Genomic DNA, 101,746 nt, shown 5'->3' with positions numbered 1-101,746 from the left:
CACCATGTTCATCTAATATAGATATGGAAGCAATAGGTAAATCTACTGATAACAGCATGTGTCTAATTTTCCTCAGATGCTCCCCTCTGTGTGCAGTGCTGACTGTGGTCCTGGATTCAGAAAGTTCTGGCAGGTGGGAATGACAGTCTGCTGTTTTCATTGCAAACCCTGCCCAGAAAATGAAGTTTCTAATCAGACTGGTGAGTGTTTGCTGCTAGATAATTTCTTCCCAATGATCGTCTTATCTAACCAACATGGGGTGATTAAAGCGTTTAATATTCCAGTCCACAAAACAAATATATCACCAGCCTATGTTCATTTTTAAAGTAATGTGATCAGTAATAGCATATCTTCAAGAAACAGCCTTTGCCAAGATATACTCCTTTGACTCATTAAAAATTCATGCCATGTGTCATTTTCTCAGATAAACAGATTTGATAAAGTACAGTGTGAGAAAATTGTACACAAGGTCGTTCCTAGTGTGATTATCTCCTCTAAAATTAGAGGTAGATTAAATTCCAATTATGAGTGATTAATAATATTTTTTATAAAATTTGAATATGTTTATGTATTCCTACATAAATGTAAGGCACCATGTATGTTCAGGAGTCAGTGTAGAACAGATTAGGTCATCAGAGCCACTGAACGCTGTCATGTGGGTGCTAGGAACCAAATGAAAGTCCTGTGTAAGATTAATGGAGACAAGAATAATTACTTGTAAAATTATCAGAATCTGAGGAGTATGAGACAGAAAACTTAAAGCAATATCCAGAGATCTGTTTTTCAAAGTATTAATGCAATTTGTAGTCCAGGGACGTGTTAATATAATACTTCACCTGAGGTAGAAAATACAGAGTCCTGTGTTCAATATTTTTCTATACTTCACCCATTTTATAGTGTCATAAATATGAGGAGGGTAGGCTAAGAGCCAATGAGAAGGCAGAATAGCAAGGCAATAAATGCCCAGGTTAGATAGGAAAAAGCTATCACTTGGGAAGTTAAGGTGGCATGGTGCGCTAAGGTTAGCTGGTGACTCTCACTAATTCTTTGAACTCTATGGCTTTCATCCCTGAATTTGGCACTGTGTTTCTTATGTAATAAGATTATTTAGAAATTTATCGACATCAATGTGTTTTGTCTGACAAATTCACACTGGAAAGTATACCACAGGTCTTGTCCCAGTAGAAGACACAGCCTCCAACTCTAATATGGACGATATTCATAACACAGAAAGAAAAAAGCAGCAGGCAATGTATCTGTGTTTCTGAGATGTTAAAATACACACTGTGCTAAACAGTGGTTAATGATTTCAGCCTCTGTCACTTAACAACTTTAAGTCTCTTAGCATCTACAATGGTTCTGAAATACCTGTGCTTTCCTTAAGATGACTAATGGAATCATGAACACATGGTTATATAGACAATATAATGATTGTTTAGTTTCCTTATACATGAATACAATGAGTAAATATTGTGAAATTGAATAATTGCCAATGCAGCATTGCATTTCACCTACATCTGCCTGAAGAATGCAGGCATTGTAATGTTTCTGCAACACACTTAATTGAAATGTCTGGTCTCTAAATATTCTGAAGCTGCACTAATCATACTTTCCTTTCTCCATCAGATGTGGACCAGTGTGTGAAGTGTCCAGAGGAGCAGTATGCCAATGCAGAGCAGAACCAGTGCATTCCCAAATCTGTGATCTTTCTAACCTATGAAGACCCCTTGGGGATGGCTCTGACCTCAATGGCCTTGTGCTTCATTGCATTCACATCTGTGGTTCTTGGGGTATTTGTGAAGCATCATGACACTCCCATTGTCAAGGCCAATAACCGCAGTCTCAGTTACACTTTGCTCATCTCACTCCTCTTTTGTTTCCTGTGTCCATTTCTCTTTATTGGCCATCCCAACGCAGCTACATGCATCCTGCAGCAAATCACATTTGGGGTTGTATTCACTGTGGCTGTTTCCACTGTGTTGGCCAAAAGGGTTACTGTTGTTCTGGCTTTCAAAGTCACAGCGCCCGGACAAAGGGTGAGATTCTACATGACTTTGGGGGCTCCCAACTATATCATTGGCATCTGTACCCTCATCCAAATTATTCTCTGTGCAATCTGGCTTGGAGTTTCTCCTCCAAATATTGACATTGATGCACACTCTGAGCATGGTCAAATCATTATTGTGTGTGACAAGGGCTCTGTTACTGCGTTCTACTGTGTCTTGGGATACCTTGGCTCCCTCGCCTTTGGGAGCTTTGTTGTGGCCTTCTTGGCCCGGAATCTCCCTGACAAATTCAATGAAGCCAAGTTGTTGACCTTCAGCATGCTGTTGTTCTGCAGTGTTTGGGTCACTTTTCTTCCTGTCTACCACAGCACAAAAGGCAAGGTCATGGTGGCTGTGGAGGACTTCTCCATCTTGGCTTCCAGTGTTGGCCTCTTGGGATGCATCTTTTTCCCTAAGTGCTACATAATTTTGTTAAGACCAGAGAGAAATTCTCTGCAAAAGTTAAAGGAGAAGCCAGACTGTGGTGGCCCACACCTTTATTCCAGCACTTGGGAGGCAGAGCATAGCGGTATTCTTTGAGTTCAAGTCCAGCCTGGTCTACAGAGTGAGATCCATGACAATCCCGAAACTACAGAGAGAACCATGTCTCAAAAAACAAAACAAAACAAAAAAATACTTATAAGAAAAAATATCTTTTTGAACTGACATTTCCTTAATTGAAACTGACAAGTTTAGTCTTGGTATAGAACTATCGCTTAGGATACAATGCATAATGCCTGCATTAGCTTGTGGCTTTCAACCTTTCTTCTAATGATGATGCCTAGACTTATCACTCACACTGCTTTTCTGTACATTGTCTCCTATAAAATTCCAATCAACCACTCATTTCATAAGACCTGGATATTCGACAACATTCCAGTGTTCAAGGTCTCTCCTTTCTCTAATATACAATAGTATTTTCAATAATCTGCATTCTTCTTTCGATGTCTGAGTGAATGTGAGATTTGACAGCACAATGCTGAGACTAAACACAATGTGTTGTTCTCACACACAACTCTCCCCTAACTAAACACACACTCTTTCTCACATCCACAATGTCTTCATTAACCTCCCAAAGAGAGGACTCCAAAAGAAAAGAACCAATGATGACAAAACAATACACAGTAACACAAGGCAAAATAACATTGCTTTAAGTGTTTTTCAGTAAGTTGAGTTTTCTCTTTAGTGAATTCTGGGTTTAGTTCACTATTGCATTCTAACATCAGATTACTGGCTTTGGCTATGTAGTCTCTTGAGTTCTTCCTGTGTTGTGGATATAAGTCCTCTATGATGTGGAGATGGTAAAAGCTTTGCTTCCATTCCTTAGGCTACTGATTTATCTCAAGGATAGTGGCCTTTGCTGTAGAGCAGCTTTTCAATTTCAGGAGGACCTGTTTGTTAATTGTTGGTCTCATGGTGTGCATTAATATTGTTCTATTCAAAAATTCATCTCCAATTACAAAGAATTCAAGGGTATTTCTTACTTTCTTTTCTCCCAGTTTCAGGATGTCTGGTTTTATGTCAAGGCACTTGATACAGTTTGTAATCTATATGTAGACAATTTGTTGGAAATGCTTTGTATTTTGTCTCTTATTATCTTAATCAGGTGTCCATATGTATGTGAATTTATATCTAGAATGTCATTTGATTCCAGTGATCAATTTGTCACTTTTTATTCTGGTACTATGCTCTTTTTGTTAGGCTTGTTTTTTTTTTTTCAAATTGATATCAGGAATTGTCAAACTTCCAAAATTTTTATTTTATTTTTTGTAATTATTTCAGCAATTCTGTATCTATTTTTGTGGCTTTCCCCTATGAGTCTGAATATATTTCTCTGAAGATACATGAAAAATTGAGTTGGAATGGTCCACAATGATAGTGAATGTGGGTTTCATTGTTGCTGTTTGATTTCCTTATTTTTTCCTTTTTTAATTATTATTATATGTGTGTTTTAATTTTACACATCAGCCATGGATTCACCTGTCCTCCCACTTCCCGTCCCCATCCCCACATTCCCCCAGCCCCTCCCCTCCATCCCCATCTACTCCAGGGCCACTACTCCCCTGGGGATTCATTTAAACCTGGTGGATTCAGTACAGGCAGTTCCAGTCCCCTCCTTCCAGGCTGAGCAAAGTGTCCCTCTGTAAGGCCAAGGTTCTGAACAGCCAGCTCATGCACTAAGGACAGGTCCAGGTCCCACAGCCTGGGAGCCTCACAAACAGTACAAGCTATTCAATTGTCTCACTTATGCACTGGGCTCTATCTAGCTGTGGCCTCCTCAGCCTTTGATTCATAATTCATGTGCTTCCATTCTTTTGGCTATTTGTCCCTGTGCTTTTTCCAATCTTGGGCTCAACAATTCATGCTCTTAGAATCCCTCCTCTTTCTCCACAATTGGACACCTAGAGCTCCACCTGGGGCCTGGCTGAGGATCTCTGCATCCACTTTCATCAGTTATTGGATGAGAGTTCCGGCTCGACTAGTAGGGTGTTTGACAATCTGATCACCAGACTAGGTCAGATCAGTCTTTCTCTCGACCATTGCCAGCAGTCTACTGAGGATGTATAATTGTGCATTTCAGGGGACCTCTCTAGCACTCTGCCTATTCCTGTTCCTATGTGGTCTTCATTTATCATGTCCTGTTATTCCTTGTTCTTCCTTTCTGTTCTTGATCCAGCTGCGATCTTCTGCTCCCCTAAGCTTTCTTTCCCTCAAACCTTGCCCTTTATTACTCCCACTGTGGTTCAGGTTGTTCTTGTGGATCTCATCCATTTCTCTGTCATTAGGTGATCCCTAGGTCTTTCCTAGAATTCCATTTTCTGGGTAGCATCCCTGGAGTTGTGTAGCAGTCTAGTCATCTTTGTTTCACATGTAGTGTTCTGCTATGAGTAAGAACATACCATGTTTGTTCTTCTGAGTCTGGGTTACTTCACTCAGTATCATTTTCTCTAGATCAATCCATTTGCCTGCAAACTTCATGATGTCATTGTTTTTCTCGGCTGAGTACTACTCCATTGGGGATACGTACCTCATTTTATTTATCCCTTCTTCAATTAAAGGGCATCTAGGATATTCCCACCTTAAAAAACAAATGCCTATGAAGATACAGGAAGCCTATAGAATACCAAACGGACTAGACTCCCCCAAAACGTCCCCTCGCCACATAATAATAAAACAACTAAACCTACAGATTAAAGAAAGAATATTAAGGGCAGCAAAGGAAAAAGTCCAAGAGAATTATAATGCCAAACCCATCAGAATAAAACTTGATTTCTCAATGGAGACTTTGAAAGCCAGAAGGACCTGGACAGATGTAATGGAGACACTAAGAGACCATGGATGCCAGCCTAGTCTAATATACCCAGCAAAACTTTCAATCATCATAGATGGCGTGAACAAAACCTTCCAAGACAAAACCAGACTTAAACAGTCATTATCCACATGCCTAAACCTATAGAAAGCACTAGAAGGAAAAATCCAACCTAAGAAATGCAGATACATCCATGAAAACACAGGCAATAGATAACACCACAGCAGTAAACCTCAGAAGTACACACACACTACCACCAGAAAATAAAAATAATAATAGGAACGAACAATCATGCGTCATCAATATCCCTTAATATCAATGGACTTAATTCACCTATAAAAAGACACAGACTAACAGAATGGATACGAAAAAAGGACCCATCTTTCTTCTGCATACAAGAAACACACCTCAAATTCAAAGACAGACATCTCCTAAGAATAAAAAGCTGGGAAAAGACTTTCCAATCAAATGGTCGTAAGAAGCAAGCTGGTGTAGCCATCTTAATATCCAGTAAAATAGACTTCAAACTAAAATCAATCAAAGAGACGATGAAGGACATTACATACTCATCGCAGGAAAGATCCACCAAGATGAAGTCTCAATTCTGAACATTTATGCCCCCAACACAAGCACACCCACATAGGTAAAATAAATAATTCTAAAGCTTAAATCACCTATAAAACCCCACATGTTAATAGTGGGAGACTTCAACACCCCGCTTTCACATCATCCAATTTCAAATGTAACATAGACATAATTGTCTTAACTGATGTTATGGCTCAAATGGACCTAATTGATATCTAAAGAACATTCCACCTGAACAAAAAAGAATATACGTTCTCAGAACCCCATTGAACCTTCTCTAAAATAGACCACATACTTGGCCACAAAGCAAATCTTAACAGATACAAAACAATTGAAATAACCTCCTGTGTTCTATCAGACAACCATGGTTTAAAGGTTGACTTCAACAACAGAAAAAAAACTACAGAAATCCTACAATCTCATGGAAACTGAATAATGCTCAACTGAATCACCAATGGGTTAAGGAGGAAATAAGAAAGAAATTAAAGACTTCCTAGAGACCAATGAAAATGAATACACCACGTACCCAAACTTATGGGACACTATGAAAGCAGTGCAAAGAGGGAAATTCATAGCACTAAATGCTCACATAAAGGAGCGGGGGAAGTCTCATGTAAGTGACTTGACAGCACACTTGAAAGCCCTTGAACAGGAAGAAGCAAATTCTTTCAGGAAGAACAGATGCCAGGTATTTATGAAATTGAGAACTGTAATAAATAAAATAGAAATAAAGAGAACAATACAAAGGATTAATGAAACAAAGAGTTGGTTCTTTGAGAAGATCAACAAGATAGACAAGCCTTTATGCAAACTAACCAAAAGACACAGAGAGATTCCAAATAATGAAATCAGAATTGAAAAGGGGGACATAACAACAGACCATGTGGAAATCCAAAGAATCATCAGGTCCTACATTTTTTATTTCTAGAATTAATTCACTTTTGGTGACTTATTTATTGATTTAATTTCAATTTTAAGGTCTTGAACAGTTTTATTCATTTTCTTGCCCTTTTTTGTGTTTTCCTGGATTTCTTTTTCAATCATTATTTTTCTCACATATACAGTTCATCCTGACCACAGCTTCCCCTTCCTTCAATACAACCTGTCCTACCTACCACACTCCTACACTCTTCACTAGATCCATGGCTTCACTTTTTACTTCACAAAATGGCAGGCCTCCCATGGAGGTCAAGCCAACACAGCATAACAAGTGACTATACAACTGGGCAAAATCCCTCCTATGAAGCCTGGATGAGGCAATTTAACAGGAAGAAAAATGTTTCATAAGAAGATAATATAGTCAGAGACTCTCATCTTCCACTGTTAAGAGTCCCACAAACTTCACAAGCTAAATAACTACTGCATGTACACAGAGAACTTAGCACAGACCCATGCAGCCACCATAATTTCTGTTTCAGTTGTTGTGAGACCTTATAAGTCTTGCTTAGATGATTCTATATGCCATACTTCCAGTTTGCTTCTCTGTATGGGAGTTATTGGAAGAAATAAAAGTTTGGCTTTGAGTAGTTATGCATGAAATATTCCATTATGAGTCCTAGACATAATTATGAATTCTGATGTGGGTGGTTTGATAGTACCTAATTCAAAGTGACCAACTAAAAAGTGGATTTTTTTGGTTTATCATTTTTTTTAATGAAAAAGAGGGAAATTAAACCACTTTCATTCATTTTCACCTCAAACTCTAAAAAACTCCCTTCCCTCAATTAGAAACAAAACAAGGAAACAAAATAAAACAAAAATTTCCATCCTGAGAAACCTCTGTACAAAAGTGTGTGGACAGTGTCCCAGCCCACCCGTCACAAAACTGGATGGGTATTACTAGAGGAATGAAACCCAATTGACAGACATGGAAAGAGCTGTGATGAACTCAGGTTCTGCAGGTTACAAGCTCTGCAAAAATATTTCCACCTATCTTTCAAACTGGAAAGTGATCACATTACAGACCTGAGGTTATAAGGGACCACAGTGTGAAGCAGAATCCTGTTCGCCTTCTACGACTCCAGGGGAAAGGCAAGCACTGCAGTCAGTTTCCTTTGGGAGAGAATGGAGGGAAGTAGAGGAAACGCTGGCCACTGTAAAAAGGCACTGGCGTCTTCCTGGAGGCCAATGAGTTAAGTAACTTCCCAAGGAACAAGCTCATTTCCATTTCTTCTCTAAGAGTTTAGAGTGCACACAAGAAAGGAATAAGGTTTCCTTAGTTCCAGTACCCTAGAACTCAAGACAGCGACCAAGGCCACCTGGAACAGACAAACCTGAGGTTCTCAAAGGCAAATCTCAACTGTGGATTTTTGCATTTTGACGCAAAATTAAGGGTCCTAAGGTGTTACAGACATCCCCTACACAATCTCATATATAAAGCTTTAAAACACACTGAAAAAGATATCCATAAGATGCTCTACCTTGCGTTCTCAATAACGAAACTGCCATTTCAAGTGAAGCTTCACCACAACACCCTCTTGCTACTCATGAAGGACAGAAGGGAGGGAAGGACAAGCTGACAAATCCAGTTACTATGGAATCACTCATAAGCAGGGGCAGATCCAGGCTCAAATTAAGGCATTTCTGTGGCCCTTCCTCCGGAATGGTATTCCACCCTCCCAGTGTGAGCAAGATGCTTTGGAGCCAAGTGAGGTCCTTGAGCCCTCAGCATATTCTCCACAACCCCGTGACAGATGGACATGAGGGCTCAGAAAAAGAAGGTACCAGAGGCTGCTGAGTGTGCCTGACATTTCCACTCCCATTCTGAACCTCAGTACAGCTTCAAGAAATCCACTCACCCTGGCTACTGCACGAGGTAGTTTAGGGACTTGTACTTCCAGGCTCCTAACCAAGTTTCATGAGATAAAATGTTTAGCACAATCTACTTACTTACTTTAATAAAGTCTTTCCCCCTTTCCTTTCTTATAGGAGGAAGGTTTAAAAAAACATGTATGAAGTTCAGCTAGATGCAAGGCGATGAGGGGAGAGGATGTGTGTGTGGGTTGGGTAGGACTCCTAAAGGTGTGTAGGTAGGGCCACAGACCCTTTATCTTTCCTGGCTAGTCTGGAAAACCTAGGGAATGCCTCTCCAAATTCCTAACTTTAAAGCTGAAACTGTCCTTAGAAAGCAACCCTAGTTCTGTGCAATCTTCTGCACAGATACTGAGCACCATAATTTCCACATGAATTGGTTTTTTAAAGGAGTTAAATTCAGGAAAGTCTACAAGACATTTGCATAAGTCTTCACCAAAACAAAAAGAATGTGCCTTCTCCTCTGTGCATCATGATATTTTTTTTCCAAAATTATCCACATTCTAAGGAAAAGAGCCAAGAAAATTGAAATAACTTCCTGCATCATTTCAGACCATCAAGAATTAATGCAAAACCATGGCAACTGAATAACTCTATAGAGAATAGTAGGTCCAGACAGAAATAAAGAAAAAATAATGACATCCTAGAATTCAATGAAAATGAATACACTACATACACAAACTTGTGGGATACACTAACAGCTTACATAAAAATACTGCAGGAAAATCAAATTAATAACTTCAAGACACACCTGAAAGCTCTAGAAAAGCAACACCAAAAATAATGTCACCAAAGAGGAGTAGAGAGGAAGACATAGTCAAAGTGAAGGCAGAAATCAATAAAATAGAAAAAAATGTGAATACGAAGTACTAATGACTCAAAGGCTTGATTCTTGGAGAAACTCAAGAAGACAAACAAATCTCTATCCACACTAGCTAAAAGACACAGACAGTATATACAGATTAAAAATTCATGAGATATGAAACAGAGGCAAACAACAGACACTGATGAAATACAGGGAATCATGAGAACATACTTTTAAAATCTATACTCAAAAAATTTGAAGATATAAAATAAATGCATAAATTTTCTCAGTATGTCTCCTTACCAAACTTAACCCAAGATCAATATATACAATTTAAATCATCCCCTAACCCCTTCTGAAATACAAGCATTTGTTATAAGTCTCTCAAGGGAAAGAAAGCCCACAGTCATCTAGATGTACTGGGAAATTCAAACAAACTTTCAAAGAAGAGTTAACACCAACATTTCTCAAATGATTCCATAAAACAGAAACAAAATAAATGTTGCCTAAATTGTTATCTGACACAGAGTTACCTTGATATACAGACAACAGAAGGGACCAATAATGAGAATTAAGACCAAATTCCCTTGGGAATATCAATGCAAAAATACTCAAAATACTGAAAACGAAGCAGGGGCTGGTCAATATATGAAAATAAAAAAATTTATTGACACTAAAATCAAACTGAGTAAAAAGAAATGATAATCTCATAAGATGAAGAAAAGTCTTTGAAAGAATCCAATATCACATCTTCATAAAAGTCCTGAGGACAATAGAGATAAAAGGGATCTATTTCAACATACCCAATGTGATTTACATCAAGTGCATAGCCAACAATAAAAAAAATAGTAATGCTGACTACTTTACAACCAGGATTTTGACTTCCCCATTTCAAATTAGGAAAGAGAACATGAGTATGAAAATAACTTCAAATGTTTTAGCTATCAAATGGCAAATCATTGTTAAGTGTGGAGTCCCACACCACAATGAGAATGAATAGATAAAAAATGACCTGATAAATTAAGAAACATATTTGGGGTAGGGGAAATTCCCACGAACATTTCTACTATGAGTAGAAACTGAGAGCCCCATTGTGACAAGTACATAAATAAATAGTCAGTAAATACAGGAGTATCTATTGGTCCATGCAGACCAATCATGGAATTTTCTGGATGTACATATGTCCTAGTAGTACATAGACACTTGTGTAATTCAGCATTACTCAGAATATACAAGATATGGATTAAACTTTGATGACTCTCAACAGATGAGAACATAAAGATACCTAAAACTTTTTATATAAATTTCACATGTACAGAATCATTATTGCAATTTACAATACATTCCTAGATATTTGCAAGTTTCTTTCAATGAATTATCGCACTTAAACATGTATACAATGATTTATACCTAAACCACACACACCAATCTTATAGAAGTTTAAATGAATTGCTTCTAATGTGGTTCATAAATGTTTGAAAAATATGACAGAAGTAAATAAAATTACTAGGTACAGAATTCTCTTATACACATTGGAATTCTGGTTAAAGGCAAATGATTAATAAACAGAAAATAGAGTTGTCCTCAACCTAGAAAATTTAAATTTAGCAGAGATTGGTCATGGATTAGGAGGTATTCATGATCCCCAACAACCACCCACAGCCAAGACTTATTCTACATTTGTCCTAATCTCTCTGTAGTTCATGTCCACTGAAAGAGGCTCCTCAGCCCACACTCATTAGAACACTCTTACACTGCAGTGCAAGTTTTAGGATTAAAACAATTATAGATGACAAGTGAAATGGTAAAAGAATAATTTACACATTAAACACAGAGTCACTTCCCAGTTTCTATTTGCTTCTAAGATACTCAACAAGAGACTTTTCACGGCCATTACTGGATTACAAAATGATCAACAACGATGTAGGAAATGAAAGGTAAAGTAAAGAAATGGGTCAACACAAGCACTTTATCTGTGAGAACTAAGAATCAGGGAGGGAGATCATGTTTTAGAACTCCACTATTCTCCTTCTGTTCTCATTAACGTGATTGGTGGAGAGGAGGAGTGATAGGTCTTACTTAGTATTAGAAGTGTGGCACATGGCTCTGGCATTCTCTCTGGATCTTCCTGACTTTTGTAAAATCAACTTTTAATATGTAAATGAATAATGGTTCTGTGATGATCTGGATAATTTTTGATACAACATGATTCAGGAACCTCTAGACTTGGCTTGATTATTGGTTGAAAGACAATAAAAGCACAAGATCTGGTTAGATATACTGTACATGTCACTGATGAAGCATAGGCCACATTGCCGATCCTGTGTAGAACTCAAATGATCTAAATATAAATCTTCTTTTATCTAAAATGAAATTTGTGATAGAATTCCCAATGTGTAACAATGCATTCTGACTTTGTGATTCGTTCTGGAAACATTAAAGCATGTTTCACTGTGAATCACCCATCAAAATGTAATGACATCATTCCTAAAGGCATTAACATGAACAGATTGGTCAGGCAGTCTTGGGACCATATTTTCCAAAAATTGGCATACCTCAAAGAATCTTAATTTCAACAAACATTAGTGATGTTATGAAACTACCTGAAGTATCTTCATATATTTTCATAAAGAAAATTTTATTAGAGACTGGGGACATCAGATGTAGAGCCCCAGGGAAGAGAATCTCCAAGATTCCTCCAGAATTGAGGGAAAACCTGTAAAGAAAGGCATAATGAATGCACAAATAGCCTCTCATTTGCTTACAGATATAAAAGCATGTGGATAGATGGGTGCACAGATAATTTGCTCATCTGCATATTACTTCACATTCCACTGTCACCACACTTTGAGCAGGACAAATGTTCACTTTGATTTTCTTGTTCTTGCTCCTGAACACTCCACTTGTTTTGGCCAGTTTTGTTCATTTCAGGTGTTTTTGGAGAATGAAACAGAATAAAGATGAGGATGGATCATTGGGGACAGGTTGAATCTTCTCCCCTGGAACAGTACAGTGGCCTGTGGAGAAAGATGATTTGAACCACATTCTGAATATATGCTAAGTGTCTTTGTATTTTCAATGTAAATGTTACCATGAATATTTCATGAGGGGTCTCAAAAAGAGAATCAGACCAATTCTTTGAGTCTTCTGTCCTGGTCTCCAACCCTCTATACAAAGAAACAACCCCAAATTACTTTAGAGATGCAGTGCTATTTTTCTACTTTGGATTTGTCCAAATAGTGTTCTGTTTTTCTCTAAGATGCCATCCAATTTGCAAGGCTGGATGAAAAGTGAAAAAATGATTCTCTACCTTGGTCCATCACATATGGCCCTTCTCTTGACAGTTTCCACAGCACATTAGCAGGTGATGTCTTGTTGAAAGAAATCCCACACTATAGTCAATGAGTCTCATCCTAAGTGGCCAATTAATATTTATGGCTCCCATAGCTGTGGAGAGTTTTCACATAGGTTTTCAGTCACTCTCTCAGATGCTGTGCATGTTGTGGCGAGCTCCTCAACCAGCTAGGAAGAACGACCACCACTGGAGAATTCTTCTCAGATCACACTTTATTGGAGTGCCTCTTGATTAAGGGAGAGCGGGAGGTGAGGGGCCCCGAGAACAAAAGGGCAGCTGCTTATAAGGGGGACCAAGCGAACGGGTCAATCTGTGATTGGATCCCGCCAGAATTCAAGCATGGGGAGCCACGGGATAGGCTGAGGACATAAGGCCAGGTTAACATATGCGCGCATGTGCAAGCCTCAAAGCGTGCAGACCAGCAAGCATAGACAAATATGGAGTTATTTATAGCAAAGCCGTCAGGAAGACAACGCCATCTAGAATGGCGGCTCCCTACAGCATGTGGTTATTCTATGTCTTCTGAAGCTGCCCAAGAGTGGATGTAGGAGACCTTCCCACTTTGTACTTCATGAGTGTTTCTGTTTCTTCATCCTTTACTTATATACATGCACCACCACTGACTTATATTCAAAGTCCAGTTCACCACTCTCTCTTTAGAGTAATGAAGGGATTTACAGACTTTACATGATATGTTTGCATTCTTTGAAAGTGAGACTGCCACTATTAGTGGTGATTACTTACTTAACCTTGTAAATCACTTGAGTGACAACTGAGGCATGTAGTAGTTTGCAAAACTTGAGAACAGGGATTGATAAGTTATCTAGTTTCTCATCTTGGCTTTACATAAGAAGCATGTGTGCAGACAAATTTCCTAATGGTTTTATTAAATAAAAAAACACAGAGAGAAAAATATAAAGGTCTTAGAAAGATCAGGGAAATAGGGAAAGTTACAAGCAATCTTTACCTCACCAACTCTGCAACTTCCAAATGTGAGTTACTTCCTGTCTACCCATGTTTATATGCCTTTCTGTTCTTCCATTTGATTTGTTCTCTGTCCAGCTACATCACTTCCTCTTCCTACAGAGCCTTGTCACTTTCTCTCTGTCTATACAGACCTGCAGACATCCATGGTTAACTACTGTTGGAATTTAAGGCATGTGCCACCATACCTGGCACTGTTTCCAGTGTGGTCTTGAACACAGAGATCCTGCCTGCAAAGTGATAAGATTAAGGGCATGTGCTACTGTTGTCTGACTTCTTTGTTTACTTACAATGGCTGTCCTTTTCCCTCTGATCTCCAGGCAAGCTTTATTTATTAAAGCACTAATAAAATATCACCACACAAGTCTTCTCTCTTTATGTCTATGTTGTTTAGATCTCAGAAATATATGTCATATTTACCTCTTATGTTTCTCTTTCACTAATTTTACTAATGACAGTTGTGTATTTTACCAATGTGGACACTCTTTACAGTTTGATTTTATTCATCACTGATAGTTGTTTTCAAAAAGAGAAGTTTATTCTACTAGTCCACTCTAACAGCTGAAGACATGAATGTTTCTTTTTTTCTCTCCTATTTTTTTTTTAATTTGTGTTTTAATTTTACAAATCAGCCATAGGTTCCCCTTTCCTCCCCACTCCCAACTACACCCCCACATTCCCCCCCTCCCCTCCCCTCCATTCCATCTCCTCCAGGGCCAAGACTCCCTTGGGGATTCATTTAAACTTGGTGGATTCAGAACAGGCAGGTCCGGTCCCCTCCTTCCAGGCTGAGCAAAGTGTCCCTGTGTAAGCCCAAGGTTCCAAACAGCCAACTCCTTGTTCTCCCTTTCTGTTCTTGATCCAGCTGGGATCTCCTGCTCCCCTAAGCTTTCTTTCCCTAAAACCTTGCCTCTCATTTCTCCCACTCTCGTCCAGGTTGTTCATGTAGATCTCATCAGTTTCTGTCATTGGGTGATCCCTCTGTCTTTCCTAGGGTCCCCTATTCTAGGTAGCCTCCGTGGAACCTAGAAACAACCTAGATGCCCTTCAACTTAAGAATGCATAAATAAAAAATGTTACATATACACAATGGAGTACTACTCAGCAGAAAAAAACCATGACATCATGTGGTTTGCAGGCAAGTGGATGGATCTAGGAAAAATCATCCTGAGTGTGGTAACCCAGACTCAGAAGGACAACCATGGTATATACTTACTCATAGGAGGATTCCAGATATAAAACAAAGATGACTAGAACATTTCTTAATGTTAATGTGCAGGAGTTTGTGTGTGAGGTCGGAAGTTCTAATATCAAATTCCTGTTGAGTATTACTGAAATTTCAGTAACATTTTTTCTGTGTGGTAATGAAGAATAATCTAAAATAGTTTTTTTTTTTAACAAGGTATAGATAAATGTCTCTTTTTATACATGAGGACACAGTGGTAAAATTTCTAAATGTGAAACAGATTTATTTTACACTGAGTGAATCATTCAGAATGAAAGAGTATATTTGAGCTTGATGTTTATTGTTAGGTGATATGAAATTACTTGGAATATATGGGAGTTATTATTCTTCATATAAACATAAATCTAAAATGGTATTGTTGTCCATTTTTATTATATAAAACTTATAAATATTTTCCATACATCTTATACTTTCTATTCATCTATTTTACAAACTTATAATACTGACACAAAAATGTCAAAGAGTTTCCAGACGTTACTTGTTCTCAATAGATTGGGAATGCTGTGTTAGCGTAACTGGAAATGCAGACAAAAGTTGCTGTCTAGAAAATATGACTAAGTAAATTAACAGGCATGTAGGAATGCTATTTCAGTTAGTAAATATAGGACTATCTGATGGTCCAACCACATTCCTCCTGGAACCTTCTGAAAATACACAAGTAAGCATAGCACACAGATACTTGTCTGCCAATGTTTATTTCATTCTTATTCATCATTTGCTAGATATGGAATCACCCTTGATGCCTGTTCACAGATTAGGAAATAAAAAATTCATCTAAAATTTTGTAATATTATTTTCCTATGAGTAAATATTCATTATTTCTATTGGTAATGTATTCTTAGAATTTTGAAATTTTTTTCCATGAACTACCATACTCTAATATATACACAGTGATCTTTAACTATACCATATACATGGATTTTAGAGAAGTTTAAATAAATAGATTCTGTATAATTACTAAATGACTGAAACCAATTATGAAGTTTTATAAGTATTATTGGGTCTGGACTTCTCTTAGACATATTAGAATTCAGAGCCACTTAGAATTCCCCTAGGCCAATGAATTCAAGAATACTTCCTACTTTCTCTTCTATCAAGTACAAAGTAACTGGATTTATGTTGAGGTCTTTGATCCACTTGGACTTAAGTTTTGTGCACAGTGACAGATATGGATCTATTTGCAGCCTTCTACACATTTCATCCAGTTATGTCAGCACCATTTGTTGAAGAGGCTTTATTTTTTCCATTGTACAGTTTTGGAGTCTTTGTCAAAAATTATATGTTCATAAGTATGTGGATTAATGTCAGGGCCCTCAATTTGATTCCATTGGTTCACATGTTGGTTTTTATGCCAGTACCAAGCTGTTTTTATTATAGTAGCTCTATAGTAGAGCTTGAGGTCTCAGATTGTGATGCCTACAGATGTTGTTTTATTGTACAGGATTCTTTTGGTTATCCTAGGTTTTTTGTTTTTCCATATGAAGTTGAGTATTATTCCTTCCAGTTCTGTGAAGAATTGTGTTGATTATTAGAAGGGGATTGCATTGAATCTGTAGGTTGCTTTCTGTAAGATTACCATTTTTACTGTGTTAATCCTACCTATCCATGAGCATGGGAGATCTTTCCATTTTCTAATATGTTCTTCAATTTGTTTTTTGGGTGGACTTACAGTTCTTGCAATATAGGTCATTCATTTGCTTAGTTAGAGTTACCCCAGGGTATTTTATATCATTTGTGGCTATTATAAATGATGATGTATCCCTGATTTCTTTCTCAGTCTGTGTGTCGATTTTATATGAGGGCTACTGATTTTATTTTTGAGATGATCTTGTATGTGCTATGTTGATGAAAGTGTTTATGAGCTGTATAAATTCCTTGGTTGAATTTTTGATGTCACTCATTTATACTCTCATGTCATCTGCAAATAGGGAAAGCTTGACTTCTTCCTTTCCAATTTCTATCCCCATAATTTCCTTTCATTATCTTATTGCTCTGGATAGAACTTCAAGTACTATATTGAATAAGAATGGGGAGAGGGGACAGCCTTGTCTTGTTCCTTATTTTAGTGCAATCGCTTTGAGTTTCACTCCATTTAATTTGATGTTGGCATTTGGCTTGCTGTAATTTGCCTTTATTATATATAGGTATTTTCCCTGTATTCCTGATTGCTCAAAGTCCTTTATCATGAAGGGGTGTTGGATTTTGTAATGGCTTTATCTGCATCTAGTGACATGATCATGTGGTTTTTTTTTTTAGTTTGTTTACATGGTATACCACCCTTGCACCCTGGGATGAAGCCTACTTAATCATGTAGAGTAATTGTTTTGATGTGTTCTTGGAGTCTGTTTGTCACTATTTTATTGAGTATTTTTGCATCAATTTTAGTGAGGGTGATAGGTGTGTAGCTATCTTTCTTTGCTGCATCTTTGTTTGGTTTACCAATCAGGGTAATTGTAGCCTCATAGAAGGAGTTTGGTTATGTTCCTTCTGCTTCTATTATGTGGAACAATTTAAAGAGTATTGGTAATACCTCTTCTTTGAAGATCTGGTAGAATTCTACAGTGAAAGAACCTTGTCCTCGGCATTTTTTTGGAGACTTTTAATGACTGACTCTATTTCATAGGGGTTATTTAAATAGTTTATGTGGTCTTGATTTCACTTAGGTATGTGGTACCTATCCAGAAAATTATCCACTTCTTTTGGACTTTCCAATTTTGTGGAGCAGAGTTTTTTTGAAGTATGACCTGATGATTCTCTGGATTTCCTCATTGTCTGTTGTGATGACCATCTTTTCTTTTCTGATTTTGTTAATTTGTCTTTTGGTTAGTTTGGAAAGGGCATGTCTATCTTGTGGATTTTCTCAAAGAACCAACTCTTTGTTTCATTAATTTTCTATTGTTCTCTTTGTTTCTCTTTTTTCAATTTCAGCTCTCATTTTGTTAAATTCCTGGGAGACTTTGTTTCTTCTTTTTCTAGAGCTTTCAGGTATGTTGTTAAGTCACTAGTGTGAGATTTTTCAGGCTTCTTTATGTGTGCATTTAGTGCTTTGAATTTCCCTCTTAGCACTGCTTTCATTGTGTTCCATAAGTTTGTGTATGTGGTGTATTCATTTTAGTAAATTACTAGGAAGTCTTTAATTTCTTTCTTTCTTTATTCCTTGACCCATTTGTGATTCAGTTGAGCATTATTATTCAGTTGTTGTTGTTGAAATCTAACTTTAAACCACAGTGGTCTGACAGAACATGTGACGTTATTCCAATTGTTTTGTATCTGTTGAGATTTGCTTTGTGGCCAAGTATGTGGTCGATTTTAGAGAAGGTTCCATGGGGTGCTGAGAAGAAGGTATATTCAACAGAAACACAAATTACACAAATCCTACAAACTAATGCAAACTGAATAATGCTCAATGGAATCACAAGTGCGTCAAGTAAGAAATAAAGGAAGAAATTAAAGACTCCTTATATTTAAACAGAAATGAATGGACTACATACCAAACTTATCAGACACTAGGAAAGCCATACTCAGAGGAAAATTAGTATTTCTAAATGGCTACATAAGGTAGTTGGAGATATCGCACACTAGCAACTTAGCAGCATACCTGAAAGCTAAGGAAGAAAAAGAAGCAAACTCACCCAGGAATAATAGATGCTAGGAAATAATCAAATTGAGGTCTGAAATCAATAAAATAGAAATAAAGTGATCAGTACAAAGAATCCATGAAACAGTGAGTTGGTTCATTGAGAAAATCAACAAGATAGAATATACCCTTATCCAAAATGATTAAAAGTAAGAGAGAATATCCAATAAACAATATAATAAATGGAAAGGAGACATAACATCTGAGAATGTGGAAATCCAGGCAATCATAAAGTCATACTTCAAATACCTGTACTCCAAAAAATTGGAAAATATAAAAGAAATGGAAATTTTTCTAAATAAGTGCCATATACCAAAATTAAATCAAGACCAGTTAAACAATTTAATTAGACCTATTACCTGTAAGTCAAAGCCCATGGCCACATGGTTTCAGTGCATAATTCTACCAAAATTTCAAAGAAACAATAATACAATGCTCCTCAATACTTTCCGCACTATTGAAACACAAGGAACATAGCCAATTTATTTCTATGAGGCTACAGTTAGTGTGGTGGCCAAGCCACACAAAGATGCAAAAGAAAGAAAATTACAGAACAATCTCCCTCATGAACATCGATGCAAAAAATACTCAATAAAATACTGGCAAACCAAATCCAACAACATATCAATAAATCATCTATCATGATAAAGTAGGCTTCATCTCAGAGATGCAGGAATGGGTCAACATATGAAAATCTATCAATATAATCCATCATATAAATAACTGAAAAAAACCCTACATGATCATCACAATAGATGTTGAAAAAGTCTTTGACAAAATATAACATCCCTACATTATGAAGTTCTTTTAGAAATCAGGAATAGAAGAAATATACCTAAACATAATAAAGGCAGTTTACAGCAAACTGATAGCAAACATCAAATTAATGGACAGAAACTCAAGGTGATGCCTCTTAATTCAGGAACAAGACAACAGTATTATCTCTTCAATATACTCAAAGTCCTAGCTAGAGCAGTATGACAACAAAAGGATATGAAAAGCATACAAATTGGACAGGAAGAAGTCAAACTTTATTTGCAAATCGTATGATACTCTACATATGTGACCCCCAAAATGCAATTAGGGATCTCCTATAACTCAGCAGTATTATCAGGAATGTGGATGGATACAACATTAATTTAAAAAATCAATACCTCTCCTATACACAAATGATAAGCAGGCTGAGAAAGGAATCAGAAAAACATTACCCTTTACAATAGCCACAAATAATACAAAATATCCTTGGGTAACTCTAACCAAACAAATGAAAGATCTGTATTACAAGAAGTTTAAGTCTTTGAATAAGAAAATTAAAAAATGTATCAGAAAAATAAAAAAAGATCTCCCATGCTCATGGACAGGTATAATCAACGTAATAAAAATGGAAATCTTATCAAAATAATTTTTTTTAATTTTTATTCTATTTGTGTTTTAGTTTTACACATCAGCCATGGGTTCCCCTGTCCTTGCCCCTCCCGCCCCCACCTCCACCTTCCCCCCATCCCCTCCTCTCTATCCCCATCTCCTCCAGGGCCAAGACTCCCCTGGGGATTCATTTTACCCTGGTTGATTCAGTGTAGGCAGGTCCAGTCCCCTCCTTCCAGGCTGAGCAAAGTGTCCCTGTGTAAGCCCAAGGTTCCAAACAGCCAGCTCATGCACTAAGGACAGGTCCAGATGCCACAGCCTGGGTGCCTCCCAAACAGTTCAAGCTATTTAATTGTCTCACTTATCCAGAGGGCCTGATCCAGCTGAGGCAGAGGGCTCAAGGGAGAGGTCAGAGCTAAATAGGTTATACCCTCCAAAATAAATTTACATATTCAATTCAATCCCCACCAAAATCCCAACCCAATTCTTCACAGACCTCAATAGAACAATACTTAACTTCACATGGACAAACAGAAAATCAAACATAGCTAAAACAATCCTGTACAATACAGCAACTTCTGGAGGCATTATCATCCTGACTTCAAGCTTGACTATAGACCTATAGTAATAAAATGAGCTTGATACTGGCATAAGAATGCAGTAATACACAACAAAGGACCAGGTCGAGCTCTGGGAGTTCAGCTAAAGAGAAGGAAGAGGGATTATATGAGAAAAGAGGATCAAGGTCATGCTGGGGAAATCTACAAAACCAGCTCAATCAAGCACATAGGAACACAAAAACTTTAGACCAACAGCTGTGGAACCTGCATTGCACCAGACTAGACTTTCTGCATATGGGAGACAGTTGTGTAGCTGGCTGGATCTCTTTGACGGACTCCTATCAAAGTGATTAGGACATATCTGTGGTACATACGCTGGCTTTTTGAATCCCAGTACCTTTGGTTGGATGCCTTGTTCACACTTGAGGCAGGGAGTTAGGAGGTTGGTTCTACCTCTACTGAATGTCCAGGCTTTTCTGTCCCTCCATGTGAGAACTTACGTTTCTAGAGGAGAGGATGAAGAGTGGCTCAGGGGGTTAGGCAAGGATCAGGGGTGCAGAAGCAGGGAGGAGAGGGGGATCTGTGTTTGGTATGTAAAATGAATAAAATTTTGTTTTATATAAAAAAATTAAGTGATGATCTTATTTAACAGCATGTCTTCCTTTTTTTTCTTTCCTTCTTTCTACCCATTTCTTTTTTTTTTTTTTTTGTATTGTATTTAGAGACAAGTATTCTCTTTGTAGCCCTGGTTATTCTTGAACTCGATCTTTAATAAAAATAATGATTTGCATATGTGTAATTTTCTCCTCATTTACAATTAGCCTCAGTTATTCAGCACTTGAGTCAGAGGTTCAGCAGAAAAGAGGAAAATCCTTGTGTAGTACTCAGAATGCCAAGAGATTTCACTTTACTGGAAATAGTACTAAACAATGGTAACATGCATCTTTATATTTATATTAACGAGAGAAACATGATAAATATTCACTGTGTTCATGTCTGATATCTTCAAAGAATTAATAAAACATCATATCAAGAAGTGAAAAGGAGAGTCATAATATAGGAGGCTAAAGAATGTTTGCTAATGTGACAATCTATTTCATTTCACTAAGTTACAAGGAATCACAAAAGGGAATGCTGTTTAATGGAAATCAGAACAGTAGGTCAGACCCACCTCTCTACTCCCTGTGGCCCACTCTATAATGTCTTCATATAAATGTAGCTGTTGACCAAGTGGAAAATATGGGCTAAGCTTTCCAATATTCACCTTAAGTCCAGGACCATTTGGGAAATTCCAAATCTGGAAAATGTCATACTCTGCCCTCAGTTTTTTCTTTCTGTCTCAATATCACATTGTCACCAACAGTATAGGTGAAGTGGGTCTTCCTAAGAATGGAGTGCAGCTGTAAGACAGTCAACATTCTATAGTGTGTGTGATCTTCTTGAAGTGAAAAAAATGTATTCAGACTTCATCATAAATATAATTTTATTGAAGGTTCACTGTTAAGAAATCTCAGTGAAAGCAAGGGGATTAATAAAATTATCATAATATCCCCAGAATTGAAGTTCTCTCAGCAGAAACTACCAAACACAAATGCAGATGCCACACATAAATATCAAATATGCACACACACATAAATGCACTCATACAGATAGAGAATATATACATAATATAGCCACATTCTATTTTCTCATACATACATATGTGAGTCAAGATACATATGTGAACAAACAAACACACAAAATCACACTTGTGCACACAAACATACACACAGAAAAGGAAACCCATAAAAACATAAACATACACAGAATCACACACACACACTCACAAATTCATGGATATGCACACATACAAATGCACAAGGAGACACTGATGCAGATAAGCTTATGCTTAAGTCCAATGACAGACAGCCACACACACAAATACACACAGATACACCAAAACAGAGGGATACTGTGCACAATTTAATCCAAAAATACACACAAATAACACATGTAGGCACATGTAGTGTAGACAAATGCACTGAAAAATACACACATGATGATACACATAGAAATAGACACCTACATGAAAAACATTGATGTAAGACAAATTAACGTTAATTTCTACAAACTGACAGATATGCAGATAGAGAGAAACACATTCACATCAACACATATATACACCTAGATACACAGAAACAAACATAAACACATCCATAAACAATGATCGCCATCCACCCACACATATGGATACATATGTATATACTGAACAGAATCCTATCATTATTTTCAATATGTTTTCCAATGCCAGAATTTTGGACAGAATCAGCTAATAGTACTTTAGAAAATGATCACCTACACTGATTATCACTTACTTGACAACTAAAGAACAAAAGCTTATCTTAAAAAAAAACAACAACTTATCTTCACATCATGGTGAACATTAATGATGAAGGACTCCTATGTTTCCAGTAGTAGAAGATAATGACATTCAGGTGCTCTGTAAAATGTCAGTGATGTGCCTTGTTCAGTTGTATGTCCCACTCTACTGCCTTGGCAATTGAGATTTATACCAACCTCTAGATTTACTTTCTTGGTAAGAAAAAATGGTAAGAAAGCATTATTTGGTAAAATATTCCCTAATCAACTTGAATGAGACATCAGTGAGTCTATTAAAGACTCTCACACTGATGACACCAAATATCATCCAATAGAAGAAACACTAGCAATTAAATTGATAGACTTTCATATTATCCATTGTCTGAAGAAGTTTTTCCTGGAAGAAATGGGCCACAATACGCACAGCATCATATATATCATAATTACCATCATTAAATGCCATGTCAAAAGTCTGTCCCATTATCCATTCCAATGAGGCATTGGATGAGCAATTCTTCAGTGTCTTGCAATTAAAAGCTGAGACTTCACAGTTAAAGTTCATCCACTCTAGACTTGCAAGGTATTCATTTGGGTGTGAGGGTTCAATGTCTGGAGAAAAATTTTAAAACCAGAAATCTCAGTATGATGGTGTGCAAAAGTTAGAGTCCTTTGAAATGTGTCAAGTGTAAAGTCTCTCATACTTGTAGTGACATCCCACTGTGAGGTGGTGACCCATATTTTCTGTATACCTCAAGATTCCCACATTCTATAACTCAAAGCTAGAGTACTGTCTGTATCACCATAAATGATAACTACATTTGAGGATGATGTCATGATTTACTTATAAAATGTTTTAGCTCTTGACACATATAAGTGCAATTTGACTGGAATCATGTTCACAAAGGCAAAGCAGACTGTATTTTCTTCCATCTCTCTTCTCAAATATGAGAGAAATTGGATACCATGATCATTGTCTGAGATAGCCATCCCAATCCAGTTCCAGCTGAAGTGAATCATGAGAGAGATCATGGCCAGGGCTAGAGATGTGTCCTTGGGGGCCATCTGATACAAATAAGGAAATTGTTCATGATCACTCAAGATAGGATGGAAGGGTCCAAATGTAAGCTGAATGACCTGGGACACAGGGAAAACCATGAGTACCAAGCGTTAAAATAAGTTGTTAAACACACTTTTCTGCAAAGAGATCTCAAATACCCCTTTATCTATTAGTTATTCCCTTATCTATACTTTAAAAAGAGAAATATGAAAGGCCCATAAAATCTCTGAATAGTACCCTTGAACTATGTCATTTGACATAATTGTAAGGTCAGTTTCTCCCTCACACTCTTCTCGGCATCTTGGAATGGCACCAATAGAGTCAGAATTTCTTGTAAATTTAACTTCTTATTTTAATATCTGAGTGAATATTTGACTTTGATGCATTTGAGGGATGAGAGGAAAAAACAGGATATTTGTGAAAGAGTGAACATTTTGTCAATGAGAGTAAAGCAATATATGCTGTGGGATGGTCTGTAGGTAAATGTGTTGCTCTGTTTAGTTAAGAAATAAAACACTGTTGGCCAGTAGCCAGGACAAGCAGAGAGGAGGATTCTGGGAAGTAGAAGGCTGAGGCAGAGAGAGGCTGCCAGCCACCGCCATGACAAGCAACATGTGAAGATACTGTTGAGCCATGAGCCACATGGCAAGGTATAGATTAATACAAATGGGTTAATTTAAGGTAGAAAAACTAGATAGCAAGAAACCTGCCATGACCATACAGTTTGATCAAATGTGGAGAGGGCTGGCAGGAAGGAAGAATGAGGAAATGTGTAGGAAGATGGCTAAAATTAAAGGCCACTTGAGGAATATTGTGTAAACCTAATACAGTAGAGCTTTCTAAATTATATAAATGCCTAAAGGAGATCTAAGTAAATTCACTAAAAAATAAGGGAGACAGAGACCCAACTGGCCATTACATCACAAAATGAAGTTGGGTCACATCTAATTACATTGTTGCTTATAGGAATCCCATGGTAGTCACCAAACAACCCAGGCTGTGGCCAGGATTATAGGTTGTTCTCCACAGACTGGTGACAAGGACCAATTAATAAGACCTTCACAGCTTCACCTTCACAACAGATTGAACATGCAGAAGTTGATCTGGTGCCTTCATTGAGATTTCACCCAGTATTCTTCTGTCTTTGGTATTGAAATATACTCTGGCCACTAACAAACGAGAATTGTAAATACAAACACATCTAAAAACCCTTTGATCTAAAATGATGTCCTGCTAGCAAGTTAACTGGGGAAATGGTGGCACAAATTTGTAAGAGTAAGAAACCAATATCTGATTTAACGGCATAAATACTCAATGTGGGTGAAAAACAAAAACAAACAGAGACTAGATATCCCAGTTACCCACAGGAAAAACAAATGCCACAGTTCTTTTAAAAGCAATAAAATATTTTGTAATTACATTGTGTTGTACTCTTAGGTCAAGGCCTTGTTCAATCACCATCAGATAATCTTGACTCTGCAAAAGACAGAAATAAATACAGAAATCAACCGACAGAAATTCTAGTGAGAAAAAGAAAACTAAGTTTAAAAGGGTTGTCTCATCACATAATTATCTGATGTGTCAGTGTTTGTGTGGGTATGTGGTCATGCAAACGGGTTCCTGAAAAATATTAGACCATTGGATCTTGGAGATGAATGGCAGGAAGTTGTCACAAATCAGACCTTGGTCCTGTGAATGAACATTCCTTAACTGCCCAGTCATATCTCCAGTGCTCTAAAATTTTTAATACCTATTTATATCATTTTGAAGTTTGGAAATGAGGTCAAACTCATACAAGAGAAAAACCTTATTCATGAAAACAATTTGGTAAAATATTCAGCTTCAAGAAAATGAAATCATGTTTCATTTATTTTTCATCATATGCTTAAGGAAGTAAATTACTTACCATGTTCACTTTGGACTAATGGTAGAGATCACTGCATTGTGATTTCTATCTTGAAACTTTTAAAGTTGATACTAAAGTGTGCTATACTTGTGACAAAAACATTTAGTGATGTTTATTCTGTTGCCTTTTTTTTTCTCCTATGTCTTTTGTTCATTTTCTATTATTGTACTTTTCCTTGTGATAGACATTTTTCTGCTGTAATGTATAGAATGATATACCTATAATCTAAATGGTCCACTATTGACTTAAATATCAGGCTGCTTGTGATTATACTTTTCAAGTAAGGTTGTCTGTAAAATGGTGTTGGTTTTTTGTTGCTGGCTTTGTTTTTCATATTTTTGCAAATGCCCTTGAGATATGATCTTGTGATTCTGTTTGGCTTGGATGTTATTAATGATTCAGGGATATATTTGAACTCATGATCCTTATGTATCCTCTTTCTGAGTACAAGTCCAAAGGCAGATGGGATACTCCCATCATGTATGCTTTTTTCAACAAAATTTAACATTGCTAATGTTAAAATGCTTAATGGAAGGGAATTTAAGAAACATTAAATACCTCATGAGTATAAAAAAAAATGGTTGTCTCCTTCACATATCTTGTTACAAGGCACAGATTAGTTAGGATGCATATATTGAAAGAATACAAAATCCAGAGGGCATTCAGGACACCAAAGAAAAAAGACCTTCCAAATAAACAGCACTGATATACAAAAGGAATCACAGTATCTAAGGGTATAGGAACAGTACTTACCTGGATGTTTTCCCATTTGGAGTCCAAGTCCAGAGTAGATACGACACAAGCCTCCTCCCTAATTTAGAAGCACTTTCAAATTGATAACCACCAGCTAATGGGAATTTACTTTCCTGCAAAGGAGTCCTACTAAAGAATTAAACTACTTTTAATTGTAGACTGCGTTCCTAGAAATAGATGAAAACAGAAAATTCAGTAAATCTCAGTTTCGGAAATCCTTGTCTTATAATACTGTGTCAGAGTTCTCCCCTTTTCCCCAAGTTTTTTAGCAGATACACACACACACACACACACACACACACACACACACACATACATACACACACACAAACACATATACTATTTTAGGATATGCATAATACACTTAAAATGTACAAATGAATATATATGCATACACACACACACACACGTATATATATATATATATATATATATATATATACACACACACACACACACACACACACACACACACACACACACATATATATATATATATATATATATATATATATATATATATATATATATATATATATATGATTTATATGGAAACCCTGAATATGCACACACATGGGTCAGGTTTCCATGCCTTCTCTTTGGATTTTTTCCTTTTTTTTGCCGATTTTGATCAATTCCGATTGTTAGATAGTCTTTATCTTAGTATATTTTTATTATTATCCCATAGAAACCTGACTGTTTTGAATGAGTGATAGAAATGGGGTGGATTTGGATAGGAAGGGATGTGGGGAGGAGCAGAGGGAGGTAGAAACATAATCAGGGGACATTTTGTGAAAGAAAATCTATTTTCAATGAATAAGAAAACAAAGAAACCAAGTGTTGCACTATAGTGATATGTAAAATTCAACTTAAAATATTCATTTACTTATCCAGAGGGCCTGATCCAGCTGGGGGCTCCACAGCCATTGGTTCATAATTCATGTGCTTCCATTCGATTGGCTATTTGTCCCTGTGCTTTTTGCAATCTTGGATTCAACAATTCACGCTCTTCAAGTCCCTCCTCTTTCTCAACACCTGGAGCTCCACCTGGGGCCTGGCTGGGGATCTCTTCATCCACTTCCATCAGTTATTGGATGAGAGTTCAGACAATTGAATAGCTTGATCTGTTTGGGAGGCACATAGACTGTGGGACCAGAACCTATCCTTAGTGCATGAGCTGGCTGTTTGGAACCTTGGACTTACACAGGGACACATGCTCAGCCTGGAAGGAGGGGACAGGACCTGCCTGTATTGAATCCACCAGGTGTAAATGAATCCCTAGGGGTGTCTTGGTCCTGGAGGACATGGTAATGGAGGGGAGGGGCTGGGGGAGAGTTGAGGGTGGGGGCGGGAGGGGGGAGGAGGATTGGGTAACCCATGGCTGAGTATAAAATTAAAACTAATAATAATAATAATAATAATAATAATAATAAACATTCATTTAATTTCAATTTTATGTCTATGCTTTTTGAGTGTGTTATCATGTTCACATCTGTGTGTAGGTGTTTTTGGAAGACAGAAGATGGTATCAGATCCATTAGACCTATTGTGTGATAGGAGTCTGTGGACTGTAAGATGTGTGGATAGGTTAGTGAACCCATCTCCTCTGAGAAAGTCACACATGATTGTAAATGCTGAGATATCTCTCCATATTTCTCAATATTCTTTTGATCTACTTAACAAAACATCTTTCTGTCTTGTTAGTTTTACTCTTCTAACTTCCAGGATACAACAGGATTCTCCTGTCTTCCTCTGCAAGTGGGAAATTAGATTCATCACCTGAAAACATTCATTCACTCTACAACAAATTTCCTCTTGTTTTCTTTTACATTCAAAGATACACATGCACTCAGATATCAAAAGAATTACTCAGAGTGTATTTCAAGTCTCTTTCTGAATTGGAGAAAGAAAAGAACACATTCCCTATGTGCTAATGTCCAAGAACCAGGTCTTCTATTATAAGAGGCTGAGTGAAACATGGTAGGACAGGATGTACAGAAAAGTAGTACACAGGATATTTCTATTTTTTTTTCAAGACAGGGTTTCTCTGTGTAGCTTTGCATCTTTCCTGGAACTCACTTTGTAGTCCAGGCTGGCCTCAAAATCACAGAGATCTGCCTGACTCTGCTTCCCAATTGCTGGGATTAAAGGCATGTGCCACCTTCGCCCTGCCACATGGTATTTCTTGACATCATCTTTAGCAGACACAATAAGTATCACTAGCTAGTGCATGCATCTTTAATTGTATCAGAGTAGGTGGTTGTGTACTAACACTACAGTTATCAATAACAATTTATGAAAAGTGTGTTCACGAAGATGTTTTCTCCCTTATCTTTTCAAGAGAATTTCTCTCTGGTTTAAACAAAATTATGTAGCACTTGGGGAAAAAGATACATCCCAGCAAGCCTGCACTGGAGACTAAGATGGAGAAAATCTCCACAACAACCATGACCTTGCCCTTGGTGCTATGGTAGACAGGGAGAAAAGTGACCCAGGCACTGCAAAACAACAGCATTCTAAAGGTCAGCAAATTGGCTTTATTGAATTTGTCAGGGAGATTCCTGACCAAGAAAGCCACAATGAAGATCCCTAAGGCAAGGGAGCCATGGTATCCCAAGACACAGTAGAATGCACTAACTGAGCCTGTGTTGCACACAATGATAATTTTGCCATGCACAGAGTGTGCATCAGTGTCAATAGTGGGGGTAGAAACTCGCAGCCAAATTTCACAGAGAATAATTTGGATGAGGGTAGAGATGGCTATGATGTAGTTGGGTGCCCCTGAAACCAAAAGGTATCTCATCCTTCCAGGGGCTTTGACAATGAAGGCCAGCAGCACAGTCACTGTTTTGGCCAACACAGTAGAAACAGCCACAGTGAATACAACTCCAAATGTGATTTGCTGCAGGACACAGGCACCTGAGTTGGGTTGGTCAATGAAGAGCAAGCGGCACAAGAAACAAAACATGAGTGAGATGAGCAATATGTAACTAAGATTCCGGTTGTTGGCCTTCACAATGGGAGTGTCATGGTGCTTCACAAAGATCCAAAAAATCAGAACTGTGAATGCAGAGAGCTACAAGGCTATTAAGGCAAGAGCCATCCTTAAGGGCTCTTTGTAGTTCAGAAAGATCATTGCTTTGTGAATGCTCTCATCCTGCTCTCTGTTGGCATACTGGTCCTCTGGACACCTCACACATTTATCCACATCTGATGGAGAGAGGAAAGTATGGGTAATGCAGTTTAGGTCATTTATTGACAGGATATTTCAATTAAGTGTGTTGGAGAAGCATTGTAATATCTGCATCTGTTCTGATGATATAATTGAAGTATATTGCTGCATAGCAATGCTTCCATTCCAAAATACTCATTCATTATTTTATGTTGTCTATTTCACTGTGTGATGATGATGCCATTTGATATACTATTAGAAATCACGCATATTTTAAGTACATTCTGAGCACTATGATGAAAGGACTTCAACTGGTGAGTTGACTGAGGGTAAAATCATTAACTGTTATTTTGCACAGATTTCATTTTACAGTATCACATCCCATGGTTGCAGTGCCTCGTAATGTCTTTCTGTCTGTTTTATGAATGCTGTTCCTATAATTGATGGAGACTGTGTTTTCTATTTGGATAAGTCGTGTGATTTTCTTTCTACCTTCAAATTACCAGCCCAAACCCATTGACATAAAAGAAACACCAAACAGAATCAGTAGGTATCCTTGGAGTCTGCACATGACATGTCAAGACCCAGTTCTCAACACCAAGTATTTTTATTTGCACCAGAAGACAATTGCCAGGAAATAGGAAGGAAAAACAAGGGAAAGAGAATGAAGGACAAGGGTGGAGAAACCAGAGAGTTGGCGAAATGGTTTTTAGGACAGGGAGGGCAAAGAACTGCCTCTGAATAGAGAGGACAGAGATATGGCCTTTAGGAAAATGGCAGTTTATGAAGGAAAAATGGGAACCACATGTTAGGATGAAGTGTTTAATTTTGATTGGACAGGTTATTTAGGAAAGCCAGAAGGGAGTTTTTCCTAGTTGAACTTCAATACTTTGGTAGCTGGACCTTGATAGCCTCAGAAATAAGGGAATAGATCCTGGTGGTTATCTTTAGGAATGTAGCCTCTTTTAGCGTTTCTATTGCTATAAAGAGAACCATGACCACAGTAGTGCTTATGAAAAAAACAATTAAATGTGTGGCTTATAGTTCAGAGGCTCAGTCCATTTTTATCATGGGGGGCCATGTTGGTATGCTGGAGAAGAAGTTGAGCATTTTACATATTTTGATCCATTGGCAACATAAAGCAAGCTCATTGTGTATGGCTTAAGCATTTAATGGGCCTTGAATTCTGCATCCACAGTGACACACTTCCTCCAATAAGACTACACCTTCTCCAACAAGACCACAACCTCTTATGGGGCCAGTTTCATTCAGTCTATCAGTGGATAGATTTTAGCAAGGCAAAAGGAATGGGGGAATAGGGCAGAACTTGCTAAAGCCATATGTTCCATTTCATCCTCACTATATTCCCTTCAGGATCAGTAATGTGTTTGTGTGTCTACTTGTAAAAATAACAACAGAGCCAAAATATGAGAGTGAAGGGTTTATATTAGGAAAACAGGAGGATGAGAATGAGAGAAGAATGTTACATAAATATAATTTATGTTGTAAAATGCAAAAAAATAAAAATAAATCAAATAAATATGTCCCCAGTGGTGTCCTTATCTGGCAGTAGGAATGTTTTATCCCTGATTCTTGTTCATAAGAATCAGTAAACCTCTACCTGAAGATAGAAACCTCTGTACATACTTAGCATTAACAAGCCCTTTTTCTTGATTCTATCACATTTGGGAACAGAAAACTGCCTTTATTCCTCTTTCCCTAATTTCCATCTATGTGAGTCTCAGACTATGTGAGTGTACTCCAGTGTGAAGTAGATATTGATAACACCATGCTCATAATAAAAGGACACAGAAGGTTTGTTTTGAGGAATCATATCACATTCATAAGTTGTAAAATCCACCAGGGAAAGTTTATGAAATGAGAATACACGTGCTCTGAATCACTGGATAATTGAATAGAGTAATGAATTGCTTCTAGGTTTCAAGCCTTTTTTATCTAGATCAGTGCATTTATGGACCCAGGTAATTGGTTAACTTGTTGAGTGGAATGGAAAGTTGTATCAGTTGTGAGGAAAATGTACTGCTCTTGCAGAAGAACTGTATTCAGTTCCAAGAACCCATCTTGGGTGTCTCACAATGGATGTACCTCTAACTAGAGGGGCCTTGGTTACTTCTCATGTGAACCTGCAATTGTGTATAGATAACCACTCATCTCACATATATACACATAATTAAAGAAATAATAAAAAATATTTTTGGTTAATTGTTGTATTTTTTGTTGTAAATACCCTTTACTCTTATGTGTTATTATATTTAAAATTTTCAATAGAGTTTGTGTGATTATGTTGTATGTGTGTGTGTGCATAGAGATCAGAACACCACCTCTAGGAGTTGGAAACCTCTTCTGACTATATGGGTCCTAGGGAAGAACTCATCATCAGCTTTAATAGAAAGGTATTTAACTTCTGAATCATCTTACTGGACATAAATATCCTTTAAAGTCTTTCATTATATCAGATGACAGGCAATAAAAACCTATGTATCTGCCATTATTCTGTAACCAACTCTTAACAAATAATCATTTGACTAACATGGGCTCTGCAGGTGTCAACACCATTTGAAATAATTATAGCTAGCTGTTTTCATACAAAACCATTTTAATCTTCTACTTTGTGACATCATTAGCTATGTGCTGTATACAAACAAATTGACTATAGGATTCAATATTTTCTACATTATGTGCCAACACTTATCATCCACAATTCCCTAGATTGCATAACACATTGAACATCTGAAGAGGGGGCTCTATGGATATTGCTTGAAATATTTTTTATCATACTGAAAAGTTTCTTATAATTTTATAAGTATTTATTTATACTCTTCTTTAATCTTACAGAGGATTTAGATTTGGATTCTAGTACCCACATAAATGAGCTCAATTGATCTGATACCCTAATCTATTCTCCATTGATTTCATGCATTTACATGGTATATATAAATGGTACCATAACTATGGAGGGACACACAAAGACATGGAAATAGAAAAAAATAAATTTTATTAAAGATTCATGCATGGAATCAAATCATCATATAGTTACAGAGATGAAAAGTCACTACTTAACACACTGTGTACAATTCCCTCACATTATAGCTTGATTATCAAAACAGTTTCTTTGAAAAAATTTCACCTACAATGTATTTTCAATGAGTCAAAGATATATGTTATGGCATAACATGTTACTTAAAGTGACATTGTTAATGATACTAGTCCTATCAAAACTAAATTGGGAAAGTGATGTGGTTTATTTGTGCAGTGGGCTTTTAGAACCTTTGATCATTCCAGTGTGTTTGGGAGAGAATGATCTGTGTGAAGGATTTATGTCATCAGAAATCACTCACTTGTCTCATTAGAAACTCCGTTTCCTGGGCAGGGGATGCAATCCAAACAGCAGGCTGCACTTCCCTCCTGCAAGATTTTTCTGAATCTCTGACCACATTAAGCACTGCACACAGAGGGTGGCATCTGAGGAAAAAGAGACACATGCTGATATCTGTAGTTTTACCTATTCCTTCCACAACTATAATATATTAGCATGGTGAAATATTAATAAGCTTATTTTACATACACCAAACGAGTAACCACATTAAACTTAGTGTATTTTAAAATGCCCAACAATCAAATGTATGAAAACAATTTGATGTAATTGGAGTGGCTTCCCAAATTTAGAAATTTGTGAATAAGAATGGGTTGTTTGTTGTGGGCAAACACCATAGAGTGCAAAGATATTTTTTTTTCTAGTAAATTTTCATCACCTTGATAGAAAGTACAATGAAAAGTTAGAGGGAAACCTAACTGAAATATTTGTCTCCAATGAACTTGCCTTTTGTCATATTATTTATGCATTTTATTAATGGGTAATTGACGTAGGAATGTTCAGACTACTGTGGGCTGATGGGGAAATGTCTTTGTAGGCTGTGAAAATATGTTGCTCTGATTAGTTGATAAATAAAACTGTGTGGCCAATGGTGAGGCAGAATAGGGCTATGCAGGACATTCTAACCAGAGAGGAGGAAGAAGAAAGGCAGGACAGAGGACACTGCCAGTCACTGCCATGAGGAGTAAGATGTGAAGATAGCAGTAACCCAACCACCCATATGGCAAAGTACAGACTTATAGAAAGGGGTTAATTTACGATGTAAATCTAGCTAGTGAGCAGTCTGAGGCAATAGGCCATACATTTCATTATTAATATAAGCCTCTGTGTTTGTGGGGGCTTTTTTGGTCTAAGCAGCTATAGGAATGCAAGGATTCAGAACTTCCTGGGCAAAGGAAACCTGTCAGGTACAATGGACAGTGCTGTCTCTAAGCAGGGCTATTTGAGAGGTCAAGCAGAACAAGCCAGTAAGCAGTGTTCCTTCAGAGTTTAATTACAGTCTCCAGATTTCTCCTTTGTCTTCCCTTTACTGTATCCCATGAGCCTAATCAACCCTTCCCCTCAGTTTGCTTATGTTCAGTGTTTAGTCACAGCAACAGTGCAGCAAGCTAGGATAAATGAAGATCTGAAACATGGGAAATACCTCTTCAAATCTCTGACATGAAAAAAGAACTCCAATAAATACCACTGCAAAGCATGACAAACAAAGTTTAAAAAAGAAAAACAGCTCAACAGGCAGAGCCTGGTGCATTTGTAGTGAAGAAGTGATGTGTTGGTATGTATGGAGCATGAAGGCACAATGTTTCCTGAGGTCAAAGTGCCTTACAAAGACTGCTTGTATTTGGAGAACTGGAATAAAAGTTAAAGAGTTTAAGTTAATTAAAGGATTTTTTAAAGTTTAAAAAACAAAAACTTTGTATAATCAGAACCTGATGATAGTGATCTATATACTTCATTAAACAGCTGCTTCTTATTGCATACTCACTTTTCATTCTTTATTCAGTACTGAGTTCTGTTTCAAAATCACAGTGTCTCCCATGCATGACCTCTTTCACTTTCTACACAATATGATTACCTATAAATAATACTTTTTTGTTGTAGTTTTCTTGGAACATGTTCTCACAATGTGTTGATGGTATACTTCATCAACATATATAGAGTAGGGAAACTTAGATCACACAGAGATCTGCCTCTCCTGCCTCCTGAATTCTGGGATTAAGGGTGTATGCTACCAGTGGGCACAATTCTTCCCTTATATCTGTATTTCGTGTTTACTATTTTTTCTTGTACTTGCTAAGATTAAGGACAATTTTCAAGAAGGACCATTAATCCCACCAAACAGTATAGGTTCCAAATCCATCTCATGTATCATGGACAATCTTTGTCCCAGTACTAGAGGTTACAAACAGACTCAGCTACATAATTATCACCCACATGCAAGGGGCTTAGGTAGGTACCATGGAGGGCCCCTAGCTGTAGGTTTAGAGACCCTAAGCTCCTACTACTTGGGTCAGCTTTCTCGGTGTGTTGCTATCATTATTTTGACCCCACTTGCTTAAATAATTCCTCTATCTCTATTCAACTAGACTGCAAGAGCGTGGCCCAGTGCTTGGCTATGAATCTCTGCATCTGCTTCTATAGTTATTGGATGAAGATTCTATGAAAGAAGTAAGGTAGTCAAAAATATGATTCCAGGATAAGGCCAGTACAGGCAACTTCTCTTGGAGTCTTAGCTGTGGGAATTCTTGGGAAAACCTGGGAGCTTCTCTGGCACCAAGTTTTTCCCTAACCCCACAATGCCATAATGCCCTACTCTATCAAGATGCCTCTTTTGTTGGTCTCTTTCTCCATTCCTGCCCCAACTGGACCATCCCAGCTCCTCATGTCTCCATTCCCCATCCTCTTTCCTCTTCCTTTTACCCCTAGTTTACACAGGATATTTCATCAATTTCCCCTTCCTAGCATGATCCATGTATCCCTCTTTTGGTCTTCCTTGTTACTTAGCTTCTCTAGGGCTGTGGAGTGTAGCCTGGTTTTCATTTGCTTTCGGTCTCTAATATACACTTTGAATGAGGACATTCCGTGTTTATATATCAGGGTCTGAGTTACATTGCTCAGAATGATTCCCCTCATTCAAAAAATGGATAAAGAAAATGTGGTTCATTTACATAATTGAGTATTACTCAGCAGAATAAAAAATGACATGATATTTTCATGCAAATGGATGGAACTAAAAATATCATCTATTTCCAATTTCTGCTCATTTCTTTTGAGGGAGGGTCTCTATATACAGCCCTAGCTCATTTGAACTTTCTATGTATTCCACACTGGCCAAAAAACTGAGAAGGTTTTGCTTAAACCTCCCTCCAAGACTTTTGATTAAAGATGTACACCACCACATATGACTGACCTCTGAGAAGTTTCATGGAAACTTTTTGAGTTTCTCTTTGTATAGTACAATGTTGTCAATAGAATTGCCATAGGAAAAAATTTAAAGTGAAAAAGCTGGTATTATAAAAAGAAAATCTTATCCATCAGGATGTCTTCCTTCTATTTTGTCAGATTCTTGTTTGTTTTAAATGTTAAATCTGAATTGATGCTGGACTTTGTGAGGAGCCCTAACTGCATATATTTGGATGATCATATAGTCCTATGCTTGAGTCTATTTTTGTACAGCATTTACTAACAGATAGATCTGCATATGTTGAACCATCCTGTATCCCTGAAATGTAGTCATGTTTGTCACAGGGACAGATCTTTCTGTTGTGATGTTTAGTTACCTTAGTGAGTGCTTAGTTGAGAATTGTTTCTGTCCAGGTCTATCCAAATGTTTAGTCTCTCATTTTCTTTATTATATTCCATTTCCTCAAAATTATTTCCCTCCATATTTACAGAAGGGATCTCTGCATGTTTGTAAATGCGGTTTGTTTTTGGAAGCAAAATTGAATGTTGGTATTTACAAAACAATCCAATCTTGTCGTTTGTGTATTACAATTAGAGAAAGTGAAGTTTAACATTGAATTGTTATTGAGAATTATTTGCTAATTATTGTCCATTGTGTTAATGCAATACATTATATAGTTTGATAACAGTTATTTTTCGGTCCAGTGTTCTCATACTGTCTTTGTTTTGTATGATCAATTGTATTTATACTGATTTTCAGTGTGCAGTGGTTCTTCATGTGTCTTCCATAGAAATGCTAGAGTGGTTATGAATTCTTATACCTTACATATATCAGTGAACATTGCTATGTCTCTGTATAAGATAGGGTTCTCTAGAGTAACAGAAATTATAAAATGAGTCTGATTCTGTCTTTTTGTAATCTATTATGATGTCTTTTAGGATATGATCTGGCTAATCTAACAATTTCTAGGTATAAATATTAAGTCCCGGAAAGTAGAAATTTCTCATTATTTGATACTGAATGTCTCAGTTGATCTTTATTAAATACTTAATTCCATGTGAATAAATTTGGTTGATAAATATATATGAAGGGAGTTCAGGTAGTTTCATGGCATATCATCTTTGTGGAAATTAATGCCACTTGTAGGATGCAGTCATGCAAAAATTATTAGGGAGCAGGACTGCCTCATCAACCCATTAATATTAATGCCTTTAGATGGTTGAGGCATGCATTATTAGTTCAGGAGAACTCAGAGTCAGAATCCATGGTTACACACTGGGCGTTGTATCACAAAGTTCTTGTCAGGGAAAAGCAGCTTCATATTTGGAGCAGCCGAGTTCCAAACAACAGGTAGAGTGGGCCGTATGCTACAAAATGACAGGTACAGAATATTTACCAAATCTTGTGTTTCCACTCTCTTGAGAACCAGTAATCAGGCCACATTCAGAAATTCTCTGAATTCTGCTGTTCCAAAACTATGCAGCTCATCAAAGAATCACAGTTCATTTGTACATTAAATATTGATTTTTAAGCCAGGCGGTGGTGGTAGATGTCCCTAATCCCAGCACTCAGGAGGCAGAGGCTGGTGGATCTCTGTGAGTTCAAGGCCAGCCTGGTCTACAAAGCAAGTTCCAGAACAGCCTCCAAAGCTACAGAGAAACCATCTCATAAAAACAACAAAAACAAAAAATGACTTTTAAATAGTCAACAAGGCCCAGAGAGAACACCAGACCACTGTTCCTCATTTAATATACTATATGAGACATATCACTTCTCCTCCTACTAATCAAACATTCTTAATGGAAAGCCAAACTGAATATTTGATTTCTTAAACATGGTATTCCCTCCTGATTCTTGTGTCTCACAGATCAATACCTTGCAAAAACCCATTTATTCTTCTTTGTCTTTGATTTCCTACATTGTTTTGGCTCACATTATAATCCAGTAGTGGCTGCAAAGAATACTATTTTGGGTATCTTATGAGCAAATAGAAACTGGCATGTGACCTCCTTATACCATGTTCCCAGTCTTCACTTAGTCTGCATTCTAAGACATGTACTGCCTGTGTGAGAGTGTTCTGATGAGTATGGAATGATGAACCTCTGTCAGTGGACATGGACTTCAGAGAAAGTAGGAATATATGAAGCAAGTCTTTGCCATGTGTGGTGATATGTCTTATTTAGTATTTGAGATGAGGCAAATGGGACTACTGTCCTCTTCTAGATCTTATTGAACATTTAAATAGAAATATTTAAAATGTACATGACCTCTGGTCCTGTTACAAGCTATTCTGGGGTCCTAAGATGTAAATATGGAGGAATATGAAAGGAAGATTCTTTCATATGAAGACAGAGCAAATTCACCTTTATTATAGAATGCAAATTAAATTCCAGTGGTTTAGAATCAGGATTGTTTCTAATTTTGTTTTTGGTGCAATAATGATTTTTATTTAACATACATCATAAATGGTTTCATTATGGCCATTGACACATGTATAGCATATCATTTGTTGGTATTTGCCCCTCTGTTACCCACACCTATTGCTCACATAAATACTGATTTCATTTCTTAGTTAGAACACCTTTATTTTCACTTTATTATGTATGTGAGCTTGTTTAATTTATGAGGCATGCGTGATATTTTCTTCATACTTATTTCACATAGTATACCAGTCCCAATTCCTTTAGGCCTTCTGTCTCAGATAATACCTCTCCTACTATGTTCATGTAAAAATATGTGTATATGTGTATATGTGTATATAGGCACAACCAAAGAGAGAGGCACAGCATGACATCTAGAGTCTACAAAACATCTATATTTCCAGAGTCTTTCTCTATAGTTATAATGACATCCTGCCCCATCCCCTATTCCTGCTGAAGACATCATCTACTTATTTCAGATTGGGGACAACTTCACTATGTGTATATAAATCCTGTGAAACTTTCATTGGAATTTGCATATGCCTAAGAGCATTCTGTACCCAGTAATCATATTTGTTAATTTTCATCACTGGTTTAGTCATTTTTGAATTGCATATAAGCTACTTATTGAAAGTTCTCTAAAGTTAATGTATATGGTATAGTAAAAAATCACTTGGCCAGATGGTAGTGGCACACTCCTTTATACCCAGCACTCTGGAGGCAGAGGCAAGTAGATCTCTCTTATTTCAAGACCAGCCTGTTATATATCGCGAGTTTCAATACAGATAGGACTATTACACAAAGAAACCCTCTCTCAAAAAGGCAAAAAAGAAATCATTATGTATATGATTAATTGTAGTAATTAATGAAATGAAACATTTAATTTCTATGAATGAAGTGGAAATAGCAATAATTAATCTTTGTTTATATGAAATAAAAATAAAATTTTATATGAAGTATTTTATTTATTTCCTCTTAAGGGGCATTAAGCTTGATATCATGTCTTCTATATTCTAAATAAAGCTGAAATAAACATGGGCAGACAAGTGTTTATGTTCTGTGCTGACTTATCTACATTCATAAAGTTCCATAGATGGTGTGGATGGACCTTAAGATATTGATACATTTACTGACTGAATTAGATGTATGTACTTACAACAATGAGGACATTAGTTTCTACTCATACTAAAACAATGATGAGAATTCCCACAACTCCTACATGCTCATTAATTTATTTGGTCTTGTTTTAGCTATTCATTCTCACTGTAAACTGGGACATCTTAACTATGGATTTCCATTATTACAGCTGAAACATTTGAATGTACATTCACACTCACATTGTCTTATATGATTTAAAAAAGGGAAGTGAAAAATACTGGCTATAAAGAAATAAGCATTACTATGTTTTTTTGTATTGGCTATGTACTTGTTGAAGCAGATCCCTTACATACCAGTTCTGTTCCGAACTTTTATGATGAAATGGTGTTGGGTTTTGTCATCTAATGACATGGCCATATGTTCTTTCTTATTTTCATTTTGTTTATATGGTTGACACCTTAGTTGGTTTTCATCTATTGAGCCATCCCTGCATCTCTGGGATGATCATTTTGATAAGATATTGGATTAGATTTACAAGTATTTTATTGAGTATTTCTGCTTTGATGTTCACCAGGAAAATTAGTCTGCCATTCTCTCTTTATTAGGCTCATCTGTGTTTTGGTGATCAGGGTAACTCTATCTCATAATATGAATTAGGTAATATTAATTTGTTTCTGTCATGTTGAGTAATTTTAAAAGAATTGATGAATCCACCAGGTTTAAATGAATCCCCAGGGGAGCCTTGATCCTGGAGGACATGGGAATGGATGGGAGGGGCTGAGGAGAAGGTGGGGGTGGGGGCGGGAGGGAGGAGGACAGGGGAACCCATGGCTGATGTATAAAATTTAAACACACATAATAGTAAAGAAAAAAAATTAAAAAAAAAGAATTCATGTTAGCTCATCTTTGAAAGTCTAGTTCAGTTTTTTACTAAAACCCTATGACTGTGGGCTTCCCCCTCCTCATAGGAGACTTATAATGACTGCTTCTATTTCACTAGGATTTGTAGGTCTATTTAAATTATATATCTGATATTAAGTCAGATTTGTTAGGAAGATCTATCAAGAAAATTATCCATTGATTTTATATTTTCCAATTTGGTGGAATATAGGTTATAATAGTATGTCCCTATGATTATCTGGATTTCCTTTGTGTCTATTGTTTGCACCCCTTTCATTTCTAATTTATTTTTTAATCTGAATATTCTCTCTTATTCTTCATAAAGATTTGTTTATTCTAATAACTTTCCCCAATGAATCAGCTCTTTGATTCATTGATTCTTTATTTTTTTCAGTTTGATTCTATTTTATTGATTTCAAACATATATATGATTATATTTTCCTCTCTACTCCTCTGGGGTAAATTTAATCCAGGAGGATCTCTGTGATCTCAAGGCCAGCCTGGTCTATGGAGTGAGAAGTATGACAAGCTCCAAAACTACACAGAGAAACCCTGTCTTGCAAACAAACCTGAAAAGTCATCTTTCCTTTCATGAGTATGCATCGGCCTTCTTCACACTTTTGGCTGGCTTTGGTTTGAAATCCTTTTCTGTCAAATATTAAAATGTCTGCACAACCTTGCTTCTTAGGTGCATTTCCTTGAAATCATTTAATCCAACAATTTATCCTGAGCTAATGTCTATCCTTGATGTTGAGGTATGTTAATTGCTTGTAGCAAAAGGATGAATCCTGTTAAATAACTGATATGAAATCAATTACTTTTGAAGTAGGCAGTTAGTGACATAAACTTGCCTCTTACAAAGGCTATCAGTATATCTAATGTGTTTGTGTACACTGTGTGTTCATTTTTACTGAGTTCTAGAATGTGTTAAATGTCTTTTTAAAATTTTGATCCATTTTTAATTCATTAAAGAATTGTTACAAACTAGCTCTTATAACTTAACTCAACCCTTAACTATTAATCTATATAACACCACATATTCTAGAGCTTTACCTGTGTACCATTACAGGTTGTTCCTTGGGCAGCAGGCTTGGATCTCCCCTACTCCTGCCTTCTTTTTGTATCTCTATTTGGATTTCCTGCCTGGCTATAAGCTCTCTTGCCATAGGCCAAAATAGTATTATTTATTAACCAATGGGAACAGTGTATATTCAAAGCATACAGAAAACGATTCCATAGCACTTCCCCTTTTCTGACAGTCTCCTCTGTGAAACAGGAACCTGAAGAACCATCTCACATTGTTTTGGCAAAATTCAGTGGTCATTTGACTATGGATCCTGTGTATCTAGTTTATACAACACCCTGTCAAACAGGTCAGGCAACAGCAGTTTCTTGCCCTTTTCTTCATAAAAAAAGCAAACTCCATATGGAGGTTCTTTGATGGCCCCTCACCTTTTCTGAAGTGAATTGGTGCTGCCCGGAGCAGACATGTCTCAATGTTCAGAAAGTCAAAGTTCTTAAAACATTTTAAATGCCATATTCTGTAAATCTTTGAAGTGTTTGAAGATCAAATACTTAATTGAAATATATCTACATCTATCTAGAAAACTTATTAACATGATTATAAATTTGATTATTCTATAGATGACTAAATATTAATCTACATTTCTTAATTATGCATTACAATTTCAAATGAGTTGCATAAGCATAATACTTTATACAAGAGTTGAAATAAACATGCAATATAACTAAATTAACTTTAAATTTGTATCAATAATCTAAAATCCATAGCAATGTAAAGTGTGACACTTTGTATAGCCTTGGTGCAGCTGGAAGGGCCTTGGACCTGCCTAGGCTCAGTGTGCTGGGCTCTGCTGACTCCTCATGGCTGACCTCAATTTGGGGGATGTGGGGATGCGGGGTGGCTTGGGAAGGAGGGCGGGGGTGGGAGGAGGGAGGAGATGGGTCTGTGGACAGCATATAGAGTGAGTAGAAAAATTCTTAATAAAGAAAAATGAAAAATAAATAAATAAACAATGTTTTCACAGATGCATGCTGCTGGATGGAGACATACACCCACTCTCCAGAGCTGGCAGTAAGTGTACCTCTGCTGTGTTGGGAAGCTGAGATGGGCAGAGCCAGTAGCCAAAGCCATTGCTTCAGTCCTGGCCAGTCTGCCATTTAAGGCAATGATCAGAAAAGGATTATAGATACACAAAAGACAGATTCTGGTGGAATGGTCCTCTAAATGGTTTACAATATGTGTAAAAGGTATGTATGCTTAAGGGAAAGAAGATAAAAGATAGTCATAAAAATAAAATAAAGTAAAAAAAAAGTAATATATTAAAAAAGCCTCATGAAGATGGATATTACATAGAGAGTCTGAATTATGTTATCTTGGGAATTTTTAAATGCAAAAAGACATTTGATTATTAAGTCTGCTAAATTAAACACACACACACGCACATACATACACACACATACACACACACACACACACACACACACACACACACACGTTACCTTGACTTCAAAATTTGGATCTAAGGATATGTTGCTTTGGAAAGGAGGTTTTCCTGTTGTTGCCACAGGAAGCCAGAGGCTATGGATTCACTGCAGGTTAAGATGGATCAGATTTGATCAAATGAGACCTCCTGAACATTAACAGATGGTACCTATCAACAAATGTTATAGCCAGTATTCCCAGAACTTGACCATTATTTGAATTTTTTCAGGATCCCAATAGGATAGCCAACATCCCCAATTAGCAGGAATTAATATGAAAAACTATGCCCGAATTCCCAAAATATTGTTTATAAATGTTAATTTTTATTTAAAGGGGGTTGATAATAAATACAATATCTTTCTAAAGAAAAAAGAGGGATATAGATATGATAGGATAAAAATGGTAGATTATTAAATCTTTAAAGAACAACAACTTGTTTGAATTTTTTTTTTCTTTTCAAGACAAGTTTGATATGTCAGGAGTATCACCTCCAGTATAAAAAGACACAGAATTACAGACTGGATGTGGAAAGAGTATCTCTCCTTCTGGAAATAATTATAAATATAACTCAAAATCAAAGATTTTTTTATTATTATATTTGTGTTTTAATTTTGCACATCAGCCATGGGTTCCCCTGTCCTCCCCCCCCACCCCTACCTGCACCTTCACCTCATCCCCTCCCCTCTATTCCCATCTCCTCCAGGGCCAAGACTCCCCTGTGGATTCAGCTCAACCTTGCTGATTCAGTACAGGCAGGTCCAGTCCCCTCCTTCTAGGCTGAGCAAAGTGTCCCTGTGTAAGCACAAGGCTCCAAACAGCCAGGTCATGCACTAAGGACAGGTCCCATTCCCACAGCCTGGATGCCTTCCAAACAGTTCAAGTTATTCAATTGTCTCACTTATCCAGAGGGCCTGATCCAGCTGGGGGCTCCACAGCCTTTGGTTCATAATAGTCTACCTCAGAGTTAATGGCTGGAAAATTTTAGCAAAATGATGTAGAAAAGAAGATAGGGAAACATTTCTGACCTCTAACAAAATAAACTTTAATCAAAGAAGATGAAAATGAATATTATATATTTATATAGGGGCAATCCATACAGATAACATTTCACTTCACAACATCTATGCTCTATATGCAAGGTTACTCACATTATTAAAAGAAACATAACTTAAAAAGAATGAAAATAAGTGTAACTATAGCTTAAATCACACATTGACTCTTAGACATTGATAGTAAGAAATTTCATTATCCCACTCTCTCCAAAGGACAAGTCATCCAGACAAAAGCAAAGCAGAGTAATACTGTGCCAACAGATGTTATAAACGAAAGACCTAACCCATATCTACAGAACATTGCACTCAAACACAAAAGAACACTTTTTCTTTTCAGGACCTCATGGAACTTTGTCCAAAATTGACGAAACACTTAGTCACAAAGCAAGTTTCAAACAATGTAAGAATATTGAAACAACCCCTTGCATTCTAACAGACTTCTACAGATTATTCCTAAACTTAAACAAAAAGAGAAAAAAAAAAAACAGAAAGCTTTCAAACTCATGGAAAATGAACTCTCTAATAAAGGACTAGGGGATGAAGATAAGAATAAAGAAAGTAAAGACTTCAACCTTACAGGACAAAGTGACAGTGGTGGTAAAATAGGGTTCATTCATCTAGCATTTACAAAATAAATTGGAAAGATCTGATAATAGCAATGTACAACACATCTGAATGCTCTAGAATGAAAAGAAGTAAGCAATCCAAGAAGAATAGACTCTAGTATAATCAAAGTGAAATCTGTAATCTAGAAAAAAAGAGATCCATAAAAAGTCAATGAAACAAAGAATTGGTTTTTTGAAAAAATCAAGAAGATAGAAAAACCTTTATCCAAACTAACTAAAAGACAGAATATTCAAATTAACCTAAACAGAAAATAAAAGAGAAATAACAAGAGACATCAAGTAAATCTGAATAATCATTAGGTCATATTCTAAAAACTCGTAATTAACAAAATTGAAAAATCAAACAGAAATGGATAATTTTCTCAGTAGATATCTCTTACCAAGTTAAACTAAGATCAGCTAAAAAATTTGCCACACACCTACAAACCCTAAGGAAATGAGAGCTGTCTTAAACAGTCTCCCAACCAATAAAACACAGAGTGAGATAATTTTAGCACATAGTTTTACCAGACATTCCAATAAGAGCTAACACCAGTTTTCTTCAAATTATTCCACAAAATGAAAACAGAAGGAAGACTGCCAACTTCATTTTATGAGGCCACAGTCACCGGATTCAAAAAACACAAATAATTCAAGCATGAAAGATTACAAACAAATTCCCCTTATGAACATAGATGTAGAATATTCAATAAAATATTTTCAAGTTGTAGAAAACATGAAAAAAAAATCATCCATCATGACCAAATAGCCTTTATCCAAGAGATTTAAATATGATTCAACATCAGGAAATCTTTCAATGTAATCCACCATGTAAAGAAACTGAAAAAAGCATCATATAATAATCTCATTCGATGTTGAAATAACCTTTAAGAAATTCCAAAAGCCTTTCATGATAAAATTCTTGGGGAATGTTTTATTTTTTTATTTTTTTCAAAATTTAAGTAGGAAATTGAGGGGGAATAAAGAAATTTGTAAATCAGTCCTGGTGTCCACCAACAGAGAACTGAATGAGGAAAACATGGTATACAAACAAAGTTTTTTAGTATTAAAGACATGAAGTTAGTTTTTGTGGGGTTTTTGGAGGTAAGAAATTAAATGCAATTAGAATAATCATATTAAGCAAATTCCAGAATAAACACACACACACACACACACACACACACACACACACACACACAGGCTCATTGCTAGACATAGACACACTGACATAATACAGAAATATATATATAACAGCCACACACTCATTTCTACACACTCAAGTTCATGCCCAGACACACAGATAAACATAGTATCACACACAGACAGACATACATATTTTTCCAAACATACACAAAGAAAGTAAAACACACAATATATATCCACAGGTGCACACAAACATGCATAGTCTCAGAAATACACAGAGTGAGAGAGATGCACATACAAAAAACTACACAGTGAGACACTGACACAGAAAAATGTATGCCCACATCCAAAGACATACAATACACACAGACACATGGACAAGAACACAGGCATATATATGTGTAAGAACATACCCCAAAACATGCAAAACACACACAGAGGCACATGTAGACCCATTCACTAGTTAATACACACATAAAGATACACACAAAAACAAACACTAATACAGAAAGACATTGGCATAAGGCAAATTTATGATCACTTCTACAAATAGACAGATAGATATGCAGCTAGGCAGAAGCATACATGTATATAAAGCAACACAGATACATAGACAGATACACAGAAACACACAAACAAACATCAATGCACAGTGAGAACATCCATTCACATACACAAACATGCATGTATGTACCAAAAAGAATCTTAGCAAATTTCTTACATAATTATTGTCCAGGATCTAAGTGAGGTCTCCAGAGCTTAGAGTGGGAGCAGAATCTGCTAAGGACATTTGTGAAAAACATCTCCTAGACTGATTAGAACATATTTGTGAATTAATAAATGAGGGCTCATCTTCTCAACATGGAGAGCATTAATGACTAAGGGCTGATATGTTTTCAGTATTAGGATGGAGTGAGGATATTCGGGTGCTTTGTAACATAATCATGGATTTTCATTGTTAAATAACTTTCTCCACTTTATTCCCTTTGCATTAGAGTATTATAGCAATGGCTAGATTTACTTCCTCACAGGAAACATGTTTATAAATCTATTTCATGAATATTTTTAATACAGTAGATTTGAGCATCAAAGAGATTCTTAAGCTCTATGACATTGATGACACCAAATATCATCCAATACAAGAAATACTATCTTCAATCAGTTAACATAGTTTTTTTTCCTTTGTCCATTGACTGAATATTTCTTGTTGAAGAAGAATCTCATTCAGAGCATGGTCCACAGCATACACAGCATTGTATTAATTATAACTGCTCTTAATAAAGGCCACAATGAAAGTCAGCCCCCTTAACCATTGTAATGAAGCATTGGATGAGCAGCTCTTCAGTGCCTTAGACTTAGATGCTGAGACTTCACAGTTAAATTTTATCCACCCAGCCTTCCCAGGTGTTCATCTGAGTATTTGAGTTGGACCAATATCTGGGCAAAAATATAAAACCAGAAATTTCAGCATGGTCATGTTTTGTGGGAGTTTGATAAGCCTCTGTGTGTTTGTTTGTGGCCAAGCTGCTACAGGACACAGGAAAACTTCTGTCTACAGTGGTGTGTGAAAGCTAGAATCCCAAGGAATGAGTCAAGTGTGAAGTCGATCTTATGTGTAGTATAATCCCACTGTGAGTTGGGGACCCATATTCTCTGTATACAAAGAGATTCCTACATTCTAAAGTTCACCTCTTGAGTTTTGTCCATGTCACCATAAATGACAACTACATTGGTGGATGATGTCATAATTGGTTATAATACACTTCAGCTCTTGGCATGTACAAATTCATGTTGCCTAGGATTATGCTCACAAAGGTAAGCAGAGTGCATTTTTCTGCATTTGTTTTCAAACGTGATAGAAATTGAGTAGCCTGATCATTGTCTATGATGACCAGCCCAATCCAATTACAGTTGAAGTAAACCATCAATAAGATCATGACCAGGGCTATAGCTGTATTTTGGGGGGCCATTGATATAGATAGGGAAACTGATCATTATCAATTGATATAAGATGGAAAGGTCCATAGGTAAGCTCAAAGACCTAGGGCACAGGAAGCAGCATGAGGTTATCATGCACTCTTAAGAAATTATAAGCAGTGTTCTGGAAAATCCCCTCATTCCTTCTTTCCCTTATCCCTGTTTCACACAAGTAAATGTAGAAGTCCCATCAATCTCTGGATAGTACTCTTGAACTGTACAGTTTAATGTAAGTGTGAGGCCTGTCTCTTCCCCACACACCTTAGCACCAATAGTAACAAGCTTTCTTGCAGAATCACCCCACACACAAAAGAAAACTCACATGCCGAGATTTGTAGAAGTCCAGGAATTTCCCAGTTATTGCAGATGCGTCCTATTAAGTCCTATAAGCACCAGTAAACACCTGATTTCTTTGTCACAGACACAATTAGGAGGAGTTTCATGGTTTAGTTCAGAAAAATGAATGAGACTGTGTAATTGTGACACATTTGTATGCCCTCTGCTAGTAATTCAAGTACTGGAGACATATTTTGTAAAATGTTGATTAATATGATTATTCTAATTGCATTTAATTTCCAACCCTCAAAAACCACACAAAAACTAACTTCATGACTTTAATACTGAAAAACTTTATGTTTGTATACCATATTTTCCTCATTCCATTCTATGTTGGTGAACACCAGGACTGATTTACAAATTTCTTTATTTTCCCTCATTTTCCTACCTAGATTTTGAAAAAAATAAAAAATAAAACATCCCCCCAAGAATTTTATCATGAAAGGCTGTTGGAATTTCTTAAAGGTTACTCCAACATCTAATGAGATTATTATATGAGTTTTTTTCAGTTTCTTTACATGGTGGATTACATTGACAGATTTTCTGATGTGAATCATATTTAAATCTCTTGGATAAAGGCTATTTGGTCATGATGGATGATTTTTTCATGTTTTCTTGAATACAATTTGAAAATATTTCATTGAATATTTTATATCTATGTTCATAAGGGGACTTTGTAATCTTTCGTGGTTGATTTTTTTCATTTGTAAAGCATTCAAAGCATGACTGGTAAGTGTTCAGTAGTGTTTCTGGGTCAACATTTGGCTCATGTACTTATAATTAATTGCAATTAGTGGACAATATAGTTAGCATACTCCCTCATGTTCATTCTCATCTTGTTCTTTTATTTCTTTGTTTGTTTTTGTTTTATGAGACAGGGTTTCTCTGTGTAGCTTTGTGCCTTTCCTGGAATTCACTTGGTAGATGCCTCCCAAGTGCTGAGATTAAAGACATGCTACCACCCCCCCCCCAGGCATCTTGTTCTTTTTTACTTTCTGGTTTATCTGTTGCAGGCACAAAATGTTTTTTCAGGAGATATATTTTTAAGTAATTTTAAATACTAGAGTATATTTGGTAAGTATATGCATCTGTATTTATAGACATGAGAAATACTCCTTGAGGCCATAAAAGTGCCATGGATTGTGTAGTTTTGAATGATATTTGGCTTTAAAATGGACTGGCCTCAAATTCATAGAAATACACCTGCACAGTGTAGGTACACAGTATTGTTCACATATTTTATGCTTACAGAAGTATGCTCAATGTAAATATACTTGGTCCAACACAAATTTTCTTATAGAGAGAACCCTTTATACACATTTCCAGTAACAAATACATAAAACAAGCATTGTATTCAGATCTAGGGACATCCAGAAATTGTAGTGAGAATTGTTGCTGCCAGTATTACATATTTGTAAAATAAAGGAATATAAAGTGTATGCCGTATGGGAAATAATTATGAATTTTGAAAATAAAAATTGTCAACAAGTTAGTAATCCCCGAGGACTTTTACCTAATCACGTGTGGCAGGTGGATGTCACACATGTGCCTTCCTTTGGAAAATTACAATATGTCCATGTGTCTATTGATACATATTCCTCTCTAATTTTTGCCTCTTCCCATTCAGGGGAAAAGGTTAAAGATGTAAAGAATCATTGTCTTCATGCCTTTGCTTACATGGGAGTGCCAAAATGCATAAAGACTGATAATGGTCCCACTTACAGCAGTACAGGATTTTCAAAATTCTGCCAAGATTTTTCTATTGCTAATAATACTGGTATTCCTTATAATCCTCAAGGACAGGCTATAGTAGAATGCTGCCATTGTACCTTAAAAACATATTTTGCTAAAGTATAAAGGAGGGAGCTAGTGGGTCATCTCTCCTCTCCACATTCTATTCTTTCCCTTGTTTTATATATTTAAAATTTTTTTATCAGTGGATTCTGCTGGAGTATCCACTGCAGATAAGCACCAGAGGGCTGCTGTTGCAAATCACCCTCTGGAGCAATGGAAGCATCTTTCTACTGGCACTTGAAAGGGACTCAATCCGGTGTTGGTGTGGGTCCAGGGTTCTGTTTGTGTCATTCCATAAGAAAATGAGATTCCTCTTTGGGTTCCTGAGTGGTGTGTGCACCCTGTGGCTGCTAATGAATCCTAACATGGCAGAGACCTATTGAAAAACTATTCCCCTTCTGATGCCAATGGGGATTGTGAGCCCAATATGGCCAGCCTTGGCAAGTATTAATGTAAGCCTAGGAACTGTAGCCATGCAGTTGGATTCTTCAGAAGGTAATGTATGGTAACTGCTCTTTCAAGCATGTTAGAGAACGTGTCACCCAGATGCCTTGGAGATTAAAGATAACCCTGAAGGTCACTGAACACTAACATGCCAGCTAAGCCTTTTCATTTTTGCAATACTCTGCAAGCTGGTGTAGTACCTACTTTCAGGAGTAGCTCTGTGCAAAATTTATTCGCCTCCTGAAATTCATCTAGCCTCTTTTGAAGATACCTTAAAATCTGTGAGCCTGAATGTAGCCATTATGATACCAATACTTCTGCTCTGTCTTCTGTCTGTATTTTTTTTCTTCATGGTTCTTAGTTGTTCTTTTACAGAGCTGCCAGCTTAAGTCATGCTGGAATCAAGAAAAATGGGCCTTATTGTTTCATGTTCCTAGAGCTGGGTCCATGCCAGTGGACTATGGCAGTTAGACACAGATGATGCTCACACGCTCCAGAAGAGAATTTGACACCACTGTTGTTGTTGTTGCTGTTATAGCAGTGGCAGCCACTGCTGCTACTGTTTTCGGGATTTCCATTTGACTACAGCTAGCACAATGGAGACCCTGGCAGCAAAAGTAGCTACCATAGTTAATTAATTTCTCTTTCATTCTATTGGGCATGATGAATTTAATTCAGTAGTTATTTACATTTCGATTGGCTTTGAATGTCAAGTTCCATTTGCTTTTTGGATACCATCATACAAAGGACTCCAATTTGCAGTAAGGCTTGTTAAGGAAGGGAATGGCTCAATTGCCTTTAGCCTACTGGCTATGGGTGGGTGAGGACTTCTGTTGGTCTTTTCTGTGTCACACAGATTACAAACCCAGTGCCACTTTGAGATCTTTGCCAGCAGTTAATTCTACAGCTCATGCAGTTGAGCCTGTAAGATGATGAGTATTCACAGAAGGGTAATTCCTAGGGGGCAGTAGTCTACCTAATACAGAGCGCTTGTGTGGCCTGGGCAGGTGTCTCCATGATGGGTAAGGCAACCTGCTGATGTCCCATGCAACCTAAGTCAGAAGCTCATTTTTTTAGTAAAATGGGAGCGGGGACCTGTATTGTCCTGGCACCCCAGTTTGAGTAACTGTTGCCTTGCTTTCCAACCTTGACTTGATGTCCTCCCTATGCTGATTCTCTGCCAGTCTCCTCCCTCCTGAATGCTTAAGGGAAGTTCCTTGTTTGTGTATCCTGCTTTTGGTGTAAACAGTTTAGATGCAAGAATGTAGAAGATCAGTAGTGAACTTCTGCCCTCCAGGATTTCTTCCATTGTGCTATAAACCTGTATTTTAAGTCTCCTCCCTTTATCAATAAAAGCCATTCAGCATTCTGCTGACACGAATGACCCGCTGTCTCTTGTCTCTGTTTTTCAATCCATAGCCCCTCACTCGGACATGGTGAATGGGTGGTGATAGCATGGGTGCTACCACAACATCCATCCTTTTCTTCATTCTGCTTCATTCCCCAACAAAACCTGTGATGACTAAAACTGGACACAAGAAGTGGAATGTTCACAAGCAAGAAGAGGAAAATCAGAGTGAATATCTTTATCCTTTTCTGAGCCTCTGCAATGTGTATTTGAAGTGCTATTCTAATCAGCGCATTATGTGGACACACACGTATTCCCACCTGCCTTTATTTCTGTAGCCAAAGGAAAGGCTACTTGTGCATTCCTGAATCTTCATTTTCTAGGTGGTTCCTCACATCTGCAGGGATCCTGGGCACTCACTTCCATGGGTCTCTGAATCTGATTTCCATGTGATTAAATTTCATTGTTAAATATACATGAGGAGAGTAGAGGTGGTTTAATGATACCACTCAAACTTATAGAAATTGAGGCTTCTTTGATGATGCCATTTTGGAAAGTTTGGTCCCAGGATTGCCTGAAAATTCTATTTATATTAATCACTTTAGAAATGATGTCAGTGAATGTTGTTAGATGATCTACATTGAGACACACAGTAATGGTCAAGGGAGGACTCACAAAGTCAGAATTCCTGGTTAATCATTGGGAATTGCATCACAAAGTACCTGTCAGAGAGAAGCAGCACCATGACAAGAACAATTGAGTTCCACACAGCATACACACTGGGTCCCATGCTACACCTGTGATAGTTAAGGAATACACAACCAAAGCCTGAGCTTCATTGACTTGAGAACCAATAATAAAGCCAAACCCAGAAATATCCCTAACTCCTCTGTGCTACCACTACCAACACTACCAAGCTCATCACAGAACCAATGTTACATTTGCAACATTACAAAAATGTTGATTTTTATGGATTCAAAAACATACATTGTAGTTGGCCTTTTTCTGTGTCTGCCTGCTGTTCATCAGCTGCTCAGACACAGGTAAACATACAGAGTCTTATATTGAATAAAACTGCTTGACCATTATCTCAAAATTACTACTGATTAGATTCCACACTCAGCCCATTTCTGTTAAACTATATGTTGCCTTGTTTTCTGTGGCTTTACCTGTGTGCCATTACATGCTGCTCCTTGGACAGCTGGCGACTCCTGACTAAGCATAAGGAGAAGATAATGTAAATTTGCTTTCTAAAACATGGTCTCCCACCACATGCCTCAGTTCACATACATTGATTTTTTTTGTGTTGACTAGTTTCTTCTCTTTTACTTCTGCTTTCATGCAATATTTTTCTCATTTCATATTCCAGTACTTGCAGGAAAAAGAAATTTTTGTATGTTACAAGCAAATAGAAACTGGGAAGTCATACTTTGTTTAATGTGTAAATTCTTATTATACATTTTTTGGGGGGTTCAAGACAGGGTTTCTCTGTGTATCTTTGCACCTTTCGTTGAACTCACGTTGTAGGCCAGGCTAGCCTTGAACTCACAGAGTTCTGCCTGGCTCTGCCTCCCAAGTGCTTGGATTAAAGGCATGCACCACCACTGCCCAGCTATTATACCATTTTCAATTCATCTATTTTTATTTTCATTCTAGAATCTATACTGCCAGTGTGACAGTGTTGTGATGAGTGTGTGATGAGGAGCCTCTTTTGGTAGATATGCATTGCAGAGAAAAATGAAAATATGTGACAAGTCTTCTGTGAGTAGGTATAAGTCTTATATGGCATTTGAGATGAGGTAAAATGGGAGAAAGGGTTGATAAGCTCCATATCTGACAGAAGCTAACATCTAAAGGTTAGAAAGGAGTTAAGAAATTCCCTTCTAAACTACAAGCTATGCATGCCAGAAGTCCATGTAGACTACCTGCAGAAATTCCCTTCTCCCTATTTATTTCAGATCCATGCTCCTCACGGCTTTTTATCAGCTTTGTAGCAGAATTTCAGTGGCAGCATTCACAGACACACTGTTCTTATTTCCTTTAGATCCCACAGATATCCACTTTCAAACCTCCCTCTCACTACCAATTACTATATCACAGCACCCAACTCCAGCAGACACATATTCCTTACCCAAAGTCCACTCCTTCCAGAAAACAATAAGACTTCCCATAAACCTTTTCTCTCCCTCTATTTCCACAGATGCAATTGCCCCAATATCATCCACAGCAATATTGCACAACACCTCTGGTAGCCTGCTCCCTGACATAAAATAATATAATGCAAAATAGTCAAGAAAAATGTGTCTCCACTAGTGGCTACTAACCCTATCACTTCAGTATCTTAATATTCCAAAATATCTGAAGCCTGAAAACAAGACCTTAATTAGCTTTTATGAATATAATGAAGGTTCTTAAAGATTAATTTATTAAATCCTTTAAAGAAATCCAGGAAAAGAATGGATAGAGAGCAGAAGCTTAATGAATCAGAGACCTAGGGAAGTAGAAAACAGAAATGACTAAAATAACACAGAAAAAATCATTGAATTGATTCATAAATATTCCACAGTGTTCAGAGATCAATGTCTATCCCAGTCAACACCAGAGAGGCTTCCTCTGGTAACTACTAGAAGCATATGCAGAAACGTAACTACTGGAAGCATATACAGCCAAACATTGGAGTAAAGAGAACCCTGGAGAAGAGGAGGAGGAAGGATTATGGGAAGTAGATGGGTCAAGGAAGCCAGGAAATCATGTTCCACAGAATCACATAAGCAGGGCTTATAGGGGCTCACAACAACTGAAGCAGAAATTATGGTGACTGCATGGGTCTGTGTTAAGTTCTCTGTGTACATGCAGTAGTTATTTATCTTGTGGAGTTTGTGGTACGCTTAACAGTGAAAGATGGGTGTCTTTGACTATATTGTTTCCTCTAGAGACATTTTTCGTCCTATTAAGATGCCTTGATATGAGGGTTTTTTTTTTTTTTTCCTGAGCTGAGGACCAAACCCAGGGCCTTGGGCTTGCTAGGCAAGCGCTCTACCACTGAGCTAAATCCCCAACCAATTTTTCTAGTTTTGTTGAAACTTGTTATGCTATGTTTTCTTGACCTCCCTGGAAGGCCTGCCCTTTTATGAAGGTAAAATGTGAAGCCATGCATCTAGTGAAGAGTGTAGGAGTGTAGTGAGTAGGACAGGATGGAGTGGAGGAAGGGGAAGCTGAGGTCATGATGAATGAAAAAGAAATCTAGGAAAACACAAAAAAGGAAGTAAATAAAAACAGTTCAAGATCTTAAAATTGAAATGAAATCAATAAAAAAATTGACCAAAAGTGAAATAATTCTGAAAATATAAAAATTTTGGAATTCAAACAGCAACATTACAGGCAAACTTCACTAACCTTGTGGACAATTCCAACTCAATTTTTCGTATATCTTCAGAGAAATATATCAGATTCATAGAGGAAAACCACAACAAAAATATAGAATTACTGAAATAATTATGAAAAATTAATTAAAATTTTTGGAAGATAGACCATTCCTGATTTCAATTTGAAAAATGATATAGTAATCAAAACAGCATAGTGTTAGTATATAAAGGACCAAGTGATCACTGGTATCTGACTGATCTCCGAGAGATAAATTCACACACAGACACCTGATTATGATAATAAGAAACAAAATACACATTTGAAAAAATAAGGCATCTTCAACCAATGTCTATACATAGAAGACATCCTGCATCAAGTGCCTTACATAAAAGCAGATACCCTAAACCTAGTAGAAAAGAAAGAGAGAAAGAACCTTGAAGTTATTGCAATTAGAGAAGAATTTCTGAATAGAACATTATTAGTGCACACCATGAGACCAACAATTATCACACAGGGCCTCATGAAGATGAAATCTGCTCTAAGGCAAAGGACAATATCCTTGATACAAAGCAGCAGGCTAAGGAATGGAAACAAGGCTTTTACCATCTCCACATCTAATGGAGGTCTTATATCCAAAATACATGAAGAACTCAAGAGACTAGGTCTCAAAAAACCAAATAATCCAATTTTCAAATGCAATAGGGACCTAAACCCAGAATTCACTAAAGAGGAAACTCAAATTGCTGACAAAAACTTAAGGAAATGTTATTTTTGCCCTGTCTTACTATATATATTTTTGGCATCTTTGGTTTCTTACTTTTGGAGTCTATCTCTTTTTTGGAAGGTTAATAGAGGCATGGTGAATGTGGGGAAAAGTGCGGTTATGGACAGGTTGTGTGTGAGAACAACACACTGTGTTTAGTTTCACCATTGTGCTATCAAAGTCTCATATTTACTCAGACATCAAAAGAAGAACACAGTTAATTAGAAATATTATTGTGTATTAGAGAAAGAAGAGACCTTGAACAGTGGAATATTGTCTAATAGCCAGGTCTTGTGGAATGAGTGGTTGATTGAAATCTTATAATAGACATTGTAAAGAAAAGCAGTATTTATGATAATTATTGGCATCATCATTAGAAGAAAGGTTGAGAGTCATAAGCTAATGCATGCATCTTGCATTGTATCCTAAGAGGTGGTTCTGTACCAACACTCAAATTGTCAGTTTCAATTAAGGAAAATGTCAGTTCAGAAAGATGTTTTGTCCTTTAACTTTTGAAGAGAATTTCTCTCTGGTCTTATCAAAATTATGTAGCACTTGGGGAAAAAGATGCATCCCAGAAGTCCAACACTTGAGGCCAGGATGGAGAAGACCTCCACAGCCACCATGACCTTGCCCTTGGTGCTGTGGTAGACAGGGAGAAAGGTGACCCAGACACTGCAGAACAACAGCATGCTGAAGGTTAGAAACTTGGCTTCATTGAATGTATCAGGGAGATTCCTGGCCAAGAAAGCCACAATGAAGCTCCCTAAGGCAAGGGAGCTGTGATATCCCAAGACACAGTAGAATAAAGTAGCTGAGCCCTTGTCACACACTATGATGATTTGGCGATGCTCAGTGTGTGCATCAGTGCCAATAGATGGAGGAGAAACTGCTAGCCAGATTGCACACAGAATAGTTTGGATAAGGGTACAGATGCCAATGATATAGTTGGGTGCCCCTGAAGTCAGGTGGAACCTCATCATTCTTCCAGGGGCTGTGACTTTGAAAGCCAGAACAACAGTAACTGTTTTGGCCAACACAGTGGAAACAGCCACAGTGAATACAACTCCAAATGTGATTTGCTGCAGGATGCATGTAGATGCATTGGGATGGCCAATAAAGAGAAAAGGACACAGGAAACAAAAGAGGAGTGAGATGAGCAAGGTGTAGCTGAGACTGTGGTTATTGGCCTTCACAATAGGAGTGTCATGGTACTTCACAAAGATCCCAAGAACCGTAGCTGTGATTGCAGTGAAGGACAAGGCCATTAAAGTCAAAGCCATCCCCAAGGGATCTTCATAGCTCAGAAAGACCACAGATTTGGGAATGCACTGGTTCTGCTCTGCATTGGCATACTGGTCCTCTGGACACTTCACACACTGATCCACATCTGATGGAGAAAGGAAAGAATGATTAGAGCAGTTTCACCATTTTTAGAGACAAGATATTTCAATTAAGTGTGTTGCAGAAGCAGGCCCATGTCTGCATTTGTCCTGAGGATGCTGGTGAAAGAATTTTCTGCATGGCAATGCTTCAATTTCACTATATTCATTCATTATATTTATTTGTAAGGAAACAAAACCATCATTATATTGTATATTTACCTGTGTGTTCATGATACAATCTTTTTATCTAATAAGAAAAGCAAAGGTATTTTCAGTACGTTCTGGATGCTATGATAAAGTGACTTAATGTTTTTAAGTAACAGAAGCTGAAATCATTATCCATTGTATTACACAGAATATATTTTAAAGTCTCAGATCCCATGGATGATTTCTTTCTTTCTGTTTTATGAATGCTATCTGTATGATAGATGGGGACTGTGTCTTTTACTGTAACAAGACCTGTAATACATCTTTCAGTATGAATTTGTCAGTCTAAAACCATTGACATAGAAGCAACACTAAACAGATTCATTAGCAAACCTTGGAGCCAGCAAAAGACACCCCACGATCAAGTTCTCAGCACAAAGGAACTTTTTTTGCCTCAGAGGTGAATGGCAAGTAAATAAGAGACAGTCAGGAGGTAGATGATGAGGGAGAAGGAAAAGGAACATGGGAGATGGGGACAGGTATTCAGCTGGAATATAAGGAAGTGACTCTGGAAAGAGAGTAAACAGACATGGCTTGTAAGAAAATAGTGATCTATAAAGGTAAAGGGGAAGGTCATTTTAGTATAAAGTGATTAATTTTCTAGTCAGGTTAATTAAGACAGCCACAGGGCTGTGGCTAGCCTTATTTCAATACTTTGATAGCTAGACCTTGATAGCCTCATGAGTAGGAAGTGTGCAAATGATGGAAAAGACCTTGGTGACTAGCTTTAAGTATATAATTGTCAACCTGTAGGTGATGTTTCATGCCTTGAATCCTAGCAATTGAGAGGCAGAGACAGGCAGAATTTTGTGAGTTTAAATTCATTCTGGTCTACAGAACTAGTTACTGGATAGCCAGGGCTACAAAAAATAACCCCGTCTAGGAAAAACAAACAAAAAAATGTAAATGTCTTTGGTAGTGTTTATATTGCTTTGAGGAGAAACCATGACCTTGGCAACTCTTATAACAAAAAACATTTAAGTGGTGTCTTATAGTTTGAATATTTAGTTCATTATCATCATAGTGGGACATGGTGGTATGTAGGCAGACCCAATGTAGTACAAGTACTTTAGAATTATACATCATTAATCCATAGACAACAGAAATAAACTGACTCACTGGGTGTGGCTTGAGTATATCTGAGACTTCAATTTTTGCCTCCAGAGTGACAAACTTCCTCCAAAAAGACCATACCTTCTCCAACAAGATGACACCTGCTAATTAGATAAATCTATGAAGTCTGCCTAGCTAGCTCAGTTGGTAAAGCATGTGACTCTTAATCCCAGGGTTGTGGGTTCATGTCCCACACTGGGCACCAGATAATTGGAGAAATCCATCAAGTTTGCTTTAAGGGAAAAGGAATTTATTTGAGAAAGAAACATCACAAGACAAAATACAGGAATTTGTCTCAGGATCCTGGAAATGTGACGCATGTTCCCACTCTGTTCTTCCATCAGATCTGCTTGGTCCATCCCATTATCTGATACCACCAGGGAGCAAAGAGAGCTGCCAATGTGCATCCCAAGTCTTAAGGGACACAAGCGGCCATTCCCCAGGAACACGCACTTCAAGATCATAGGCAAGTATAATTGTTGCCTGCTACATCACTGAGGGTGGAGCTTCGAGGTCATAGCAAGAACAGCTACACACTATAACTTATGATCTTATGGGGGTCAGTCCTATTCAAACTACCACAGTAATCTAATGGTCCATAGCAAGGCTAATAGAATGTCGGAAAAGGATAAGATTTGATAGAGACTTGTTGGCCACTCTTAGTCGGACTAAAATCCTTTCAGAATAATTAAGTTGTGTGTGTGTGTGTGTGTGTGTGTGTGTGTGTGTGTGTGTGTGTGTATGTGAAGATTTATATGTGTGTGTACATGTAGAGTACCAAAAGAGCTCATGAATATGAGAGTGATTCAATTTATACAGGGTAAGCAGAGAGAATGAAATGATAGAAGCAAGTTACATAATTTTGATGTTTGAAAATGCAAAAATAATTAAATACCTTAAATAAACATTCCCTCAGTTGAGGGCTCATCTGGCAGTTAGGACCCTGTGTTCCCAAGGCTTGTTTATATGAAACAGCAACCATATCACTCAAGGTGGATACCTCTGTATATTTTTAGAAGTAAAAAGACCTACATCTTGATTCCATCACCCTTGGTAAGAAACAAGCACCATCTTCTTCCCATAATTCTCAACTATATGAGACCCAGACTCTGCAAATATCCTCCAATGTGAAGGAGTTATTGATATAACACCATGAACAACTCAACACTTGAACATTCAAGCAAGAGTGATAGCATAGAATGTTTGTTTTGAGAAATAGGATTCCATTCAAAAGTTGGAATCTCTACCTTGGCATGTTTATGAAATAAGATTCCAATTGCTTTGAATCAGTGGATAATTGAAGAGAGTCATGATGTGCTTCTAGAGTTTAAGTCTTATTATGTAGAACAATAAATTTAAGGACACACAAAATTAGTTAACGTGATCAAGCAACTGGAAAGTTGGCACAAATGAGAAGACAAAGTTCTGTTCCCAACAACCATGCCAGGTCATTCATTACTGGCTGTAACTCTAACTACAGAGGCTTTGGATGCTTCTTACTTACACTTGCAATTGGGCACAAAAAAACCACTCATCTCACATACATACACATAATTAGAGTAATAATAAAATAATTTTTGCCTAAGTTTTGCTTTATTTATCATTGTAAATACCCATTACTTGTGTATATTGTTACATTTAAGATCATTTCACTAGACTTGGTTTAATTAAGTGACTGTTGGAGGTGTGAGTGCATGAGGGTCAGAAGACAACATCTAGGAGTTGGCTATCTCTTCCTACTATATAGGGATGAACTCATCATCAGCTTTAGTAGAAAAGGAGTTAATTGCTGTGGCATATTACTGGCCACAGGTGTCCTTCAGAGATTTTAATTTCATTGTATATGGTGACAGGCAATAGAAGAGAAAAACAATCAGCCATTTGCATGCAGCCAACTCTAAACAAATAATCATTTAACGAATAAGTGCTGTGGGGGTGACAACACCATTTAGATAATGTGGGTAGTTGCTTTCATACAAAACAATTTTAATCTTATTTTGTGACATTATTAAATGAGTGATGTGTATAAAATATTGAACAAAGGACTCTATTTTCTTCATCAGGTGCCATCTCTTATTCTTACTTCCCTAGATTTCAAGTCACATTGATACACTGAGAGGGAGACCTTGGATATTTCTTGAAGTTATCTGTCTCATTCTAAATGGTTTCTGATGATTTCACAAGTAATTATTCCTGTCTCCATCAATCTTACTGCGGACTGTCATTTGGTTCCTAGTACCAATATAATAGTGTTCAGTGGCTCTGATGCCCTGTTCTGTTCTCCATTGATCCCACCACATACAGGGTGCCTATAAAATTATGTAGGGTGACATACACACATACAATATGAAAAAAATTATTTATTAAAGATTCATAAGTGGAATATAATCTACATGTAATTTTAGAGGAGATAATCACACTAGGAAAGATATTGTGTAGAATTCCCTCACACTGCAGTTTGATAATCAAAAGTGTTTATTTGAGAATATGACACATGCCATGAATTTTCAATGAGTCAAAGCTGTATGTCAGGGCAAAGGGTCTTACTTGAGGACAAGCTATTATTCATCACATTCTTATCAAATTGAACATAAGAAAGTGATGTATTTGATTTGTGAAGTAGATACTTTGATCATGCTCATGTGGATTAGGGATCCTGATCAATGTAAAGAATTTATCTAGCTGCAAACACTCACTTGTCTCATTAGAAACTTCATTTTCTGGGCAGTGATTGCAATCAAAACAGCAGACTGTCATTCCCTCCTGCCAGAATTTTCTGAATCCAGGACCACAATCAGCACTGCACACTGAGGGCAACATCTGAGGAAAATTAGACACATGCTGTTATCAGTAGTTTTACCTACTCCATGCATATCCACATTATATGAGCATAGTGAAATAAGCAAGTGATCACATTCACATACACATAAAATGAGTGATCACATTTCACTTAGAATATTATATAAAACCATATTTACCAATGTGTAGAAACATTAATATAAAGATGAGTAGCTTCACACTGCTAGAAATTTAGGGAAAAGAATAGGTTGTTTGTTGTGCCCAAACAGATGATGCTTGCAAACAAGTTTTCCTAGATGATTTTTGACAACTTACCACAAAGCATATTAAAAAGTTAATGGGACCTTAACTAAAAAAGTCCTATTCATTGAACTAGCCTGTCATCCTACCTACAATACATTTTAATAATTGGTACTAGATTTAGGAGTGAGTACTTAGCACACTATAGGCATTGCTGTCCCTAGGCAGTGCTTATGAGAAATCAAGCACAGTAAGCTAGTAAGAATATATTTTTTCATAAGGATCTAAGCTTTAGTTGTAGACCACAGAATCCTGCTTTGTCTTCCCTTGAGTGTAAGACATGAGCCTGATCTACCATTCCTCTTCACTTTTTTTTTAAATCTGTGTTTCATCATATAAATAGCATAGCAAGCTAGAACTAATGGACATCTGAAACAGAAAGTAACTCCTCATATCTCAGCATACTGGAAATCCAATAAAAGTAGCACTGAAAAGCATGAAAAAAGAGAGTATAAAAAATACAGGTAAATGGCAGAGCCTGGTCCATTTGTGGTCATAAAGTGCAGAGTTGACATGAATTGAACAGGAAGGTGGAGTGTTTCCTGAGGTGAAAATGCTTTTCAAAAGCTCTAAGTACTGGGGAACCTGAATAAAAGTTAGCTTATTTAACCTTAATTAAAGGGTTTCTTAAAGTTTAAAATTGAGAAGTCTTATTTCATCAACAACCTGCTTAGAGGGATCTTTATGCTGCTTCAGAAAGCTGCTGATTGTTGTCTTCACTTTGCATCCTTTCTTCAGTACAGAGTTCTGTGTGGAAACTGCAGTGTCTCCTATGCACTGGGCCTTTCATATTCTCCATAATACGGTTAACTATAAATCTTCCTATTCTTTTGTAGTTTTCTGGAAAGAGGGCGTCACAATGTACTGCTGGGAGACCTCCACGCCTGTTATAGACTAGGATGGCATAGTTACCACAGAGACCTGTGTTTCCTTTCTCCTGAATATTGGAATTAAAATATATGCTGTCACCAGGCACATTTCTTCCCTACTTTTTTGTTTATAATGCTTACAATTTCTTTTTGTACTTGCTAATACATTAAGGACTATTTTGAAGAAGAGTAGAGAATATCCAATTTTTGTCCATGTATTTTTTAGACATGGTCTCTATATGTAAACTTAGCTTGCATGGACTCGCTATCAAGGCCAGACTGGATATAAACAGTTAGTTGTAGTGGATAGCCATCCCAGCAATGGCCTGGAATTTCCAACCCCCATTGAGGCTTCAGTAATGGTCACGCCCACAAGGCGGGGCAGAGGAGGAAGCAGAAGACACAACATCAAGAGGAGGTCTCTCTCTCTTGGTTCTGGGATGCTGGACGCAGGAGGTAGACTGAGCAGAGGTGTTCCAGAGAACACTGCCAGACTGTGCCATACCTTTGCCAGACCCTACAACCTATCCCTTCTTTTGTAAGTTACCCCATAAAATAAACCTCCCTTTTAACTATGTGGAGTGGCCTTAATAATTTAACCAATAGTTAGTGAGTTGCTTGCATCAGCCTCCCAAGAGTTCAGATTAAAGATATGATCCACCACATACATATGGCCTCACTAATGATTTTAATTGAATTTTTTTGAGTTTTTCCTCATATAGTACAATGTTGTCAATAAGATTATCTTAGAAAAATCTTTTTAATATGACTGCTCTGCACAATAATTGTTAATTAATAAAAAAGAAACCTTATTAAGTTTAGATGTGTTCAGTCTATTGTTCCAGGTTATTTGTGTTGAATTTTAACTTTGACTGGATGCTGACCTTTGATAAGAGCCCTTTCTGCCAATATTTGGATGATAAATTATTTCTATCCTTGAGTCTATTTATGTCCCACATTTAATTTACTGATCTATATTTCTTGAACCATCCTTGTATTCCTGGAATGGTGTAATCTTTGATACAGGGACAGGTGTTTCTGTTGTGTTGTTGAGTTATATTAATTAGTGTTTAGTTGATAATTTTTCCATCCATGTACATCAATGTGTTTAGTCTCTAATTTTCTTTATTGTGCACCATTTCTTCAATGCTCTTTGACCTCTACTAGTGAAATTATTAATGCCACTCCACATAGTTAAAAGGGAGGTTTATTTTGTGGGGTAACTTACAAATGATGGGCGAGGTTGCAGAATCTGGTAAAGGTACGGCACAGTCCAGTGGTCTTCTTTGGAGAACTCTGCTTGGTCTACCTCCAGCGTCCAGGGTGCTGGATCCAAGATAGGCCTCTTGTTTTGATCCTGGGTCTTCAGAATCCTCTCTCAGCCCCGCCTTGTAGGCATGACCATTACTGAAGACTCAATGGGGGTTGGAACTTCCAGGTCAAGGCTGGAATGGCTACCCACTACAAATCTCATAATTACAAAATGAATTTCTGCATGTTTATAAGTGAGATTAGTTTCTGGAAGCAGAAATGACTGTTGGGTTTACAAACCAATGTTGATATTTGTGTATTTTGATTAGAGAATGTGAAGATTAACAGTTAATTGTTATTGAGAATTATTTGCTAATTATTGACTATTATTGTTATTGCATTATTTGATATTATTCTAACAGTTGTTTTTCTGACTCGTGTTCTAGTGTTGCCTTTGTATTACTTGATCATTTGTATATATTTTCTTTTCCATGTGTAGATATTCTTCACATGTTTCCATAGCATTGTAAGAATCAATGTGAATTCCAATAACTTATCGTCATTGTTGAACATATTTCTGTCTATTATTTAGTGTACACAGGAATAAAAAAAACTTAGAAAATGAATCTGTCTCTTTATTTTTCTGTATATGTATGTCTACATATATACAAATTATTAGAATGTCTTATAGACTATAGTTTAGTGATACCAAAATTTGCTGCATAGGAATGCAAAGACCAAGAATACAGAAAATTCTTCATCCATGAGACTGAAAGTCTCAGCTAATCTTCAGTATACACTAGAATCTTAAATAAATAGTTTCTTGTGCCAGTGAAAGAACAGACTTGCTAGCAAGGTGAGATCAATTAAAGAACAAAAGTTTCCTTTTTCAAGGTTCATATATAGACATCCAACAGAGTGTGTAGCCCTAGATGAACATGAGCTTTCCAGAATCACATAATAAGGATTAGTGTTGTGTTTTTTCAGATTAAGTTCCAGATAAGAGATATGGTTTTTCCCATCTTAAAAGTTCTCAATTTGGAGTCTATTCTCATGCCTGATGACCCTAACCTCTAGGCTTTAAGCCCAGGAATACCACTTTTGCTTCCATCATGCTACCTATTGCAGCCCCAGTTACAGACCAGCAGGCAAGAGGAATCTTTCAAGCAAGGCTGACTACTACCTCCTCATTGGACACAGTAAACTATAAGCCCCAATCCACTGCCCAAAACCATCCACCCTTGAGGACTGCAACTGCTCCCTGAAACAAATAGTGTACCAGTTCCAACTGGACCACGAGCTTCAGTATAAGAATATACTCAAAACCATAAAGAGCAATATAGCACCACCATATGGTTCTACATCAGCTAGACCTGAACATTCCAAAGTAGAAGAGACAGAAGAAAACAACCTTAAAAAATATTTTAAGATGATAAAGGACTTTAAAGAGGAAATGAAAATTTTCCTGAAAGTAATCAAGAAAAAGAGAATCAAAAACTTGGAAGAAATCAATAAATTCCCTAAAGAAAACCAAGCAAAAGCAACCAAACAGGTGAAAGACTTAGTGCAAGACTTGAAAACTGAAATAGAGCAATAAGGAGGACACAAACTGAGGGAATGCTGAAAATCAAAATCTGAGGAAATGTACAGGCAGTACAGAAGCAAGCATAACCAAAAGAATGCAATAAATGAAAGAGTGAATCTTTGGCGCTGAAGATACAATAAAGGAAGTAGATTCAATAGTCAAAGGAAACATTAAAGGCAGCAAATAACACAAATCTATCAGGAAATCTGGGACATCATGAAAAGATCAAACCTAAGAATAATAGGCAGAGAAGAAGGAGAGAAGAGCAGTGCAAAGGCACAAAGAATATATTAAACAAAATCATAGAAGAAAACTGTCCCAACCTAAAAGGGGAAATGCCTATAAAATTGCCAGAAGGTTACAGAACACCAAATAGACTTGACCAAAAAAAAAAAAATGTCCCATTGCCACAGGATAGTCAAAACACTAAACTTACAGAATAAAGAAAAAGAGTACTAATATCTTCAAAGGAAAAATACTAAGCAGCATTAAAGGCAGGTCTATCAGAATATCACCTGAATTCTCAATGGAGACTCTGAAAACCAGAGCTCCTAGACAGACATTATGCAGACACTAAAAGACCATCAGTGCCAGCTCAGACAATTATACCAAGCAAAATTCTCAATTGCCATAGACAGAGTGAACAAGATATTCCATAACAAAACCAGATACAAAAAATACATCTTCACAAATCCCACCCTATAGAAAGCACTAGAAGGAAAAATCCAACCTATGAAATTTGGATGCACCCAGGAAAACATGGGCAATAGATAATCTCACACCAACAAATCCCCAAAAAGGAGAAACACTCAACACTACTACCCAAAAGTAAAAGGAAATAACAATCACTAGTCATTAAAATCATTTAATATCAGTGCATTCAATTTGCCTATAAAAAGACACATGGGTATGAAAACAGGATCCATCCTTCTGCTGTTTACAAGAAAGACACCTCAACATCAAAGATAGACATTATCTCAGAGAAAAGGGCTGGGAAAAGTCTTTCCAGTCAGATGTAACTAAGAAGCAAGCTGATGTAGCATAATATCTAAAAAAATAGGTTTCAAACTAAAATTAATCAAAAAAGATTGAGAAGTATGTTACATATTCATCACAGTAAAAATTCATCTATATGGTGTCCTAATTCTGAACATTTATGTATCAAATACAAGGACACCCACATGTAAAAGAAGCATTACTAAAGCTTAAATATCACATGAAACCTCACAATCTAATAGTAGAAAACTTCAACACTGCACTCTCTTCAACAGACAAGTCCGCCAGACAGAAACTTGAAAGAGAAATAATGGAACTAAGTGATGTTATGACTCAAATGGACTTAATAGACAATTACAGAATATTTCACACAAACAGAAGAGTCTATACCTTTTTCCTAGCATCCCATGGATCCTTCTGTAAGTATGTCACCAAATACTCAGTCACAAAGCAAATCTGAACAGTTACAAAAATAATTGAATAATCTCCTATATTTTCTCAGACAATGATGTCTTAAAGATAAAATTCAACAGCATCACAAATTACAGAAAACCTACAAACTCATGGAAACTGAACAATGCTCAACTGAATCATCACTTGGTCAAGAAAGAGATAAGGAAATTACAGACTTCCTAGAATTTAATAAAAATAAATGTACAATGCAACCAAACTTATGGGACATTAAGAAGCAATACTTAAAGGAAAATTCATAGGTCTAAATGCCTACATAATGAAGTTGGAGATATCTCACACTAGAGACTTAGCAACGTACCTGCAATCTATAGAAGAAAAAGAAGCAAACTCACTCAGGAGAAGTAGATGTCAGGAAATAATCAAATTAATGTCTGGAATCAATAAAATAGAAACAAAGAGAACAGCACAAATAATCAATGAAAGAAAGAACTGGTTCTATGAGAAAATCAATAAGATAGAAAAACTTTTTTCCACCCTAACTAAAAGGCAGAGAGAAAATATCCAAATTAACAAATTCAGAAACAAAAAGGAGACATAACAAGAGACAATAAGATAACCCAGGGAATCATCAGGTCATACTTCAAAAACCTGTACACCATAGAATTGGAAAATTGAAAAGAAATGGACAATTTTCTGGATAAGTACCATATATAAGAATAAAATCAAGACCAGATAAACAATTTAATTTCACCTATAACTCCTATGGAAATAGAAGTCATCATTTAAATTCTCCCACCCAAAATAAAAAGCCTATGGTCAGATGGTTTTAGTATAGAATTCTACCAAAATCTCAAAGAAAAGCTAATGCAATACTCCTCAATTTGTTCCACACAATAGAAACACGAGGAATTTTGCCAAATTATTTCCAAGAGGCTACAGTTACCCAGACAGCGAAACCACACAGAGATGCAAAAGAGAGTTATAGACCAATCTCCTTTATTGATGCAAAAATAATCAATAAAATAATGGCAAAAAATCCAACAACATATCAAAAAATCATCCATCATGATAAAGTAGGCTTCATCCTAGAGATGCATGGATGGTTCAATGTACAAAAATCTATCAATGTAATTCATCATATAAACAAACTGAAAGAAAACCTGCATGATCATCACATTAGATGCTGAAAAAAAGTCTTAACAAAATCTAATAGCCCTTCATTGTAAAGGTCTTGTAGAGATCAGGAATACAAGAAACATACCTAAACATAATAAAGGCAATTTACAGCAAACCAACAGAAAACATCAAATTTAGTGGACAGTTAATGAAAGCAATGGTACTAAAATCAGGAACAAGACAATGTTATCCACTCTCCCCATATCTATTCAATATAGTACTCAAAGTCCTAGCTAGAGTAACAAGACAACAAAAGGAGGAGATCAAGGGGATACAAATAGGAAAGGAAGAAGTCAGTCTTTCTGCATTTGCAAATGATAGGATAATATACAGAAATGACCCCAAAAATTCTACTAGGGAACTCATACAACTGACAAATACCATCAATAATGTGTCTGGATACAAGATTAATTAAAAAAAAATAGTAGCTCTCCTATGCACAAAGGATAAGAAGTCCAAAAAAGAAATCTGTAAAACACCACCCTTTACAATAGCCACAAATAATATAAAATACCATGGGTCAACTCTAAACAAGTAAAAGACCTGTATGACAAGAGCTTTACATCCTTGAAGAAAGAAATTGAAGAAGATATCAAAAAATGAACAGATCTCCCATATTCATTGATAGGTATAACCAACATTTAAAAAGAAAATTTTAACAAAAATTGGTCTGCATATTCAATTTAATCCCCATCAAAATCCCAACACATATCTTCACAAACCTCTATAGAACAATACTTAACTTTATATGGAAAACCAGATAACCTAGCATAGCTAAAACAATCCTGTACAATATAGCAACTTCTGGAGGCATCATCATCCTTTACTTCAAGCTCTATTATAGACCTACAAGAATAAAATCAGCTTTATATTGGCATAAAAATGGACATGTGGACCAATTGAATCAAATTAAAGTCCTGACATTAATCTACATACCTATGAACACATAATTTTTGACAAAGATGCCAAAATTGTACAAAGAAAAAAAGAAAGCATCTTCAACATATGGTGCTGGAATAATTGAATGTTAAAGTGTAAAAATTACAAACAAAACCATATCTATCACTATGTACAAAACTCAAAATCAATGTTTATCAAAGACCCCAAATAACTCCAGCTACACTGAAGCAAATGAGGGGAAAGTAGAGCAAAGCCAAAATCCACTGGCACAGAACATCACTCCTTAAATATATCACCAATATCACAGACACAAAGAGCAACAATTAATGAATGGGACCTCCTGAAACTGAGAAGCCTCTGCAAGGCAAAGGACACAGTATATAAGACAAATCAATGACAGCCTACAGAATGAGAAAAATCATTTCCAACCCCATGTCTGACAGAGGGCTGATCTCCAAACTTTATAAAGAACTCAAGACACTAGACATCAAAATACCAAACAAGGAGATTTTTCAAAAGTGGTCTACATATCTAAACAGAGAATTCTCAATAGAATAAGCTGAAATGACTGAAAGACACTTGAGATATTACTCAACATACTTAATCATTAGGAAAATGAAAATGAAAATGACTCAGAGATACCATCTGACATCTGTCAGAATGGTTAAGATAAAAAAAAATAATTGATGATAGTTTATGTTGGAGAGGATGTGGAACAAGGGGAACACTCCTTCACTGTTGGTGGGACTGCAAATTTGTATAGCTATTTTGGAAAGAGTATGGCAAATTCTCAGAAAATTGGGAGTCAATCTACCTCAGGACTGAATGATACCACTCTTGGGCATATACCCAAGGGATGCTCAAGTTACCTCAAGGCAACTGTTCAAATATATTCATATTAGCATTATTCATAATACCTAGAACCTAGAAACAACCTAGATGTGCCTAAACTGAAGAATGGATAAAGAAAATGTGGTATACATGCACAGTGGAGTATTACTCAGCAGTGAAAAACAATGACATCATAAAATTTGTAGGTAAATGGATGGAACTGGAAAATATCATTCTGAGTGAAGTAACCCACACTGAAAAGGACAAACATGGTATGTAGACACTCATAAGCAGATACTAGACTAAGCAGAGGATAATCAGACTACAAACCACATCTCTATAGAAGCTAGGATATAAGGAGGACCATAAGAGGAATGCATTGATGACTGTGGGAAGGGGAAACAGAGGAGATTTCCATGAGTAAACTGTGGAGGACAATAGAGGTGTGGATATGGGGGATGAGAACATGCGGGAACAGGGTGGTCTAGCTGGGGCAGTGATAGAAAGCAAAGAGGGAGAAACCTGGTGCTAGGGAATTTCCCAGGAATCCACAAGAATGTCCCAAGATTAGATGACTAGCAATAGTGGTTAGGGCTCCTGAACTGGATTACCCTGGTAATCAGATTGGTGAATACCCTAAGCATCACCATAGAGCCTTTGTCTAGTAACTGTTGGAAGCATATGCAGAGATACACACCCAAGCACCAGGTCGAGCTCTGGGAGTCTAGGTGAAGAGAGGGAAGAAGGATTATATGAGCAAGGCAGGGTCAAGATCACAATGGGGAAATCTACAGAGACAACTCAACAAGCACATAGGAACTCATGAACTTTAGACTAACAGCTGTGGAACCTGCATGGGGCAAGAGTAGATCTCTGCATATGGGAGACAGTTGTGTAGCTGGGTCTGTTTGAGGGACCCCTGGCAGTGTGATTAGGATCTATTGCTGATGCATGAGCTTTTTTCTGGATCTCATTACCTATGGTTGGACACCTTGCTCACACTTGAGGCAGAGGTTAAATGAATAGACCAGTCTTTGCTGTCCACCCAGGGGAGAACATACTATTTTTGAGGAGGGGATGAAGGGTGGGTCAGGGAAGTTTAAGCAGGGGTTGAGGGAGCAGGAGCAGGGATGAGAAGAGGATCTAAGGTTGGCATGTAAAATGAATAAAATTTTTGTTTTAAATCAAAAAATAACAAATTATCCTAACTTAAAGACATGTCTTCCTTTTCTTTATTTCCTTCTTCTGTTCATTTTTCTTTATTTTTTTATTGTTTTTAGAAACAAGGTTTATCTTTGTACTCATGGCTGTCCTTCAATTCACCACCACCCGGCATAAGTCATGTCTTCTTCTCCAAAAATCTGTATCACAAGGTGATCTTCCTATGGCAAATTAAACCAAATAGTGGGTCCCCCATATTTGGGTTTTAGTAAATTCCACATGATGTCAATTTTCTACCCTAGAACAGTCATCACAGTCTCCTTCAAGTATAAAGGATAACTTTACTAGTTATATTGACTGGGAGTTAAAATTGTGACCATAACTGAATTGCATCACTGATAGTCTCCTATTTTAAGAGAGTTCATGAAGGAATCTACTGCACAGGACTTTTTAGAAATGGGCTTCTATCTTGCCACCTCCCATTTTCTCTCTTTACCCTGCATATTTCAAATTTTAAGTAAAATTTATCAGGGCAAGGATATTCTTTGATACTATGTGCTTGGTATTTAAATATCTCCTTTCTCTAGATGACTACATATCCCAATGTTTTGGAAAATTATTGTTGCATTTTATTGGACATACTTTGGATGCCTAACTAAGTCCTTCTTTTTCTCTTCTGCCCGTAGTTTGTAAACTTGATTCTTTAATTATATACTCTTTGTCTCATATATCTTTCATTTTTCCTTATTTTTTGTTTTTTGTAGTTTCTTCAGATTTGTCTTCAAGTCTTGCTACTCTGTCCTAAAATTGAAGTATTGTCTTAATGAGACTTCTCAGAGAGATTCTTATTGGATTTCTTCTGTCTTTTCTTTCCATATTTTAAATTGAATTCCTTCCATTATTTAGAATGCCTCTGTCACAGTTTCCTATTACATGCAAGCTTTTGTGATTTCATTGCATTCTCCTAAAGGTAATTTGTGTCATGTCTGAGTTTCAGGATGATCTTTGAATTCTTTCTTTAGTATGTCATTGCATATACTCTCATTCAAGCCTATAGCAACATTTGGAGTTGTGTTGCTTTGATGTATTCATATTTTTGTACATTTGTTTCTGCATTGAAAATTGCACATCTGTGACTAGAGCACAAGTTACATTGTTCTTAACAATCTGTATTCCTCCAGTTTACTTTCTTTGTAATGATCAAGTGAGGCTTGGTTTGAACACACATGAAATTTCATTGCTGCATTTTGAATGACTATTCTGCTTAGTGTTGTACCTTAAGCTGTCATGTCCTTTTCCCTGAGAATGACTCTCGTAATCACTGTGAAAAGGAATATTAATTGTAAAATTCATACTATCTGATGTACATGAGATATAACTTCAGATCAAACTTTAAGAGTTTCCTGAAGTTAACGCCTTCAAAAAAGCCAAATTATAATTGAAAATTTTAAACTAGATAACTTAAATCCACCCATATCAGAATTCATACCTGTAACATACCTCTGACCCACAATGAAATATACCCTTTATAAATTTTCAAAAGCCAGTTTCTTTACTACAAATACCTCCAGATGCACAGATGAGAAAGTAAACACACTCTAATTTGTTTCAGTTAACTATGAAAGAATGAATAGAACCAAGACATATTCCTCTAGATCACAATTTCTTTTACAAGATAAGCTTCAGTGCTGGAAAAGAGGGCTCAGCTGTCAATAACTATTGTTGCTCATGAACAGGATTCAAATTTGATTTCTGGTACCCATTTTGTAGCACTAAATTATCTCCAGTTCCAAGGGAGGCAAGTCACGTTTTGGCGTCCATAAGCACCACACAATTCAGTGCTGTACAGACTTATATGCAGATAAAACACTCATACCTACAGAAAAGAAAAAGGAGAGAAGAAAAAGGTTATATAATTCATAGAGTACCTAAGTGCATCATGAAAATATTATGTTTATGTATGGATAGAGATGTTGACAGTTTAGGATCTGTTGGTAAAAAAGCTTAAAACATATTTTCTAATAAAAATAATGATTTGCATATATGCGATTTAATCCTCATTTAAAATTAGCCTCTGTTTTTCAGCACTGGTGTCAGAGGTTCAGCAGAAAAGAGGAAAATCATTGTGTAGTAATCAGACTGGTACCAAGAGAATTTTATTTTACTGGAAATAATATTAAAGAGTGCTAACAAACATTTTTAAATTTATATTAAATGAGAGAAATGTGGTCTAGTATGATAACAATTCAATATATGAATGTCTGAAAACCACAAAGAATTAATAAAACATCATATGAAAAAGTAAAAAGGAGAGTCACACTAAAGGAGGCTAAAGAATGGTTCCTAATGTGACAATCTATTTCATTTCATTAAGTTACAAGGAATCACAAATGGAAATGCTGTGTAATGGAAATCAGAAGGTTCAGGTCAGACTCACCTCTCTACTTCCTGTGGCCCACTCTATAATGTCTTCATATAAATGGAGTTGCTGACCATGTGGAAAATATGGACTAAACTTTCCAATCTTCACCTTAATTCCAAGACCATTTGGGAAATTCCAAATCTGGAAAATGTCATATTCTGCCTGCCGTTTTTCTTTCTGGTTCATTATCATTTTTTCTCCAACAACATAGACAAAGTGGGTCTTCCTAAGAATGGAGTGCAGCTGAAAGACAGACAACATTCTATAGTGTTTGTGCCCTTCCTTGAAGTCAGAAAATGTATTCTGATTTCATCAAAAATACAACTTTATTGAAGGTGTACAATTGAGGAATATCAATGAAATCAAGTGGACTAATTAAATTATCATGAGGTTCTAGGATTGCATTTCACTTAGTGGAAACTACCAAACACAAATACAGACATACATGTGGATACCAAACATAAATATTAAATATGCATACACAGAGACACACACTAATATCCATACAGAGGCACATACATAATACAGCCACATACTATTTACTCACACATACATATGTAAGCCAAGACACACATTTGAACACATAGGCTCACAAAATCACACTTATGCACCCAAACAGACACACAGAAAAATAAAACCACAAAAAAACATATACAGGCTCACACATACACTCCCAATTTCATAGTTATATACAGATACAAACATACAAGGAGACACTGATGAAGTCAAATTTATGCTCAAATCCAGACAGACAGACAGACAGACAGACACTCTCTCTCTCTCTCTCTCTCTCTCTCTCTCTCTCTCTCTCTCTCACACACACACACACACACACACACACACACACACACACACACACACATATATATATATATATATATATATATATATATATATATATATACAAATACACAGACACACTGAGTCACAGATATACATATGTGCAATCAAATAAAAAATACCCAGAAATCACACATATAGGCACATGTAGACACATGCACTGACAAATACTCATGGAAGTACACACCTACAGAAAAATTGATGCAAGCCAAATTTGTACTCACTTGTACAAACAGACATCTATACAGACAGATAGAAACACATTAAAACAGATATATACTCAGATACACAGAAACAATCACATACACACCCATAAACAATGATAGCCATCCATCCACATATGTTTATGCACATGTAAGTACTGAACAGAATCATAGGATGATTTTCTGTGTTTTCCAGAGCCTAGAGTAGGGGAAGAATGAGTTAATAACAATTTAGGAAGCCATCCCCTAAAGTGCTTACCATATATTTGACAACTAAAAAGCAAAAGCTTATCTTCCATCAGTTAAAGGATTAATGAAGAAGGACTCTCATGTTCCCAGTATGAGAACAGGGGTGATTATATTCAGTTGCTCCTTAACAAAACCACTGATTTTCCTTGATAATTGTGTGTCCCCCTTCACTACCTTTGCATTGGAGATTTATACCAACAGCTAGATTAACTCTCTCAGGAGGAAAATATTCAGAAATCTTTATATCTGGTAAAATATTTCCTTATCAACTAGAATGGAACATCAGAGAGTCTATTAATGACTCTGACTTTAATGACACCAAATATCATCCAATTTACAAGACTGTACCTTCAAGCAATTAAATTGATATCCTTTCACATTATCCATTGTCTGAAAAAGCTTCTCATAGAAATGAGCCACGATATGCACTGCATCATATATGTCATAATAGTCATCACTAAAAGCCATGTCAAAAGTCTGTAATTTTAACCATTCCAATGAGGCATTGGATGAGCAATTCTTCAGTGTCATACAATTAGAAGCTGAGACTTCACAGTTGAAGTTCATCCATTCCAGACTTGCCAGATATTCATTGGGGGTTAGAGGACTCAACGTATGTAGAAAAGTTTTAAATCCAGAAATCTCAGCATGGTGGTGTGCAAAAGCTAAAGTCCTATGAGATGAGTCAAGTGTTAAGTCGCTCTTACTTGCAGTGACATCCCACTGTGAGGTAGTGATCCATATTTTCTGTATACCTAGAGATTTCCACATTCTATAGCTCAAAGCTAGAGTACTGTCTGTGTCACCATAAATGATAACTACATTTGAGGATGATGTTATGATTCGGTTATAATACATTTCTGCTCTTGACATGTATAAATGCATGTTGACTGGAATCATGTTTACAAAGGCAAAGCAGACTGTATTATATTCCATCTCTCTTCTCAAATATGAGAGAAACTGGATACCATGTTCATTGTCTGAGATTGTCAGCCCAATCCAGTTCCAGCTGAAGTGAAGTATAAGTGAAATCATGGCCATTGCTAGAGATGTGTCCTTGGGGGCCATCTGATACAAATAAGGAAATTGCTTTGCATCACTCAGGGTGGGATGGAAGGGTCCAAAAGTAAGTTGAACAACCTGGGACACAGGAAGGAGCATGAAGTCCCATGCACTAAAATAATTTGTTAAACATATTTTTCTGCAGAGTTTTTAAATACTCCCTTACCCATAAACTCTTCACTTATTTATACATTAAAAAAGCAAATATGAAAGGCCCATAAAATCTCTGAATAGTACCCTTTAACTACATAGTTTGACATAAGTGTAAGGTCTGTTTCTCCTTTTCACTCTTGTTGGCACCAATAGAGACAGAATTACTTGCAAAACTACCCCATAAAATCTCACCTGCTGAGAATTATAGAGGTCCATTGCTTTCCCAACAACTAAAGATTCTGCCCAGTTAGGTCCTGAAAGCACCACTGAACACATGGTCGTTTCAACACAATTATAATTAGGTGCATTATAATGATGTTTTACAGAAGATTGAATGATATCATATAATTGTGACATGAACTTACAATCACTTTCTAGAAATCCAAATGTTAAAGACATGTTTGGTAAAATATCAGGGTTCCTGTTGACTTCATCCACTGAAAAAGCTAAGGCCAGTACAAACTGATTGTTGTCATTTCCCCCTCTGTAAAAGGTTGCAATAATTAATAGGGACAGAGATTTACAGGTAATCATGTGTAGTCATTACAAGGACTATCCTGTACTGGATGGTATTGCTAACCACTCTCAAGGATTGAACCAAATTTTCTGTGTTGGGATGTTGAGATTACATAAGAAGATGGAAGCTTACAAAAACATTTAAAGGTTCATGAGAATACAGTTCTTATAAATAAGATGAGCCATTAGCCTCTTCCAAAGAGTGCCTTGTCCATCTCTGGTTGTTTCCGAAGGTAAACACAAGGCCACTGGCTTTGATAAAACAATAAACCTGTTCATTTTTTCATTTTTAAATTATCGAGCAATATGAAAAATGCATATGATGTGTAAGCCATTGAGTTTATAGTCTTCTCTAATGAAATTAACTAAATTGTGTAAGCAGTCATAAATGTCAGATGTATGCACAATTGTCTGGGCAACATTTGGCTCTTGTACTTACAATTCCTTAAAATCAGTGGACAATATAACTAATATATGCCATTCTGTTCATCTTCATCTTTTTTTATTTCTGGTTTATCTATTATAGACATAAAATATTTTTTAAGATTTATTTTTAAATAAATTCAAATATCAGAGTTGTATTTGGTAAAGATATATGTCTTTATTCATCTGTGGATATGGATACTATTAATGCTCTGTTAGGCCTTAAATAGGGAATGGAATCCAGTTGTAGACTAAACTGGCCTCAGATGCATAGGGATACATTTTTCAAGGTCCTGACTGCAGAGATTAAGGATATGTACTACCTCCTAAGTATTTTTCACTTATTTTATGTTTGCACTGACACGTCATATATTCATACTGGGTATATCCTACTAACATAGTGGTATTTTTTAAGAAAACATTGTTTGAAGACTTTTCTAGTTACACTAATATAAGACTAGTGTCCCATGGAGATTTGGATGTACCAGTATAACATGTTTGTAAAATATGAGACTCTAAAATGCAAAATATATGGAGGTTATGTAAAAAAAAAATGGGTAACAGATGAGTTGGAAGATAATAATATCAAATTGTTCTATATTTATGGGAAGAATAATAACTCCTCTTTCCTCCTGGTCATTTCATGCCATCTAACCCATAAAGATCAAACATACACAGAACCAAAATATATGTAGTGCCAAAGTTGGTAAAAATACGCATGTATAATGAGTAAAATTACTTACAGAAAAACAAAAGATGTAAGTGTGATGTAAGTGTCAGAGAATAAACAGCTTACACATATATAGAGAGAAGACACATGCTTCTTAATTAATGGCAAAGGTGAGGTAGCAGGTAACACCTCTATCCCTATTATCAATTGTTGCCAACTATCACATGCAACAGCTGTCTCTCAGGCAAGTGATAAGGGAAGTAAGCAGTCACCAATATTAGGGATAGCTTCAGTTCTCAAAGAATGCAAATTTATCATTTACAATCCTTCTTTGCTCTAAAGAAAGAGTGAATAAATGGACTTTGAAATTAAAGGCAAGTGAATGCACATGTATATAAGTGAGGGATAGAGAAATAGGAACACATATGATGTTCAAAGTGGACAGGTTTTCTACTTCCAACCTCAATGCATCTTTGGAACATACAGTGTGACCCCATGCAGAGTATCTGGGAGAGTAACTGAATATCTACATGAAAATTCTCTGCAGCTAGTTTGCCACAAATATTATTTGTCCAAGCAATGTGTTAGGAACTACATGATGATGTAGTTCAGCAGCTGACTATACTCTATGGCCATTTACTTGTTCCCACTCAGAGTGACATTCATTGAAACAGAATGAGATTTCTTTTGATGAGACATCACCTGATACTGTGATATGGAAACTGTGAAGAGGCAGAATATATGTGATGGAACAATGTATAGTGTAGTTTCTTCACTCAGCATCCAGGCTTGGAAGTTTGAGGGTAACTGGGAGAAAAACAAAACATATTCTGGAAAAATTAAAAGTAGAAATGGCATTGTGACTCTAAAAGATTTGGGGTTGTTTAATGGTGTGCAGGTTCAGAGAACAGGGCAGAAGATTCAAGGCATTGCTCTGATTCTCGTCCTCTTGATTCCTCATTCAATATTCATGACATTTACATAGAAAGTTCAATGCACTTACTGTTCTTTGAAAGGCTGTATCAAATCTGCTATCTCCACTGGACCAGACACTACATCAAGTATGAAGGCACATGACTCTAATTTTCCATCCTTGTCTTCACTCTGCTTCCTTGTCCAAAAGCACCTGGGATGAATGAAACTTGCCACATGAAGGAGAATGTTCAGGAGTAAAAAGAGCAAAACCGAAATGAAGAATTTTTCGGATCTAACCCTGGGAAATTTGGATTGTGACATGCTATGCTGATCAGAACATGAAATGGGCACCCAGATATCCCCACCTGCTTTTATTTCTGAAGCAAAATAAGAGGCTTCTTGTGTTTTCATGTCTCTGTTTCATTTTGTGTGTAGTTGTTTTCTCACCCATTGAGAATACTTTGAAACTTCTTCCCTGGGGCTCTTCATCTGCTGTCCGTTTTCCAAGACATACAATTGGATGATAAATATATAGGATGATAGTTCAGCTAGTTTCATGACATCACTCAATTTTTTGGAATTAATACCTCAGGGAAGATGACATTTTGGGAAAATTTGTTCCCTTGACTGCCTCAGTAATCTTTTAATGATAACAGCTTTACAAATGATTATAGCCAGAAGTTTTCTCTCCAGTCCTGCCCAGTCCCCATGGCCCCATAGTCGCTTATAAAATAATCACTCAGAAGCTTATATTATTTGTAACTGCTTGGCCATTAGCTGAGCCTTATTAATGACTAGCTGTAATACTTAAATTAACCCATAATTCTTAATCTATATTTTGCTTAATGTTTTGTGTTTTACAGTCTGCTGGCATATTGTTCCTTTGGTGGCAACTGGCAACTCCTGTATCTCTGCCTTCTTCCTCTCTCTTCAGTTGGAATGTACCATGTAACCTTATTCTGCCTCACCAAACAGAATTATTGGCCAAACAGCTTAATTTATCAACCAATCAGAGCAACACATATTCACAGCATACAGAAAGACATCCCATAGCAAATGATGTCAATGGATATAGTTAGATTATCTACAGTGACATGTGTAATTGGTTCTGGAGGACTCACAAAATAAGAATTCAAGGGCTGTATTACAAAGTTCATGTCATGAAAAAGCAGCATCATGTTTAGAGCAATTGAGTTATACACGGCATTCACAGTGGGGCCTACTCTATACCAGTGGCAGGTACAGAATATCTAACCAAAGCCTGTGATTCCATTGTCTTGAAAACCAAAAATCAGTCAAAATCATTTAATTTCCTGAATACTGCTCTTCTAAACTATTTAGTTCATCAAAGAATCACAGTTCATTTATAAATTAAATTTTGATTTTTTAAATATTCGAAGAGCTCCAGAAAGTATGCCAGATCTGTGTGCTTCATTTCATATACTACATAAGACTTATCACTCCTCCTCCCAACCAGTCATTCTTAATGAGAAGCTAAGTTGAATATTTGATTTCTAAACCAAGATCCTCCTCCATGATTCTCAGTTCTCAAAAATCAATACAAGTGTTGACACATTTCTTCTTGTTTACCTGTAGTTTCCTATATTGTTTTTGATCATTTTATTATCCATTTGTGGCTGCAAAGAAGCCTTATTGAATATTTAGCAGCAAATAGAACTTGGAAAGCGACCCTGTGTTTTATGTGCAAATACTTCCCATACTATTTTCCTACTCATCTACTTCTCTTGCTTTCCAGGGCCTGCACTGCCACTGTGATAATGTTCTGCTGAGAAAGGAGTGATGAGCCTCTCTCAGTGGATATGGACTGCAGAGGATATAGGACAAATGTAGGGAAAGATTTGCTGTGTGCTGATATGTTCTATTTAATTTTGAGATAAGGCATACAGGACTATTGCTCTCCTCTCAATCTTATTGTACATTTAATAATAAACATGTAAAAAGTATATGACCTCCTGTTTTGTGATCAGTTACCCTGTGGGCTTAAGATGTAGATATAGAGAGTGTGACAGTCAAATTCTTTCATAGAAAAATAGATAAGATTAAGCATTCAAGGAGGATGCAAATAAAAATTCTAGTGGTTCAGATTCAGCACGGTATGGAGTTTTGTTTCATTTGGATAATCATTTTTTAATTAATATACAGCATAGAATAGTTTATTCAGGCAATTCACACATGTATAGCATGTCCTTTGTCAATATTTGTCCTTCTGTCACCAACATCTTTTGCTCATCTTACTAGTGATTCCATTCCTCAGTTCAAACAGCTTACATCTTATTTTGTGAATTTTGTGTGCTTGTTCAGTTCATGAGACAGGTGTTATAATATCTTTATACTGGCTTCAGATCATTGACCATTCCCAATTCATTCAGGCCTTCAGTTCTCAAATCATACTTCTCCTACATGCTTTGGGTAAAAAGTAAGTGTATATATGCACACAAACACATGGACACACACACACACCCACACACACACACACACACACACACACACACACACACACACACACACCATAACTATGTTACATCTAGAGTCAGTGAAAAATCTGAATGTCCAGAGCCTGTCTGTTTAGTTAACATGATGACCACCTACTCTATCCTCAACTCCTGCTAGTGACATCATTTAATTCTTCCAGGTTAAGGACATCTGCTTTATTTGTACATAAATTCCGTGAAGCTTGGTTGAATCTTATCTTTAATATTCTTCATAATACTAAAATAAACAAGGACAGACAAGTGACTATGTGCTGTGCTGACTTAGATACTTTCAGAAAGTCCTATGATGGACCAGAAGAATACTCCTACATTTAATTACTGAATTAGTTGTACGTGCCTTCCTCTATGGGGCTCTAAGTTTCTACTCACAGAAAAAAATATTCAAGGGAAGCCCAACAATTCCTACATGTTCATTAATTTATGTGGTAATTTTGAGCTACTCATTATCTCTATAATTAGGTGTTTACACATATGCAGATTAATGTCAGGGTCTTCAGTTATGTTCTATTGGTCTACATGTCTGTTTTTATGCCAGTACCAAGCTGTTTGTATTATTGTAGCTCTATAGTAGAGGTTTAAATCAGGGATTTTGATGCCTCCAGAGGTTGTTTTATTGCACAGTATTTTTTGGATATCCTGGTTTCTTTGTTTTTTTTCCATATGAAGTTGAGTATTGTTTTTTCCAGGGCTGGGAAGAATTGTGTTGGTAATTTGATGGGGATTGCATTGAATCTGTAATTGCTTTTGGTAAGGTAGTCATTTTTACTGTTTATCCTACCTAATCCATGAGCATGGGAGATCTTTCCATTTTCTGATATCTTCTTCAATTTCTTTCTTCAAGAACTTAAATTTCTTGTCATACAGGTCCTCACTTGCTTAATAAGATTTACCCCAAAGTGTTTTATATTATTTGTGGCTATTGTAAAGGGTAATGTTTCTCTGTTTTCTTTTTCAGCCAATTGGCATTTGTATGTAGGAGGGCTACTGATTTTTTTCTTGGAGTTAATCTTGTATCCTGCCACATTACTGAAGGTGTTTCTCAGCTGTAAGAGTTCCTTGGTCAAATTTTTGAGGTCACTTTTGTATACTATCATGTCATCTGCAAATAGTCAAAGTTTGACTTCTTCCTTTCCAATTTGTGTCAACTTGATGTCCATTTCTTGTCTTATTGATCTAGCTAGAAATTAAAGTATTATATTGAATAAATATTGGGAGAACAGAGAGCCTTTTCTTGTTCCTGATTGTAGTGGAATCGCTTTGAGTTTCTTTTCATTTAATTTGATGTTGGCTGTTGGCTTGCTGTAAATTGAGTTTGTTATGTTTTGGTATGTTCCCTGTATTCCTTATCTCTCCAAGACCTTTATCATGAAGGGGTGTTGGATTTTGTCAACTGCCTTGTCAGTGTCTAATGAAATGATCATGTGATATTTTTCTTTCAGTTTGTTTATATGGTGTATTACATTGACAGACTTTCCTATGTTGTAGCACACTTGCATCTCTGGAATGAAGCCTACTTGATCATGGTGGATAGTTGTTTTGATGTGTTCTTGGAGTCTGTTTGCCAATATTTTATAGAGTATTTTTGCATCAATGTTCATGAGGGAGATCAGTCTGTAATTCTCTTTCTTTGTTTCGTTTAGAAATCAGGGTAATTTTAGCCTCATAGGAGGAGTTTGGTAATGTTCCTTCTTCTATTGTGTGAAACAATTTAAAATGTATTAACTCTTCTTTGAAGATATGGTAGAATTCTGCCTTGAAGCAATCTGGTTCTGGGCTTTTTTTTTGGTTGGGAGATTTCTAATAACTGTTTCTATTTCCTTAAAGATTATTGGTCAATTTAAATAGTTTATATGGTCTTTATTTAACTGAGGTATGTGGTATCTATCAAGAAAATTGGCCATTGCTTTTATATTTTTCCAATTTTGTGGAATTCATTTCTTTAAGTATGGCCTGATGATTCTCTGGATTTCCTCATTGTCAATTGTTATATCTCCCATTTTGTTTCTGATTTTGCTAATTTGAATGCTCTGTCTGTCTCTCTGTCTCTCTCTCTCTGTCTCTGTCTCTCTCTCTCTGCCTTTTGGGTAGTCTGGATAAGTGCTTCTCTACCTTGTTGATTTTCGCAAAGAACCAACTCTTTGTGTCATTGTCTCTTTGTATTATTCTTTTTGTTTCTATTTTATATATTTCAGCTCCCAATTTGATTATTTCATGGTGTCTATTCCTCCGGGGTGACTTTGTTCTAGAGCGTTCAGGTGTGCTGTTAAGTCACTAATGTGGGATTTCTCCAACTTCTTTATGTGTGCATTTCGTGCTATGAATTTCCCTCTTAGCCCTGATTTCCTAGCATCCTATAAGTTTGGGTTTGTAGTACATTCATTTTCATTGATCTCTAGGAAGTCTTTAATTTATTTTTTTATTTCTTCCTTGACCCATTGATGATTCAATTGAGCATTATTCAGTTTCCATGAGATTGCAGGCTTTCTGTAATTTTTGTTGTTGAAATCTAACTTCAATCCATGGTGGTCTGATAGAATACAGGTGGTTATTCCAATTTTTTTTGTATATGTTTAGGTTTTCATAGTGAATGGGTATGTGTTCGTTCTTGTAGAAGGTTCCGTGGGGTATATTCTTTTTTTTTTTTTGATAGGGTGGAACGTTCTGTAGATATCGATTAAGTCCATTTGAGTCATAAACATCATAAGTTTAGCCCCTTATTTCTCTGTTAAATTTCATTTTGGCAAATCTGTCCAGTGATGAGAGTGGGGTGTTGAAGTCTCACACTATTAATGTGTGGGGTTTTATATGTGATTTAAGCTTTAGTAATGTTTCTTTTACATATGTGGGTGCCCTTATGTTTGGGGCATAAATGTTCAGAATTTAAACTTCATCTTGGTGTATCTTTCCTATTATGAGTATGCAATGTTGTTGTTAATTTCTTTTGATGGGTTTTAGTTTGATCTCTTTTTAGTGGATATTAGGATGGCTACACCAGCTTGCTTCTTAAGACCATTAGATTGGTAAGACTTTTCCCAGCTTTTTATTCTGAGGTAGTGTCTATCTTTGAAACTGAGGGGTGTTTCCTGTATGAAGCAGAAAGATAGGTCTTGTTTTCATATGAATTCTGTTAGCCTGTGTCTTTTCATAGGTGAATTAAGTCCATTGATATTCAGGGATATCAATGACCAGTGAATGTTAGTTTCTGTTATCTTTTGGTGGTAGTATGTGTGTGTATTTCTTTTCTTTAGGAATTACTACACTGGGATTATCTATTGTCTGTATTTTCTAGGGTGTATCTGACTTCCTTAGGTTGGAATTTTCCTTCTAGTGCTTTCTGTAGTGCTGGATTTGTGGATATGTATTGTTTAAATCTGGTTTTGTCTTGAAATGGCTTGTTCACTCTGTCTATAATGATTGGAAGTTTTGCTGGGTATATTAGTCTAGGCTGGCATCCATGGTCTCTTAGTGTCTGCATTATATCTTTCCAGGTCCTTCTGGCTTTTAAAGTCTACATTGAGAAATCGGGTGTTATTCTGATGGGTTTGCCTTCAAAAATTACTTTGTCCTTTTTCCTTTGCTGTTCTGAATATTATTTATTTATAGTGTATGTTTAGTTGTTTAATTATTATGTGGCAAGGGGACATTTTTTGAGGCTCTAATATGTTTGGTGTTCTGTAGGCTTCTCGTAACTTCATAGGCATTTCCTTCTTTAAGTTGAGAAAGTTGTCTTCTACAATCTTGTTGAATATATTTTCTGTGCTTTTGACTTGGTATTCTTCTCCTTCCTCTATCCCTATTATTCTTAAGTTTGTTCTTTTTATGGTGTACCAGATTTCTTGGACATTTTGTGTTATGATTTTTTTCGCATTGGCATTTTCTTGGACTGATGAATCCATTTCTTCTATTATATCCTCTACACCAGAGATCCTCTTTTCCATCTGTTGTATTCTATTGGTTGTGCTTACATCTGTGTTTCCTGTTTGTTTACTCAGATTTTCTATTTCCAGAACTCCATCTGTTTGTGTCTTCATTGTTTCTATTTCCCTTTTCAGGTCTGAAACTGTTTCTCTCACGTTTCATTGCTTTTTCATGGTTTTCTTGGCTTTCTTTAAAGGATTGGTTGATTTCTTCCACTATTTCATTTATCTTTTCCTCTAGTTCATTATTGATTTCTTCCTATTTTTTGTTTGTCTTTTCCTCAATTTCATTTTTTCTTGAAATGCCTCTAGCATCTTCATGTTGCTATTTTTAAGGTGATTTTCTTCTGTTTCTTCTATATTGAGATGTTTAGATTTTGCTGTTGGAGGAGAGCTAGATTCTGGTGATGCCATATTGCTCTTTATATTGTTGTACATAATTTTGCCTTGATATCTGCCCATTTCCTCCTCTAATAGGAATAAAAGGTGCCTGTGTCTGAGAGAGTTGCTATTGGTTCACTCTGTGCTTGTTGTGTCTGTGTCTCAGTGGTTCACTCTGGGTCCAATATTAGTTCTTGGTCTAATTGGAGCAGGCAGATTCTGTGTCTCAGGGAGCTGCTCTTGGCCTTATCAGGGCTCTTGGTCTAGTCAGAGCTGACAGATTCTGTGTTTCAGGAAGACTCTCTTGGTCCAGTGAGAGGTGACAGATTCTACATCTCAGAAAGCCACTCTTTGTCTAATAAGGGGTGGCAGATTCCTTGTCTCAGGAGGTTACTCTTCTTCCAATGAGAGCTCTTTGTCCTATGAAAGCTGGTGGTTTGGTTTCAATGCCTCAGGAAGTGGCTGGCATCTCAGGCAGATGGGTATGGGGCAGGGCATGTAGAATCCGGGGTCTCTTGGTCCAAGAGAGCTGGTAGTTTGATTTCCATGCCTTAGGGAGTGTCTAGGTTCTCAGGTGGATGAGTATGGTGGGAGGACATAGAAGTTACAGGGTCCAGTGAGGGGTCTTCGTGTGGTGGTGCCTTCCCCAGGTGCCCTGTTGTGTTGATATTGTGTTCCCCAAAATATTTGCACCCAAATAAGCTGATCTGAGGTCAGAAACAGAACAGCCACAATATTAAACATGAGGATAGATGGAGGTAGTACACACCTTTAACCCTACCACTCCAGAGGCAGAAATCCATCTGTTCAAGGATACAGCCAATCATGGTGACACATGCCTTTGATCCTAGAAAGTGAACCTTTAATCCCAGGGAGTGATGGCAGAAAGAGAAAGATATGTAAGTTGTGAAGACCAAAAACTAGAAGCAATTTAGCTGGTTAAGCTTGTAGGCTTTGAGCAGCAGTTCAGCTGAGATTCATTTGGTTAAGGACTTAGAGGCTTCCAGTCTGGGAAAACAGGATCAGCTGAGGAACTGGTGAGGTGAAGTAGCTGTGGCTTGTTCAGTCTCTCTGATCTTCCAGCATTCACCCCAATAACTGGCCTCAGGTTTGATTTTATTAATAAGACGATTTAAGATTCATGCGACATTGGGTGCCCAAGGTTTGTGGTACAAATTCATGAAAAAGCCTCTTGCTTGTGGCCTTGTGGGCCCCAGCTCAGGCTCAGCTGGTTGTGGTGGCACACTGGTTGGATTTACTGAAGGAGGCAGAAGCAGGAGTAATCCGAGTTTGAGGCTGGCCTAGGAGGCTTGGAGAAGCTACAGCTGGTTGGTGAGTGGCCTCAAAACGTGGCAGTGTGCTGTGGATATCACTCTGTGTAAATAAAATACTGATTGGCCAGTAGCCAGGCAGGAAGTATAGGTGGGACAAACAAAGGAGAGAATTCTGGGAATAGGAAGGCTGAGTCAGAGAGACACTGCCAGCCACAGCCATGACAAGCAAGATGTAAGGTACTGGTAAGCCACAAGCCATGTGGCAAAGTATAGATTATAGAAATGCTTTAATTTAGGATAGAAGAAGTAGATAACAAGAAGCTTGCCACAGCCATACAGTTTGTAAACAATATAATTCTTTGTGTGCTTACTTGGTTGGGGCTGAGTGACTGTGGGACTAGTGGGTAAGAGAGATTTGTCCTGACTGTGGGCTAGGCAGGAAAACTCTACCTACAGCAGTGGGACCATGGAAGCAGCAACTGCTTCTCTGAGTTGCAAGCTCCTTCTCATTGTGTTAGTGACTGTGGTGATGGTGGTACATGGTATGAAAAGTTTATGGCTGCTTGTGCAGAGAAGAATTGCCTGGACCATCTTGTTACAAGAATGCATTGTCAAAGGTCAGTTTGGAAAAGTTTGATAAGACAAATGGTAGGGAGAAATTGCTGTGATGATTTTCTCTCCTAGTGAAGAACATTTGTGGTTCTGAGAAACAGATATTTATCAGACTGTGATTGCCCCAAACCACAGAGGAGGCACAAAAAAAATTCTAAAGGGAACCATGACCATGCCTAACAGTGACATTGAATCCTTCAAAAGGATGATGGGACTTCACAATGATCCATGGACTATAGTAAGGCCATTAGCTGATTAACACCACAGAGATATCATCTTTGGACTATAAACTGCTCAGGACAATTGCAAGATGGCTACCTGATATGAACCAGCCCAATGGAGGACTGGAACAAGGACTTGAAACAAGCCCTGCACTTTCCCATTATGCAGAGACTGGACAAATGATACAACTAACTGTCTTAGAACTTGACAATTAACCCATTTTTTTTTCTTTTCAGGATTCCCCTAAAGATGTCTTCATCCCCAGAATGCAGGGAGTAATTTTAAGAAAACAAGGTCCATATACCAAAGAGGTGGGGTGGGTGTGTTTTGGTCCTTCATTGGCTTATGGATAATTGTTAGTGTTCATGGCGGTGAGTTACAAGTTATTAATTGTTAATGGTCAGCAAATAGGCTAGACAAGGAGATTAGATTCAGAGTTATTGTTTAAAAAAAGAATATAGATGTGAAGTAGATCACTGAATCTACCCTGAGAAAAAAGATGAAGAAATAATAGGATAAATTAGTAGATAAGTGGATCGACTCTAAAAAGAAAAAGGGGAAGTTATAAAAATGATGAAAGGTAGATTATTGAAACTTTTATGAAAAGAAAAAGGAGAGGATATGAATATGATAAGATAAAAAGGTCGATTTTTGATCTTAGCCACTCTGACAGGTGTAAGGTGGTATCTCAGAGTAGTTTTGATTTGCATTTCCCGGATAATTAGAGATGTTGAGCAATTCCTGAAATGTTTTTCAGTCATTTGAACTTCCTCTGTGGAGAATTCTCTGTTTAGTTCTATAGCCCATTTCTTAATTGGACTCTTGGGAATTTTGATGTCTAATTTCTTGAGTTCTTTATATATTCTGGATATCAGCCCTCTGTCAGATGTGGGGTGGTGAAGAACTTTTCCCATTCTGTAGGCTGTCGCTTTGTCTTGTTGACCATGTCCTTTGCTCTATAAAAGATTCTCAGTTTCAACAGGTCCCACTGATTGATTGTTTCTCTCAATGTCTGTGCTACTGGTGTTATATTTAGAAAGTGATCTCTGGTGACAATGCATTCAAAACTATTTCCTACATTCTCTTCTATCAGGTTCAGAGTAACTGGATGTATGTTGAGGTCTTTGATCCACTCGGACTAAAGTTTTGTGCATGGTGACAGATATGGATCTATTTGCAGCCTTCTACACATTGACATCAAGTTATGCCAGCACCATTTGTTGAAGATGCTTTCTTTTTTCCATTGTATATTTTTGGCTTCTTTGTCAAAAATTATATGTTCATATGTGTGTGGATTAATGTCAGGGTCTTCAATTCGATTCCATTGGTCTACATTTTGGTTTTTATGCCAGTACCAGGCTGTTTTTATTATTGTAGCTCTATAGTAGAGCTTGAGATCAGGGATTGTGATGCCTCCAGAGGTTATTTATTGTACAGGATTCTTTTGGCTATCGTGGGTTTTTTGTTTTTCCATATGTAGTTGAGTATTATTCTTTCCAGATATGTGAAGAATTGTGTTGGTAATTTGATGGGGATTGCGTTGAAACTATGGATTGCTTTTGGTAAGATCAACATTTTTACTATGTTAATCCTGCCTATCCATGAGCATGGGAGGTCTTTCCATTTTCTGACATCTTCTTCAATTTCTTTTTCCAGGAACTTAAAGTTCTTGTAATATAGGTCCTTCACCTGCTTAGTTAGAGTAAACCCAAGGTATTTTATATCATTTGTGGCTATTGTAAAGGGTGATGTATCTCTGATTTCCTTCTCAGCATGTTTGTCTATTGTATATAGGAGGGCTACTGAATTTTGAGTTGATCTTGTATCTGGCCATGTTACTAAAGGTGTTTATAAGGTGTATCAGTTCCTTGGTTGAATTTTTAGGGTCACTCATGTATACTATCATGGCATCTGCAAATAGGGAAAGCTTGACTTGTTATTTTCCAATTTTTATCCCCCTAATCTCTTTATGTTTTCTTATAGATCTGGCTAGAACTTCAGGTACTATATTAATTAAGTATGCGGAGAGGGGACAGCCTTGCCTTGTTCCTGATTTTACTGGTTTGCTTTGTGTTTGTCTCCATTTAATTTGATGTTTGCTGTTGGCTTGCTGTAGATTGCCTTTATTATGTTTAAGTATGTTCCCTGTATTCCTGATCACTCCAAGACCTTTATCATGAAGGGTTGTTCGATTTTGTCAAATGCCTTTTCTGCGTCTAGTGAGATGATCATGTGATTTTTTTTCTTTGTGTTTGTTTATATGGTGTATTCCATTGACAGACTTTCGTATGTTGAACCACCCTTGCATCCTTGGGATGAAGCCTACTTGATCTTATTGGATAATAGTTTTGATGTGTTCTTGGAGTCTGTCAGTATTTTATTGAGTATTTTTTCATCAATGTTCATGAAGGAGATTGGTCTGTAGTTCTCTTTCTTAAAACGCAGAAGACAGCTTATGCTGGAGAGGATGTGGAGCAAGGGGAACTCTCTCCCACTGCTGGTGGGAATGCAAGCTTGTATAACCAGTTTGAAAATCAATATGGCATTTCCTTAGAAAATTGGGAACCAATCTCCCCCAAGACCCAGCAGTAGCACTCTTGGGCATATACCCAAGGAACGCTAAATCATACCACAAGGGCTTTTGCTCAGCTCTGTTCATATCAGCATTGTTTATAATAGCCAGAACCTGGAAACAACCTAGATGCCCTTCAACTGAAGAATGGATAAAGAAAATGTGGTACATATACACAATGGAGTACTACTAAGCAGAGAAAAAAATGACATCCTGAGGTTTGCAGGAAAATAGATGAATCTACAACAAATCATCCTGAGTGTGGTAACCCAGACTCAGAATAACAAAAATGATAAGTATTCACTTATAGGAGGATACTAGATGTAAAACAAAGAAGACTAGACTGCTACACAAGTCAAGGGTTGCTACTTAGAAAACAGGACTCTAGGAAGGACACAGGGATCTCCCAATGACAGAGAAATGGATGAGTTCTACATGAACAACCTGGACGACAGTGGGAATCATGAAGGGCAAAGTTCAAGGGAAAGAAAGCTTAGGGGAGCAGGAAATTCCAGCTGGATCAAGAACAGCAAGGGAGAACAAGGAGTAACAGACCATGATAAATGATGACCACATGAAAATAGGAATGGGCAGAGTGCTGGAGACGTTCCCAGAAATCCACAATGATACATCCTCTGTAGAGTGCTGGCAATGGTTGAGAGAAAGCCTGCTATGGCCTAGTCTGGTGATCAGATTGCCAAACACCTTAACAGTCATGCTGGAACTCTCATCAAATAACTGATAGAAGTGGATGCAGAGATCCTCAGCCAGGCCCCAGGTGGAGCTCCAGGTGTCCAATTGTTGAGAAAGTGAAGGGACTGTAAGAGTGTGAATTGTGGAGACCAAGATTGGAGAGGCACAGGGACAAATAGCCAAATGAATGGTAGCACATGAATTATGAACCAAAGGCTGTGGAGCCCCCAGCTGGACCAAGCCCTCTGGATAAGTGAGACAATTGAATAGCCTCAACTGTTTGACGGCATCCAGGCTGTGGGACTAGAACCTGTCTTTAGTTCATGAGCTGGCTGTTTGGAACCTTGGGCTTACACAGGGACACTTTGCTCAGCCTGGAAAGAGGGGACTGGACCTGCCTGTACTGAATCCACCATGTTGAAATGAATCCCCAGGGGATTCTTTGCCCTGGAGGAGATGGGAATGGAGGGGAGGGGGTGGGGGGAAGGTGGGGGCTGGGCGGGAAGGGGGAGGACAGGGTAATCCATGACTGATGTGTAAAATTAAAACAAAAATATAATAAAAATATAAGTTTAAAAAGGTCAGTTTTTGAATCTCCTTTTAAAAAGGTGCTACTTGTTTTAAATAGGATAAGTAATGAAAATTTTTGTCTGAGTTTATCAAATGTTACTGGACTGGACATTGTATATATATATATATATATATATATATATATATATATATATATATATGTATATATGTATATGTGTATATATATGTATATGTGTATATATATGTATGTATGTGTATATATATATAAATTTTATCTGAATCTGTCAAATGTTAATGGACTCAACATCATTAATGTAATTCTTGACTGTATAAATTGTATATACTTATTGGATATAGATTTTCTTGTATTAGTTACAAGCTTTTTTTTTGGTTGGTTGGTTGGTTGGTTTTTCGAGACAGAGTTACTCTGTACAGCTTTATGCCTTTCCTGGAGCTCGCTCTGTAGACCAGGCTGGCCTCAAACTCACAAAGTTCTGCCTGGCTCTGCCTCCTAAGTGCTGGGATTAAAGGTGTGTGTCACCAACACCCGGCTCCATTGATAAATTTCAGACAAAATAGGGGATATGTGGTGGTATTGTGTTTGCCCAAATATTTTGCACCATAATAAACTTATCTGGGGTCAGAGAAAGAACAGTAACAATGTTAGACATGAGGATAGGCAGGGTAGCACACACCTTTAGTCCTAACATTCCAGAGGCAGAATTCCATGTGTTCAAGGACACTGCCAAGCATGGTGACACATGCCTTTTATCCAAAAAATTGAGCCTTTAATCCCAGGGAGTGATGACAGGAAGAGAAAGATATGTATGTTGTGAAGACCAGAAACTAGAAGCAATTTGGCTGATTAAGCTTGTAGGCATTGAGCAGCAGTTCAGCTAAGATTCATTTGGTTAAAGACTTAGAGGCTTCCAGTCTGGGAAAACAGGATCTGCCAAGGAACTGGTGAGGTAAGGTAGCTGTGGCTTGTTCTGTCTCTCTGATCTTCCAGCATTCATCCCAATAACTGGCCTCAGGTTTGATTTTATTAATAAGACCATTTAAGATTTCTACTACACCCTGTCTGCTGACTGGCAACTGGGAGAGTTGGCTGGGGGTTCCTGGAGTTGGGCTATGTCCCAGGGATAGGTCCAAGGGGCGGGGCTCTCTGTGTATGAGTTGAGTCCCTCATGTGTTGGTCCAATGAGAGCTTGTGGTTTATTTTCTGTATAATTAATAAAATTTCTTAAAGGAAAACATAAGAGGTAAATGTAATATGAGTGTGAGACCATAAACACCTTAGAAGAATTGATGTTTCTTATCGTTTAGTGGGCTGGAGTTAGAGTTTATATTTCACAAGTTCTAATTTCAAATTCCTGTTTGAGTTACTTTATTTTCAATAATACTTCTACTGTCTGGTAACACAGAATATTCTTAAATAAATCTTATTTTAAAAATTTATACTTAAATCCCAATTTTCATACGTAAATTGACTACTGTTTTAAAATTTCTAAGTGGGAAAAAGATTTTATTTAAATCAGAGTTAATTCTTCAGAGTGAAGATACATACTTGTCCATTATTGGTCAGGTGGTATGAAATGACTAGAAAAACATAGGAGTTATTATTCTTCCCACAAACATAAGCAACTACTGGTATTATTCTTTTCGAACTGACTTCTTACCCAATTTTATTATAGAATACTCAAAATTTTTCCATACGTTTTACATTTTAGAGTCTTCTATTTTACAAACATGTGATACTGGCACATAAAAATCCCAGTAGGATACTAGTCTTGTGTTAGTGTAACTGGAAGTATTCAAAAGATTTTTTTCTAGGAGAAAAATTATGTTGGTCATATATACCTAGTGTGAATAAATGATGTGACAATGTAAACATAAAATAGGTGAACTATACTGAGGAGGTAGTTTATGCCCATAATCTCTATGCTCAGGACCTAGAGTAAGTGTATCCCTGTGCATTTGAGATCAATCTAGCATAAATCTAATCACCATTCAAAACCATGGAGTCTATTCCCAATTCATGAGCTAACTGAGCATTGATACTATTCATTGCCATAGATGAAAATAGACACAGATCTTAAGCAAATATATCACTGGTATTTAAACTTATTTAAAATTAAATCTTAAAAAAATTTTATCACTCCAATAGATAAACCAGAAAGAAAAAAATGATGGGCAAGAGGAGATTTGTTAGCTATGTTACCCACTGATTATAGAGAATGGTAAGCACAGGAGACAAATATTACCTAGATTATTGTATGTACATCAGATATTTATGTTTGCCTTATGAGATTCAGTTAATTTCATCAAAAATACCTTAAGCCTAACAGCTCATACATCATGGGCATTTTTCATATTGCTCAATAATTTGAAATTGAAAGTACTATCAGATTTACTGTTTAGACAAAGCCTATGGCCTTGCCTTACCTTCTGAGCAAGCACTCCAAAACCAGAAATGGACAAGGCTCTCTGTCGGAGGTGCTGATGGCTCCTCTTATTTATAGTACATGCAATGTCATGAATTTTTAAAGTTTTTTTGTAAGCTTCCATCTTCTTTTTTTTTTCCAGGAAAAATATTCTTCTTTATTATTTTCCTACCTCAGAGCACTGAATGGTCAGAGAAAATAAAGTTATTACTTCTCTGGTAGAGTAAGGATATTTATTATTATTGTTATCGTTATTGTTATTATTATTATTATTATTATTATTATTATTATTATGTGTTTTAATTTTACACGTCAGTCATGGGTTCCCCTGTCCTCCCCCTTCCCACATCCACCCCCACGTTCCCCCAAGCTGCTCCCCTCCATCCCATGTACTGCAGGACCAAGACTCCCCTGGGGATTCACTTAAACCTGATGGATTCAGTCCAGGTCCAGTCCCCTCCTTCCAGGCTGAGCATGTGTCCATGTGAAGTGGATGCGGAGATCCTCAGCCATGCCCCAGGTGGAGCTCCAGGTATCCAACTGGTGAGAAAAAGGAGGGACTGTAAGAGTGTGAATTGTTGAATCCAAGATTGTAAAAAGCACAGGGACAAATAGCCAAACAAATGGAAGCACATGAATTACGAACCAACGGCTGTGGAGTCCCCAGCTGCATCAGGCCCTCTGGATAAATGAGACAACTGAATAGCTTGAACTCTTTGGGTGGCATCCAGGCTGTGGGACCAGGACCTGTCCTTAGTGCATAAGCTGGCTGTTTGGAACCTTGGGATTACACAGGGACACAAGTTTACATCTTCTTATGTCATCCCAGCATCCCAGAACAGAACATTTTTTTTTAATCTTTGGGAGTTGATGGTAAAAGAATCCAGGGCAGGATATTCCTAGTATTGATAACATATGATTACTTCTATATCTCTGTCTCTATTAATCACTGTGCATGTTTACAGACCAGCATATGTACATGATCAGTTTGTACTGGCCTTAGCTTATTCTATGGATGAAGTCAAAAGGAACTCAGATCTTTTACTAAATATTTCTTTAAGATTTGATTTTCTATCATTTGATTATAAGATGATGTCACAATTGTACAGTCACATTCAATCTTTGGTAAAATGTAACACAGACAGACACACCCCAATTATAAATGTGTTGGAGAGACCATGTGTTTATTGGTGCTTTCATGGGCAAAACCTTGGATGATTGTCAAAGCCATGGGCCACTTCTCCCTTCAGCAGGTGAGTTTTCTTGTGGTGGGTTTGTGAGAAATCCTGTCTCCATTGGTTATATTCCCAAGTGCTAAAAAGAATGTGATGGGGAAATTGGCCTTAAACTTATTTCAAACTATGTAGTTCAGGAATACTATTCAGAGATTTTTAATGGACATTCCATATTTCATTTTTTAGAAATTGAGATGAGGGAAGAAGCAACAGGTGGGGGGTATTTAAGAACTCTTTTTAGAAAGTGTGTTTAACAAGTTCATAGGACTGAATACTACCTCATGCTACTCACTGTGTTCTAGCACTTTATCTTACTTTTGGAAGCTATCATCCTATACTGAGTGATTATAAAAACTTAGTAGTTTTGATTTGCATTTCTCTGATGATTAAGAATGCTGAGCATTTCTTTAAATGTCTTTCAGCCATTTGAGATTCTTCTTTTGAGAATTCTCTGTTTAGCTCTTTATCCCATTTTTTAAATTGGATTGTTGAGTATTTTGATGTCTATTTTCTGGAGTTCTATATATATTTTGGAGGTCAGTCTTTTGTCAGATGTGGAGTTCAGTATGTTGGTGTCTCAGAAAATTGGGAATCAGTATTCCTCAATACCCAGCAATACCTATCTTGGGCACATACCCAAGGAATGCTCAATCATACCACAAAGATACAAGCTCAACTATGTTCATAGCAGCACTATTCCTAATAGTCAGAACATGGAGACAACCTACAAGCTTGTCAAATGAAGAATGGATTAAGAAAATGTGGTACATATACACAATGGAGTAGTACTCAGTAGAGAAAAAAAAATGACAGCATGAAATTTGCAGGCAAATGGATAGAACTAGAAAATATCATCCTGAGTGAGGTAGCCCAAACCCAGAAGGAAAACATGTTATGTACTCACTCATAAGTGGATTCTTGTTATAAAATAAAGAACAATCAGACTGCAACCCACAGAACCATGTAGGCTATATAGTAGCGGGGACCCTAGGATGAATGTGGCTTATAAGAAGTTTCAGTTTTACTCAAATAATGGGCAAGCCTCAATGAAACATTTCACCATTAGTATAAGAATTTGTACTGTATCAAGCAGATAATAGAAAAAATAAATAAAAATTAAAAAAATAAACAACTTCCTTAGCTGTATCAGATGGCCCCCAATGACACATTTATAGCCCTGACCATGGTCTCTCTCATGTTTCACATCAACTAGAAGTGGGTTGGTCTGACCATCTCACATAATGATCATGGTATTCAATTTCTCACATATTTGAGAAGAGATATGGAAATAAATACAGACTGCTTTGCCTTTGTGAACATGATTCCAGTCAACTTGCATTTATACATGTCAAGACCTAAAGTGTATTATAACCAGATTATGACATCATCCAAAATGTTATTATCATTTATGGTGACACAGACAATATTCTAGCTGTGAGTTTTAGAATTTGGGAATCTAGGTATACAGAAAAGATGGGTCACCACCCCACAGTGGGTTGTCATTACAAGAGTGACTTCACTCTTGAATCATCTTATGGGACTATAGCTTTGCAAACCATCATGCTGAGATTTGAGGTTTTAAAAATTCTCTCCAGACACTCAACTCTCTGAAATACTCAGATGAGTATCTGGCAAGGCTGGAGTGAATGAACTTTAACTGTGAAGTCTCAGCTTCTAGGTGTCAGATACTGAAGAATTGTGCACCCAATGCCTTATTGGACTTTTGACATGGCTTTTGGTGATGGCAGTTATGACATATACAATGATGTGTATACTGTGGCCTGTGTCTTACATGAGATATCTATTCAGTCACTAGACAGTGGAAAAGAATCCCAACCAAATTACTTGAAGGTAATATTTCTTCTACTGGATGATATTTGATGTCATCATTTTCAAAATCATTGATAATCACTCAGGTGGCATGTTCTAGTGGATTAGGAATTATTTCCCAATATATGAAGTTTTCCAAACATTTTTCCTCATGAGGAAGTAAATCTAGCTGTTGGTACAAGTTTAAAATACAAAGTCAGTGGAGTGGGACACAAAATTTTTCAATGCAGCCAGGCAGTGGTGGCACACACCTTTAATACCAGCACTTGGGTGGCAGAGCCAGGTGGATCTCTGTGAGTTTGAGGCCCACTTGGGCTACAGAGTGAGTTCCAGGAAAGGCACAAACCTACACGGAAAAACCTTGTCTCAAAAAAACAAAAAATATTATTAATGTAAGTCAGTGATTTTGTTACAGAGCACCTGAATATCATCACCCATGTTCTAATACTGGAAACACATGAGTCCTTCATTAATCTCCATCTTAAACAGATAAGATTTTGATCATTAATTGTCAACTATGTGGTAATCAGTGTAGTGGATGCTTTTACAAGTGTTATAAACTGATCTGCCCCCTTTCTTTGCTCTGCAAAACACACAGAAAATAATTCCATGATTCATTTCAGTACCTACATGTGCATCAATGTGTGTGGACAGATGATTATCATCATGTATTGATTTATGTTTCTGTGTATCTCTTTGTATATCTGTATTAATGTGTATGTATGTGTTTCTATACATCTGCATATCTCATTGTTTATAGAATTGAGCATAAATTTTTCTTGTGTCTACGTCTTTTTTTCTATAGATATGCATTTCTGTTTGTATCTTCCTGTGTGTATTTGTCTGTGCATGTGTTTATATGTGCCTAAGTGTTTTATTTCTGTGTTTTTATGGGTGTGCTTTCACAGATGTATATATGTGTTTCTGTGTATCTATATGTATGTATGTGTGTGTGTCTATCTTTGGACTTGAGCATAAATTTGTCTGTGTCAGTGTCTCCCTGTGTGTGTGTATTTATCTGTGCATGTCTCCCTGTATGCATATGTCTATGAATTTGTGTGTATAAGTCTTTGTATCCTCTTTTTGTGGGTTTCTGTTTCTTTTGGGGTTCATAAGTGTGTCTTTGTGTTCCTCTGTGTTCAAAAGTGAGTCTTGGTTTACATGTGTATATGTGAGTAAATATTATGTAGCTGTATATATATATATATATATATATATATATATATATATATATATATATATATTTGTGTGTGTGTGTGTGTATTTAATATTTATGTATTTATGTTTGGTGTCTGCATGTATGTCTGTGTGTGTTTGTTAGTTTCCTCTGATAGAACTAAAATTTTTGGAACACCATGATAACTGTACTTATCTACTTGCTTTCAATGAGATTTGTCACCTGTGCCCTTTCAATAAAGTTAAATTTAAGATGACATTAGAATATGTTTCTGACTTCAAGGAAGGACACATACACTATAGAATGCTGACTGTATTTCAGCTTCACTCCATTCTTAGGAAGACTCACTTCACTAATCCTGTTGGAGACAGAGTAAATATGAACCAGAGGGAAAAATTACAGCCAGATTATGACGTTTTTCCAAGTTTGGAATTTCACAAATGGTCTTGGACTTAAGGTGAAGATTGGAAACATTAGGACATATTCTCCCCATGGACAACAACTACATTTATATGAAGACTTAATAGAGTGGGCCACAGGAAGTAGACAGGTGGGCATTTCCTAACTGTTCTGGTTTCCATGACACAGCAGTAACACTGGCAAATGGTTCTATTTTTGCTTCCATGTAATTTAGTAAAAGGAAACAGATATTCACATTAGGGAACATTTTTTAGACTCCATTATTATGTTTCTTCTTTTCATTTTTTGATGTCACATTTTATTAAATGTTTGAGGAATTCAGACATGCATACATTAAATTTTTATATTACCAGGGCATATTACTCAATTTTAATAGAAATATAAAATTGGTTATAACCAATGTTTAATATTATTTTCTGTAAAGTAACCAAAATTATCTTGGTACCACTCTGTTTACTACAGAGTGATATTCCTTCTGTATGCTGAACCTCTGACATAGATGGTGAAAGACTGATGCTAATTATAAAAAAGGAGTGAATTAAAAATATGAAGATTATTGTTTTTTATTTCCTAATGTATTTTAAGCCTCTTTACCAACAGGTTCTAAATTGTCAACTTCACTGGCCAAACAATAACATAACATTTTTATGACCCATTTAGATAACCTATGAATCATAACCCTATTTTTATCTTTCTTTTTCTTTTATTTGGGTGTGGGTGATTTGTCTGCATGTAAGTCTGTCTGTGCAACACTGGAATGCATGGTGCAGATGGATGCCAAAATAGTGATTTGGATCCCTGAGAACTGGAGATAGCTTAGTGCCACACAGTGGGTACCAGGAATCAAACTTGAAGCTTGTTCATGAGCAGCAATTGTTATTTACAAGTGATCCATTTTTCCAGCTCTGAAACTATCCTGTAAAAGTAATTGTTCAATAGAGGAACATTGCTTGGTCTCATTAATTGTTTCATAGTTAAGTCAAACAAACAGAGGTGGGTTTAGTTTCCTTATCTGTATGAGTGGAGGTATTACAAGTAAAGATGTTCCCTTTGAAAATGTATAAATGAGTCATTCCATTATGTGCCTTAGGTATGTTATAGGTATCAATTCTGCTGTGGGTGGTTTTAAGGTATCCAAACTGTCCAATTACAAAGTGGCTTGAATTTTAAAGGCGTTAACTTCAGGAAAGTCTTCAGGTTTGATCTGAAGTTGTATTTCCAGTAGCCCAGGTACTATGAATTCTACAATTAATATTCTTTCTCAGAGTGAAGAGGAGAGTCATTCTCAGGAGGAATAAAAAACATATGAGCTGAACGTATGAAAAACAAGGTAAACCAGGCAGTGGTGGTGCATGCACGCCTGTAATCCCAGCAATTGGGAGGCAGAGGCAGGTGGATCTCTGTGAGTTCTACAAAGTGAGTTCCAGGACAGGCTCCAAAGTTACAGACAAACCCTGTATCAAAAAAAAGAAAGAAAGAAAGAAAAAGAAAACTGAAGAAAATCTTCCTTCAAAATGCAGCAATGAATTCTCATATGTGCTCACACCAAGCCTCATTTGATCATTACAAAAACATCCACTGAAGGAATACAGAACAATACACCTGGTACTCTACTCACATATGCAAATTTCAATGCAGAAACAAATGTACAAAGATATGAAGACTTCAAAGCAACACAACTCATAGTGTTAGAGTTATATGCTTAAATAAGTGTATGTTTGATAACATATGTACCAAAGAATTCAAAGATGATCCTGAAAATCAAACATGACACAAATCAACTCCAAGAGCATGAATTGGCAACATATAAACTTGTGTACATGAGTGTGTACATGACAGACACATCCAAAAGGTATAAAATAATGAAAAAAATCCAAAGTAAAATTTTTAAAGGAAACAATAATGAAATCCAATAAAAATATCAGTAAAAAGTTTCACTAAGAAAATACTTTAAATTGAAGACAGGATGTCAAGACTTGAGGACAAGGAAGAAGGATTAGGAAACTGAAACTATGACAAAGATAAGGACAAGGAAATGATAGATGATACCAAGATGATACAATTAAAGGATACATTTTATGAACTATTGGTAGGAGATAAGGACTCACTATAGGCATCAACAGTATATCCAAGAAAATGTACCTAATTTTCCAAAATACATTGAGCTATGTGGCCATCTAGAGACAGGAGGCATGGAAATACCAAATACAAAATATCAGAAAATATCCTTGACAAATTACTTAAAATTTGAACTACAACAGGATGAAGGGAGGAAACTGAAGGCTGCAGGAGAGAAACCCAGTTCCTAGAAAGACCCTTTCTGTATAACATCAGAGTCCTTCATGAGCTATTTTTAAAAGGGGAGAGTATTAGTGACACCATTCAAGCAGTGAGAACCACAATTACCAGCCTTAATTACCATATCTGTCAAAGTTACCCTTTATACTGGAAATTGACTACATTTGGAATTTATTAAAACCCAAAAAAGGAGGGTCCATTTGTGAGGGGATTTGGCTTAATTTGACATAGGAACATACATTTGTAATCCAAATATTTGAGAGAGGAAGCCATGCCTTATGCCAGGCAGTAGTGACAAATGCCTTTAATTCCAGCTGATTGGAGGCAGAGGCAGTTGGATCTCTGAGTTCTAGGCAAGTCTACTCTTCAGAGAATGATCCAGGACAGCCAGACTACAAAGAGAAACCTTGTCTCTAAAACAAAACAAAACAAAGAAAAAGAGAAAGAAAGAAAGAAAGAAAGAAAGAAAGAAAGAAAGGAAGGAAGGAAGGAAGGAAGGAAGGAAGGAAGGAAGGAAGGAAGGAAGGAAGGAAGGAAGGAAGGTGAAGGAAGACATATCTTTAATTGAGATCTTTTAAACTCAGAAAAGATATATCTTTATCTGAGTCTTAATCATTTGATTTTGGAAAACCAATCACTTATCTATGGCTACACTCTCTGCTAGAAGCCTATATAATGATATAGAAAAAGGAAAATTTTGCTCTTTGTATTTTCGCTCTAAATTTGCTAGCACGGACGTATCTCTGACAGTACTAAGGAAGACACTTGAAGAACTCCTACACACTAAAAAGTAATATCAATACGAATGGTCAAGTAACACAGAGTCAGCACTAGAACACCATACAGAAAAACGACAGTTAAAAAAGTGTCAACTAAAGCAATAACAATAATAGACAATAATTAGCAAATAATTCTCAAGAACAATTCAATGTTAATCTTCACATTCTCTGATCAAAATACACAAACATCAAGGTTGGTTAGTAAAGCCAACTTATTTTTGCTTCCAAAACCAAACAGCACTCATGAACATGAGGAGATCTCTTCTATAAATATGGATGGAAACTAACTTTGAGAAAAGGAAACAAAATAAAGAAAATTAGAGAGTAAACATTTTGATAGATGTGAATGGAAAAAACATTCCACTAACTGCTGAGTAATATAAGTCTAGAGCACAACAGAAACATATG

General features: G+C 36.8%; 2 protein-coding genes and 1 pseudogene across 2 annotated transcripts; 1 reads left to right on the top strand and 2 right to left on the bottom strand.

Annotated features, from left to right (window-relative positions):
• Positions 1 to 76: 76 nt before the first annotated feature.
• Positions 77 to 2,585, top strand: LOC118576080 (vomeronasal type-2 receptor 116-like; the record flags this gene model as incomplete). Its single annotated transcript, XM_036176476.1, has 2 exons — positions 77 to 200; positions 1,627 to 2,585. Coding segments are annotated over 2 exons (1,083 nt in total), but the record flags the coding sequence as incomplete, so codon positions are not given.
• Positions 2,586 to 29,085: 26,500 nt separating this feature from the next.
• On the bottom strand, positions 29,086 to 42,821 carry LOC118576079 (annotated as a pseudogene).
• Positions 42,822 to 56,485: 13,664 nt separating this feature from the next.
• On the bottom strand, positions 56,486 to 76,366 carry LOC118576081 (vomeronasal type-2 receptor 116-like). Its single transcript, XM_036176477.1, has 5 exons — positions 76,109 to 76,366; positions 75,050 to 75,841; positions 73,425 to 73,652; positions 61,396 to 61,525; positions 56,486 to 57,390 (listed from the first exon to the last, which is right to left on the bottom strand). Exons 1-5 carry the CDS (start codon positions 76,313 to 76,315, stop codon positions 56,486 to 56,488), a joined length of 2,262 nt encoding a protein of 753 aa, XP_036032370.1. The 5' UTR covers positions 76,316 to 76,366.
• Positions 76,367 to 101,746: the final 25,380 nt, after the last annotated feature.

This window comes from Onychomys torridus, unplaced genomic scaffold (assembly GCF_903995425.1).
Source record: "Onychomys torridus unplaced genomic scaffold, mOncTor1.1, whole genome shotgun sequence".
Classification (NCBI taxonomy): domain Eukaryota; kingdom Metazoa; phylum Chordata; class Mammalia; order Rodentia; family Cricetidae; genus Onychomys; species Onychomys torridus.
The sequence above is the reverse complement of the archived record's forward strand: the minus strand, read 5'-3'. Positions and strand labels throughout refer to the sequence as shown.

Coding starts and splice junctions, on each gene's coding strand:
- LOC118576081 (XM_036176477.1), bottom strand. CDS start 76,315: ATGTCTTTAACATTTGGATTTCTAGAAAGTGATTGTAAGTTCATGTCA. Junction 75,842..76,108: donor ACCTCTATAATTCTCAGCAG/GTGAGATTTTAT, acceptor CCTGTGTCCCAG/GTTGTTCAACTTACTTTTGG. Junction 61,526..73,424: donor GGGCCACAGGAAGTAGAGAG/GTGAGTCTGACC, acceptor AATTTTCCTCAG/ATGTTGCCCTCAGTGTGCAG.